At 38.2% G+C, this 144,179-nt stretch overlaps 2 protein-coding genes across 29 annotated transcripts; both read left to right on the top strand.

The window, feature by feature from the left end:
- Nucleotides 1–7,585: 7,585 nt before the first annotated feature.
- On the top strand, nt 7,586–11,826 carry SPIC (Spi-C transcription factor). The gene is made up of 4 exons (XM_087935494.1): nt 7,586–7,595; nt 8,320–8,429; nt 9,577–9,679; nt 10,961–11,826. Exons 1-4 carry the CDS (start codon nt 7,586–7,588, stop codon nt 11,419–11,421), a joined length of 684 nt encoding a protein of 227 aa, XP_087791620.1. The 3' UTR covers nt 11,422–11,826.
- A 34,874-nt stretch (nt 11,827–46,700) lies between these two features.
- MYBPC1 (myosin binding protein C1) lies at nt 46,701–142,310 on the top strand. Of its 28 annotated transcripts, XM_087934929.1 has the most exons (34): nt 46,702–47,112; nt 71,168–71,200; nt 71,674–71,715; nt 72,655–72,696; nt 75,509–75,541; nt 75,913–75,936; nt 77,248–77,283; nt 79,479–79,568; nt 82,069–82,217; nt 82,881–82,998; nt 87,346–87,394; nt 91,836–91,892; nt 98,219–98,385; nt 100,019–100,151; nt 103,828–103,952; nt 105,271–105,376; nt 108,431–108,597; nt 110,806–110,968; nt 112,834–112,940; nt 114,065–114,198; nt 116,571–116,730; nt 117,396–117,500; nt 118,311–118,499; nt 119,760–119,894; nt 121,933–122,019; nt 124,125–124,292; nt 124,969–125,057; nt 126,126–126,321; nt 127,466–127,605; nt 130,974–131,133; nt 132,553–132,689; nt 135,410–135,596; nt 139,572–139,608; nt 141,610–142,310. In XM_087934929.1, the coding sequence occupies exons 1-33, from the start codon at nt 47,088–47,090 to the stop codon at nt 139,580–139,582; spliced, it is 3,564 nt and encodes a 1,187-aa protein (XP_087791055.1). In that variant the 5' UTR covers nt 46,702–47,087; the 3' UTR covers nt 139,583–139,608; nt 141,610–142,310. The 28 variants fall into 28 exon arrangements, with proteins under 28 accessions (XP_087791045.1, XP_087791044.1, XP_087791049.1 ...); XM_087934919.1 differs by lacking the exon at nt 139,572–139,608 and having other exon boundaries at nt 46,701–47,112; nt 72,658–72,696; XM_087934918.1 differs by lacking the exon at nt 139,572–139,608 and having other exon boundaries at nt 46,701–47,112.
- Nucleotides 142,311–144,179: the final 1,869 nt, after the last annotated feature.

Genomic DNA, 144,179 nt, shown 5'->3' with positions numbered 1-144,179 from the left:
AAGCTGTTACGGCAAAAAAGTAGTGGTCAACCTTGCAAACTTTATTCTACATCGGGGTGTCAAACTCAAGGCCCGGGGGCCACATCCAGCCTGCGGATGCTTAGATGTGGCCTACGGGGCCTCCCTGAAAACCGTGAAGGAGCAGCCAACAGTGCCTCTGCCAGTGAAAGCGGAGCTCCATTTTCGCTGAAAGAAGGTTGCAGGAGGCCGTCACAACTGAAAATGGAGTTGAGACAGCCATGGATAGCACTCCCAACTCTGTTTTCACTGGCAGAGGGTTGCAGGAGGCCGTCACAGCTGAAAAGGAGCTTGGGAGCCCATTTTCACCGGCAGAGCACTCGGGCCACCACAGGTGTCCTCAACACAAGTGATGTCGACCTGGCCATGCCCCCCCGGCCACGCCCCCCTGCCCACCCTGATGCAGCCCTCAATGAAATTGAGTTTGACAACCCTTTTCTACATCATTTGAGGACCCACATGAGTTATGTCGATTCCACCCTAAATATTTATTTTTGAAGGCTGAGGACACTGCCATAGTTTCTATACATACATACATACATACATACATACATACATACACACACATATACATACACACACACACACACACACACACATCCAATACACACTTTTCATCCAATAAATGCACAAGCTATATAGATAGAAAAATGTTACTTGTGGAAAGGCGCTAATAATATAATTTATTTTCCTTTTGTATAATACGAAGATGTGGGAACCTTCATTGCTCAGAAAGGGGGATATAAATCATCTTTTTTGTACTCTTCTCTTGGTCAACTGGAGAGGAGGAGGCATTGATTTGCTCCCTACAACTTTTCGATCTTAGAGGTCAGCAGAAATTAAGAAAGTTGTAGGTCAATTGTTTATGTGGAAGCTAAGGATAAAAACACTGGTGTCTTGAAAGCATTTTTGTTCAGACTTCGATGACCAGAGCCTTGTTCAATAGAATTTTGAAGTATTATCCTTTTTAATAATGATTAAAAACAACTCTACTTCAGCTGATAGCAGGTTGTAAAAAAATAGCAAAACAAAACAAAAACCCCTCCCTTTATTTTTTATTTAATTTGTTTATTAAATATATATGCTGCCCAGCTCCCTGATAGGATAACTCTCTTATAGTAATTTCTTTTCAGACTGATACATTTCTACTCCTTTCCTCTTCCTTTTTCCAGAAAAAAATTAAAATTTAATTCTATGAATGGGAGAAACTAAAGTATTTCCTTAATGTCTTTATTGAAACGAATGGACATCAGGATGCTTCCCATTGGCTTGGCCTTGGCCATTTCCAGAGGTGGCATTCAGCAGGTTCTGACCAGTTCTGGAGACCGGTAGCGGAAATTTTGAATAGTTCAGAGAACCGGCAAATACCACCTCTGACTGGAGATTTTACAGTATCCTTTTCCCTGCCACACCCACCAAGCCACATCCACAGAACCGGTAGTAAAATAATGTGAATCCCACCACTGGCCATTTCCCCTACCAGTGCCCTCTGTCATGTCACAGAATCATTCCATCATCATTTACAAGCATTGACAAGTCCGCTGTAATTACTGTTCTAATGTCTCCATATTGTTAAGTGATATCTCCAGTCAAGAATAATAAAATGGACCATGCCTAAAACAGATTTCCCCAAGTTTTAATCAAGCAATGAGAATAAGTTAATTTCTTTGAAAACCCATCCACGGAATTTATAAATCACGCTTCATGTCAAAGTAAACACCTTGGTGCTTTCCAATTGTTTAGGATTTCAATTTGTGTTAGCCCAACCACCCTGGGAGCTGTAATCCAAACCCTGAAAGGGCTCCTAGTTTGACATTATATATGAAGCCAGTTAATAGATTCTTAGCTACAATTTTGCACAATGTTAACAAAAATATAGTTCAGTCTACAGTTCATATCTCTTGTCTGATTAAATCTTAGCCCTTGGTTTTCCTAAAAGTTTTACATTACAGGAGGAAAGCTGACTTAATCGATCAGGAATCTGGTAGCATCTTCTCTGACTAACGAATTGTATTAAAAGGCATAAGTGTTTGTAAGCTGAAGCTCACTTCATCAGATGCATTAGTATATTTAGATCAGAGGTGTCAAACTCACAGCGTCACATTGTCAGGTGACATATCACAACTTTTATCCACTTTGCTGAACCGGGGTGGGCATTGGCAGCGTATGATGCATCCAGCCTGTGGGCCGGGAGTTTGACAGCCCTGATCTAGACTGATGTAAGATTCAAAAGAGGGAAGAAAAACTATTTTAGTTATGTACATGCACATATGTACATGTAAGACAGAATATGATTAGTTTATGAATTAACAATTGTAATGTGTAAAAACTTAGTATGTTTGTTGAGTCTTTTTGAGATTGCTTGAAACCTTTCAATGACTGGATAGTTTGTCATTGTTAAAAATCTGCGATGGAGTGGTTTTGAAGTTTTACCTGGTTTAAAACAGTTATTTCCAAATAACTGTTTGGAAATAACTTATTCCAGTTGTTTTGTTTTCAACAAAAGTGTCCATTTTACCCAGATGGTTGCCCTCTCTGTAACTTTAAGGAACTTCCTTTTTTCTCACTGCTTTTGTCTATGTAAAGGCGATCTTTATACATCAGTACTGTACCACATCTTTTATTTGCAAAGAAATCCCCAAATGGAATACTTCCCTAAAACTGTCTACATAATACAGCCCCTCTACTGATTGACTTCTGTAGCTGTTAGCAATCCCTGTTCCATCAAAGCAGGTATTCCTTAGCAAGCTGCTTTAAAAAAAAATCCACTCTTTTAGCTTTAGTCCTATTTCCGCTTCCTTCTAGAAGTCTCCAGGTGAGTGCATGGAAAGAGATTGACAGGTATGTACAAGACTGATTCCAGGTTAGAGAAAAATATATTTTAGTGGGTATAACCAAAGGTGTAATAACACTGGATGATTGGAGCTAGAGTGCCAGACCATCCCAGATGTCCCCTATTAGACTGAGACCAGCTCCATCATCTCAGCCAGTATGGGCAAAATGATAAGGAAACATGAGAATTATAATTTATTGCACCTGGAGGAGACCAATTTCTTAGCCTTATTCTACCTATTTTTTTAATGATGGGATTCATTTAAAAGGGTGGTTAGTTCAAAATGCATGGCATTTCTTGGGATAATAATGGCACAGGTATTAACGGCGGCTCATTACAAATAGCATGTGCTGTCCCAGTGTAAAGGGACAGCAAGAAGTTATATGTCAATGCCAGTAATTATGTAAGCTCTAACAGTTGCTTCAGGATACCGGGAGTTGAAGCTAGAGCTGATTTTCCCGGTGTTCATCTGTCAACTTGTCTCCTGTAACCTGGACAGCTAATGGCTTAGCTCCAAATAAAAATTAACACAAGGGTCTTGTTTGTGGTAACAAACCATTAACAGCTGGTATCTCTAAGTTCAGTTTGATATAAGCAGGAAGAACTAGTTGAGTTGTAGAGGAATCATCTGAATGCCGCTTGTTTGGTGGATATTGTTTTAGAGGCAATTGCTTGAAAAATGTGGCATTTAATATTATTTTACTTTATTTGGAGGAACATCTGGACAACTTCCACACAAAACTCTGGTAGCAAACATCAGTTTATCTTTATGAATTATGGTCACAACTTAATGGAACACTAAAGGCATGAAGGCTTAGGGCTGTTCGATCTTCAAAAATGATTTGAAAGGACTTCCTTGGACCCCACATGAACATACCCTCCTTCTGCTTCTCATCAATGCTGCCTCTTGTTTATTAGACTTCTGTGCAAGCTTGAAAACATGCTGCCGCTTTTTTATATCAGCAGCCTTTTAAAGCTATGATACCTTGTTAATGCAACTCTTTAAAGCATCTTTCTTCAGTTTCAGAAGAAAATTATGTGTTTTAATGAATAACAAAGTAGGGAGGAAATTTAACCAAAAATGACTTCCAAGTCATTTTTGAAATGTGTACCATCTTACTAGTACCGTCTCAGGGGTGTTAGTTGTGTGTTTGTGAGGCAGATGTAAAAATGTCAAGTTGGCAATTGCAACCATAATCCTGACCTTTTTAAATAAAATTTCCTCTTCCCCCTCTGGACATCCTGATGGTTGTACAAGAATGCCATGCTCTTCCTTCCAAGGCTGAATTACGGCTGCTTTTCAAAACTTTAATATTTGCAAAGCTTTTTGGAGCAGCTCAAACCTACACAAGGCATTCAGTGCATATTTATCCCAACTGCGGCCATGAAATCAAAATGTATTTATAATATCATATTTCATTGTTTCATTCCTTTCACTCATAAATTTAAGTAGATTATTCCAGAATCTATAGAATTCCAGATATGGTTCTGTATATGTTCTTTTTATTTATTTATTTATTTTCTTTTGCCTTTCTAAGTATGTGGTTGAAAACTTAAGAGTTTTTTTTTAAAACCTGTTTCAAAGGACAAACACCAAATACTGAAAACATATGTGTCTCTCCAAATGTGGGATAGATGCTATAAGCACTGCATCAATTAAAAAGTTGGTGGGGGGAAAAATAACACAATGCTCAAATGATGCTGTGTTTTTAAAATATTTATGTTTAAACCCTGTAGTGCAAATATTTTCATTTTATTTCAACATAAAGGTTAAAGGATTCTAGTGTACGTATATCTATAGAGAGAAATGGTTACATACCATAAGAACTAAAAATGTGACAAAGTAAATAAGTAATTAACAGGCTAATCATTTGCTAATATTAATCCTATCTGATTTTGATTAATTTGAACCACCAGCTTCTTAATAGAAGTAATTTGCCTCTGTTGCCAAAAACTACTTTGGGGAATACACTGATGAATAAGTTTACAGCCTGAATTTTTAATAAGTGCCCCTAATATCAGGAATTCAGTCTAAGTTCACAATATATAATTTCTGTATGACATCTGGAAAAATGAAGCACTACTTTAATAAATTATGCTGTTTGATCTCTCTCACAGGCTTGAAGATTTGATTTGGGATTTTAGAATGGTAAGTACAAACTCTTAATGTCTTGTTTGAGGACAATTATCCATTTGTATCTAAGAATCATTTATAAAGGAGTATGAGTTAGAACCAGTACAATTCACATTTGGATCTACCTTCATCCATGGAATCTCAGTAGGTGATCTGGGCCTGTAATTTACTATTTCCCAGCCCAAAAATGTTTGTTAGTATCAGAAAACAGGAGGAGAGAATACTACGCTTGTCATCTCAAGATCCAAAGAAAAAAGTAGAATATTAATCCAACAATAATTAATAAATATATAATGTCTACCTAACTTGCATACATTCCAAATTGATTTTATAACTGGACTAATATTAGATAGGCAAGTAAATATTAGTTATAAAATGAATGAAGAATAAGGACATTGTAATGATAAAAGATGTCTTGTAGTTAAATGGCTAATTAAATCTATGGTACATTTCAGTTTTCCAAACATTACTCTGTGCTCATTTTTGGTAGCCAATGTACTTGAAGTCCAACCTGGGGCTTCATGCATTTTCCCTAGTGGGGAAGACACATCTTGTGTCTTTAAGAGCTATGTAAAAGTAATGCAAAACGGAAGGGGACAACTTGCCATGGCCAACTCCCTACTGTCAATTCACCGTGGGCAGCTTGCCGCAGCCAACTTTCCATGTAACAATTCGCTATGGGAAAACTTGTCACAGGAAAATTCAACAATTTCATTTCATTATTTAAAATGATTTTTAAAATATTTTATTTTTTGTCATTTACATTTCATTTTGTCCCTCTTTTTGCATCCTTTCCTTAATGATTCTATTTCTCTCTCTCTTTTTTTTTTTTTGTTATTATGCAACTTTTATTCCATGGAGAGTTGGCTGTGATGAGCTGGTCCATAGTGAATTGCCGTGGCGAGTTGGCTGTGGCCCTTTTCAGGAAAATCTGTCAGAGCAATCAGGGCCAGCTATTTCTGCTAGCTGTTCACTGAACATATATGAGAATGAGCTCTGAGTATCTACTGGTTATGCACCAAGAAATATTCAAAAGGACATTCATTCACAGTCTGCAAAAAGAAAAGCTCCTTCTAACACACTCAGCTAATGAGTAGATAGAGAATATCTGTTTTAACCTTCTTATCATTTGGGCAGAAAATAGGATTGGAGAAGGATGGTTCCCAAAAGCTTAGTTATATCAGTCTGGGGTCACATGGTTCAATTTTTTTCAGCCTGACTATTTGGGACTGCAACTTCCAGAAATCCTTTACTCATCCACCAAGGGGGCATCCAAATTAGCTGAACCAACATTGCTAATTTATACTGTATTATGTGACTCAGGGGAGAGCAAAGGGGGACACAATCTTTCCTTTATGAAGGCTCAGATACCCAAGTCTGTGTTCCAATGTTCCATTTAATTATCCTGGCTCTTGCTTCCTTTCCACTGCCCAGAGGCAAACCAAATCAAACCAATGTTTATGGTTGCAGAGTTTTACAGGCCAAGACTTATTTGGACAAGCTCTTGAAGATGCCTTGGAGGTATTACAGCAACATTCTGATGGCACCAACAATTATATGCCAGGTAAAAATGAAACAACAAGGTCAATTCACTGGTTTTATTATAATTAGTTTCTACATTTCTGAATGAATGTGTATGGATATTTATAGAGGTTTGTGCAAATATAATTTTTAAAAATCTAATACATTCAACATAAAATACTTGATAAATCACATTAAGGGCAAAACAGGACATATAGAGAGAATTCAGGGAATTCTTTTTTTAATCAATTTGTTGTCCGGTAGATGATCTTCAGAGTAGATCAATATTTGCTATCTATTGCGTTACCCACTACTTAAAGACTTGGGATATTTACTCTATACATCCAAAGTATCCCACTTCAAGAGACTCAAAGGGCTACTATAGGAGAACAGCAGGTAGTCCCTAGGGGTGGACTCAAGAGAGAACTTAGCCTAGAATTGTTACATGAGTTATGAGCCACAGGGGCGCAATAGTTAGAATGCAGTACTGCAGGCTACTTCTGTTGTGACTGCCGTCTGCCTGCAATTTGGCAGTTCAGATCTCACCAGGCTCAAAGTTGACTTGGCCTTCCATCCTTCCAAGGTTGGTAAAATGAGGACATAGATTGTTGGGGGCAATATGCTGACTCTGTAAACCACTTAGAGAGGGCTGTAAAGCACTGAAAAGCAGTATATAAGTCTAAGTGCTATTGCTATTTCTACATGTCCACAAATGCTACAAGTCCAGCCCCTCTTGAATTCTGTTATCTAGCATCAATTTAGTGCTGATTGCTACTTAACCAGATTCTTATGTATGGGGTTGAACAATAAATCTTCTGAATTGTAACATACATGTGATCCTGATTCTTCATGCTTGATGGCTACAGGAAGAAAAAAAAAAGCTTCTTTGTAACTTCCCACTCATGGTAGAACAGTTTACCACTAGAGATCAGGCTCAATCTGACCATGTTAACCTCTCACAAGCAGGCTCAAACAAACTCTGGGGAAATGGGTGCTTTATTGGAAGACCTAGCCAGGATCCTGGACCTTGGAGACCTAGCCTGGATTGATATGGTCAACTCAGAGACAGCACTGACTTGATGGCACATAGTAAGTCAGTCAATCAGTCAGTCCGTCATTAATGGACATTAGACTTGTAAACTACCCAGTGTTCCATGATTGTGATAGCTTAAATATATAATAAATAAACAAATAGACTCAAAGGACATAGCCCTATGTCAGGAGTCTCCAAAGTTGGCAACTTTAAGACTTGTGGACTTCAACTCCCAGAATTGCCCAGCCAGCATGGCTAGCTGAGGAATCCTGGGAGTTGAAGTCCATGAATCTTAAAGTTGCCAACTTTGGAGATCCCTGCCCTATGTGAATGGGGCTGGACTCAGTTGCTTGGAGTAAGGACTCAGGGGTATTAAGGGGTAAAAGAAGTAAATTAGGCTTCAGTTTCTATAAGGTGCTATTTTCTCCCATAATCCCCCCAGGTTCCCCAAATATATCAAAAAGTCCATTTTTAAAAAACCTCAACCACTATGAAGGGGCTCAGAATTGCAGAAAAGATGTTTGCAGACCCCACTTTTTCCAACCATGCTCACAATTGGGCAAGAAACATCTGTCTGTCCTCAGATTTGACTTTTCTTTAAGTTAACCCTACATTTTCCACATAGGTAAAATAAAATGCCTCTGGCAAATGTGTTTTACTCACATGACTGAGGAAAAAATATAACTGGGCTTAAAACAGGATTCCAGTCTTCTGTGGATTATTTTGATTTCCTTTCCTTCATTTTTCCTTCTCACATATTCTAGTCATTTATTTCCTTAGGAGATTACAAAAACTATCTGACTTGGCATCACAATCTTTTCCAAACAAATGTGAATAACTTGTCTGAGTCTTTCACTGGAGAAACAACATATAACTGGAATAATACAACAGTAAGTGAAACATTAAAATTTACAAGGGATTAATAATTTAATTTAATTTATTAATTTAATTTTTTAAGCTTTGTATTGCTTTGATATCTTTTTTTTAAAGTACAGTTTAAGTTTCAAAAATATTGCCACTCTGTTTGGTATTTAGAAATTTATGGGAGGCTTTATCATTAGTGATGACAAGAGGAGAATTACCAAGAGTGTAACCTTATGAATCCTACTTTGATAATAAATCTTATTGCACTCTGTAGAAGCTACTTCTCTGTTAATATGCCTAAAAGTTCAGTATGGTCCTAATTAAGGGACTATAAAATTCTCTTATCACAAGAAGTCATATTAATTTATTGTGTAAATGGGGTTCCAATTTATCCTTGACTGCCTGAAGATAAATTTCATCTAGATATCAGTAAAAGGGTTGCTTAAAAGCACCATATTGTGCTTATAAGATCATTCATAAAACCTGAATATTATTGATCCAGGCATAGAACCATAAAAGGAACAGAAACAAGTTTTAATCCTTACTTTCAACCAACATGTATCTTGCACACAGTCGAACCCTATGAATTATGATTAAAAATATATTTTGGGAAGATTTGAAGAAAATAAGAGAGAAGCCATAATCCCCAAGCAATCTGATCATATACAATGATGATATTATCCATTCAGTCATATCCATCTCTTGGAGGTTGCTTGGGGGATTCTGACTCCTATACATTATTTTTTGTTAGTACTGTAGTTTCTTCCCTTTGCTTCCTCAACCTTTCTGATTTTGTTCCTGATTCTATGCATGATCTAGAACAGGGGTCTCCAACCTTGGTGACTTTAAGCCTGGTGGACTTCAACTCCCAGAATTCCCCAGCTAGCAAAGCCAAGTCACCAAGGTGGGAGACCTCTGATCTAGAATGTTTTACCCAAACTCTACTCTGTTACTTTTCTCCCAAATCACAAGAAATGGGTAATTATTAACCAGGGGCATTCACAGGGTAGAACAGGTGATGTCACTTTTCACTTTGTATGATGATGTCGAGATGCATTGGGCATTCATTGTGGCTTTTACTGGCTGCCTATGTTTATCTTATTTCTTCCCTGTTGATTGGTTAATGGCTATAATGTTATGTTTCTTCCCATTGTGATTGCCTACGTTTGTAAGAATGACACTGACTTGTATTCTGGAGCTAGCTATTGTGCCCTGAAGACTGTTCCAGAAAATGAAAAGATGTATACCACAGTTCTCCAGCAAAAAAGCAACAGAGGTTTGTAAAAATCTTGATTTTCACATGTACATCATTCTGATTCTGAGTTATTATCCTCCTTCCTTTTGCACTATAGGTGAGGGAACCTGATCAATTCTACCCTCCCTTCCCTCCTTGCCCTTCCACTTATTATATGTTCCTTAGCACAGAAGGGACCAGAACTCAGGATTTGGCAGCTACCACTCTTTAGGTCTTCAAACTTGCCAAGTGTAAGACTTCTGGACTTCAACTCCCAGAATCCCTGAGCTAACATAACTGGAGGAGGAATTCTGGGAGTTGAAGTCCACAAGTCTTAAAGCTGTCATGTTTGAAGGCCCCTGCTTTAGGTTAATCATTCAATGATAAGTGGCTGAAGAATCAAAGTTCCAGATCACAGTGACAAGAAAAATGAGATTCAGATACAAGTGGGAAGAGGGAAGGAGATGCTTCACAAAAGACCTAATGGAGTATCTGCCTGTCCCACCAGATCCAATAGAATGAGTTGGAACAGCATTTGGCAGGCTCTAACCAGCAGGCCTTTTCTGTTGTGGTACTTGCATTGTGGAAACTTCAACCTCCTCCCCCAGAGATGAGGTTGTCCTCATCACTCCTGAATTTCAGATCAGTCTTTCCCAACCCACTTTCCCAAAAATTTTGGGTTTGCTGCTTCCAGAATATCCAACAATGGGAACTATAGGAAATCTGTATTAACATATTTAGAAGTTTCCAGTTTACATCAGTGGACAATTGTCCCAGGTTAATAATTATTTTGTCTTCCAAGGAATTTTGGGAACTTTGGAACCGAGAAGGAAACTTGACATTCCTAATAATACAAGATGCTTCCAATCAGATTAAAAGAAGAGTGTGTCTGATAAAACACACATTTGAGAACCCACTTTTTATTTTTAATCATATACTGTGCTGTAATAGCCTTGCTGGATGTGTTGATGGCTTGCATTAAACCATCAATTGTTTAAGTTATTGTTTATTGAGCAAGCTATAATGGCCTTATGTATATACAATTCAAAGTCATGGTTTATTAGAACACAGTGACTAAACTTACATGTCATACTAGATCAGAAACAAATAAAGCACATTAAGGCTTATGAGCCCAGTTTTGGTGCAGTTAACTAGAAAATGACTCATGGTGCATTTAACTTACAGTAACTTCAGCCAATTGCTCAATCTCAATTTTCATAACTGAATCGTGCTAAGGTTTCATTTAATTCCTGTTGAAATTCCAAAATAAATTAAATCATATACCCATTCCATTGATAGTCTTGTCGTTTTGCTTCTGGGCAGGTCGGAAAAGACTACGACTGTTTGAATATATTCTTGAGTCTCTTCATAATCCAGACATGGCAAACTGTATCCAGTGGATAGATAAAGCCAATGGTGTCTTCCAGTTTATTTCCAAAAACAAGGAGAAATTGGCAGAACAGTGGGGGGAACGCAAAGGGAACCGGAAAGTCATGACCTACCAGAAAATGGCAAGAGCCCTGAGGAATTATGGGAGAACGGGAGAAATAACTAAAATTCGAAGAAAGCTGACCTATCAGTTTGGTGCTGTGGTTTTGCGAAAGCTCTCTCTAGCTTGCTTTTCAGGAAAAGATGGAAATATTGATGATCAATTTGTTAAAGCTGAACAGGAATGCCTGTATGCAGCTGACTGGCTTACTTATCAAAACTGCATAAACCAAAAAGGCTGTGACCTTCAACAGGACAGCAGCCTTACAAGTTCATTCTACTATGAAGCTTACTAGATGAAACTTTTTCCTCATGATGTCTCTCCCCACAAACTTATGTGGAATGATTAACTCATCAGAAAACAGCTACCAGATTCAAGCCCCACCATCTTTTAGGCTAATCTGGTATAGTCTGCAAAAAGATTTTGCTGGGAGCAAGCTCTGTTGAACTTCAGAGTAGGCGTTTAGAGAACTGAAGTGCCCCAGTTGGCACCTCGTGATTAATTGCATCAAGTCTTACTAAATACGAGGGTTTGCTTCTGTGTAGTCATGCATATAGTCATTCATTCCCTCTCTTGGCTTATAAGGAAATCTCTTTTATTTCAGTGAATTTTCTGTATCTTACCATTTTTTTTGAAGGAAACTTACTGAACTTAGTCCTTCCTGATTGATTTTAGTATTGCAATAAAAGTTAGAGGTATAATATAAATACATGGAATAAATATAAATATGTAACAAAATGAATGCACAAGTTAACTGGATTTTGTTTCAGAAATGTTTCTAGATTTTGTTATACCTAAAATATATTAAGAATGACTAGCTTCTATTATCTTTATAACTTCATTTCAATCTTAATTTCTGTGCTTAATTTAAGTGCAGTTTTCTTTATCTTTGTTCCTGTGCTGGCTGTAAATGTAAACTGGAATCTGTTGCATTTCAAGGACAATGGGATGAAGTATTATTTCCTAAAACATGAATGTAGGAGTGCAGGAGATCAAGCAGAAGGGGAGGATGACTGAGAAAGGGAGGAGAATTATTGCTATGGTAGTGAGTAAAAAAAGCAAAGGCATGATCCTCTTTTTATCCTACCTGCCTGTAGTTGCCATCCCTGGGGGTGTGGAAGGGTCAGCATCTGAATTCTTTCAGCACTGGGGGCCTCATCTAAAATGTTTGTCTTGGGATCCAAAGAACTGTATTGCACTCCTGCATTTATATCAGAAATGCGAGGTTCAGAAAAGGAAAGAAATAAGAAGAAAGGGCACGTACAAATTAAGGAAGAATGTAGTATACATGGATGAAATTATAATATGTTAAAGTTGGATGACTTTCCCAGTTGAAAAGCAAGAAGATTTTTAGTATGTACTATTGTCTATCCTATGGCTTAGGGTTTTAAAAAGTTCTGCAATTATATGGTAAACCAGAGTATGATAATTAAAGAAGCACTTGAGCTCACATTTAACTTCACTCAATTTTCTTCTGTTTAATTCTAAATAAAAATGGCAAGATGAAATTAATTTCCCATATCAGCATTTATCAACTTTGATGGAATTTATATATAAAAAATGAGCTGGCATCTTTTTAGTTGCCGGTTTTAAGATCTACAGCTAAAGTCCAAAATTCAATTTCAACCTGTATCTTTTATAAAGAATAAAATCATATAAGAACACAATTTTAGGATATATTTTTCACTAATAATCATTTGATCAAATTAGTCACGATCAATTGATTTACTGTAAATATGGATCTAACACAATTTTTGTGTTAGATCCTTTGTAGTTATACAGTTAACACTTTGTAGTTATTCAGAGCAATGTAGTAAGGAAGATTATTGTGTCTAAGATAAGAAGATAATATAAGAAGAACTTTATTGTCATTGTACAAGTACAACGAAACTGTGGATGCACTCCAGCAACTGTTCACAAAACAATAAAACCAGAGCACTTAAAGATGAAGATAAGAAAAATAGAGTACCCACATCTCCATTTGCAATTTTGTGTACAAATATACACAAAATATACATCCAACACTGACTGTGACGTTTTGCTGAGTGTAATACACAAGAGATGGATTGTACTGTAATATGTTATTATACATCTGAATGAGGTATTGTGATTTCACATCTTTTCACATTTTAATAAGGTAGTGACCACCACCACCCAGCACAGATAAACTCTGTGGCCAAAACACTAATTGCTAGAACTAAACGCCTGGCAGACACGACACACATAAAGACTGAACTATGCACCCTGACTAAAGTACTGACAGCCAATGGCTCCCACAAAAGCAAAATCACCGGCTTGATCCACAAAAACACACTGAGACATAATGGAGACCTAGAAGATGAACAGACCTATGGAACAACTGTCCTGCCCTACATAAGAGGTACTACAGACAAAATCAGTAAGATACTACACAGGCATCACATCAAGACTGCCTTCAAAACAGACAGAAAAATAGCAGGCATCCTTAGAAACCCCAAAGATAAAACTGACCTGGAAAACCAAGGCATATATGAAGTCCCCTGTGCATCATGCCCTGCCACATACATTGGAGAGACCAATAGAAGAATAAGTACCCGCCTGGATGAACACAAAAATGCAGTAAAAAAGCTGGAACACACTTCCTCACTAGTCCAACACATGGAAGCCACAGGTCATAGCACCAACTTCAATGGCACCAAAACCCTAGCCACTATAGAAAACTCCAGCCACAGAATTATCAGAGAAGCCATAGAGATTGAAAAAAGTCCTGAAAGCATGAATAGAAGAGTTGATTCCACCAGACTGTCAATCATTTGGAAGCCTGCACTTACAAACAAAAAAATCTCCACACCACTAGCCAGGCAAACACCTGGGCACAAACAGATACCCCCTGATACCTCCAGCTCAAACACACCCCAACCAGGCACCCAGATGAAATCTAGCTTCCTAACAAATGATAGACGTCCATTTACTCAGAGCCAAGCTTCACTAAAGGCCTCCAATATAGGAACAAAATGTTGCCAGCCAATCAAGACACAAAAAAAGCCACAAAACAGACAGAAGATATTAGAAACACCAATCAAGCAGGACACAGCAAACTCCAAGACCAATAAAAACAGACCAAGACTCCCAACCAATCAGGATGAAAAAAAAAACTATTCTGGCACAGCAGTAGGCTAGCCCCAAATTTAAAACTGAAACAACTGTAAAAGTCTGGCTCACAGACAAACACAATACAGAAGCCTGATGATGGCAGATGAGATTCTGCCGAAACGTTGCTACAACTTTAAAAGCACAACTATAATGACGTGGGAAAATACCCAAACAAAGCTGAATAACATATATGTGTGTGTGTCTGTCTGTCTGTCTGTCTGTGTGTGTGTGTGTGTGTGTATACACACACACACACACACACACACACACATACACATACCCACACATATATCTGGAGGGTTTGAACATTTACTGTTATGCAAAATAACATAGATACTTGAAGTTTGTCATGTCTATGGAGATTCTCAGTCATCCAGGTCATGGTTGCCCCAAAGGTGCATTTTCAAAAGGCAACTGGACTTTGTTTTTCCCTGAAGTTTGTCATGCATTCTTAATGAAAATTCAGTTCTGAGATGTAGAAACAACAAAGGGAGATCCCTCCACCCATTTTGCATTTGTCTCCTACAATAAAACATGTTAATTAGAATTCACATTTATTCCATTTTTGTTTTATCTGCACTGTTAAGCACCAGTTGACGAAAGTTAATGAGCCTCTATCTGGGGGAAAAAATCATATATATCTCTCTCTCCTCCTCCCTCCCTCTCTCTCTCTCTCTCTCTATTTTCTCCTTTCTGTTGCTTTGAAGCTATATTCTTCTAGTCCCATTGCTAATCAACCAACAACTGTCTGAATGAAATTATATCACTGTAAGAGTCCCTAAAAGTTCAGTTTGTGTCATTATGTATTATCTCAAAGAATCCCAAAAATGATAGGAGGATATCAGGCTCTTTAATTTAATCCATGATTAATTTAATCATCGGTTGCCCAATTTTCTGCAATTGCATGACACTCTGAACCATGTAATAAACCAATGAACCAGGTATGTACAATTTGCACATTGTTAGTTGGGTTTTTTTTTTACAGTCCAATATACATATTGCACAAAAAGTTACAGAGAGGTCTATCACAGTTTCCCAATTTACAGGTCCTGGGAAGGTGAGATGATGATAGACCTATGAAGTTTGAGTGCTTCTCGACCTGTACTATTTTAAAACTATAGTATTCTATTAAGTTAGAAGTGAATCATTTGTAAGGTGAATATTTTATGTTTAAATTGTCACATTTATTATATTTCAATATATTAATTTCACTTTTCCTTCAGGATTCTAAAAATAAAGCTCTTCTGTCACTGATATAATTCCTTTTATATAAAGCAGATATTGTTCCCATCTAAGGGTTCTCCATTTTATTGTCACCCAAATCTGGTAGCATCATCTGCTACTCAGATGATGTTTTTGCTGTAACTCCTGGTTTATGTACATGTTATATGATCATCTCAAGAGTTTTTGCCATTGAGTAATAGCTAAATAGCGAAAATCAATCAATGCTGAAGTTCTAGATGTATTTGTCTCTACAACTGGATGGTGAACATTCATGAGTTTCCCTTTCAACTTCAGAAGAAGCTCTGCTGTTTCCTTGAGTGACTCATGTCTTTGGCTGTTGTCAAAGTACTGGAGTTGGAGAATGAACCAGTGCTACTAATCTTTTAGTCTTAGGCAGTGGTAGGATTCATGTTTTTTTACTACTGGTTCTATGGCCATGGCTTGGGCATGGCTTGGCTTGGTGGGCTTGGCTTGGTGGGTATGGCAGGGGAAGGATACTGCAAAATCTCCATTCCCACCCCAATCCTGGGGGAAGGTTACTGCAAAATCCTATTCCCTCCCCACTAACCTGCTTTCCAGCTCCATTCTCCTGTGCAGGACAACAAAAGAAGACTCAGCCGATCAGCTGGGACTCAGGAAGCAGAGAATAGGTGGGGGCAGGGCCAGTCAGAGGTGGTATTTTGAGTAGTTCTCCAAACTACTCAAAATTTCTGTTACTGGTTCTCCAGAACTGGTCAGAACCTGTTGAATCCCACCTCTGGTCTTAGGGCAAGGCAAGCAATTAGTAAATTGAGTTGGTAAATGAGTCTATCTGTGAGGAAGGTGGGTGATCTCTAAATATGATAAATCAATCAATTAATTCAGAGAGCAGATAATCCAGTATGCCTTCATTGAAACAGGACAAAGCTCTAACGTTCATGATCCTTTTTTGGGCAACCCTTGGCTTACACTGTAGAACAACTTTCTCACCATTTTGGGAATGAATGAATAGTAACAAATCATTTCAGTGCTACTGCAAAGCAGGTGAAAATCCCAGTGTTTAAAACTGATATAACCTTACTTGGGTACCACAAGATGGTGCTGTATGTCAAACTAGTTCCCAGGCAAATCTAATTTTTGTTTGGCTATAGAGGGCCACAAATCATATGGATCTAATTTGCAGTTTGTTGGAAATGTACAGGAAAGGGACCAGAACTGATGAAATTAAAGCTGGCATGGTGAGGAATTAACTTTTTTCTTAACTTGCTGGGATTCTATGAAAATTCCTCTCAACTGGAATTTATATATAGTGGAATGGTCTAGTCCATTGGTGTCATTTAAGGATTTTTTCTTGGTGAAAATAGAATAGAGTATAATTCTTTATTGGCCAAGTGTGATTGGACACATAAGGAATTTGTCTTTGGTGCAGATGCTCTCAGTATACATAAGAAAAAAATAAAATACAATAATAAAGAATCATAAGATACAACACTTAGTGATAGTCATAGGTTACTATTAAGCAATCAAATCATACTAGGAAACAAATAAAACAATATAAATTGTAAAAATACAAGCAACACAGTTATAGTCATAAGTGGGAAGAGGTAGGTACTAGGAAGTGTTATTATAATCTAGTAGTAGAGGAATAATAATAATACAGTCTTAATAAATAAGTTGACAGTGTATGGGAATTATTTGTTAAGCAGAGTGATGGCGTTCAGGAAGAAAACTGTCCTGGTGTCTAGTTGTTCTGGTGTGCAGTGCTCTATAGCATCATTTTGAGGGAAGGAGTTGAAACAGTTTATGTCTGGGATGTGAGGGGTCTGCAGATATTTTCACAGCCCTCTTTTTGACTCGTGCAGTATACAGGTCCTCAATGGAAGGCAGGTTGGTAGTAACTGTTTTTTTCTGCAGTCCTAATTATCCTCTGAAGTCTGTGTCTGTCTTGTTTGGTTACAGAGCCAAACTAGACCATTATAGAGGTGCAGATGACAGACTCAATAATTCCTCTGTAGAATTGAATCAGCAGCTCTTTGCGCAGTTTGAGCTTTCTGAGTTGGTATAATTAATAAGTTGATCCTTTGCTTCCTTTTTCCGAGCTTCCTTATTTCAACTATAAAAACAGTGGACAGTTCTGAACCAGTCTCTTCAGCTGTTCTTACTACAGTTAAAAGTGACAACATTTCTAATTTGCCCATTGTCCATGGAGATTCTCAGTCTTCCAGGTCATGGTTGTCCCAAAGGTGCTTTGTCAAGAGGCAGCTGGACTTTCTGTTTTTCTTTCTTTTTTGAAGAACTGAAGAAGCTTCTTGGATGAGAAGTGAAACATCTTCAAAGAAAAAATCAGAAAGCTCAGTTGCCTCTTGAAAAAAAACATCTTTGGGATAATTTGCCCATTATTACAAAGCCATCCTCTTTGGTTGTCTGGACTGGAGAACAGCAGCCCATTTCTTCCTAATCAGTTAGCAACTTATACCTTAGTTTCTTTTTGTATAGCAACTTTGCCTATTCTATGTTCATCTTCTCCCCCCCAAAAAGATGATTGAAAATTAAAACCTGACATATCTGAAACCCATCAAGTGGAAGAAGATTAATGTAGAACTTCAATCAGTATCAAAGGGACCCTATCCGATTTCTTAAATACATTTATCCGAACCATAAATTTTAATCTTTGTTTTTGAATCATAAAAATTTGAAGGATACGTTTCATCTAACGGAAGAAGTTTAGACAGAGACACTATTCTATATTTAACTATCATGCACCTGCTCTCTGGAATGAGGTTCCCATTGAGATCCTGATGGCTCCCACCCTATTGGCATTGCAGAAGGCCTTGAAGATCTGGCTCTTTTCTCAGGCCTCTGATGGGATGGGTGGGAATGTTTTTTTCTTGTGGCTCAGTTTTGTCACCTTTGCTTTCTGCATTTTCATTTATTGTTACATGATTCTCCTGTTTTTGTGAGAACTGCTCAGAGCTATTGTGAGTCAGAGGGTGCACAAATTGACTATATAAGTGAATATAAATATTAAAATGTGGGTATTGCAGTAAAATATTAACAACATCTGGATTGGGACTATATTGCTGTTTGTGGTTTCCAAAATCCATGAACAACAGGATAGGGAGTGCAAGAATCAGCTGAAGAGGTGGGCCACCAGCCTGGTTGAGGGCTGGTGCATTGGGGCGGTGAGGAGGGGGTGGCCTCTGCTCTCGTGCACCTGACACACCTCAGCACTGCAGCCTTTCTAGCTTGGCACCTGGGGAGCTGGCAGGCTGCAGCTACAGGCAGAAACCATCCACACACACACACAAAGGAGGGCAAGCACGTGGTGGCTGACAGCTTCCTGCTGTAGCTGCCTTGCCCCCTGACTCACCTCACCTCATCCTGAGGGATGAATGTCTTGCCCACCAGAAACCCCTGGATTCCCTCCCTAACCTTGCCCGGCCCTTATAGTCACCACCCACATGAGCAACGTCAAGCTGCCCATGCCCCCAGGCCATGCCTAGTCATCTGTGATCACCCTGGCCATGCCTCTCCCCACTCCAGCCCTTGGAGGACAACTACAATGCTGATCTGGCCCTCAATGAAATAGAGTTTGACACTCCTGGTATAGGATCTCTTGCTTGAGCAGAGGATTGGACTAGAAGACCTCCAAGGACCTCCCTTCCAGATATATTCTGGCTGATCGATCGATCGATTGATTGATTGAAGCTAGCACAGCTTTTATTCTGTTGGAGGTTTTTCGGCTAGAGACTGCTAAGGGATGAAGCTGTCAGAATGCACAGTAGGTTGACTCTAAATGATAAAGTTAATGTAATAGTAAACTTCAGGATTGCTGGAACTGTCCTTATCCCCCAAGCGTTTTCATCTGCCTTCATCAGAGCAAGAATGAAGCAATGATGTCTCCTACATCGGCTCATCTTTATAAAGGATATAAATATCCTTGGGGAAATTGCACCTGCACTGGTCCTTGTGTTCCACTTTAATCACTGAGACATTTTTGTATTTTCTAGAAGTTCACAGAAGGGGATGTTTTCTATCTGAAGGAAAGACTGTTCCAATCGTCAATTGCTCTGAGATGGCAAATTCTGGTCCTATCAAACAGAGAACTCATGGAAAGTTGATTGATTTGAGAGGGGCAGAAAACAGGTTGAAAGGTTGAATGGTGTATGGTGTCCAGCTGTTTTTTTTTTCCAGAAAGCCATCTACATGTGGCTATTTCAGAGACCCTTTGGAATAGAATTGGTGTGATTGGTGAGCCTTTCAGTTATGGATTGTTGTATGATGTTTAGTTGCTCCTCAGCTACTGCAGGTGTTATAATTGCTATTTGTATATTAATTATTCCTTGAAAAAAAAGCCCTGCCTCTTCTATGGAGAGAAATGTAAGCTATCCATGCCGTCCTCTTGGATGGCAGTGATATAGAAGCCCTGGTAAATAAAAAAATTAATAGATTAAATGAAAGGGAAAAAAGGCTATCTTGTCAAGAATGTCTGCATGAAATAATGTCTGTTGATATAGTGGATTAGAAAATTATGCTCAGTAGGACTGGACTACATTAGCAAGATGCCACCAGTGTGCAAAGTGTAAATTGATGGTGGAAAAACAAATCTCTTTGGACATTCCAGAGTCACATAGTGCATGCCAAGGCCTGAAGAACAAAGAAGGACTTTGGGGAGGGGGAGGGGAAAGGGAGACAACTGGCTTCAATTTCCAGTGATGGAGCAAAAGAACAACTTGAAACTAATAGAAACTCACAGATATTAATTCAGCAGGTCGAGCTGAACTGACATCAGTTATGCACAAGGCAGAGATATGAGTAGCCTTAAAGGGATTCCAAAATGTTTAAAAATACAAAAAAAATAAAATCTTAAACACTCCCTAAGTGAGGGGACTCTAGAAACAGATCAGTGATAATTGAGCATACTAAGGCAATACCAAACTATCCATAATAACAGATAGGAAGAATATAATGTTTTAGTTAATAGATATCATTATCTATATTTACACATAGACTTATCCTCTCTTCAATCACATAAACAAAGGCATGATCCAAGCTGTTTGAGTCCATGTATTCTATTATCATAGATCCGTGATGGCAAACCTATGCCGGAAGTAGCACGCAGAGCCATCTCTCTGGCCTGCTGATGGTCCACCGACGGCCGTTGGCCTTTCTGGTTCTGGCATGTATGCCTGCCAACCAGCAAGTCTTCATGCATGGGGGAGCACCGGAAACCGGAAGAGCAGCTCCCCTGCCAGGCCTGTGCATCCTGGCCAGCTGGCCTTTGCATGTGCAGGAGCACCGGCTAGCTGGTCTTCGCATGCACATGCGTTAGTAACCAGAAGACCAGTGGCCAGTGTGCATGTGTGTGCCGGAAAGCTAAGCTTCCAGTTTCTGGTGTGCGCACACATGCATGCACATTCCTGTTTCAGCACTCAGTGCTGAAAAGGTTAAACCACCACTGCCATAGATGTTATTATCCACTATTATTAGTAGTACTATCTTTTAACACGACTGTAAAGAGTGATGATTCTTGTCTATTCCTGGTCTATGACCATAATAAAATTATTATTATTGTTGTTGTTGTTGTTGTTGTTGTTGTTGTTAGTATCTACCATGGAAAGGGGATACTGAATGGGTTATAATTACTGCAACCTTTTTGCTTTTTTTCTTGTTTTAAATTTTTAAATGGATGGTATAAACAAATTCTTAAGGTAGCAAAAGCTTCCATCCTATGTATAAAATTGTATTGTACTGACCACTGAATAATTCTGCAACTGATAATGGGACAACTCATCTGAAGGTATCAAAAATGTATGGTAGACCATACTGTACTTCCAGAACAAGGGGACCATCTCCCAGAATTTAATACCTGAAATTCACTTTGCATAATTCAGCCATGGACATATGGTCCCTAAATATGTAGATCATAATCAACTGACTGTAAACCACAGGGAATGCATGAATACAAATGATATCTCAGACTTCCCACTAGAAAGACCAACTGGAACCATGGAAATATTGGTTGCATTTGTGTCCAAAATTGTGAGTAGTGAACCAATAGAACCAGCCATTCTTTTCTTTTTTTTAATGTTTTATTAGATTTTTATTTATAAATGAATAACAATATCAATACATGAACAGTGTGGCTCCTGGATATAATTCATTTTGATACAAACATCAATAATGATAATCATAATAGTTGTTATATTAATCAAACAACAAGCCATTTTTGTTAGTCTTCAAAAGGCTAATCTGGGTAGACCTGATTAATGTTTGGATTAGTGCAGGAAATCTCAGGGTTGTATAACCTAGTCTGGCGAAGTGAAAACGCACTCCGGAAGGCATTAGTGAGCCCCTTTGATAAGTCATGTAAATAAATAAATAAACCTACCCATATATAGGGGCATCTGATGGGAGACTACGGATGTCATATATACCATTGAACAAATGATATGAGATAGAATTCCTCAATCAGCTCAGTGATGCAAAGTATTTAATTTCAATCATTTGCAAGATAATTTATCACATAATCCCCTCCCTCTTTGTGTTATTTTTTACCAGAACACCAATCAACGATTCATTGAACGATTGTATAAAAATTGGCAAAAATAAAAGCCAACACTTTCATTTCATTCTACTCCAAAAGAAAAAAAAATAAGGAAATAAGGAATAAAATTAGTGCTATTGTTTTGTGTGTCAAAGGGAGTATCATATAGAATCCGTTAAAAAGGATTTTCTCCCTAGAGCCATTATGAGGATCAGGGATTTATGCCTGGTCAAAAGAAGGTAAAGTCAAGATGTTATTCATGATGATGTGATCAAAGCTCTGTCCATTTTAACATGTGTTGCACCTTGACTTGTTTTGGCCATGCAACGTGGACATTTTTTATTAGGACAATTCCAGCCTCACAGCCAAATTGATTTAGTGCTGGGAATATTCTATTCCTCTGAGTAAAAAGTTCAGAATAATCTTAATAAGAGGCAAAAATAGCTAAGGGGAAATGTGTGTAATAATAAAAATGAATTGCCTTCATATAGACTGGATAAAGATATATAGCACAGGTGACAAAGAGGGAACATTGTCAGAAAGCCTAAACAATGGGACTGTAAAACCATCAGTCAGAAAATTGATCAGAGAAAGGGAGAGCATAGGCCTAAGCATAATAATGGGTGATTTTAATGGATTTGACATTGCAGAGTAGGACTTCTCTGATCTTTATTTTTAAAATGGTCTTTAAAAAAAAGTACCTATGGTTAGGTTTGGTTTGCAGAGTTTACAACTCTGATGTTTGAATTTTTAAAGTATGCTTTGTTATGATTTACACAAGAAGAGAGAAAGACAAACTGAAGAATAACTATACAAAATAACAGAATAACTGAGTTGGAAGAAATCTTGGAGGTCTTTTAGTCCAACTCTCTGCTCAAGCAGGAAGCCCTGAACCATTTCAGACAAATGGCTGTCCGATCTCTTCTTAAAAACTTCCAGTGTTGGAGCATTTACAACTTCTGGAGACAAATTGTTCCACTGATTAATTGTTCTAACTGTCAGGAAATTTCTCCTTAGTTCTATCCAAAACACAAATGAAAAATAGAGTTCCTCAGTTGTGTTAGGATTGTAGATCTGATTATTTTCTAACTCAACTCTATAATTTCATTTATGGGAGGATCTATTAAATGTATAGACATAATCTGTTTCTTTATTTAACCGTTAGATAAATCCTAGTCCTTCACACTTCCAGTGGTGCATTCGTTGATTATGTAATGGAAATCTATCATTGCAGGACTTGGCAGAAGGGTGGGGGCAGGGGTTTACCCACAAATTTACCCTTCTTCCAAAACCTACAGGGTAGATCAGACCTGGCAACTGACTCCATAAGAACTTCAAAACTATACTTTATTGATACATATTTTAATAAAAGAATTTGTAAATCTGATTGTGCCTGTCTTCCTTCCTCTTGCATCCCAGTGAGTCAGGGAGGAATCATCCAGATTGTCTTCTTAATACTATTTCCTCTGCCAGGACTTCAGAATACTTCTGTCATTTTTTTAAAAAAAATAGAATTCTTTATTGGCCAAGTGTGTTTGGACACACAAGGAATTTGTTTTCGGTGCATAAGCCTCAGTGTACATAAGAAAAAATAAAATACATTCATGAACAATCATAGATACATTTTTTTAACCTAACAGTTTCTAAATATTTGCTTCAAGGCTATCTCCCTAGCTCTCTACACAAAATAACTTAATGCTTATTTGGCATTCAATGTAGCAAATCTGGAAAATAAAGACAATATTAAAAACAGAAATACTTTAATATTGGAAAAGCTACAGTGCCAGTCTCACTGGCAAACCTCATTGCTGATTTTCAGCAAATCACACTATTAGTTTTCAATGGCAATTTCAACAAGAGCTCCAGGGCCTTAGTGAGAATTGGAGGCTACCTCTCCCTATTCAACAGAAAGGGGATGCTGTTGCCTTAATAAGGGCCCAGGCAGAAGGTCTTATTTCAGAGGTCCCCAAACGTGGCATCTTTAAGATTTGTGGACGTCAAGTCCCAGAATTCTCCAGCCAGCTATGCTTATTTCATCAAAGAAAACAAACCATTCTGGATGGTCCAGAATGATCCTTTGTTAACAGGAAAGCAAACTACCCCTCATAATACTATCATTAATTCAGATTTACAGGATCAGGCTGCAAAGTTATAAAGCCAACAAGTTCTTGCTCTGTGTTGCAAGATCATAGTTGGCTTACCAGATCTCCTGCCACTGCTCCTCACCCCTAGTGGGGGATAACATATTTCCCCTAGCATAGGCGGCTTGTCCCAAGTATCTGCTGCCAACATAGTTACAATTCCGGATGAACTTTTTGGAACAGCTGTCACCAAAGCTCAAACAAATTACGTCAGCAGCTTCATAGAGTAAGCCATGAACACTGTTGGTTTAGCTGTGCTCAGAGAGATCTATAAGTTTTTGTTCCTGTGTAGCAACACCAATCCTGCAATCAAATTATTCAAGTTTGAAGGCCACAGTTTGATTACAGTGGTATGTGTAGAGTACATGATTTTCAGCAGTGGTGGGATTCAGCCAGTTTGCATCAGTTCGGGAAGAACTGGTTGTTAACTTTCTGAGCAGTTTGGTGAACTGGTTGTTGGAAGAAATCATTAGAGCTGAGAACCGGTTGTTAAATTATTTGAATCCCACCAGTGATTTTCATACAGCAGCATCACATGAAAACTTTTGCAGGGTATCTCTACTGACCTCTCCAGCTTGCCCTGTAATCTAGGATTGTAATAATGGGGAGATCTAGAGTCAACTTCATGGAGATTATGACAAGAGTAACTCAGGTGACTCAGCTTCATGTTTCTCCAGCTATGGCACAAACAAGTCCCCAAAATCATTTTTATATGACATGTCCTTATAACATTGACTTTTTACCATCCTTGGTCTATAGTTGAGCTTATAGTCACATATAATTATTCCAATTTTATTGTTATATTTTCCTTCTTCTTCTAATATAATTCATGATCTGGGCATGATCTTGCATGCTTTATAGTCAATGTGGCTAATGACACAGTTAGGGGGGCTGATTTTCCAGCTCTTATTGGCCAGTTTAACCAGTTGTAAACATGTCTTTCCCTACCAGTCATAGGCAATTGCCTTCTATGGCTGTTTGGCCTGAGTTACAAAAGTCACCAGTTACCTGGCTTCTGCAAAAGGGCATCTGCCCATATAATGCCTCACTTGTGCTTTCCAGAGTACGTGGCCTGCTTAGTTATGTTCTTTATTCTTCTTCTGCACCTGCAAACTGTCAGCTGGACTCTTTTTGGACACACATACCCATCCACATTCAAAGCACACACACGCACATGCAACACACACACTTTCCCAGCCCCACCGTGTCATTTTTTAAGGAGACCAATCTTTTCTTGACAGCTGTAAATGCTCACCCAGTGGGAGATGAAACAAAGCTTTCATTAACCTATCTTGTTTTAAACCATAAGGAAAGCACCAGACACAGGACTTGTTATTGAGACGGAATAGGATTTGGTTGCTGGGGAAGTATAGTAATTGTGACATTTTTCTGCCAGCTCAGGAACTAGGAGATTTCAGCTGCCTTCCTGTGCCTAGAGGTCTAATATTTATTCCATGAGAAAAACAAGACTGAATCTGTCAAACTGTCACAGATGATATATTAATCTTTACAGTTATCTTAGAATGGAATAGATTTTTCCTTCGGCGGGGGAACATGCAAAATTTCCTGAAGAAATATTTCCTTACATAATAAACCAAAGAATAGGACCCGGAATGTAGCAAACACAATTACATTAGTAACCAGAATTATTCTGGTTTTTTTTTGTTGTTGTTTTGCTACTACCTCTCTTCCTACAATAATCTTGATAGATCATAGAAAGCAATAGGGATAGAATCAAGTATCTGGGCTATAGCAACTTTCCCATCCTACCAAACTACAGCCTTAATTCTTATTCTCTGTCAGTCCACTCAAACTAAAATCCTCTACTGACTTCCCTCAATTTTATTTCCAAGAAGATATGTGGAAGGTAATTAGCATTACAGAAGTCAATAGACTTGCATGTCTTTCTTGAACAGCAGAGAATCACACGTTACAAATGGATCTTTTGAAAAGGGAATGCAAATCAAGTTACAGGAGCCCAGTTCTTTGAGGAATGCAATATGAGACCAGCAATATTTTCATGTAGGCCAAGCTGTTCCATTTGTTCAGCCACTTGTGGTTCTACATGAGTGATGATAACTTAGGAAAGTTCTTCACATTTCAGACTCACACGGTGACTATCAAGTTAATTCCATCCTTACTCTGGACCATTCCTCCACTCTCAGTTCTGAGAGACACTCGGCACAGCAATTACTTTGAAAACTACTTTATTTTCTCTTAAGCTAATGTAATGTAAACAGTTACAGTTTTTGGCGAAGATAGGTGAGACACACCTTTCTGGCAGACTCAAAGAAGCATTGTCTATATACATAAAGACAAGTGAGGTAGCCTTCAGCCATGTAAGTTGTGGCTACTTTGAGGAGAGATGTTTGCTTGCATTGACATCCTTTGCAAAGCACATCTTTCAAATGATTTGCAGAGCCTAAATTCCAGGGATTGAGAATATAAAGTAATACTGTGTTTCCAAGCTGTCATGCCCCTGGTGGAGACTGACTCTGAGGGAGAAGAGGAACAGCTTATTGGGAGTGGAAGTGTGGCTCCGGAGGTGGTGGAGGAGGCTGGGGAAGGGCAGAGGCCAGCTTGGCAGTCAGAGGAAGACCCAAGCCCATCCCTTCTCCATCCTAGGTCATGCAGGGAGGAGAGAATAAGGAGAGACGTGGTCTACTTGGGAGGAGGGGCCTTAATCCTCTTCATGGGCTGCAGCTGTGAGAGCTGAATATGAGGACGGACATGCGTAGGGGCGAATGCTGGAAACAAAGCATGGAAATATCTCTAGTTTATGGTTCCTCTCTGAGTTTGGCGTCCTTCCCAGTGTGTGTCCTGATATCTGTGGACGTCTTCCAACCCTTATCTTGCCTGGTTTGTGTTGTTTTTTTCCCTCCTTCTTGTAACTGCTTATGTGGGAGTTTTTTGTCTTCCATCAAGGATATTTGGAGCTTGGAAGAAAAGTGAAGGAATAAAAGGGGTTTTTATGACTGTGTTTATTTTGTATTCCCCCCGGGTCATCACACAAGCCATTGCTATGGCAATAAACAGTCTTTATGAGTGATGTATAGCTGCAGAAATTATGCAAATTAAAGTACATGGAGATGGCCTCGTCTTTCCGTTCCTTCATGTTTCTTGATTTTCCCTATCTTCTGTTTTATTGATGAAAAAGTAATTTTATGACCAGTTTTTGAATTTGCAACCTTGGCTATCAAGCCAAGGAAAGCTGAAGTAAGACCATAAGCAGTGTTGCACTTTCGCTGAAAAATTACTTTGCTTAACAACTGAGTTGTGGGTCCTAACTGTGGTTTTTAAAGGAGGACTACCTGTAGTGTAAAACAAAGAAATAAAACAATAAATGATGATGTGATCAGATGTAAGTTTTTGTGTGGTGCTTTAGGGTTGGACATACTGTATATGATTCTCGCATTAGGGAAACATTGCACAAAAAGTATCATATCTTGATGCTCTGGACATGGAGTGATCCAACTAACACGAATAACAGTTTTCCGATCTTCCCTAAGCTTGTGTACAGTTTTCTGACTTCTTTATAGCCTCGTGAAGGGCCAGGCTTCAGATACAATAGAGGTGACTGGGAAGAATGTGGACATCCTCATTTTTTCCCATGGAATCTTAGTGAAAAGTAATTCCTGAATTATAGGTACAATTTTTACTAAGTCAGAGGTATGCCAACTGTGGCAAAATGATAGAAGATTTAACACAATGATGGGCTTTGAATTATGGGTCTTTTCTTTTCTTTGCTACCACAGTGTGAAATACATACTATGGTTACAATTAGCATTAGCCAGGGAGATCTGAGCTGCAATTTGAGGCAAACATTAGAGAATAAGAATCAAGGTAGGAAACTGAGCTTATGGCCAACAACTAGAACACTGATTATTCTATCTTATATTAGAAACTCTCAAATCCAGAAGCAGTAGTTAGCCTAGAGATTAACTATTTGTTACATGGGAGGAACTATACTAAGAAAATAGTAAACCCTTTTTTGTCCTGAAATTGTAACTTGTGGAATGATCATTCCACTTAATAGTTGCTGTGTGAAGGAACCAAAACAATGCAAATATTATAAAAAAATATTCTATAGTGGATTAAGAGGACTCTTAATTTTGAGTAGGATGCTGACTAGCTGTAGAAGTTTTTAAAAAATTTTCAATGTCACTGTCTTTTCCAATGAGAAGGAAGCGGGATTAGATTCCGAGGAGAAAGAAGTTGTATATTTCTTGGTCCAGAGTTAGATTTTGTCCGGAATGTTCTGCAGAATCCAAGCATCTATATAGACATTGTGTGTTTGGACCTAAGGATTTCAAGGCAAAAATTTTAGAAAGCCTAGAAAGAATAGGAATGAGAAAAATAAAATGGGAAGGGAATATTAATTTAAAATGATGTTCGGTGCTGATCTTCAGACTAAGATAATTTGGTATCTGCTCCAGTCCTTTACGACTCTTCCTGTTTGCACAAACCTTAGTGCTCATTGAATGGTGGTTTTGGAATTCAGATCTCAGCTTTCAGTAATATGTTGCAATTCATGTAGTCTCTCAAATCCTTGCTTTATTGATTTTTTAATATTAAAATCTTCTTTTTGACTAAAGAAGAAATGGTGATCTGAAATTTTGCACTTTCTGCCACAAGCGCAGACTCAGTGAGGAACTGCCACTGATATGGCTCTGACATGTACCTCAGGACTTTGCAAGTATAAGTTGTTATGTCTTTAGGACTGGTTGGAGTTCCCAACCAGGTCCGCTGTTTGAGCGGGAGCATCAGCAGCTCCCATTGGTTGGCTCCGTTTGACAGTCGGCTATAAAAGCCGGCTGTCGAGCAGAGCCAGCCGTTGTTCGCTTGCAGTCTGCCTTGTTAGCTAGCAGACGCGACAACCCTTTATTCCCTGAATAAAGACTGTTAGTTGTATGCTCTGGTCTAAGCCTCGTCTGTTCCTTCGCTCCACAACATAAGTTGCATTCAAATTTATTTCTGACTAGTTATCTATTAGTCAGGAAAGACAAAAGTAGATTGCATCAATTTGTCTCTTCTCATCTATCCAAACTATTTATATGAAATAAACCATACCTGGCAATTGAATCAACTGAATGTTTTATATACAGAAGTTCCCAGGTTCAAACCCTGGCATCTTCATTTTAAAAGATTAAGTGAGAGCATTTGCAGCATGACTACTATTATGAGACAACCCAGGAGCAAAACACAGCACACAAAGGCTTAGACATTTAACAGTGGTTTATATACAAGACATATACAGAAATATATGTGGTAGGCAAATGCCTGACAAGCAATCAATCTTCTTAACTCTATATGGAGAACTCTGCAATGGCAACAGTACACAAAGAGAGAGAACACGGCCTCTAATAGGTGCCTTTATATAGACACCTCTTAAAGAGGAAAAGACTTCTGTGGACCCGTACATAGCTTTAAAATGCTGATTCATCTTCATTGCATCAGCTTTACATCTGGTCAGCTCTTAAATCCCAATACCTTAAGATATTAAATATTAGGTATGGAAAATTCTGGGATTCTGAACTGCCAAAGAGAATTATCTTGATGGATGGATGGAATATGTGCCATCAAGTCACTTTTGACTCCAAGTTACCACAAAGATATTCTCTGTCATGATCTATCCCTAATCGGTTCTTTCAAGTATCCCAATGATATACTCATCATTGCTGTAACCAAACCATCCATCTCACTGCTAGTCATCTACACTGGACCTCATAGACAAATAGAATGGATATATATTAGGAACTGACTTCAAGACTTTATGGGTCTAACTTGTCTTCCAGTACTGAGCTATCATCTGTAAAGCACCATATTCTATCCTGGGCAGTTCGCAATTAGCCTCCATATTATATTGTACTGACCCAAGATAAGTTGGTTGCTGGTTTCCTTGGTGGCCAAAGTGAGATGGTATGATTCAAAGTATCCATATCCTAGAGAAAGAACAGGCCACAGCCCTACTATCCTTCACATTAGACTTTGGCTGATTTTTCCCTGACATTTAAGGAAAAGGGTAAGGAAAAACCCCAATATCGCTTTGAAGATATTCTGTTGCTCATCTGCCAGCAAAACAGACTAGCTTTAAGGCTGATCTATTTCCCAAATGGAAATCTCATCTATATTGTTGTCACTTTTCTGTTATGAAGTCATACGCATCATGCAATTGAGAGCTTAATTATTAAACTTTCAGTTTTTTATTATTATTGGAACCATGGTGGCACAGTGGTTAGAATGTAGTATTTATAGGCTAACTCACTGCTCACTGCAGGAGTTCAATTCTGACCAGATCAAGGTTGACTTAGCCCTCCATCCTTCCGAGGTCAGTGAAATAAGGACCCAGATTGTTAATATGCTCACCCTGTAAACCACTTAAAGAGGACTGCAAAGATGAATTGATCACCTGTCTTCATGATGACGAACCTATGGCACTCAGCCCTCTCTGTGGGCATGCAAGCTATCACCCCAGCTTCACTCCACCATGCATGCACACACACCTCCCACCGGCTAGCTGGTCTTTGGGTCTCTGCTGCGCATGCACAGGATGCATGCAGGAGATGTGTGTGCATGTGTGGGGGATAGGGGCATGCACTGGGGGCATATACATGCACATGGGACACATGTGCAGGAGTGAGACACATGCGCAGGGGACACAGGCACATTGCTTTTGGGGGATTTGTGCACTTTGGGCACTCAGTGCCGAAAAGATTAGCATCATTGATCTATGTCATTCATATCCTTATTTATGCTGTTTTGACGGCGTTCAAATGAAAACTTAACCCAGTTGGACTGGAATTGAATGGTCCAGATGTGGTATTCAGCAGATTCTGACCAGTTCTGGAGAACCGGTAGCGGAAATTAGTTCAGAGAACCGGCAAATACCATCTCTGACTGGAGATTTTACAGTATCCTTCCCCTACCGTGCCCACCAAGCCACGCCCACTGAACCAGTAGTAAAAAAAATGGAATCCCACTACTGGAATGGTCCTTTAGATAAAGGAGATTAAAGGAGGTATTCATCTAGATCATAGGTGTCAAACTCACCTTGTCACATTGCCATCATGACATTTCTCAATGTTTTCCCCCCTCACAGAGCTGGGTGGGCATGGCCTGAGCATTATGCATCCAGGCCACAGGCTGCCAGTTTGACACCCCTGATCTAGATGAATGGGGTTATAATATTCTATCAATCTGGATCCACTGGTTAGGAAATATGCTTCAATCTTCAACTTTGCTTAAGTGGCATTAATATCTTTTTTATAAGCTTATATAATGCCCACGGATTTCCTTCTGGAAAGAAGGATCAAACATAGACTAATCTGCAAGGATTTGTTTCAGGATGCAATTTAGTGTGTTGCTGTGGTTGATCCTATGATGAAGAAGGGATGTGAATTTTAGCAGGGCAGCTGTACTTCTGCCATTTGTTTCCCTATATCAAGTTAGGTTTTCACTAACAATAAGAAAAAACTACCCATTTTTATTTATTTTCCCCGGACATTTGGAGGCATTTGATGGTCGTTTTTTAACTTCATACATTTATTCATTTATTTGCTATTTTTAGTTCACATTTATTTCTACTTGTGGGATATTGTTTTATTAAATTGCCTTGGAGGCAATTCTGATTGAATGGGGGATATTGAAATATAATATAGACAATTTGTATATAGTTGTAGAGTAAGAAGTGATTGTAATGTGATATAGATGAGTTATAGGTTCTTTTATTCCTGCAATTTTCTGCAAGCAAGGTTTGCTAATTTTGACATTTCTAACAGCAGTTTAAGGTATTTTGGGCACAGCCATTCATATAATGCTCTTACATGATAAAATGGTGACCATGTCCCATCGAAAAAGGAATTGATAGACATCTGGTTCTTCGAAACCTGCTCCAGTCTCCCCAAGTTGTTTTCTCCTTCTATGGGTTCAGGTACGTGTTTGCGATTTCCGATCGGGGCTAATGTTAGTATTGGTTGTTGTGCAGTTGTTAGGGTTTGTTTTGTCAATTCTTTTACTTGTGGGGGGTCTCCCCCTCCCCTTTTGTTTGTGTTTGAGGGGTCTCCCCCCTCTCTGGTTGGGTTGTTTTTGCTAGAGGTTTGTGGAAGGTCTCCCCCTCCCCTTCTGTTTGTATCTGAGGGTTCTCTTTCTTCCTGATTTTTTGTGTTTCTCAGTGTGGTTCTCAATCTGATTTGGTCTATGTGTCTCCTCCAGTTCCTCCTGTCCTCTGTGTCTACCCTGTATGACCTGGGTTATTTTTGCCGGTATCCACAATGGTTCCCCCGTGAGGTTCTTTGCATATACTAGGTCCCCTGTTTTGAATGTGCGGCACTTACTAGAGAAGTCTGGCTTTTCTGGGCTATATGTGGGGTGTAATTTGTCTAGATTTGACTTAGTTTCCTTCCCATTAATAATTCTGCTGGGCTTTTATTTGTTGTGGTGTTGGCTGTCATGTGTTGTATGCTTAGTAGTTTATCTATTTTTTCTTGTATATCTCCAGGTCCCAATTTGTGTAATGTTTCCTTTGTGTAACAGACCATGCGTTCTGCCCATCCATTTGTAGCCAGATGTCCCGGTGCTGTTAGTGCATGCCTTATCCCATGTTCTGCCAGGAACCCTTTGAATGTTATTGCTGTGAATTGTGGTCCGTTGTCGGATACAACTAAATCCGGCAATACATGTATCGTAAAAAATTTCCTTAGTTGTCTAATAACAGCTTCTGTTGTGGTTGAGTGCATGATACTTACTTCTAGCCAATTTGAGTAAGCATCTACGACTATTAAAAATGTGTGTCCTTTAGTTGGTCCTGCAAAATCAATGTGTATTCTAGACCATGGTCCCCTAGGTGTTTCCCATTCATGTATAGGTGCAGAAGGGGGAGTAGGTCTAGATTCCTGGCATCGTTTGCACGTTGCTACCCAGTCTCCTATGTCTTTATCCATCCCTGGCCACCATACATTACTCCTAGCCAGGGATTTCATTCTGACAATACCTGGGTGGCCCTCATGTAATAATTCAAGTATTTGTTTCCTTAATATGTTTGGTATGACCACCCTATCCCCCCATAGTATACATCCCTTTAGGATTGATAGTTCTGTTTGTCTATTTCAAAACGGTTTAACAGTCTCATCACTAGCAGTCTCTGGCCACCCTTTACCTACCCAATTTAAAATCCACACCAGGTTTCTGTCTCGCGTGGTTTCCATCGCAATGTCTGTTGCTGTTATGGGTAGGTTTGTCAATGCCTCGATTTGAAGGGTTGATATGGTTGGTGCAGGATCATCTTCTAAGTCGGGTAGGGGGGAACATCTCAGGGCATCAGCATGTGTTATGTTCTGTCCTGGTCAGTAGATCAAGTTGTAGTTATAGGCAGCTAGCAATTCGGACCACCTCGTCATTCACGGTGACAGTATGTTAGGTGTAGCTTTGTTTCCTTTTACTCGTGGAAGTGTTTTATTCCTGTTACTGCGGCCAATGCTTCTCTGTCAAGTTGGCTGTAATTCTGCTCCAGTTTAGATAGAGTTTTTGAATAGAATGCGATAGGTGCTTCTCTTCCATCGGGTAATACGTGGCTGAATATGGCACCAATTCTGAATGTTGATGCATCACATGTTAGTGTTATTGGAAGGATCTCGCTGTATTGTATTCTATAAGGTATCCCAGGAACTTGGCTTTGTTGGTGGCTAATTGGCACTTCTCTTTTTTTACTTTAAGTCCCATCTCTTTAAACTTTTTAAAGACCTCCCTTAGGTGGTCTTTCAGTTGTTTTTTGTCCTTGGCTGATACTAAGGCATCGTCAAAGTATGGTACCACCCCCTTTATTCCTTGCAATAGGCATTCCATTAAACTCTGGAATACCCCTGGGGACACCCTAATCCCGAATTGCAGTCTGTTGCATTTGAATGCCCCCCTGTGTGTCACAATTGTTTTTGCTTCCGCTGTTTCTGGGTCAACTGGTAATTGTTGGTAGGCTTGCACAAGGTCCAATTTTGCAAAGATTTTACCTCCCCCTATAGAATGTAATAGATGCTGTACCACCGGAACTGGGTATGCGCTTTGCTGTAGCGCATGGTTAAGGGTTGCTTTGTAGTTCCCGCAGATACGTATTGACCCATCTGGTTTAATAGGGGTAACAATTGGGGTTTCCCACCTTGCATAGTCTATTGGTTCTAAGACCCCCTGTGCAATATGTTTATCTAATTGTTCATCAATTTTTGGTTTTAATGTGAAAGGGACTCACCTCGCCTTTAGTCTTATAGGGGCTGTATTTGGATTTAAATTAAATGAGATAGGGGACCCCCGGTACTTGCCCAGTTCTCCGTTGAAGACATCCTGGAATTCTTTCATCAGGTCCTCTTCCCAGTCTGTCTCAGTAATGATGTTTATTCCAGTTACTTTGATTCCTAATGGTGCAAACCATTCGAGTCCCAATAGGCTGGGTTGATCCCAGTTGACTATTGTTAATGGGAGGACTTTAGTGTGTTTTTTTTAATTTAACTTTGAATTGCCTGTTACCTACTGCAGGAATTCTGTTTCCCTGGTAGTCCTTTAGTGTGAGCTTTTGTATTTCGAGTTCTCTCTTGTTTATATCTGGTATGAGTCCTTTTAGGGTATTCCATGATACCATTGATAAATATGAGCCGGCCATTGACTTCTAGTTGGTAGGCTGTCTTGGCAATGGTGGAAGGTGCTGCTCTCTGGACATGTCCATACCAGTGGAATCGGCCTTCTTTCATATTCTCTGTAATTGGTACCACACCAAAATGCTGTTGAATGGTGTCATTTGGGATATGGTCAAGAAGGGAGATGCCCGATATCCAATGGAGCATTTGCATTTCCATGGCATGGACAGAGCTTTTGGTCCCTGTTGTTGCTGCCCAGCATTCAGTGCCATGCAGCGCAATGGAGTGGATGGTTGTCTTGTTAACAGTTTAACAGTTCCTGATTTAACAGTTCCTGCTGTCAAATTAACCAAAAAGATAATCTGACTGGCACAGAATTATGTTTCTTTATCTGAACATAGAAAGAGATGTTAATTTACAGCCTAAATTTAAGGTTGGGACAGTCCATCCTTGTGTTGAACCTCAGTCAAGCACACTCTGTAGCTTTGGCACACTCTTCTGGGTGTCGAGATGCAAATTCTGATGTGTTATCACATTTGCTAAGGTAATAATAACCTTTAGTACCTTTAGCAGCTGATCTGCAGACAGTTCCAGATATATTTCTTACACATTAATGCATGCTCTGAATTGAAAGTGCTCAGCTTTTGGTGGAGACTGATGTAACCTCATTGGTATGTCATCAGCACACTGTGCTAGTGAAAGCTGCTGCTGGTTTAATGGGACCATAAAATAATTGTCCTGCTTGTAAAATAAAAACTGGAATCATGAGGGAAAAAACACACACAAACATCTTTCAGCAGGAAAATCAATGGAGTCCATTGTGCATGCCAGTATTAAGTGGTGGCAGAATAAATTAAGTGGAGCTTCAACCAAGAGTAAGTAGAAGTGCCCATTCTCCTTCCTTTTTGACATCCCTCCTTTCTTTTCCCTTTTGAACACCTTCTATTTTCTCTCTCTTAAGCTTCAGTTAACATCTGCTTGAAAGAAACGGACTGTTGATTTGAAATTGTGTTAAGACTGCATGAACGGATCCAAAGGCCACCCATGGCCCACAGCTGCTTATCTAGTCCTAGAGAATATGAGCAGATGTGACTTGATACTAGGCACTTCAAGATGAATGAAAGGACAGATATAAATGGACTGCATTAATAAATAGGAACAAAATACAGAAGACTGAGGAAGCAAATTATACAAAAAATAAAACTTGCAGAACACTGATGTCATTCAGTTGTTTGCATATAAAAATAGGGAAGCATTATGTGTAATGTATTATGTGTTATTTTATGTCACAATATATTGTGCAAATTGGCAAGATGCATATCATCTTCAAAGATCCCCATTGCTATAACAAGATAGGAATCATATAAAGAATCAAGTTGCTTTTAAGGCTGTCAGACAAGTGACCTCCAAAATCCTCTTAAGTGGCCAGGAATGTTAAAAGGTATATCTAAACCACAAGATTTGAACTGGCTAAAAATATTATCTCCGCTCAAGAAAGCTGAGAACTGGCTGCTGGGGCCATGTGGGAGAGGGATGAAGGCAGATACTTCAACCAATGAAAGTGCAATATAGATATCCCCTAACAATTCTGCCAATTCTGTTCTCAAGAACCTTAACTTCAGACCTGATTTACAAAGCAGCAAGATCATTCCTTAGAAAACAGGGAGAGTTGAATGCCTTTTATGGCATTCAAAACAACATTGTTGCTACAGTAAGGGGAAAGGGAGTTGTCCAGGCACAGGACAGGAGACTGTAGGAAATCTAGAACCAGATTGAGATTCAGCATTGGGATTGGAGAATGAAAAGGAATAAAATCTTTCTGTGCCTTGAAATGCTGCATTGTCCATTCAAAATGAGAAATGAAAAGGTTTCTGCAATAGTAGCATGCTCAGGGTATTTTGTGAGCCTCAAAATTGGCACTGTGGTGAAAGGAGTGCCTCAATGCAAGCCCCACCCCTTTGTATTTCTGACAGTGTGAACAATCAACGATTGGAACAGCTTGCCCTCAGAAGTTGTGGGAGCGCCATCACTTGAGACTTTCAAGAAGAGATTGGACTGCCATTTGTCAGAAATGGTGTAGGGTCTCCTGCTTGGGTGGCAGGGGGTTGGACTAGATGACCTACAAGGTCCCTTCCAACTCTGATTATCTGTTATCTGTATATGACTCAACATGACACACATACCCCAAAGGGGGACATCTTTGTTTTGCTCATGGATACAGTAGTATAGGTATACAACAAGCCAGTGGTTCTCAGCGTTTTCTTCACCATGGACCCCCATAAATACCTTTTGTGGCCACAGATCATGGCCACAGACCACAGACCTACACAGACCAAACTCAAGATTTAAATCATAACATTTCTTCAAGCCTTCTCAGACCCCCTATGATGACATCACAGCCCCCCAGGTATCCACAGAGCATAGGTTGAGAACTACTGAAATGAGCTATTAAAAGAAGCTTGCTAGAGTTCAGGGGCCTTGGTATTTTGGATATTGTGATTCAAGTACTTCAGGTTAAAATATGGTTTGAATATATCACCAGGAAGCTTGCACTAAAAAGGCGAAGCATCATAGAGGTCTTAAGAGATTAAAAATACCAGGCAGCTAGGCTAGAAAATGTCTTCTATGTTCTATGGATGAAGCAGTTGCTCCATTGGCCGAACAAAATATGTGGATCCATTCTGAGCAACTAAAGTTGCTTGTAGCTTCATGAAGAGCACATACTTTGCCTCAAGGTCAAGCCTCAGCTTCTCAAGAATTAAGTTTCAGGGCTTATCTCCCAGGGCTTCCCTGTTGTGGATGGATTTTGAAATAAATTGTTACTTGTTTGTTTATTTTGCCACAATTTTATGCCATTCCAGCTGCTACTGACTTTGGCCAGGCACTCCGAGGAAATGGAAGCAACATTAGATTATTCCACAAGATATGGCATGAGACTGAATGCCCATAACTCTGCACCCATGGTTAATGCATCTTGCCTGGATATATTCTCTCTCCAGTAGAGAGCCTACGTATGTTATTTTTCCCCTGCTGTGCTGCTATTGATATTTTTAACCAGGAAATGTCAGAGACTCAGCCTGGAATCTTTTATATGTGCTTTGCCATTGAGAGATATTTTCCCTTTGTATGATTAGCTTATCTTGGGCTGCAAGTCAAGGTGCACAACTTTTCCTCACAATAATACTATGCTCAAAATAGTTGTGCAAAGTCACGTGCATTGATCTCAAATATTTTCCCTGCCCACAGTGTTTTTCTGTTTGGGTTTCTGGGGAGCCAGTCTCCTCTGGGCAAAGTTTGAGAAGGTTTGAATTTTCTGGGCACACATTTTCTTTCCCCTAGTTCTGTGGCTTCTTTTGTTAGCATCCGAGGAATACTGTGGGGACATGTGCTTTTAGCCAAGAATAGCCTTGCAAAGTTCAACAGAAATAGAGAGAGGGACTTTTAAAGTGTGTATCAAATTTCTACAATGTCAAGCCAAGCACTCCGTGAAGTTCTGGACACCACTATCACTTTTCTCAAGACTGGCTTGGCACTGAACATCAGAAAGAAAAGATAATTTTAGCAAAAATCACATAATTTAGGGAAATGTCCCTGATGAATATTTTCTAGAAAACATGGTCAGAAGCCTGCTATTTTTTTTTCTATCTTGGCATTTTAGTTTTCTGAAAGGAAGGAGAGTAGTCAAGGAAGAGGAGGACACTTGTATTTAATCATGTCATAATCCTATTTTGAAAAATCCACTTTATGTATTTATAATTTTACAGAATAATTTGTTCAATTTGGGGGGAATTTTTTTTCAAAACAAAGTAGAATTTTTTTAAATTAAATATTCTTTAGTAAAATATATATCAATTCCCTGATAGCCAGTCTGGTGTGGTGGTTAAAGCATCAGGCTAGAACCTAGGAGACAATGAATTCTAATCCTGCCTTAGACACAAAGCCAGCTGGTTGACTCTGGGCTAGTCACTTTCTCTCAGCCCAAGCAAGGAGGCAATGAATGGTCAAACAGTTCTGAAAAAAATTGCAGAGAAAACAGCAGAGACTTGTCTAGGCAATCTGTAAGACGTGGACATGATTGAATTGAAAAATTCATATATATTGATGCCCTAGGCAACAGGCCTCTTAAAAAAACCATGTTTAAGGCCAGTTAAATGGGTACTTCCATTCCTTTCAACTGGGACTTATAATCAGATGGCAATGCTATTATTTAACATACAATTTTTCTGATCAAACCTATGTGCTTATTAACATGGAGATTTTTCTATGCAGACTTCTGGAACAAAATCTGGATATCCGGCAAGAGCAGAATTACACAAAATATTAGAAGTGGGCCAAAGATGTGATTCTCAGTCTCGAAAGATGAAGGCTCGATATATAGAGAAACTGACAAGCTTCAAGTCTACTTTTGTGCCTATCTCATGTGTATCATCTGATATACTTGCTGTTTGATGTGCTGTTTTACTGTTATGTCTTGATTATAGAAATCTGGGGTATATGCTGTGGTTTATTAAGTACCAGGTACTTGTTTTTATTTTTGCTCAGTGTTTCAATTTTCCTTAGATCTAGATCAGGGGCATCAAACTCAGGGTAGATCTGGCGTGCAGAGTGTTTAGATCTGGCTAAAGGGGCTGCCCTGAAAATAGCAAAGGAGTGGACCATGGTGCCTCTGCCAGCAAAAATGAGAGGCCTTCCTGAGCTCCGTTTCCAGCTGCAACAACCTCCTGCAACTCTCTGTTAGTAAAAACGGAGCTTGGGAAGGCCACATGCAATCCTCCTGAGCTCCATTTTTGCTGGCAGAGCACTTGGGCCACCACAGGTGCTCCCGACACAAGTGATGTTGAGATGGCCATGCTCACCCTGGCCACACACACCCATCCCCCTCCCGAGCTCAAACACAAGTCTGATGTGGCCCTCAATGAAATTGAGCTTGACACCCCTGATTAGATAGCCCTCGCTGTTTTATCTCCTGCTTCAGGAGAATTTATTTTAAAGATTCCATCTGAATCAACAGTCTAATTTGGGAAATTGATTGCATTCAGAAATTCAAATCATCAATGAATATTTGAATCAATTATTTGCACACTCTTAAGAGCATCTATCATGAAACCTTCCATCCAGAACAATCCTGTGGCTACATCAATTGGAAAAAAAACCGTTAGTAAAAGCTTTGTGCGGTTGCAGGTAAATGGCAACCAGTCTCTCTCTACTTATTCAGATGATATTCTTAAAATAATACTTTTGCAGCAATTCCAAATGGATTGTTGATGTTATCATAACAAAGCAATGACCACACTAAGTACAAATGCCATTCGGCCACATTTGGACTTATCATGAGCTTGTTTTGTTATGGTTCCAGACTACTAATACCCTTAAGCTTTCGGCTCTCGGGAAGATTTTATTTTTGGAAGAAGAATCTTTCCTGTAAACGAGTTCCAATAATTCCAAACAACGATCCTTTTTTAAAAAAAACAGATACAGTGTGCTGCATTGTTTGATCTATTAAAGGCCATTGTTGCTATGACTCAAGGCTCTGAAAAAGCTGTTTTTGAACAATGTAACTACAGCAGCAGCACAGTCAGATTCCAGGTATAAGACAAAATGTAGAGCCCACTGAACGGTGCTCAACTATCAGACAAATGCATTGCATTACTTGGGATAATTTATGCGGACTGAAAAGCAGATAGAGGACTATGATTACATAGATAAGATTTATCCATTAATATTTGCTTTCTTCCTCTAGCTACAACATTGGTTCCAGTTCAAATCTGCTATTATTCAAGGCAAAGGATCTATCTATCTATCTATCTATCTATCTATCTATCTATCTATCTATCTATCTATCTATCTATCTATCTATCTCTATCATCTATTTATCTATTTATTATTAATTTTGTTTGCTGCCCACCTCACCTTAGGGTGATTCTGGAAGGCTTACAACTTTAAAAAGATTAAACCAATACAACAATATGTATGCAATATGACTGAAACACTATTAAAGTACAAATCATCAACTATAATTAAAAGATGTGCAGGGAGGAAGTAAGATGAGCAGGGATGGGTGAGATCTGTTATTAATCTATCAACCATCTCCAGTGTGACATTTCCCCCATTGAAGCTCCAAGCCAACTGGCAAAGCCAGGTCTTCAAGCTCCTGGGCTGAGGTGGGAGCTGATCTCATTTCTAGGGTGGAAGAGGGGCCAAAGGATAGGAACCATGGCAGAGAAGGCTCTTCTCTTGGACCCCACCAGCCAGAATTCCTCGACTGTGGTGGCCTGCAGCTCTGCTGGCATAGGTGGGGTGGGCCAATCCGAGTGGGATGAAACAGTTCCTCAAGTAACCTGGCCCCATGCCATAATTATGCACATTCCCACTACCAGCCCATTGGATCATGATAAAAATGTTTCTATGTAATTGTTCAGCAAGTAGGCAGGGATGAACATATGAATTATGCATGCATAAACAACACTCTTACTCAATCCAAGAAGCCTACCTGTCTCAATTATATATAATTTATTTAAAGACTGTTCAATGTGGATCTTTTTCCTGCCACTGGCCCTTATTTGTATTATAGGTTTGCTGAACGTTACTTTGTTTGGGAAGCAAAAATAGTTATTGTAAAAACAAAAAGCAAGAAAAACTTTGCTTTCAATTTACTCTGATTAATTTTGAAAGAGGCACCATGACTTTCATTGAGCAAGGAATAAAATATTTAAAATTTAATTCAACGTGTACAGGGAGCTGGGGCAAAAAAAGGCCTTTTAACCCCCTTGTTATCCTGCTTTGCACATCTTCACTCAGCTCTTTGGAGAAGGCTATAATGCAGGAAAAGGTAAAAGAAAGGGAAGAAAAGGACAACCAACAACATTATGGGTGGACACTGTCATAGGGACACTGAGTGCACTACAGTGGTGGGATTCAATTTTTTTTTACTACCGGTTCTGTAGATGTGGCTTGGCGGGCGTGGCAGGGGGAGGATACTGTAAAATCTCCAGTCAGAGGTGGCATTTGCTGATTCTCCGAACTACTCAAAATTTCCACTACCGATTCTCCAGAACTGGTCAGAACCTGCTGAATACTACCTGTGATTGCACTACTGAGAGACCAGAAAGACCAGGTTAGGGCAGTAGTGGGATTCAATTTTTTTTACTACCAGTTCTGTGGGCATGGCTTGGTGGGTGTGGCTTGGTGGGCATGGCTTGGTAGGTGTGGCAGGGGAAGGATACTGGAAAATCTCCATTCCCTCCCCACCCCATTAACCTGCTTTACAGCTCTGTTCTCCTTTTCAGGGCAACGAAAGAAGACCCAATCGATCAGCTGACACTCAGGAGGCAGAGAATAGGTGGGGGCAAGGGATTCAGAGGTGGTATTTGCTGGTTCTCTGAACTACTCAAAATTTCCGTTACCAGTTCTCCAGAACTGGCCAGAACCTGCTGAATATCATCTCTGGGTTAGGGACAAGTTAAGGACAGAAGCTGTTCTGTCAGTGAGGTGCCTGAGAAATAGCTTCTATAAATGATACAAAGCTCCAATGAGGCTAAAGAAGGATTTGTTTATTAATGTTCCCCCTACATTTACAAGGTCAAAAGACAAAGTCATGCACTAAATTAGGGAAGGAGGACTACAACAATTGATACTAGAAAGCTTCCTCTAATCCCCCAAAGGTACAGCAGATTACCAGATCTTCCTGAGCAAAACAACAATGTATGTGTAGAATGAAAGCACATTAATGATAGTTACACTGTCGTCAATACTGAAATTCTGAGAAGCAATTAAATAAAATGCATTAAAAGGTAATGTCCCTTGACATTTGAGAAGCATCAGGTCTATTACAGATAGAATAGCCATACTTATTAATGAAAGGATGTCAAAGTCAGTGTTTGCACACCACCCCAAAATGATAGTACAGTTCAATCTCTAGTTGAATGCAAAACAAATCAATAAGGTTTATAAGGATCCATGTCTTTGTTCTAACCACAAAGGGAAAAGAAGTAGACTTTGTACTATTCTATGAAGACTTGGCACAATACCTCCCCATCTTTGAAAAAAAAAACCTCCTACTAATTATAGGAATGCTAAATTTGGAAGTAAAGTAATATGTGAATTATAGAGAAATTTGGCCTTGATGTAGAAACAAAGTGGGAAACAGACTATTGAAAAGTTCTGCAAAGAAAGCCCAATTCTTAGAATTCAAAATATTTGTTTCAGCTTCCAACATCCTGAAAGATTACATTACACATGGAGATCACCAAATGGACAACCCAAAATCAACTCACTATATATTCTGCAACCAAAGTTGGAAAATATCTACTCATTCAGCAAAAGCAAGTCCTAGTATTAACTGTGGTTTGGATTACAAATCCCTGCTTGCAAAATTATTACATTTGTAACTTTATGTTTCTTTTCCTTGTCATCTGGCTCTTATTTTCCTTGACAACACAATGGTAATGGGTGACCTAGCGCTAATCACTTTCCCTCAGCCCTAGGAAGGAAGTAATGGCAAACCACTTCTGAAAAGCTTTGCCAAGAAAACTGTAGTGAGTTGTCCAGGCAGCTGCCAAGAATTGGACATGATAGAACAGAAGAAGAAAAAAGTAGGAAACTTATTAATAAAAAACTGGACACCTTTATGTTTTATTGCAACATTTTCATATTTAATATTTTCCAGCCTGGGTGATTGGGGACTATGTGGGAGGCAAGATTATGCAAACCTGATGGGCTTATAGATTTTTGGAGGGTGGCAGTCCTTTTTATTTCTTAAGTTTTCAATACGTATTTGTTTTTAATTGATTCCCACTACAAAATGACAGGAAACTTTGCCACCAGTTTTCAACTATTCTAGTCAGAAGTAATTCCAATAGTCACTACAAATGGATCTGTGTATTTCAAACGGCCCAACCATATTTTACTGCAAGAATGAGATAAACAAAGCTCATATTATTACTGAGTACTGCTACAAGAACTGCTATGGTCTGCATTCTTGCCCTTTAGCATTAGGAGACAGTGTTATAAACAATCTATGTCTTTCCAGAGGACAAGTGACGTATCAACAATAACCTCTATTTAAGCCATGTGATTAATTTCTTCATTCTATCCTTTTCCTGCCTTGGAGTCCCTGATATGCTGAAAATCCCATCATCCCCCAATTGTTCTATTGTTTGGATTGTGAGGAACTGAAGTCCAAGGACATCTGGAATTTTGTAGCTCGAAGCTGTTAGTCCAGTCATTGCCCTTGCTGCATAGATTGACTTCTCCCAATGCACAATAATTCATATGGTTAACTATAGATATTCAGATAAAGGAATCCTTATTGTGAGTTTTGCTATAATCAACAAGTAATAGTTTCTACCTGTTTTGGAGCAAAAATCACCAAAAAAAATGTACTCCTAGAACGTACTCTAGATCAGTGGTTCCCAAAGTGGGTGGTACCTGGGGGTGGTGGGATGACTTGGGGGGGCACTAAGAGGCAAGGGGGCCAGCAGGGGAGCACTAAGAGGCGGCAGGGGGATGCTGGAGGTGGGCCCCTTGCAGGGCACAATTCAGGGGTGAGATTCTACCAGTTCATTACCATTCCTGGTAGTTTGGAGAACCGGTAAAATGGGCCCCTGGCTGGCCCTGCTCCCCTCTGCCTGCTCCTCCACTCCCTGACCAGTCAGTCCTTATTGTGCATGCATGACCTCGTGCATATGCGCAACAATCGCTGACAGCCAAAACAGCACATTGGAGAATTGGAGCAAGCAAAGCCGGAGGTCAGTAATTTTCACTGCCAAAAGCATCCAGACGCCATGGGTTTTTTTTTGGGGGGTGGGTGGGTGGCTGAACCCAGCCACACCGAAAAAACCATGTGGCATCTGGAGGTTTTTTGCAGTGAAAATTACCAACTTACGGCTTTGTTCTGCTTCTCCAACGCACCACCACTGCTGCGTTCTATGCACCAGCCATGCAGGCTCACCCCATTAACTGTTGCACCACTCCACTTGGACTTGCTTGGGCAAGTCCCTCTGGTGCAGCAAGCTCAATGGGGTGGACCTACGGGGCCTCTGAAAGGGGATACATGGTGATGCAGGATTAGAGAGAGAGGAAAAGAGAGAGGGGGAACAAGAGAAAGAGAGAGAGAAAGAGAGAGAGAGAAGAAAGAGAGATAGGGAAAGAGAGAAAGAGAGAGAGAGAGAGAGAAAAGAAAGAGAGGGAAAGAGAGAAGGAACAGACAAGAAAGAAAAGAAAGAAAAAGAGAGAGAGAAAGGAAGAGAAAGGAAGAAAAGGAATAGACACAGAAAGAGGGGGTGTGGAAGGAAGGGACAGGAAGAAAGATAGAGAGAGAGGGAATGAGAGAAAGAAAGAAAGAAAGAAAGAAAGAAAGAAAGAAAGAAAGAAAGAAAGAAAGAAAGAAAGAAAGAAAGAGGGAGGAGAAAGTGAATGGGATATGGAGGGAGGGAGGGAGAGAAAGAGAAAGAGAGAGAGAAAGAGAACGAGAAAGAGAGGGAGAGAAGGAAGATACAAGAAAGAAAAGAAAAAGAAAAGGAAAAGAAAAAGGGAGCGAGAAAGTAAGAAAAAGAGTAGGCAAAGAAAGAGGGGGGATGGAAGGAAGTGCAGCAAGAAAGAAAGAAAAAGGAAAGAAAGAAAGGGAGGGAGGAGAAAGTGAATGAAATATCTAGTCCAACCACCTGCTCCAGCGGGGTTAGAAGGGTGTGTGTGTGTGCATGGCTGTCAAAACTCCAAAAAGAGGTCAAGTAGCTCTGGGAAGATCAGTCATAAATTAGAACACTTATTAAGCAACCGACCATTAAGCGAGGACCACTTATATTTGGTTTGCCAATCACCTGGCCACGCTCACCCAGTCACATGACTCCCAAACCATGCCCATCCAGTCAGGTGACCACCAAGCCACGCCAACCACCAAGCCACACCCACCCAGTCACATGACCACCAAGCCACACCCCAAAATTAGGCCAAACCCACAGAACCAGTTGTTAAGAAATTTGAATCCCACCCCTGGGTGGGGGGCACTGAGGATGAGTTTGTAGCACCAAGGGGGCGATAAACTGAAAAAGGTTGGGAACCACTGCTCTAGGTGATCAATACCAGGGATAGGAATATTGAGGGCTGTGATTCCCTAAGTAATATCTGGGCCATCCCTGGAATCATCATGATATGATTCATTAAGCCTATGCACAGAATTTAAAGTGTACCACAGAATTACTGTTGGTTCTGAGGCAGCCTTTTGTTTTTTCTCCTCCGCTTCCCTTAAAAAGATTGCAAAGCATGGCAAGTAAAAAAGAAAGTTGAGTTAATGTGACCAAAAGATATAATAGGAAAACAGGAACAATTCTTTAATCAAACTACATTCCCCTTTCTAAAGAGCTGTTGACATTTATGACACAGTAATTTGGGGTATGTGGGAAACTGAGCATATTAATTCACATAAATACATACTTGGATTGATTAGTTTTATTACTCTGCATGAAAAGTCAGACCTGGACTACACTGTGATATCTGTGACATTTGCCTCTGTGCCATGCTTCTAAAGAACTTACGGATGGACAATTATCTGAAAGTACACAAATGCTGTGCTGTTTTACTGCCATGTTTTTTTAGTTTTTGTAGAAAATCGTATTTGTGTCCTCTTTGTTAATGTACTAATCTTTTGCCTTCTTATTCCCAGATAAGAATTGTCCATCATTTTTGACTGAAGAAAAAAATAAGTGTCACTTCTGTTAGTTCTCCTTGTCTCGAGCAGCGTCACTGAAGCCAGCCATAATCTCCCATCCCAGAAGATGAGCACTCTACGTTCCTCAAGTTAAGGAAAGCATTCTGAAGTTTAAATTATCCATCAAAGCACTAAAAATAGTTAAGTAGCATTGCATATCCCTGATCAGGCTGTCTGTCTGGACTATAGTGCCGCAGGGATGGGCTGAAACGACAATTCTCTATTAACCTATCTCTCATCTCCAAAAGCCCTCTGATAGCTTGGCAAGCTGTTTGATTCCCCATGTTGTATGTGGATCCACAGGTCTGAAATTAGAAAGTTATAACTGATCTCCTCAGCCACATGAAATGCAGCGGAGATTCCTTCCTAAAGCCGAGGGGGGCAGTGGCTTCAAACAACAGATGTAAACTGAGCTCCCATAACTGTCAATTTTCAGATGATTTACATTGATAGGAGAGGAGGTACTACTCTGATTGATATTTTAAGGCTGTATATAAAATGGAAAAATTCTTCTCACTCTCTGCTTGTTGTACTGGGCTGCATTTGTATCTTGGGGACTCGATGATTCCTTGCTGTTGTATTTGCACATACTGGGAATAAAGACAAACTGAAACAATGCCAGAACCCACTGAAACAGCTGGTAAGTTTAACTGTTTTTTTTTCCAATACATGCATATATCATACTGAAATTCAGAAATGCACATTTTCAAACCAGCTTGCAAATGAAGAGAAATCAGAGAAGGCAAACTGTATTGGTGCTATATTGAATTTCTGTTCATTGACATCTGCTAATGTACGCCATTAGTGTGAAACTAAAACAACTTACATAATTATTTAACCACATTTGAATGGTTTTGTAAATAAAGATTAGAAAGCTCTGCCTAACTAGAAAATTATGATGTGGGTTGTGTGCAGGTTTACTTATCAGGATTGTTGGCAGTTGAATTATTATTCTATTATTACTACTTTTATTATTGTATTTAATTGTTATGAAAGGATGCTATCCTAACATTTGCAGATCTGGAAATTTAAGGTGATATTTTATTTGCATTATCTTTACAAACTCCATTGATTTTTTTCCTAAATAAATCATAGTTTAGGTTTATAACATAGCATAAATGATAGAGATAAATAGAGGATAGAGGTGATAGAGACAGAGATTGATAGAAATATGAATGAAAGTGTTGTAAGTTATGCATTAAATTTCAAGGGCGTTACTTTTGCTCCTTGCCTGAAGTTTGGAGATACACCTTATTTCTTTTCAGTAAAACCTTTACAAAGAGTTACATTACACATTTATGAACATTTCATCAAGCACTGCACAGAGATTGGGCAGATTGTCTAGTTGTTTCTTAACAGCTAGCTCTTGAGGTTCCTCGACTTTCATTGTCAGAAGTTCCCAACAGCCCAACAATAGCATCTTTCTTCTTATACAGTACTTCTTCAACCTCCTATAGCTCCAGATCAAGACTCCTTTGCTTTGTACTATTCTTTTGGGAATACTTAGAAGAACACATACAGGCTAGTTCTGTTCAGGATGAGAAAACATTTGGAACCACCATAGACTTATTTGGAATTTTAAAAGGCTGTTGTGGGCACTTTCAAAAATGATTGCGCTGCATTTACAAAATGGCTGACAAAAAGGGTTTGGTCATTCACAAAGCATCTATTTACAAGGTTGTGAAGTATTGACATTGCTGTTCACCCCCACCACTTGAATGCCCTGTACGACCTTTGGCTTCTTTTTCCATGCAGGTCAAATAAAGGACTACCTACTGGCCACCCACCTTTCCATTTTTAAACAATGCCTCAGAAGCCGGTGCGCTGAGGTATTCTTAGAAATAAAGATGGCCCTGATTGTTGTCACCTTGCTTTGTCACATGTCACTTTATTTTTTCTAAAGCTTAAATAATAAAAGTTTGAAGTCAGAAGTGGGATAGGGTGCCAAGGGTGACTGCAAGTACAATGTACCCACAGGTCTTCTATTGCTTTTCAGTGTTGTATATTCTTTTTGGGAACAAAATTCTATTAAATTGAATGGGATTACTGTCATGTTGGAGGGAAAAGAATGGGAACTTCAATTCTCCCTGAAAACAAAACCAGCCTAGTTCCTTCCTTTCCACTACTATAAATTCACACTGTGCATCAATCGGCCTTAATGTCATCCTCTCAGGAGAAATACGAAAACAACACAACCCTTCATTTAAGACCTAACACAGGTGTTATTCAAAAATACCTCCTCTGAGAGAAATACACCCTTTTTAATCTAGCAAGATGGAAATGATATTTTCATGGGTAATTTCCATGTGTGAAAGCACCATCATTATTGCTCTCTGGATTGAGAGAACATAGGAAAAAAGATGTTGTTATATTAGGAAACTCATACCCTTCTGTTGTGTTTCAGGTTATTCTGTTTGTTTCATACTGTGAACATAATTCCCTTCCATTTTAGGAATGTGGAAATGGGCATATTAGATCATGCCACAGTGGGGATTACACCTTGTCTGTGACAGGGATGTTCTGAGTGTTTTGTGAAGTGTGCTTTAAATGACATCCTTATATAGCTAGTGTGTTTAACCCCTCAGATCTTTTATTTCATTTCTCCTTTTTTTGTGTTCTCTGCTGATAATATGAGTTAATTTATGAGTGGATGTATGCATTTTATGACCAACTTTGATTGGAACGGTGGATTGAATGTGTACATTTTTTCAAAATCTTTCTAGTTGTGACTTCAGTTGTGATAAGCTAAAATCTCTCATGTGGTCTCTGATTTAATGGAGTGCCATGCTATTTGTTTTGAGCATTTGTTTTGAGCGTTTGTTTTGAGCATGAATGTAGCTGAAGATATTTGATTATCATGGGCGTTGGTTTTGTGATACAATCTGCTGGTTTTGCATTATCTGTATAATTATATAATAATCTGGGGAAGTAGTAAACACTACAAAGTTTAGCTAGTGAATTTTAAGTTTGGGACCTTTATTGTTATTTTATTCTGTTACATTCGTAAGGAAAGGCTATATTCTCTCTCTCTTTGTCTCTCTGATTCTCTCTCTCTCAATATACAACAGTTAGTTACTAATAATTTCTAAAGTTCCTATATGGTCAGACCATTTTAACCTGTAGTTCTAGTAGTAACCTAAAGACAACATTTAGTGACTCTTCAGGGTCAGAGTGACATTTAAATTTAAATGAATGTAAATTTAAATGAAGAATGACATTTAAGCTAGAGTGACATTTAAAAAAACAAATAAGGAGTAGAATCTCATGTTTAACCAATTACAATGAGTACATTATGCCAAATACCATCACTTTCCAGGATTAAGATCTAATTTTGTTTTCTCTTTTCTGTCAAGCCATAGGGATTAGGGATCTTCGGACTGGGGTAGTAACAGGAAAGATCAATGGTTAAGATTACCTTCTACAACACATAGGAATTATTGTCCAGTACTATAAAGGCTCTAGTTTCAGGACAGCTGATTTTCTGCAGTATTGGAGGGGGGGGGAAATTACTTCTTTAAAGATATGTAAAATATTAGCTATTTTAAATGCATGGGTCTGTGATTTAATTGAGAACTTTGTTATATACTTTGCTTCTTGGTTTATCAAATGTATATGCCACTCTTATGTATGAACATATGCTCATAGGTGGCATGAGGTGACACAGCGTGGCTTGCTTGCCAAGCTGCTAAGTTATAAAGTTTTCTGTTCTCAATAGAAATAAGAGGTTAAGACCTCTGGAAGCTATAAGGATTTTAGCACCTCAAAATGGGACTCAGCATCAGACAGGCTGAGTCCAAAGCAACTACTGCTGACAGACTGAAAGGTTTTATTTTCTTGGTGCCAGAACTCTGTAATGCAGGAGGACAATGTATAAGGCACCTTCCCCAAAATAGCTGTATAAAATATGTGTGCAAATTTGAAAGCTCAAGCACTATTCAGGCCTTCCTTTTAAGGTATTCTATTTGTAATACAAATGGTATACAGTAAATATTTCTAATTTATCTTCAGGGTAGGGTTAAGTTAGCTGGAAGGTCTCCGTTATCATGGGTTGATTTGTGGATTGCAATAGAGATGCAAGTAAATCTATATCTATTATATAGTTTTAGCTGAAATGCTAAAATTGTGCCAAGCTCATGATTTATCTGTTTTGTGCTTATTAAGCCAGAAAATGACTGCAGATAAAACTGAGCATCAATTAAGAAAAAGTCAGTTCCATTGATCTATACCTCTTTGGGTAGAAGTATCATTGATATTACTCAACATAATCAATCTTAATAATAAGTTAGAATGAAAAGAGTCTGGAAATGACACCCATCAGCATCCATCAATCTCTTGCTATGTGTAGTGGTGCCATTCACAATATTTCATGTAATGCTGCATATTGAGAATGTTTAATCTGTTGCACACAGTCACAAATGGGAGATTGCTAGTGAATAAGAATTGTTCACATGGATAGAGAATAGCACTTCTTCAAATGGTCTACATGTATGCAGATACATGCAAAGACAGATGAAATATAACAACATTAAACTTATGAATAGAAACGTAATACAATATTCAGATACATTTTCACTTTCTGATATGGAAGTTATCCACCTCAGACTCTCAGCTCTCAATGCAGAGAACGACTTGCATAGAAGAATTTTTGGACTAGAATGGTATTATCGCTCTTATAATGTAAAATACAAATCAATGTCATACAATTAATAATGTGCTGGAGTCATTGATTGGCTTTTAACTTTCTCTAGAAAGCCATCATGTTCACGATATTGTTAAATTAATTATGTTTATTCTCTTTCATCTGCAATAAATTCTATTTTTATTGTTTAATAGTTTAAGGATTCTGAAATTATGCTCCTAATAAGTGAAACTGAATACTATACATCAAATGAGTTCTTTGCCTGTGTAATTTGTTTTTATCTTATTTTTAAAGATTATATGGCTCCCTTTTTCTTGAGCATAGCTAAATATTTCATTAGGATAATACAATCATCTTGGAACATTTTCTAGGGTTAAACCTTGTTTTTGTAACTGCAAAAGTGCAAGGACATAGTTTATTTTGTTCTTTTGGCATTAAATGTATTCTAACAGAATTGGATTTAATGATCAGGAGATTTAGCAAATGTATGACATTTAAAATAATCAAATTTCCCTTTTTAGCTATAAAGATTAATGCAAAGTCTAAAAGAACAAATGGAAAACAATATTAAAATACCATTCTTCAGAAAGAGTTATTGGCTATACATTGTTAACTGCTAATGAATTGCTATATAATGGCTCATTGGAACATCGTATTAGAATGAGTGACTAATTAAATATTTGCTAATAGAGAGTCAATCTTTGGAGAAATTTTTTCTGAAACTGAAAAAATTAGTTTCTAATTGACAGATAAATGGAGCATCTAAAAAGGATTGTTTGTCTGGGGGTTTTATTTCTCCTCTGCCACAAAACTGCAGATATCATGAGGAAAATTCTGAGGATTTTGGCCAATTAAGCACTAAGAGCTATGCTATAAGACGTCTTTCCTTCTTACTTTTCAGGGGCATCTGACCCATATAAAAAAGGGATAGAGCTTTAATCGTGTTGCCTCAGACATCATTTTGACATTTTTGGTAAGCTCTGAGGATGGCCCTGTTCCTTTTTCAGCAGCATTCAAGCTAGAGGAATTTTATTCAGACTTAATCTAGAATACAGTGCTAGTGCAGGATGTTGGGCTTTTGGAAGCATTACAATCAAGAACAGGATTGTCAAACTCAAGGCCTGTGGGCCAAATGTGGCCTGTGGGGTGTTTAAATCTGGCCTGCAGGGCCAGCCAGGAAATACCAAAGGACCAGCCCGCAGTGCCTCTGGCAGCCAAAATGGCATGTTTCCCCCCCCCCCCCACACCCAGTTTTCCTGCAGCACTCTGCCTGCCAAAACAGACCCCATTCTAGTTGGCAGAGTGTCTGTCCCGACTCTCCTCCCCCCACCCCCACTGGCCCATGGAAGAGAACTACAATGCTGATCTGGCCTTTGAAGAAATCCAATTTGATACCCCTGTCTAGAAGATTTTAGTTGACATTCAGGCCAATGTGTTTGACTGCAAAAACAATCCGACAATACAAGCAAGTGTTTGCAGGACATGGAAAGTTTTTCTCTTACAGGATGCTTCTAAAAAAGACAAGACAGCCAACTGTTTGGGTGGATATGGCGCATAGATTTTACCTTAATTACTATGATTTTCCTCACTTCTGTCTCTGCACTGTCAACAGGGAAAGCAGAAATCAGTGGTAAGGGCAAAAGAAAAGAGGTTTTATGAATAAAAGTTGCAGTGTTCAGATGAAGTAAAGGGAAAAAAATAAAAGCTGTCCTATCTTGTGGCTCACAGGGTGATAGAACTGACAGAATCTTTGACGTTATTTCTCTATATTATACTTGGATGTTATTCTTACTTCAAAACAAAGAAAGAGTGCCATCACCAATGTGCCTGGGTTACCATGTGTAGTTTTTTTTAAAAAAAAACTTATTCACCTGCAGTTCAGATTGTACTCAGGTCAGTTCTGTCAGTTGTGCGGAACAGTTTAAATATAACCCAAATATTCTTTTTACTAGAGCTTGGAGGCCAGCATTCCACAGCCAGGGGAAGTTTCTCAAGCAAGTTGCCAATTTTGGAGACCCCTGTCCTTACATAATAGACCCAGCAGTAGAAACAGGACCTAACTTCTGCAGGGAGGTTAGAGTTAGGTTTACTGCTACCTCACAAGTATGTTTTCATGTTCACCTCCCACACTTCCTCCTATGATATTAAATTAATGTTGACCTTCAAAACTCCCACTCATCATATTTGAATCAAGATCACTGAATATATGCATCTCAGTTAAAGACAATTCAAGTAGGCTGTTGCTAAATTGGTAAACACTGGAAACTATATCAGCCAATGTTTGAACACAAATTATAAGACATTTCGCTCACTATCACCTAGGGCTACTTTAAGTTCTGCTAAGAGCTCACCACCTCTGGAGTACATTTGATTTTTATTCACTGTACATTGGATCCCTTCCCACACAAGCACATATTACAATATCACAAACTATTTTACTCAGAATTTCCCATTTGGGAAGGAGTCTGAAAAGTACCAGCCAAAGCATAGTTGTCAAGTTATTCAGTCATAGTCCTCAACTAACCTACATTGAGCCGCAGTGGCACAGTGGTTAGAATGCAGTACTTCAGGCTACTTCTGCTGACAAATAGCTGACTGACTGCAATTTCGCAGTTTGAATCTTGCCAGGCTCAAGGTTGACACAGCCTTCCACCTTCTGAAGTCGATAAAATGAGGACCCAGATTGTTGGGGGCAATAGGCTGACTCTGTAAACCTCTTACCGGCTGTAAAGCACTGTGAAGCTGTATATAAATCTAAGTGCTATTGCTATTCTCTGAAAGTTACTACACTGAATCCCAACAGACAAGTCTGTAATAAGATTTTCCTATATCCATATTATTGTAGTACTTTGTTGAACTTCAGGTCTCTAGCCAACAAACTAGCTCTCTAGGTTTGACTTATCTTCAGTTAATTCAAATTTTTCATGGGTTGACATTGATCAATACACTTTGAAAGGTACAGGTATATAGAGCAGTCAAGAAGAAAAGTGGAGAAAGCATTTACCTGCTGATACAGATGAAGATTAGTAGTAATTCTACTAAAGATCATTCACTATCAAATTTATGCTACAAGTTGTTATTATGTATGGGTAGATAAAATAATTCAAGTAGTAAATACATATTTAATTTTAGATTACTTTTTTGTACAAAATGTAGTTTTAAAGGGCTTTTGAAATAGTGGGGAGGACATACACAAATACAAACATAATCATGATTGTATTTTCCTACAAAATGGAAACTGTTGTGCTCTTAAATAGGAGAACAATTAAAGTCTTTCTTTAATTGAGTGGTTGCACATTTTCTAAATGTTTATTTAATTATCTATCTTTTCAGAAAATTAGAGAAATACTGCTTTAAGCAAATATTTTACAATCAAGGCAGCAGAAGCAAATTCAGTTTTATTTCCATAGTATAATCATGAAGATGCTTTGTTTTAGTTAAATGTAAATGGCAGAATGTATGGATGGCAACTGGCATTCTTTGTGGGAGATTGTTCTCTTTGTGGGAATTTAAAAGAATTCGTAAAGATTGTATAATTGGAAGAAATATATCAATTATGTGTTTTATAGTTAAAATAATAATTTTAACTATATGTAAATGTCTATAGCCTGAAAAATTATTGACAGATGTTTTAAGGGTCCACTTTATAATTTTCATTAATAAGCAATTATTATCTCCATCATCCTATTCTCTCTTTCTCTGCCATTCATATATCTGATGAATAGCACTGGTTTCCTTTGCCAAAACTTTGGGGCCATGTTTTATTTAAGTGTCATAAATAAAGCAATCTATCATGCACTATGTAAATCCTTTCCAATTAATCTGATCTTACATTCAATTCATATCGGCAATCTGGTTCTTGTTTATAGATAACCGAATATAGTAGACATAAGATATTTTAGATTGGATAATGAAGAGGTGTGTTTCATAGATCTTTACAAAACTGGCATGATCAGAGGATGTCATCCATTGATTAATCTCACTTGCATGCATAGCCCCTGACCTCCTTTTTGCTGTCAGAGGCCTTCAGGAATTTCTTCTTCTGTGGCTGGCAAGGCTTTCCTGAAGGCCTCTGCAGCTGATAACAGAGATCTATCTGGGGCACTGTAAGAGGCCCTCAGGAAAGACTTGCTTGCTGCAGAAGAAATGGGCCAGCAAGGCAGGTGTTGGGATGTGTGAGGCCTGGCTACAACTGTCCAAAGGTAAGTAGTACAGCAATTCCACTCCCCGTCCCCACCCTAGCTTAATTTTTACCCATGCACTCTGGAGTGGGTGGGATCTTAATTAGGGCTTATTTTGGGGGTAGGGCTTATATTGGGAGCACATGTAAAAATCAAGCTAGGACTTACTTTCAGGGGAGGTTGTATTTTCAGGGAAATGGGGTAACAGAATCAAATCAATAAATAATTATAATGATTTTTAAATATTAAATCACAGTATAATGCAAATGCATAAAGAATGTGGGCATATGTCAGTGGCTGCCAGTCCAAATCTGACAAATAAGGAATCATAAGAAGGAAATGAAGTTTCCCAGGACCATCATCAAACAATAATTTGAAAGGCATAGAGTCAGAAACTCCATCCATTACAGCAGAGGTGGGAAACCTCTTTATGATCTGTGGAATTCAACATCTAGAATTCCTCAGAAAGCATGGCTGGCTCAAGCATTTGGAGAGTTGAAGTCCACTTGTTAGTTCACTTGTTAGTTCACTTGTTAGTTGCCCATTCCTTCATTACAGAGATCCAGAGATAGCAATAGCACTTAAACTTATATACTATTCCACAGTGCTTTGTAGCTCTCTCTGAATGGTTTATAAATGTCAGCATATTGTCCCCAAACAATCTGGGTTCTCATTTTACCAATTTTGGAAGGATAGAAGGCTGAGTCAACCTTAAGCCTGTCAGGATTGAACTCCTGACTGTGGGTAGAGTTAGCCTGCAATATGGCATTCTAACCAAGGCAGCACCACACAAGAACTGTACAATCTTATGTGATGGTCCAATCACCCCATTTTGAAAATTGCAAAACATTTGACATATCTAACATGAGATTCAGCAACCAAAGATCTGATCTCATATTTTGTGTGACATTGTCTACAATTTCATATGCAAGGCAAGGTAGATCCAGAGTTGCCCTGATGTTTATCAGCACCCTGATATCTAAATCTATATTTGCATCTATATCTACATCTCTATCTTCTCTTAAATTTGTGTCATTATTGAGTGGCACATTTTCTTCAGATCTGTTCCTCTTTAGTCTTTTTCTTTTAAAAAAATAGCAATGCAGTTCTGTCTAAAAATAAGAGTGGTGGTAATGCATAAGTAGCTACCCTATTTTCATCAGTCAACAAATGCTCTAGCAAGAATCAGGCTCCTTGGTGAGCTTAGCTATTGATGTAAATCAGGATCCATAATCCTCTTCTTGGATGGCTAAACCATGAAAGCATTTCTCTGTGCAAACCTAAGTAACAGCTGTGCTTTTACTCTCTTAATTAGATGTTGCATCTTGATATTCTAGGCATGTCCTTCTAATAGTGTATAAAGCAGAGATGGGTTACATTTCCAACCTTATAGCATTTAGCCTTCTTCAACAAGGTTGCCTTTGAAATTTTAGGTCAATGGAGACAGTAACACAAAATTAGGCTGAAATTTATTGCACACCTTATCAGATACTGGGTCCCAGCAAACACAATGGAAGTTACTTTTTTAAAAATAAATATGCATATTTATAACTCATCTGGAAATTATATATATAAAAGCGAAATACCACCCATGCATTATCACAAAATCTCCAGAACCATAAAGCCTACAAACTTGAAATTTGGCATGTATTTGCTTCTAGGTGCTCACTAAGAAATGATTTTTCAAAATGACCATCAGAGCATTAGTATTTTGTATATTATTATTAACATGCTCTGATGCTAAGGAGTTCTATTCTCCCTTCCCACCTGAAAAGAAATCTGTTCCAAATGCAAAACACAAGCAGAAGAGAGGAGTTTCAGTTTTAGTTTCACAGCACCAAACAGCTTTAGTACAGAACAGCTGAGCTAAGCCATGCCCGGGCTCCTTGCTGTCTCCTTCTTGCTCACACAGCAAATATTGCTTCAGTTTCCAAATAGCCCTCAACTCTCTCACATACTGACAGGATGCTAGCCAGATGAATACCAATGGATGCTGGTAGGCAGAGGCACAATTACACCCCCTTATTTTCCTCCCCTAAAACTAAGCCCGACCATGTAGTTTCGTAGTGAAACAAGGGTGTAGAGCTAGTCAGGAGATAAAAGCAGGAACTGGTTAATACATAGTACAAGTGAAATTGTTTGGGGATATCTGCTTTAAATTTTTGTGTGCTGTACTAGGGAATAGATATAAGGGCTACCTAGTGCAGCAGGAAGAAGAGTTCTGCTTCACAGTGTCACCTGGCCATCCCACCATCATTTAAACACTAATCTGTGCTTGAAGACAGCCTGCCAGGTACTATAAAGATTGTGTGATGCAGCAGGAATATTGGTTCTGCCCAGTGTGCAGCATAGACCTGTGGACTGTTGAGTAAGAATATAGAACAAAGGCTGTGCAGTGCCCCAGGAGAGAGATTCTGGAGCCGGGGGGAGGGGGAGTCTGCCCCCTCAGTGGATGCAGTGGCTTTCACCATGCAATGGGAGTCTCTCTCCCACAGCCTCAGACAACCTTTTGTCAGCTGCTCAGTCTGCACACAAGAATCTAATACCCAGAGGCTCCAGTTCAAAGCAGGAGAGGTGGTATCCTTGCCCATGAGATTTAGGCCTGCCTTAGGATTAAAACTTGATTCCCTTGTTACCAGTGAAACCTAGTGGCCAAGGTTGATACTCTTTGAGAAGAAGGAAACTGGATTTTGCAACAAATATTTTCCCCATTTTAAAACTTAAATTTTCCAGTTTATACCTTTGAAAGAGATTTGGAAAATCTGGATGTTCAAAATGCAAAGAAGGTATAAAATATCTTAAAACCCGCTTTAAAAAAAACACCGAGGTGCAGAGATAGAGTGCCTTCGGCAAGCATAGAGATGAGGCCTGACTCTGCTACAGAGTGAGAGGGATATAAAGAAAGGGATGTCCATGAACGTGTCCTCAGGAGACCTTCCAGTAAAGTTCCCTTAATGTGACTCAAGAAATTCTTCTGCAATAGATAAATTTTGTAAATGCAGGATGTAGTATTTGCTGCTGCAACAAGCCTGCAAATGTTCTTCTGTCCATGGGTTCATTCTTTGTTTCTCAGAGTTGTACCCAGAATTGCAGAAAATGTTCAGAACCGTGAATTTAACATCACTAATATAAATAGATTAAATGTTAAATATAAAAACTTTTATATTAAAACTTTTTCAAAACCTCTTCAGGATCTTATTTGACCCCCATAATGGGATGCCTAGATGTGGCTGTACAACCAGATGTAAACCATAATTATGTCACACTTTTTTTAACATTGCATAAATAATGCAGATTATATTATCATCTCTGTCATGTTCCTGACAATATAAAATAAATACTTGTTCTTCCAGAAAAACAAATGGCTCTGGCCCTCAGAACCTGCAAAAGCCATCTAAGTGTAATTCCTAATAGAGATGAGAAATGGTTAAATGTGTGAATGGTGAATGTATCAATGTAAGGAAAGAAAATCACTTTAAATTGGCTTTAGCCACTTTTCCTGATTGTGGATCCTGGTTTGTCAGTCAAAGGTTAAATGAAGCACTTGGCTCAGAAAAAAAAAATGTGTCACCTTCAAATTTGATGATTGCTTTTAACTCTATGAGAGGACAAAGCAATTGATCAGAGTCCTAGAGGAAAACTGAGCTAACTGTTTAATTTTCATATTACCATTTCTAATGGGGAAAGTAATGGATTTTTTCTCAACTTAAATGGCTTCCATGTTCTCTTGGACAATCATGTCTAGTGCAGGGCTGTCAAACTCAATTTCATTGAGGGCTGCATCAGGGTTGTGTTTTATCTCGGGGAGATGATTGGGGGGCATGGCCAGGAGGCGTGACCAGTTTGACATCACTCATATTGGGGGCACCTATGCTGGTCAAGTGCTAAGGCAGGACTTCCCTCAGACCCTCCCTTGTTCTCATTATAACCTTCCTTCCTTCCTTTTTCCTTCTCCTTTCTTCTTCCTTCCCCTCTTTCCTTATTTTTTCCTTCCTTGCTCTCTTCCCATCTTTCCTTCTTTGTCTTTGTCTTTCCTCTTTGCCTTTCTCCTTTCCTGCCCCTTTTTGCATGCTCAAATGCAAAAGGGGAAACATTTCTCCCTTTTTTCCTCCAGTTTGTTGGACTAGCCCTCTGCCAGTGAAGGTGGAGCTTGGGGGGGGGGACACTGCACACAGCCCTCCTTGGCCCTGTTTTCGGCTGCAGCGGCCTCCTGCAGCCTCTGCCAGTGAAAATAGAACCCAGGCGTGCCCCTAAGCTCTGCTTTCACTGGCAGGGGGCTGCAGAAGGCTGCTGCAGCTGGAGAAGGGACCCAGGAGGACCACAAACGGCCCTCCTGAGCTCCATTTTTGCTGGCAGGCCAGTCCTTTGCTGCTTCCAGGGTGGCCCCATGTGCCAGATCTAAGCACCCCACGGGCCAGATCTGGGCCCTTGGGCCTTGAGTTTGACACCCCTGGTCTAGTGAAATGCTTTTTAAATGTTAGACACTCTTCCAACTTTAGCTGTCTCAATACAAATACATACACCTGAAGCATACTCATTGACTTTTTAGCATTGACCTCCCCCTCTTCTTTTTAAAAAGCTCCTCATTGAACTTTTCATTATTTATTTATCTGATTAGTTGATTTACATCCTATTTTTTACTGGGAACTCAAGTCAAGGTATATAGCATTCCCTCCTCCAAATTCCTCATCACAGCAAAGTCTCTGTGGAGTAAGTTGTCTTGCTAAATGCTAATCATGTTCCATGTTTAACAGTTAAATTCCTCATTAAATACTCTATTATAAATGCCCTTGAGAGTTCTAAATGGGAAACAGCATACAAGCATGTGAATGAAGGAATGAAAATGAATGAATGAGTAAACCAGCCAACCAGACAGCCATAAAATTCTGGAGGAAAAAAAGTCTCGAATCAGAGTCTGGAAGAATGAAAGAAACAAAACTGGCTAAATCTGAAGCAAAAGGTATATTTTGTGCAGAAGGGATCTCTGTCAGCCATGAATGGGCTAATAGTCCCTTTTAAAGAGCAGGAGGACCTAGGAGTCCCACTCACTGTTAGATAAGCAAGTGGAACTTATTGGGGGTGGGGTATTTTTACTCAGCTTTGGCTGATACATGGTTGTGGTCGTTCCTAGAGTGAGATTCTCTGTCAAGGATACTCAGGCACTCATCAACACCCAACTAGATTATTTTAGTCACTCTCTGTAGTTTTGCCTTTGAAGAACACTTGGAAACTGTAAGTGGTCTAGTTGGTCCAAATTGCAAGCAAACTGGAGTCATCACAATCATTTCTCAGTCACAGTATTGTCTACTAATAAGAGTTCAAGTGCAACTTGCAGTGCTACTTTAACTTATAATGCCCATGAGGAGTCACAACTGGGTACTGACAGGGGCTTATACATCAGCTTTCTTGATGTAGAAGTAGTCCATCCAACCTATTCAGAATGTATTACCAGTATATGTTACAATCTATGATCTTCTATTAAGCTGATGAGGTAAAGCAGGGGCGTGAAACTCGCAGGCCAGATGCGTCATGCATAGGCCATGCCCACCCCAGCTCCGTGAATGGAGAAAATGTCACAAAACATCACGTGACAGCAATGTGACGCGTCAAGTTTAACACCCGTGAGGTAAAGAGATAGCCAATGTTTTTCCATTGGAATGGGTCCCTTCTTGGAGCAGAAATTATCAACTTCTAGAAATTTGGGTTGAATTATTTCAACCCAAATTATCCTGAAGAATTTGAAGAATGAGAATGGCGGCTATCCATGCCATGTCCATCTGCTGTATTTTTGCACCAAATTATTTTTATCTTAATTTTATTCTATTTTATAGAATATAAAATTGTTTTATGCTTTTATGGCATAGTCCTGGGAGTCTTAGAATAAATGCAATAAATAAATGCAATATAAATTTAAATCTTGTATGTCTTAATTGAGGCTGGTGAATGGTCATTGTAATTGATTGTTGTTTCTTAAGCATAGTCTTGCAATTTTTCAGCTCAGAGCTATCAGGTTGTATGTTACTTGGAACAATCTGAGAAGGTGGAAATATTTGGTTAACCTTGTAAATTAAGCTGGTTTAGCACTAGTTATTACTTGAGCAAGAGACCTCCAGGGAATAGCTGAACTGTAGAGTAGGCTGAAAAGTCAGGAAAAAACTTAGAAGACAGCAGTGGCCAAGAACCACAGTATTCTTATGACAAAATTTCACGAATGTATCTCTGGTGTCCTCAGAAATTGAGTTTAACTTGACTTTCTTCCTACTGAATCATTCAAAAATACATTTTTGAAAGATTTGAAATCAACACAGAAACCAATATTGCTACTTTTTAAAACATAAGATTTACACTTCCAGGCCCTTAAGTCTTCTCTTATTCTGCAATTCTATTACAGGTATTTATAATCTTTTGGGTCATGTTCTATGTTTAGCCTGAAGTACCTTGAGCTTTCCTGGCTAAAACTGTATCGACATTTGCCCGGCCTTGGCAGCTGAAGAAGTCCTCATGATTTAATGAGGAAAACGTCTCCCTGAGGGGATGAAATGCTTTGTCAGGCATTCAGTGTGAGGAACTGATCCATACTATAAGCCTCCACAACACCTAACCAGAGAACCTTGTAAGGCAACTGGATGGTAAAGAATGACATCTAGGGACACCACTGAGCATGCTGGGTCAGAAAGGCTGAACAGAGGAAACATGTCCTCTTTTTTATTGTTCTTCCTTTCTTGGCAGAAAAGTCTATCCTGAAAGCTAATAGTCTGATTAACCTTTGGTACTGGGAGCTGTGATATGTTTACTGTTGGCTTCCTTCAGAATGGACAGTGGCACCCAAGGACACCTTATTGTTGATAGATAACTGAACCATGCAGCTCAAGTTCATTGCCAACTAAAAGAGGGAATCTACTACAGACCTTCAGCAGGTGATACCAAGTGCCAGTTCTTGCCTTTCTTTTTAGACCTAATCTTGCTCTTAACTTCAAGTAGGCTACTATTGACCTTCCCTATATGTAGCTGATATGTGTCAGGATGTTTCTCAAGTTAAGGACTGTTCTTGGCCTTTTGAATGACATGTTGGAGACTCCATTCAAAATATGAATGTAACTAGGATCCAAAAGTGGGTAAAACAAAGCCAGGACAGAATTTAAATTTAATAATTAAAGAGTCAGCCCCCGCTGCCATTTATCAGTGCCTACCTCTGCATCTCCACAAAACTTCTGAAGAGTTTAAAAATCTGAGCTGATAAATCTTAAGATCAACTTCTAGGACAGAACATTTGAAATATTTATTTTACTTCTTACTCTTAGAAGCTTCTGTCTTGAACTCTTCTTGGTTCCTGGCATTTCCCCCATCCCACCTGAGATCAAAGCATCAAGATGCCCTGTCTTCTGCTTCCCAGTGCCCAGGAGGCAAAATAACAGAATTGGAAGGGAACTTAGAGGTCTTCTAGTCCAACCCCATGCATGAGCAGGAGACCCTATACCAGGGGTATCAAACTGGCGGCCATGGGCTGGATGCATCATGCACAGGTCACCCCCACCCCAGCTCCATGAACGGGGAAAATATCATGAAACGTCACATGATGGCAATGTGATGCAGCAAGTTTGACACCTGTGCCTTATACCAGTATGGACAAATGGATGCCCAATGTCTTCTTAAAAACTTCCAGGGATGTAGCACCTACAACTTCTGAAGGCAAGCTCTTCCACTGGTTAATTATTCTTACTGTCAGGTAATTTCTCCTTAGTTCTAGGTTGGTTCTGTCTTTAATTAGTTTCCATCCATTGCTTCCATCCATCCTGCCTTCTGGTGCTTTAGATTCACCCCTCTCTTCTTTGGAATATTTTGGAATATTTGAGCCCCTCAAATATTGGAACACTGCTATCATGTCACTTCTTTTCACTAGATTAGACATACCCAATTCCTGCAACTGTTCTTCATATGTTTTTAGCCTTATCTTCTTTGTTGCTCTTCTTTGCACTCTTTCCAGAGTCTCAACATCTTTTTTAATATATGTTTTGGCAACCAAAATTGGATGCAATATTCCAAATATAATGTTACCAGAGCTTTATAAAGTGGCATCAACACATCATGTGATCTTGATTCTATCCTTCTGTTAATGCAGCCTAAGATTGCATTGGCTTTTGGGGTGGCTGCCACACACTGCTAAATATTTAAGTGATTGTCCACTAGGGGTCCAAGATCCCTCTTGCAGTTGAGTCAGGTTCCACCTATTCTATACTATACATTTGCTTTTTCTTGCCTAAGTGTAAAACCCACTTTTCAAGTCTGTTGAGATCCTTATGGATCTTGAGGCTATCTTCTGAGGTTTTGGCTATCCCTTCCAGCTTGATGTCTCTGCAAATTTGATGCATTCCCTTTCTATTCCCTCATCTAAATTGTTTATGAAGATATTGAAGAGTACTTGGCTTAAGACAGAACCTTAGGTTACCACACTGCTTACTTCCCTCCATGTAATGTGCATATATTTTCTCTTAGGACTACACATTGAGTGCAATTTGTCAGCCAGTTATGGATCCATCTGGTGGCGCTGTCTATCCCACATTTTCCTAACTTACTAAGAAGTAGGTTGTGGTCTTTCTTGTCAAATGCCTTACTGAAATCCAAGTATACTATGTCCACAGCATTTCTCTAGTCCACTAATTTAATCACCTTGTCAAAGAAATGAAATAAGATTTTTTGGGGCATGATCTGCTTTTGACAAAGCCATGTTGGCTTCTGATTATAACTTTGCTTGTTTTAGGTATTCACAGATCTGTTGCTTGATTATCTTTTCCAGGATCTTCCTAGGTATTGATGTCAGGCTGGTTGTTCTGCAGTTTCCATGGTGGTTTGACAGCACATGATCACCCTAAAAGAAAATGCAGTGTGGAATTGAGGAGAATAAAGGATAGTGTGCTTGCCAAAGCTCACATTTTTCTACCCTCCCATTAGGTATCCAGATGGTCTTCCCTTGCTTCCCCTTTGTCATCCACTAAAGTCCCAAGAAAAAGCTATGAAACGCAATAGGAGATAAGCAGAAGGATGATGGCTGTAATTAAATATGACTATTCCATGTGAAGTAGTGTATAAAAATCATTTAATGGGGAAAATCTGGACGGTGGATATTTTAAACGAATGGTCTAAAAAATCAATGTGGAAAGAAAGCATAATGAATTTGGGATTGCAAAAAAACCGGGAAGGTGACAACAATCAGAATTATTATTAATTGACTGATTATATGCCATAAAGTTGATGTAGACTCAATATTCACATAATTTTCCCCCATGATTATTTGTCCTTAAACTGGTCCTTCAAGTCTTCCAACAATCCATCTCGCTATACAAGAATTTGAAAAACTCAGTGACTAGCAGTAGATTCAAGAGCGACAAAATAAATTAACTTGTGAAACCATGAGATCTTTCGAGAAATGCTATTGAAACATGAGATGTTCTTAAAAGCTTATGGTGTTCTTACAACACTGAAGACGATAACTGAGTGTTGCTTTGAAACTTTGAAACTCCCTGTTAAGGAAGTTCAAAGGAATTTCCATTTTGTGTATTTTACTGCTGGCAGACAATGTTTAGATTTAGGCAGGGTTAAGTATGCAAACTGGTTTTACTGGTGAGTCGAGCAGGTACTGAACTTTAGTTATTTATTTAGAAGTGAAACTTTGTCACCTTTAGTACATAAGTTGACCTTTATATTTTGCTTCCAAACAGCTAAGATTAGAAAAGCAGCACAAATATCAAGAAGTATTCAAAGTGTTATGGTTCATGTTTTCATTTAGAGTGGGAGACCAAGTTTAAATAGAGTAGAATAGAATAGAATCCTTTATTGACCAAGTGTGATTGAACAAACAAGGAATTTGTCTTTGGTGCATATGCTCTCAGTGTACATAAAAAATACATTCATCAAGAATCATAAGATACAACACATAGTGTTAGTCATAGGATACTAAATAAGCAATCAAATCATACTAGGAAACTAAATAAAATAATATAAATCGTAAAGACACAAGCAACAAAGTTATAGTCATTAGTGGGAGGAGATAGGTAATAGGAAGGATGAGAAGAAGAATAGCAATACAGTCTTAGTAAATAGTTTGACAGTGTTGTGGGAATTAGTTGTTTAGCACAGTGATGGTGTTCGGGGAAAGCTATCCTTGTGTCTAGTTGTTCTGGTGTGCAGTGTCCTATAACAGCACCTCTTCGCAATAAAATTATTATAAAGAATTCCTTTCTGAAATGTTTCTTCATAAAACAATAACAAGAATGTTATACAAATACAGTGTAGCTAAGCTAATTCAGAGGAAAATACACAGGTAATCCTCAGTTTATGACCACTGTTGGGACTGATGACACTAAATGATGTCATGTTACATGATGGCACCTGATGGTATGATCTTTTTTGCCATGGTAATTAGTTTGACTTTGCCAGTTGGGAAGGTTGCAAATGACACATGACCCCATGACACTGCAACTGTGGTAAGTACATGCCAAACAAGCAAATTGTGTGACCGCAAGAGCACTGCAATATCATAAGTGCAAGGACCCATTGTAACCTTTTTTCAGGATACAAATTTTTCAAAGAAAATTTCTAACTGTCACTAAACAGATGATCATAAGTCAAATGCTACCTATGGATCAGGATTATTATTGGAATAGGAAACCAGACTCATTAATGTGTGCGAACATAAGAATGCTGCTACCAGATCAGCCCATGGCTTATCTTAGCCCAGAAGCATACTAGCGTTTGTTTCTTATATTGGCCATCCAGATGCCTGTAGGATACCTGCAAACAGAAGAGTGTGATTTTTCACCCTTCCATCTTATCTCCTTTGTGGTAGGAAAAATGCTCACCTAAATAAGGAGTCAGAGCATTGGAGGTAGTTACAATTAAGTATATTTTATTGTCAACGATCACTGGCCTCCTGGCTAAAACACAAAATAATATGGTTTTAGCAGCAGTACGTACATACTAGAGGTGGGTTTAAAAAATTCAGCAACGGGTTCTCTGCCCTTGCTGGGTGGGCATGGCCATGGTGTGTGGCCTAGTCGGCCTCCTGCACCGCAATGGGGGTGGGGGCGTTTTCACCTTCCCCAGGCTCTGGAAGCTTTCCTCAAGCTCCGGAGGCCCTCTGGAGGCCGGAAATGGGCCCATTTCCAGACTTCCGGAATTTCTGGAAGGCCCATTCCCCGCCCCCCAATCTTAAAGCCTAATCGCTCTTAAATAGGCCCTTTCCATAAAAGTATTTAGTTTCTTTCTAAGCCATTTAAATTAATGTGGCCATTGCCTTCCCTTGGAGTGGTATATTCCCACAGATTAATTATGCTGTATTTTGACTGCTCTGCTTTTGTAAGGTTCATCGGTCTTGATTTCTCCATCCTTTGCATAATTTTAGAGGTCTGGATCAAATCCCCACCTGTCTCATAGTTTGTTTGTTTGTTTTTTGTGAAGCTAAAGGCAAACATTCTTGCTCTTTCTCATAGGAAGGTGATTGTACTGCCTGATAATTTTAGATGAATTCATTTGAAGCTCAGTTAAATCCTTTCTTTTTCAAATCAAAACTGTACACAGTTTTTCAGATGGACATGTATATGATAAGAGTTATCTGAGAGTATTATTAAGTTAAGCATTTTATTTTCAACCTCTTTCCAAATGGTTCCTAGCATTGATTGTGCCTTTTTCTCCATGTGCCAGCAGATACCCTCTAAACTATTGGACAGATGGGATTTAGCTCTGCAGAATCCATGCAGATTTCCCTCCCTCTGTATTTAGTAATTTTTTTTCTTTGATTACTACAGATTTGCATGGAGCAGACATTAAATTAATTGGTCTATAATATCCTACCTCTCCTTTGAGTCCATTTTTATAAATTGATGTCACATTGGCTACCTTCCAGTTCTCTCCTAGGGAGCCCAATGTAAAGGATAAGTTATATATTTTGTAAAGGGGTCAGCAATTTCACAACTGAGGCCTTTAAAACTCTTGGGTGGGTGTCATTAGAGTTCAGCAATTTATTACTGTATAGTCTCTCAAGAGGTCCCAGAATATCTTCTCTTGTTACCTCAACTGGCTTCTCTCAATCGGAGACGTAGTGATCTTCTCCTATACCTTCTGTAGAAAATACAGAGGTCAAGAATTCATTCAGTTTTTCATCAGTTCTACAGTATCCTTATTCCTCCTTTGCCATCTAACAAATCACCTGCTTTTTTGGCTGGTTTTCTGCACTGAATAGAATGAAAAAAAAGTTCTGGTTGATTGATTATCATACCCTCCTCCACTTCTTCCTTATGGTGACCCCATACTTTTTCTGCCAGAGTTTATATTGCTTTTTGCTCTTGGTGGGTTTTCTAATTTCTGAAGGCAGACTCCTTTAATAGGGTTCTGGGAGAAATCCTGTGGCCCTTTTCCTGGACTTGGTTGACCTTTTCTTACAATGCATGATTCATTCCACTCGGACTTCAGTTGTTGTGATTTAAAATCATCTCTAAGCAGGGGTGGGATTCAAAAATCCCAGCAATCAGTTCGCTGCCCAGTTGCTGGGTGGGCATGGCCATGGTGGGCATGGCCTACTGGAACTTCTGGGAGGGCCATTTTTCGCCTTCCCAAGGGTCCAAAGGTTTCCCTCTAGCCTCTGGGAGGCCGAAAATGGCCTCTCCCAGGCTCTGGAGGGCCTCCAGAAGCAAGAAACAGGCCCGTTTCTAGACTTCCGGTATTTCTGGAAGTCCCATTTCACACACACACACACCCGAGTCTATGCGCACCCTGCACTTACCTGCATCGAAAATGGCTGGGGCAGGGTGGGGTGGGCAGGGCAAGCCAGTCAGTTCAAATACTGGTTCAGCAAACCAGATGCAAATTTATCATCTGGTTCGTCCAAACCGGTCCGAACCAGTAGAATTCTACCCCTGTCTTTAAGCATTACAAAGAAATTTCATCCTCTTAACCCTTCTGTCTCTTTTTAACCAGTCCTAACATTTTTCAGAACTTTCTCATTTTTTAGTTAACGGAAACAATGGCAGTTTCCCATTTGCATGCAAGTTAAAGGAAATAGCCCTAAGGCCATTGTTTCCTACTAGTTTCAGACAAATGCCTCACACCAGATTATGGTTACCACCTACATTTAGATCAAGGTTGTTTCTACAGGTAGTCCTTGACTTACAACCACAACTGAGCCCAAAATTTTTGTTGTTAAGGGAAACAGTGGTTAAGTGAGTTTTGTCTCATTTTACGATCTTTCTTGCAACAATTGTTAAGTTACTAACACGATTGTTAAGGGAATCTGGCTTCCCCATTAATGTTGCTTGTCAGGAGATCACAAAAGGGGATCATATAAGCCCAGGACAACCGTCATAAATATGAATCAGTTGCCAAGTATCTAAATTCTGATCATGTGACCATGGAGGTACTGCAATGGTGGTAAGCAGGTGTGGGATTCTACCAGTTCGCACCTATTCACTAGAACCGGTTGTTAACATTCCAAGCAGTTCAGAGAAACGGTTGTTAGAAGAAATTATTGGCCTAATCCTGTAAAGAAGGCAGGAAGGAAACATTCTGCTGTTGCTCACAGAAACTGCCTCTCCGCTAACCCTTGTTACATTCTTGGCAGGACTAGGCTTTCTGTCTCAGGAACTTCTCTGGAGTTTTTTTTTTCCTTCCTTTGCTGGTACTTTGCTTGTGTGACCATTCAAAGTTACAATGGCATTGAAAAAAGTGACTTATGACCATTTTTCACACTTACGACTGTTGCAGCATCCCCACAGTCATGAGAGGCCAGGTGAGGAGATGCGTGCCTCAGTGTGAGTGATATTGAGTTGGCCATGTCCACCCAGTCACATAACCACCAAGCCATGCCCACCAACTAAGCCTCACCCACAGAACCGGTTGTTAAAAAATTGAATCCCACCCCTGGTGGTAAGTGTGAAAAACAGTCATTTGTCACTTTTTTCAGTGCTCTTGTAACTTTGAATGGTCACTAAATGAATGGTTGTAAATCAAAGACTACCTGTATTCTGGCTAGAAGCACTACTATCAGTTCTAAGAAACTATTTAAAGCAGCGATCTCCCACCTTGGCAACTTTAAGACTTGTGAACTTCAATTCCCAGAATTCCTCCTCCAGTCATGTTAACTCAGGAATTCTGGGAGTTGAAGTCCACAAGTCTTAAAGTTGCCAAGGCTGGAGACCCCTGATTTAAAGCACCTAGACCGGTGATGGCTAACCTTTTTGGTACCAAATGCCCTCCCCAAAATACAATACACGCACCTGTGCATGTACAACAGAGACCCAAAGACCAGCTGGCTGGTAGGAGGCACATGCGCATGTGTGGTGGAGCTGAGCTAAGGTGACGGCCACAGAGAGTGCTCTGCATGCCACCTCTGGCATGTGGCCATAGGTTTGCCATCACAGAACTAGACATTTGTTTTCTTTGTCATGGCCACAGCCACAGCCATGCTCAGATAATCTGTAACTTACAACCAGAATTGTGAACAGAATTCCAGTTGCTAAGCAAGATGCTTGCTAAGTGAATTGCAGCTATTTTATGATCTTTTTTTTTTTTTAGCCAAGGTTATTAAGTGAATCACATGGCAGCCTCATCTGACATAGCAAATAGGAGGAAAGCTGAGAAGAGTACTTTAACAACATCTGGAGCACCACAGGACTGCAGTAGGATAATGCTATGCATTCAAAAAAGGGTCCTATTTAAAACACACTGACATGCATGAAATACCCTTCCATGCGGGTAAACCAAATTTAAACCTCTAGGTAGTTGAGTTCCCTGTTCAGTTGAGCCTGTAGGAATTCTTAGAATGCTATGTAAGACAAGGCCCTCATACCAACCATCCCTATTGTCCCCCACCTAAAAATCTATTGCAGACGCTCCATAGCTAAAGTTGTCTAGGTAGGATTAAATGTTCTAATGCAAGGACAAAGTCGTGTGTGCAAGCACCGCAGTCCCAAAGCTAGCTGTTCAATGATCCATTGATGAAACCAGTGATTAATAGAGGTTTAGCTTTGTAAATTAAGGATTAGCAACCTTTTTTTTCTATTGGGGTAATATCTTGGGCAATGCACTTTCAGTAGAGTTTCCTCTAGAATTCACAGTTAAGAGGTGGGAATAATTATTCTCTAAAAGCCCCCTCCTACGCTCTTTCTGACAACATTTCCTCTATCTCCCAAACTGTGAGCTGCATGGGAAGAATAAAAGTCAGACTCTGTGTGTGTGTGTGTGTCTGTCTGTCTGCACTGGCTGCCTTCATAGCAGATTGGAAATTAGACTGAAGTTGCATGAAATCAGACCAGAGGCTCCATGAAGAAATGTTGGACACGACCTTGCTGCCAATCCTAGTTTTGCTTGGAGAAAAAGTTATTTTTAGTTGTCCTGCAACCATTTTTTCAAGACTTGGCAGCAATATGGATTGTCAGCATTTTGGGGAATAATATTTTTTTTATTAAATGTTTGAAAAATATTGTGCATTAATGTTTGCTTAATAATAATAATAATAATAATAATAATAATAATAATAATAATAATAATAATAATAATAATAACAACAACTGTTTATTATAGAAAAGAGGGGGGAAACTTTCTAGTAATTTGGTTTTTTTAAAAAAACTGCCTGAAATAATGCACCATACTGTAATAGGCTCTATGCAAATGGAGCCCAGTTGTGTACATATTTATAATAAGAACAGTGTGACGTGATTTTTTAAACTGTCATAATACAGAATTTATGTTATCAAAGCGCAGAGTTCCAGACACAAATTATTACTAAAATCTTTTTAATATATTACTATACAGTAAAACAGAAGCATCATTGTGTATATTTCATTTCTTTCAGAACGTTATAAATATCTCTCTTTTAACCTTTTCAGATATACCAGTACAAGAAAGTGCACCTCCTCCAGGTTAGTAAAATATCTATTTGTCTGTCTGTCTGTCTTTCTGTCTGTCAATCTCTGTCTGTCTGTCTATCTATCTATCTATCTATCTATCTATCTATCTATCTATCTATCTATCTATCTATCTATCTATCATCTATCTGTTATTTCATTTCCTGTACAAGAACCCATGTTTTAAGTGCAGACTGATGGAAATTATAATTCATCATATGCAAATAGGTGCCATTTCTGTCCTTAGGAGATTGTATGCTAACAAGTGGGTTTTTTGTAGAAAAAAAAACAATAAATGCAAAGATCCAGCTTTATACTATGTAAAGGCATTCAAGTTATTTGTAATACTGCTATGAAGTATCCCAATTCCCAATAGTTTAGTTTACACCTTTAAAATGTTGATACAGTGTTAACACTAGTATCTAAACATACAAAATATTTATGATCAGGGTGTTTCTTTTAAAAATGTGCTTCTATTTCCTATATAGTAGAAACTAACGCTCAGAAAGAAGGGAAACCCGCAGAAAAAGGTGAGTACAAGTATTCTTCAAATTCTAGACAAGACCTCTCTCTCTCTTTTATCTGTCTATTGTAATTTTGTTAAAATAGCAGAATATTGTAAAGGTCCCATTAGGAATCTAAAGAAGCGATTAGAAGTATAAACTTGTTCTACCACACATTAATATTTTGTTGTGTGTTGTTGAGTTTCTGAGAATCTCTCTCTCTCTAAGGATTTAGTTGCTAGTACAGTGTTCTGTACTGTCTAGGAAACAGAAAGATCAAAGTTTCTCAGAATTTGCTTCCTGTTGACTACAAGGACACATCCATACTGTTTTTCAGCAGCATTTTCTGAAATGTAAATCTATATCTACTGAGTTGGCCTATACTCTATGGATTTGCTGATAGTCCTCCGTTCAAATAGTAACCTATATGGGCCTTGCTTAGTTGCTGTGGTATCCTTGGGATAATTAAGGAAGTTTTATTTATAAAATAAGCCATCACAATTCTACTTTGGTACACGAAGCAAATGCAGTCTTTCGCATTTTTCTTCATCTCTATTGATTACTCTGATCAGATTCTAAATAGAGGTTTTTCTCGTAGCTATTGTTAATGCTACATTGCATTATTTCATTTCCTGCACAAGTACCCATGTTTTAAGTGCAGACTGATGGAAACTATAATTCACCATATATAAATAGGTGCCATTCCTGTCCTTAGGAGGTTGTATGCTAACAAGTGGGTTTTTTTTATTAAAAAACAAAGAAACAAAAAAAGTGCAAAGTTCCAGTTTTATGCTATGTAAAGGTATTCAAGTTATTTTTAATACTGCTATGAAGTATCCCAATTCCCAATAGTTTAGTTTACACATTTAAAATGTTAATACAGTGTTAACACTAGTATCACAAAACATACAAAATATTTATGATCGGGGTTTTTCTTTTAAAAATGTGCTTCTATTTCCTATATAGTAGAAACTAACGCTCAGAAAGATGAGAAACCCGCAGAAAAAGGTGAGTACAAATATTCTTCAAAAGCTACAGTTCAGGTAGATTATGTTTCTGTTCTTCTTTGTTTAGTCCGGTCCCCCTACTCAATTTGAATTTCATTTCTCTTAAAAGTATAATCAACCCTATACCATCCTGGATTATTTTTGTGCATGTCTCAGAGTCAAAGTTTACTCACTGTCTTTCTCCCTTTTCCTTTAACAGTTGATTTGGTCCATTGTGTACACTTTTTTAAAACAAAGAATACATCTTATTTATATGGGTAAGGTAAAGCAATCTGTAGACATTTGTGATTTAACAAGTTAATACTGAATTATTATTGTATACATTACATCTATTCTGGAAAAGCTTCAGCGATATAAAATGTCACCACTTGTCTAGAATAAAATCATTAAAAGATGTAATCACAGTATTATTCAACATTTAGATAATCAAACAGACAAATAGAGATAGAGATATTATATCCACATACATATAGCATTTGTTTGTACCAATATGTAATATACAATATATGTATAAATGTTTCTCATATATTTTATTCCCTAATATGTATTTATTAACATCCTTTTTTCAGAAAATATAGCAACTACAATATGACTATAACTTGGAATACTAACATTGATTTACTAATATTCTCTAAATCCCATCAGGTATCCCGTTATCTAATGAACCCTCTTTTATTTTCTTTTAACTTATTCTAGCCTGGTTCTACTTTGTCAACATATGGAATGTGTGATTGCAGTTTCTATGAAATCTGTCTTGCTTTCTAGAATACGTTTACCATTTTTAAAATTGGATCAACCATGGCAGATCTGGAAAGGAAAATTAGAAAAAAAAATTCAACCCAGTTTTCAACTGCCTTACATCTTATAAATGTTAAACAAGTTGTCCTTTTCCTTCTTTCATACTATATTCTTTTAACAGCCATTGCAGTAAAGGTATATACACAGGCCATCAGCAGAAATACTGGAATCACTGGGTATATTTCTACATTTGTTATTTCTTATTACATTTTTATATTTTAGTCTACTTTTTATATGTGTAGCACAGATGTTATGACAACACATGCTGAATTAAATATGATCAGATGTTCAGTGAAGGATTTTAAGAAAGGATTTTCTAAAAGTCAATTTTAAAAGAAATTGAGATGTGATTAAAGCTAAATATATTTTTGAAGAATAATGTCTGAGCCACAGTAATAGTTTGGATTCAGATTGTCCAGTTTCTCAGATCTCTCAACAAAATAGTAACCAGTCCTGCAAAATATTGTAGCTATACGGTAGCATCCTTGATTGACTGGGTTTCGATTGTATCAACATTTTTCTCTCTCTCTTTTTCCTGTTATTTCTAACAAATGTCAATACTAAGAAATCCGACAATTAGATTTCTCAATTTTCAGCTCTGTATTGAAAGTGATGATTTCAGACATATTAGCTGTCTTCATCTTGCTTTCTTTTTTCATGCTTTTGATTGAAAGGCAGTTGGTTAATATCAGTACCAAGGCTATTTTCTGGGCCTGTTCCTCAGCTAAGATGTGCTTCAGGTTTCCTTCCTTAGTAATGAGAAGCAACATTTGAGAGCTGAAAAGAACAATTTTGAAACATTGGGAGGAACAAATATTTTGTTTATTTCTGCCTGAGAGTGGACACTTAAAGGGGATCATGAAACATGATGCATGAAACATCAAAATAGCAGCTCTGACCATGTGTTTGAAGCCAGCCTCTTTTAGTCTCAGTGCAACACAATTTTTAAAAAGAGCAGGACTTCAATCACATGTTTGTGGGTGCCATATTTACTTTTTTTAACAAACACACACAAACACGTAGATATTCCCAGGTGGCTATAGTCCAATCTTTTTAAAAACCTCCAGTATTGGAGCACCCACAATTTCTGGACCTGAGTCATTTCACTGATTATTGGTTCTAACTGTCAGGAAATTTCTCCTTAGTTCTAGATTGCTTCTCTCCTTGATTAGTTTCCATCCATTGCTTCTTGTCCGGCCTTCAGGTGCTTTAGAAAATAGGTTGACCCCCCGCCCCCATTCTTTGTGGCATTCCTTAGATATTGGATCGCTGCCATCATGTCACCCCTAGTCTGTTTTTTAATAGTGTAACAATAATGTTTCTTAATATCGTTGTAGAAGTAATTATTATTGGATGAAGTCCTCATTATTGCTTTTAATTGATTTCAGTTTTAGGGCCCATTAACTTATGATGAGTAATCTTAATGCTTAATTCTTCCTTTGAAAGGAACAGAACACTGAATTAATGTTCTGTCAAAATGCAATCTTCTACTCGGAAGAAAAGCCTTTTAAACTTAATAGGCATGCATACAACATTCTAGAAGGCTGGGTTTACATACTATACTGGACATTGTACAGTATAGGTGAGGGAAGTACAATATCTGAGTCAATGTAACATACTATGTCCAAAAACATAAACCCATACTATGAATAAACATGATGGCCTTTTTGCCATAATATGCTAAAACAATTGCTACATTTCCACAACAGGCTGAATATATTATCCTTTCCTCTCCTCCTTTCCATTCATTCAAACTTTGATTTTCCCAACCCCTTTTAGTTTAGTGTAACATGTTATGCAAACCCAACCCTGTGTCTTAATTTTGACAGAAATAACAGGCATGACATTTATATTATTTTTACATAGGTAATCTTAATGTGAATGAAGAAAAATAATCGTTTGATTTCAGCAATTTTTGTTCTTTTTTATTCTTGATTATATTATTTTTACCTCTTAAAAAAAAACCCAAAAGATCATGGTGTTAAATATATTTGTGGTACACATTTTACTTGCAGACGGAAACGTCACTGAAACAACATCTTCTTCAGGTCAGATGTATGGTTGACCTTAATTTTCATTGTAACTTTTTTGTATTCCATTTTCCCACTCAGTTTTTGTATTTTGTGTCTAACAAACACAGCCATTTTGAAAGCTCCCATTCAAACCCATGTTTTAATAATGGATTACACATCATCTATCCCATTTTTGTTTTTGCGTGCAGCATTAAAGTTGACCATTGCTCGCTCCCATAAAGCTTTCTCCACAAGTTTACCTTTGTCATTGCCAGTTCCCCCAGTTATCATGGTTTTCCCTTCCTTCTATTACAGGTTTCTTGTTTTCCTCCACTTTTACTAAACTACATTGTTGCTTTTTCTTGTCACAATTCTCCATTTTACCTGTTATGTATTTCTTTTTACAGATGAAGAGGATTCTTCAGGAACAGGTTAGAAGAACTATTCCATGTAATGTTATATGACAGCAATAGCACTTAGACCTATAGCCCTCTCTAAGCAGTTTACAGAGTCAGCATATTGCCCCCAACAATCTGGGTCCTCATTTTATCAACCTCAGAAGGCTGGAAGAGTGAGTCAACCTTGAGCCATTCAGAATTCAACTCCTGGCAGTGAGCAGTGAGTTAGACTGCAGTACTGCATTGTAACCACTACACCACTACGATATTAGGATAAAATATGAAGACCTATTAAGATTTAGTTCTTCTGGGATAATTTCATCTAAAATAAATCAATTCACATATTTTTGAACACCCCCCCCCACAGTTGATTTCACTAGAATTTCCCAAAAAGAGACTTTGAAAGACTATATTTTAAAAATCTGCTATCTTTTATGAGGAAATGTATTTCAAAATACCTAAGGAAGATTTTTAAAAATAGCCTAACAATTATTTATTTGTTATATTTATACATAATTTCCTTATCATGATAAAACTCAAGCATAAGCAAGGTATGTTGACTAGGTTGATTAACGAGAATATAAATGGTTCTGCTGGATCAGATGAAAAATCAGATTATTGTAGCCATAAGCATCCAGGGTAGAAGCAAGAAGTGGGGTGAATAACCACTCAGGTCTCATGGTATCATCACACATAATGCAAGATGCATGCTTGTGTCAAATAATATGACATGAATAATTGCACTATTGGTGTGATGATGTCATGAATGCTATGTCATCATTTTAACATCATGAGGTTGACAACTATGTCACACAAAATGCAATCAGTTCCCAATTATGGGAACATTCTCTGAAATTAGTTGGAGAGGAAATTAAGAAATCCTCATACTTTTATGCCCCTGGAATTAGAAGAAAATGTGCATATTGAAGTGACCATACTTTAAATTTAAGAAGAAAACAAAATAGATGATGCTTTTCTCTGTCTTCATTCCTTCTGCTCTGTTGAGACTCTACTTGAGGCTCTACCATAGGCATCCAAAGCATTTTGGAGTGAGTGGCCATAACAAACTTATAGTAAATATTAATACCACCACCAATAGAAATCTTTTCAACAGGTAGGATTGCTCAACCCATTATCATACCAGGTACTGGTTAAAGACCCCACCTGCTCAGCTTCAACAAAACGATGTACCTCCCACTCTCCTTTTAAACAATTCATTACAACCTATAATTTTCTTCCTTTTTTAAAAAAATACGAAGGGCCCACAATTCTACATAGTCAATTTAGCAATCAAGATAATAACTTTTGAATGTTGATATCATCCAGTTTATGCTTACTTTTCAGATGGTACAAATAAACCTGGAGAGAGGAAGGATTCAGGTGAGATACACTAAATCTGAAAAGAAAGAAGGCAAAACTCAAAACATTCCAATTTTCATTACCTATTAACAGGTGTTTTTTTTTTGTAGCTTCCTTTTTCAGTTGCAAAGTGATTTATGCTCATTAAAACTTTTTATTCTTTTTTTTTTTACAGATCTAGATAAAAAGCCTGCTTCAAAGGTTCCTGAAGTCCTAATGTGCAAGCATAGCTTCTTATGATCGAGGGTTCTCCTTTGTTCCTGGAGTGAAGCTAGAAGCCTCCAATCATATGAAGCTTTGGAGTACATTAGTGCACAGTGGTGTTTCAAATTAGCTGGGATATAAGAAATGGATTTAGAAAAACTAAATATTGACCTTTATTCATATACCACTAATTTCGTTGTACAAGGGGCAATGACAATAAAGTAAACTATCAACTACCAACTATCACTGTAACTCATTTTTACAGTGGAATTATTAAAACAAAATCTTTTTAAAATATTTCATAATTGGGGAGCTATTTCTTATTGATTTGTTTAGCAAAATGCATTATTCTTTTAAATTGGTTATCAAATGCATTATATTCCACACAGAAGTTATGTATTCCAGCTATTTTGATGTATTATTTTTCTTCCCCCAGGATTAAACTGCGGACTAAGAATTATATAATTACTGAAGTATATAGCTAAAAGAAGGAATTTATCTCTAAAGATGAGTTCTTTCGCAGAGAAGCACACATAGAGCAGCCTGGTTGCTGATGGATAAAGATTTAGTAGCAACACTTGGCAATAAAAAGTGCATATGAAGTTTTTGCCATATAGTGTAGCATACCATGCATATGATACAGATAGAAATATGATAAGGTTTGGTACATTCATCCATCTAGCCATCACTCTAGATGCAGCCATCAACATTCATTGTCCATGATCTATATAGGGAGGCAAATGTTGGAAAGACAATCTGTTGCAGTACGATAAGTATAGAGTAAAGGGATTTCTCTGCTGGTTCTTGAAATTCCTCTGCAGATTTTTTTTTCATTGAAATGGCTATTCCAAGTTATTCTCTTTTTCCTCATAAGATGACTCAGACTTTGATATTCACAACCCCACAAAGTTGGCCAGAAGACCATAAAACTATGACCATAAGGTATACAGTGCAACCTCGGGTCACGAACACTTCTGTTCGCGACCAAATCGGGTGGCGACCAAAAAATCCACTCGATTTTTGAATCAGGTCATGATTCAAAAATTGGGTGGTTAACAAAATCGGAGCAGAAAGATTCCCTTTCTATGCTGATTTCCCCTTCTGCACCATTTTTTGTGTGTCCACGCATGCGTAGTCAGTCGTGCTTCCAGTCACAACCAAATTGGGTTGCGACCGTAGTCCTGGAATGGATTACGGTCGCAATCTGAGGTTCCACTGTACATTAACATGAAACTTTCTATAGCACTATATTCTTCATTAGATTCCAGTAGATACATCTATCTAGACTCTAGTCCAGAGATTTATATCTTGTACATATCAAACATATGTCTATGCATGCAAAAAATTACATTAAATGTATCTTCTACTGAAAGGATGGAAGAGAGCTTTCACCAGCAGGATAATTCTTGCAGCAATTGATATGGAGGATTTTATTATGCAAAAAAAACCTTAATATTTTTTTTTCTTAGGCAAGGCCAAGGATTAGAAATTAAAAGACTTATTTACTGTTGCCCAATATTGTATAGTTAACTAATAGGGACCTGGGCATCATTCAGCACTACCATCACCACTTCTTTTAGCTCAATAGATAGAATTTCGCTTAGCTACCTACTTGGGTATTCCCAAGACCCCACTTTCATTCCACAGTTGGGTGCAGCTTAGAACTGAGATGGGATCACCATGCTATGTGTCTTAAAACTTGAAACCCAATGAAGTATTGTGTGTTCATTCTTGAAACAATGAAGCCATTCCAATGGTAAAGACTACTGCAAAGACTGTAACTGACAGTTACAGCTCATATCACTAGTATATAATAAAACTCTACTCCATTCATAAGTGTGTGCTCTGTATGCCACTTTTCTTACTTCAGTAACCTTATGAGAGTTATGGGAAGGACATGTCTATTTTTAAGAAGTAATATTAATGCCAAAAAACCCAGAAACCTAGGTAAGCATTGCTTAATTAATAGGTTCATTCTGATAATGGCTATTTTCCCTTGTTTTCTATACTAGTATGGTCTGCAGGAGAAGAAGGAGAAAAACAAGATTCACAGAAATCTGTTTTATTTGTTGAAAAACCAAAAGGTGGCTCAATTAGTGTAGGTAAGTGTAAAAAGAACAATTACACCTGCAACCCTATTCATATCTATCTGGCAAAAAAGGACTTACTTCTCTGTAAATGTTTATAGGATTAGGTTGCATATAGATGCATGATATGCAGAGGTGGTATTCAACAGGTAGCGGCAGCAGAAATTCTGAGTAGTTTGGAGAACCAGTAGCAGAAATTTTGAATAGTTCAGAATACCACTTCTGACTGGCCCCGTCCCCATCTATTCTCTGCCTCCCGAGTCCCTGCTGATTGGCTGGGTCTTCTTTTGTTGCCCTGCACAGGAGAACGGAGCTGGAAAGCAGGTTAGTGGGATGGGGCGGGAATGGGGATTTTACAGTATCCTCCCCCTGCCACGCCCACCAAGCCATACCCACCAAGCTATGCCATGCCCACAGAACCGGTAGTAAAATAATTTGAATGCCACCACTGATGATATGGTTCATGATAAAGCTCATTGTGATTATGAATTAGCATTGCTCACGGACCTCTAGTCAGTGAATGTGGATGTAATGCACTCATACAATCATATACTTAGGTCGCCCAACCACAACATTGAATCGGAATCTTTTTTTCCATGAATTGAAGCTATTCTTCCATGTCCTACACCCAGAATGAGAAGAACATGTCTTGATCTTCCTCAGGGTGACATCCTTTCCAGCATTGTAAGAGGACTATCATGTTTCCTCTCAGGCATATTTTCTCAAGGCTAAATTTACCATCACTTTAAATCTCTTTTTGTAGGATTCATCTTTTAATCCTTTGATTGTTTTCATTGTCCTTCTCTGAACCTATACCATTTTTTCTCAATCCTTAAAGTCTGGTGTCCAGAATTTGCTGATGATCCAGCCTTAAATTGTATTCCTTGCTAGTCTCTCTAGAAAAGAGACAAGCATCTCTGTTAGTCCATGTTCAATTTGTAATCTCTTACTTCTTTCTCTAAGCCATTTTACACAGCACAGTTATCCCATCCTATATTAGGGCATGTGGTGTTTTTTTTAAGGGAAGAACTTTACATTGGTCCCTAATCAAGTTAATCTTACTTGCTGATCATTTTCTTTTAGCCAATTACTTTTTTATATATCTGGACTATCTACCTGTACTTTTCCTTTGATGCTTTTTCTTCTTTCCATATCCTTTCATTTTCAGTAAGCTTTATATGTAACCAAGTGGGCTGTTTGTGTCATAGAGGCATAGCAATCATCCAGTTTGCCTAATTGTGGCACTTCAGTGTTGTACTGGGGCTTCTTCTACTACTTCTGGATCAGGAGAAAACAATAAGTGAAATCCTAAAGAAAACTTAAGAAGTGTTACAGCAGCCTCACCAACTCTTTAAAAGAATATGCTGCTTTCAAGAAGCTTCAAGTGTCCTCCTCCATCATCCCAGTTATTGGAAGTAAACACAAGGTTGAAAGTATACAAGTGAATATTTCCCTACTTCCATTCCCTGTTCCTTAGATAGGGGCTGGATATTATTTCTCCTCACCCACCCACCCACCCACCCCCGTTGCTCATGAAACAAATCATCCATAGTTTAAAAACATCGTTTGGTTTCCTTCGGTTGAATTAATTATTTATATAAAAATAATGAAATAAATAATTTGGTATGCCAGTCTCTTATTTCATTATTAAAAAGGGGTGCTTTTTAACAAAGTAAAAACAATAAAAATTTAAAGAAAAAGAAGAGATGTTAACTGTCCAATTAGTGAATCCACAACAAGGAAACACTCTCAAGAGAATTGAATTCCCAAAGTAAAACTTTATTGGATACACCATTTTGATACTGAAGAAACAAAATCAGCTCAGTTAAACAATACTTTCTCCTCCCCTGGATGATCACATTGTCCAATTATGAGATGTTCTTTTGTTATGGTAACAATCCATCTCTTTCTCAGGCACCTGCAATGGTGACCTTAATGGCTTCCATGCTCTTACAATCTGCATATATTCTCCACATTCTATTTCCCCATTTCCCTCCCCCAGTTCATTGGCAAGTTGACAAATATTTGAAAGAAGATTTGAAAGAAGCAAAGTAGTTCAATCTTGACAAACAATGAATAAACAAGGAAAAAAAGAAAAAAAGAGAAGAAGAAAAAAGAGATATAAAGAAGTGTCTTATGATTTTCTTTATAGCAAATGCATTTATATTTTATTCTCCCTATATGTAGTTATAGAGGAGCTCCCTTCATTCCATATTCTGCCCTTTCTAATCATCAATCTCATAAAGAACAGGTTTATGTTTTTTTCCAGCTATGGCAAAAAGTCCATAAGGGGTTTCCGTCATGACAAATGTTATTGTCTAAGATTTTTATTGTTAGGGAATTTGTTATTCCCTAATTAAACAAGCCAATTTTGCCTTTTCTGCAAATTTCCATTGTGTGCCTTTCAGTCTTTCCAGCTTTAGAATTTGGTATTTAAATCTCATTTACATGTGTCAGATATTCCCTATTGAATAATTCTATTTTGATTTATGTTGGTTGCCTTGCTTGTTTTCAGGGCAAAATATCACATTCACAGCGAAAGTAGAAGCTCAGGATCTTCTTCGGAAACCCACTGTTAAGTGGTTTAAAGGAAAATGGATGGACTTGGCAAGCAAAGTTGGAAAGCATCTTCAGTTAAAAGAAACATTTGAGCGACAAACCAAGGTATATATAGAAAGATGACCTTTTTCAAAATATACCATTCCAAATATATTCACTTTAAAAATATATCATTTAAATTTTGAACCAAATTGTCATTTACTACTACTACTACTACTACTACTACTTACTACTACTCGGCAAATGTTAGCACCACAATAAACATACCTGTAAAGAAAATAATTTAATGGTGGTGGGTGGGAGCATTTATCTAAAATGACATGCTTGGAAAAATAGAAAGATGATATGGGATTTATTGTTCAAAGTGATTCTTGTGATTACACAGTAATGGATTGTCTTAGGCTCAATCCATAGGACATAAGTTCCAGGCAAACTGTGAGCTCATAAAATTGTTGGGAAATGGGGAATTCTGTGATCAAAAGGAAAAGGTATAACAGATTTGAAGTCAAAATAATTACAATGCAGTTTGGAAGACCCCAAATTGTCATGTTCTGGATGGTCAGAAGGAGGTCAAGATGGGGTTTTGGAAATCAATTATTAGCAGAAGTAGTATGGCAAAATAACAGAACTAAGAAATGTGAAAAAGAAGTAAAAAATTCAATCCATTTCATTATGCCAAAATACAAGATGCTCATAAGTAAGTTTGCTTAGTTTCCAATTATTCTTGAGATTTTATATGAATAATTGTATTATACCTTTGGCTTTCAGATATATACATTTGAGATGCAAATAATCAAAGCTAAGGACAATTATGCCGGAAATTATAGATGTGAAGTAACATATAAGGATAAAGTTGATAGCTGTTCTTTTGATCTGGAAGTTCATGGTAAGAATCTTGCTTTACATAGATATATTTTAAAATGGTGAATATGTGTCCTATGTTAAGATAAAAACTTCTGTTCCCAAAACTAACCTTGAATTTATTTATTTATTTATTTATTTATGCCATGTTAGATTTCAGTTCCTGTAATTCCACAAACAAAATAGATTAACTCTGTGAACAAGTGGGATTATATGAAATGAAATCTATCCCAGGCTTTGGAAAGGCTACTTTATATTTACTTAAATTTTGAATGGCCTCCAGGCTCAGCATTTTCTTCCATATTTGAAAATTATCCTTCTGTATTTTTAGCACTATTCAGAGATAATGAGGAGGAGCGTGCCATCCTGAACAACTTTTTAGAACTGGAATTGAAATCTAAAAGGGTTTTTTGATTTGGCAGTATGAAGTGGAGCTGAGAAAACTAAATTCAGAAAGAAAGAAAAAGAAGAGATCAAGAGTCTAATAGGAGATAAAAGCATCAAGAATGGAACAGAATGTCATTTGTTAGGCCCAGTGAGGGAGTACTATATCCCTAGAGTTTTGCATCTCTATCCCCATGTCAAAGAAATGTCAGTAATATCTGGAAATAAGAATGGTATCAATTATTCTGACAATTTGGCAACTAGCTCATAGCCCAAGCTTTGGGTCCTAGGATATAAAGTGTTTCTGACAAAGAATTATCAGTATACAAGACTCATGAATTTGATCAGGGTTCTAACTGAAACATCCAGAAAATTCACAAGGAAGATCTTCTGAAAGTCTACAGGACAGACTAGAGATCCATTGCTCTCCTCTACTGCTGCTGTTGCATCCCAACAACTGGTACTGAATAGCTAACTGCTCCTGAATGTGAAAGTTTCATGTAACATTTTGGCTAATATCCATGGAAAGACCTATCTATCTCCACCATCTTTTAAAACACTCACTTTAATTCACAGTTGGCAGGAGAAAGGATTCAGAATATCTTTGAGCTGGTGAGCTCATGCTATATCCTTGAAGCAATTATTTCTGAAGCTTGCTGAAGTATTCAGTGTATATTTGGACAAAGAACAGGATGGATACCAGGGCTGACAGCTCAAGACTATAAATTTATCCTTTAGGAATGTCAAAAACAGCTTTCATCTTGACTTGAGCAAAAGCTTTTCCCATTAGTAGATTTTCATGAAACCCCCAAAAGAAAGGGCATTAAGTCTTAAACTCCATTGAAACCAAACTTTTCCTATCTTTGTAGACAAAAGAATGAAATAAAGGGCCATCAGGTTTTAAACTATTTTAGCATAGGTATAGATTTGTTTTCAAAAAAGAAGAGCTTACCCAGACATGTAAGCAGACTTTGCCTCATTAATGCATGATGACATCATAGTGATTTAGAACCATCAAAACACCTTAGAAGTGTCTATATTAACACATCCTATTCTACATTGTTCTAGGAGAGTGAACTGTTTTTATCAAACAGCAGATGTTGGAAAGTGGGATCATAGGTGTTGGATAATAGAACTATCTTTGCCAAAATCATTTGGTGAAACTCCCTGTGCAAAGAAAGTCAGTTCTATCTTTTAGAAATGAAATGAGAGTTGGAGAAACGGCCATCTTTGAATTCCCTCAGGCAGTAAACTACCTTAGGTTGTCTCTGTCTCTCAGAATCATGTGATGGCAATCAAGGAGCAGAGCAGCAGCTTTGCCATCAGTTTGGTATCCCAGTTCGATGAAGTTTACAAACAACGATGAAAAACTTCTTACAGTATACTTTTAAGTCTCAGCTTTAACATTAAGCATAGATGGAAGATCAGAGCCTAATACTTGTCTAGCATGTTTAAATCTGTCTTAGTGGCCTTGTAAGAGAACCAGGTTGATGTAATGGTTAAGGTATCAGGCTAGAAATTGGGACGTTTTGGACATGGATCCATCTGGGTGACTTTGGGCCAATTACATACTCTCTCTCAGCCCTCAGAAGAAGGCAATGGTAAACCTCTTCTGATATCTCACCAAGAAAACTTCAGGGACTTTTCCAGGCAGTTGCCAGGAGGCAACACTGATGTGGAGGAACCAAAAAAAGATTATCCTATGGAGATTTGCAGCATAAAATGTATTTATGGATTAAATCGAGTCCATCCAAGATCAAAGGATTTAGAACCTCAGAAGGCCACAACTCCTGGACTTTTGCTGACCATATGGCTGTCAGTAACATCTAGGCAGGCCTTCCAAATATCCAAGACTTCCAGTAGTTGGCAGCAAACCCAGAGAGTTGTTCACTCTAGCAACACAAGTCTACCAGATTACCAAGGTCAGCATCTTCATTAATCTGTCAAGTCATCAGGGAATGGACTTTAATGGAATGTCCAGCAGCTGACAGCTAACCAGACAAACCACAACCTCTGGTTCAATTCAGAAGCAGGTTGGCAAATAGCCAACCTTTTGGCAGACATAAGCTTCTGTAAATGGCTTTGTCTAATTATGTGTCTAATCAAACACAAGGTGAACCTGACCTCTGTGTTTACCAATTTAGTCAGATGTTTTACTGACTTCTAAAGACATTTTTTTCAATCAGTATGAAGAATTTAAGGGATGTCCAGATTATAGGAACACTTCATGATTTATTTTAGATGTTCTGATTGTATAAGCTTATGCTCTATTTTTAGCTCACAGTTATTTTGGCTATAATATATTTAATTAATTAAATAAAATCTTTATAACAGATATGTAATCCATGATATGCTTTTATTTGCGGAACCCATTTTTCTTGGAGAGTAGAATGGGAAATATCCATTTCTCCCATAATTCTCTGGGCACCTTTCAGAATTTGCTCCAAGGGATTCTCCTGTCTTCCAGAGCAGATTTAAAAGGGCCTTCAGATGTGGGAAAGGAAGAGAGAAATTCTTCATGGAAGTCTGCTTGTACAGTGTTGGGTTGTATCCCTTTTACTTTTACATCATTCTACTTTGTTTCTGGTTATCTATTCTGGTTTCTGGTTAGAAAACCACTGCAACTATACAGGTAGTCCTTGGCTTACGACCACAGTTGGGTCCAACATTTTTGTTGCTAAGTGCCACCGTTGTTAAGTGAATCACTGCAGTTAAGTCAGTAGAATGGTTGTTTAGTGAATCTGGCCTCCCTGTTGACTTTGCTTGTCAGAAGGTCGCAAAAGGGGATCACATGACCCCGGGACACTGCAACCATCATAAAAATGAGTCAATGGCTAGCCATCTGTATTTTGATCATGTGATCACAGAGACAATGCAATGGTTGTGTCAAAAACTGTTATAAGTCCCTTTTTTCAGTGGTGTTGTATTGCTGAACAGTTACTAAATGAACCATTGTAATTTGAGGATTACATATACAGATACTCCTCAACTTACAACAGTTCATTTAGTGGTCATTCAAAGTTACAACAGTGCTGAAAAAAGGGACATGCCCATTTTCCACAGGTACATCACGTGATCAAAATTCTGATCCTTGGCAGCTGGTTCATATTTATGACTGTTGCTGCATCCCAAGGTCATGTGATGCCCTTTTGCGACCTTTTGACAAGCAACGTCAATGGAGAAGCCAGATTCAATTAAACAATCAGGTTGCCAACTTACCAACTGCAGTGATTCACTTAAAAACCAAGGCAAGACAGGCCATTTCATGGAGCAAAACTCACTTAAAAATTTCTCACTTAACAACAGAAATTTTGGGCTCAATTGTGGTCATAAGTCAAAGACTACATATATATATAATCACAAACCAAATCACTGCAAGTTGAAATTCTTCATCAAAGGTTATTGATTATGTTCTATCACGCAACTGCAGTGCAGGCTAGTAGCGTTTTGTTTAAAACTTCCTATTGTAGGGCTGAGAGAGAATAGCTGACTCCAAATCACCTGGATGGTTTCTATGCCTACCGAAGGCTACAACCTTTGTCTCCCTATTGTTAGTCTTACACTTTAATCAGGGGACCACACATTCTTATTTATCTCTCTGACTTGCTCTCTCTTTGCCTCTTCCCTACATAATTTCCTTGATTATTATATTTGATTATATTGCAGATACAGGTTTGCAAAATTGCTTTCATTTTATGAAGGATCTCTTTTATTACTTTTAATATTTATCATTTCAGGTAAACCATTCTGAATAATGAATTGCAAAGAAGTTTATAATACTGCCAAGAGTTAGATCCTTTTGTCACTTGCCAATAGGATTCTGTTCACCTCTGTGCATACATGATTACTTGAGCTGTACACAGCATTGACTGAACATACCACATTCTAAATCAAATAAATGTCATATATCACACAGTCACTCTCTGCCCAGGTTTTATCCTTGAAAAATGTCAAGAATTAAAACTTTATTTTTTATTTTATTTTTTAGAAACAGGACCTACGCAGTCATTAGATATCCGGTCTGCATTCAAAAGAAGGTAATTTTAAAAGATCTTGAAAACTCCTTCAGTAAAAGGTATTGAAAACATCACACAAGTTACAGTCTCTTTTAACACCCTTTGCAGGAAGTAGATTCAAACAAAGCTAAAATCGGTGGCTACTCTGATTGTCCCCTACAAAACCCTTTACCTGACCTTTTTGTTCCAATATTGGTCACCTTAATTTTAGGTAGAGATCACTACTTCTCTGTTGCTAATATTAGCAGAGAGACATCGTCTGGAGCAGGAAAATTGGAAAGAATTAAAGTCCACATCACTACAACTTCCAGAAACTGCAAAATTCTCTACTGCAATTTGGCAGCAGGAATGCTGCTGTGAGGAAGAAGTTTGTAATTATGGACATGTGGGCTTGTCTGGATGTTTGCTTTTTGTCTGAGAAATGGGAAAGGCTCCAACATCTTAAGCAACTTCAAATTCTTCACGAAGCAATTGAAAAACATGAACTATAAGATCAGATCAAACAGCATGTATGGTAATATAACTCAGAGCTTTTAAATGTTATTAGTGCCTTCTGTAATTATCTGACTGTGAGTTCCACAACTTTTATAGATTTAGGGTGAGAAATTTAGGGGATCTGCTCCAGATATAGAAAGTTCCTATAATCCCCTTTCCTTTGATGTTTTCCACTTCATTGAGTGGCCTCCAGTGAGGCCAGATACTTACACGCAGATTGATACTAAGTCAAGAAAGCAAGAAGAACTAATTCGTTCTGCCAACTAATTTTATATGGTCTTTTTTGACCAACCTTACCTAGATAGACTGGTCACCTTGAACATATTAAATAAAAAAGAACTGGTGACAAGAGTGTAAATCAGTTGTGGATCTTACATTTCCTTCACTTAAGAAGCAGTTGAGAGAAGTGCTTCAGATCCTGACCAGCTGTTACCCATTAGAACAAGATTGTGAGATTTAACCTTACAGACAGCTTAATTAAATGTAAAGTAAAAAACAATCAAGACTCTGACTTGTGAAATGACCTTTTATGGATTAAGATCACTTAGATGCACCACATATAAGGCACCCCATATCTCAGAATTATTCAGACTTAATAGCTTTTTTAAAATATGTTGCCACAAAGAAGACGTATTATTTTTATATATAAAATCACATTAAAATTGCAATTAAATGCAAGTTATAACTAAAGATGGGGAGGAATAGCACAGAGATGGGGAGGAAGGGAAAGCTAAATATTATGAATATTTGAACAAACTAATCCTGATTACATTTTCTATATAGCATTTTACAGTTTTTCAAAGTATTGTTACTTTTGGACTATTTTTTAAAAATTCTGTTCAGTCATGTCTGATTCTTGGAAACTGCCTGGGCAAATCCCTGCACTTTTCTTAGCCAGGTTTTTCAGAAGTTATTTGCCATTGCCTCCTTCTTGGGGCTGAGAGAAAGTTATTGGCCTAAGGTCATCCAGTTGGCTTTGTGCCTAAGGTGCAGTGGTGGGATTCAAAAAATTTTACTACCAGTTCTATGGGCATGGCTTGGTGGGTGTAGCAGAAGAAGGATACTGTAAAATCTCTAGTCAGAGGTGGTATTTGCCGGGTCTCCAAACTACTCAAAATTTCCACTGCCGGTTCTCCAGAACTGGTTAGAACCTGCTGAATACCACCTCTGCTAAGGTGGAACTAGAACTCACAACCTCCTGATTTCTAGCCTCATGACTTCACCACTATTCCAAACTGGCTCTCAGGTATTGGACCACGAGTCTCTTGTTATTATAAATACATCTGAGCAGCTGAATCCTTTGTTGACTATAACTATATTCTATCCAACCCCATGAAGACCTCCTGGCTCCTTTACTCAGTCAGAAGGACTCATACATCTTCAGACATTCAAGCATTTAATTCTGCATGAACTTGAAGCGTCTCTATTTCTTTTTCTGTCCAATATTCAGGTTCTAAGACAAGGATCGTAAGGTTCTAAGAAGATGACTTTGAGGAAAATATTCTGAAACCATTACAAAAACAAAAAGTTTAAACGCAGGCCTTGAATCCTAGAAAGGAGAAAGTTATGTATCAAGAAGAGACTCAGCCTGGCTTTTCCCTGATTCCTTGTGATATAAGAGGGAGGGAAGGGAAAACACACTCACACTTGTATACATTCTTTGAACATAGCCTATCTCAAGAAAGCATAGTTCTAGTTCGAATAGAATAGAATAGAATAGAATAGAATAGAAGAGAATAGAATAGAAGAGAATAGAATAGAATAGAATAACAGAGTTGGAAGGGATCTTGGAGGTCTTCTAGTCCAACCCCCTGCTTAGGCAGGAAACTGTTTTCTGATCTAGACAATCTCAAAGGACAATCTCAAAGGACTGATTGGCATTCATTTTTAATAGGGCAATGCAGTTGAAAAAAAATGCTTTTATAAAATATAAAAAGAGCTTTTATACCCAGCCTCCCAAAAATGATTAATGATATCCTCAACACCATATTAACTTTTCCTATTTTTTTTAAATAAGCAGATATATAAAATTCTGTTTAAGGAAAGTACAAATTGTGATGTCAATTTTTTAAAAAGACATATCTACTCAATTTCATTTGTTCTCCATCTAGCATTATTTCTGGTGACTTTGAGGTTTGATGTTGGAATTGATGTGGTGGAAGAGAAATAAACAGATATCAGAAAAAATGCAGGTTACCTGTACATTGGTACAAAGGAATAGAAAGTTTTAGCTGTGTGATTGATTGATTATATGCCTTCAAGTCAATGTTGACTTTTAGCAGCCACAGAAATACATTTTCTCCTTGACAATCTATCGCTAACCTGGCTTTCAGATCTTCCAAGGATGTCCCCATTGCTGCTGTTACTAAGCCCACCCATTTTATCATTGGTTTTCCTCTTCCTTTTTCTTTCACTTTCCCAGCATTAGAGAGAGCTAAGTCTTCATGTGAAATAGAATAGCCTGGTCTTTTGTGTCTCAAGGTAGAACTTTGGGTTGATCTATTTGTTTGTTTGTTTTTGGATTGTCCATGGTATTCTCAACACCAGATCTCCAAAGTGTCAACACTTTTTCTATGCTGCTTCTTCAAAGTCCAACTTCACTTCCATAGAAGGTCACTGTGAATACCACTGCCTGCATTATTCTGAACTTTGTAGACATAGACATATCCTGGCATATGAATGCCTTTCCATGCTCTTCATGGTTGTTCTGCCAAGTACTAGCCTGTGTTTATTTCTTGACTGCTTATTCATTTACTGTTGATGTTTGGTCCTAAAAGCTTCAATATCTTCTCTGTCAATTCTAAGTATGGCTGTTGTTGTACCTGTTGTCATTAGTTTGGTCCTCTTTAAATTTAATTACTATCTTCTTTAAATTTAATTACTATTTTCACTGTGATTTTTTATTGCTAGAGCTTGCCAATCCTTTGCATTTTCAGCTATCTGAGTAGTGTCATTAGTAAAATGCAGATTATTAACATTTATTCCTCCAGTTTTAAAACCACACTCAACTTTTTCCAATCCAGCTTCCTTAATATATATTCCGTGTATAGGCTGAATAAATATATTTAAGGGAAGAGAGCATAAGGCCTTTTCTTTTCCTATAGCCATGCAATAGGAAGAGATAATTCCCTATTCCCACACAGACAAAAAAACAACAACCTAGCTCCCCCTCCCCCTTTTTTAAATTATACACTGGTTTACGTTTTTTCCCAGTCATTGCCTAAAGAGGTAAGCCTGCTGGTTTCAAGCTCTTGAATTCAGTGCCAAACACATTAAATCCTATTTATAAATATTTCAGTGATAGTGTTAATGCTCAATATGTTCTAAACATCCATTTCTCTATTTTTAACTATCTTTCCCTATGGCTTCCCATCTTTAAAATCATGCAACACATAATGCATGCGAGATAGGATCTCAGATTCTCAGGTTCTCCTTGCTAACTAGTTTTAAAAGAAACTTAACTTATTTCATAGAATTTTGCATTGTTTTGTACAGCACAAATAATAATGCAAGTATTTGATTTACATTAAAGCTGAGTTCAGCATAAGCCCTTTATTTTATTTATTGATGCATTTTTAGGTATGCACACTGGAAGCTGTTAAAAGAAAGCCCTGTGTGCTAACTCACCTTAAAAACACGTTTGTGTTACACAAACACATAACACATTGGGGCAAATTTATGATTCTATTTACAAGAATTTGCCTGAACAGGTATAACCTGGAGCAATGCAAATCTTTGTGTTCACGTTTCACAAGTGCTTGTTACAGAAATTGTAAATCCTGTGAAAAAGAATACAAGTTTGTGTTGACATAATATTTTTCTTTGTGTGTTTGCATATATATTGCATTGGGAGGGCAGCTAGGATATATGCAACATGTGTTGTTTGACTTTCTGCATATTAAATGAAGACTTGATCTTTTTTGTTTGTTTATTTGTTTTTGTTTGTTTGTTTGTTTATTAATAACAGTGGTGAAGGACAAGAGGATGCAGGAGAACTTGACTTTAGTGGTCTCCTGAAACGTAGGTGAGAACCAAGTGATGGAGAAATGTTTATTCAAAATGGTTCAGTTCGTGCACAGAAAATTTCAGGTGTAGAGTTAATACATTCAGAAAATGTTATAACTTTTTCCTTATTTTACAAAAGCTGAGTTCTCAAAAGAACAACGCATGCTTAAATTTAAGTCAGCACATTGACAAGAAACGAGTGAAATCCTAGAATATAATGCTATTTCTTACAGTTGATACCATATTATGCTTTAATAATAACATTGAAGTGTCTCAGATAAGTTAAAGTATAACATTGGATGAGGGTTCTGTGTGTTTTGTCTTGCATGCTTCCCCAACCTCACCCCCACCCCCGTAAGTGGAATGAGAAATTCAAACAAATGATCCTGGTATGGAATTTTTATTTTAAAGAAAATTAAACTGCTCTTGAGAATTTGCTTTCTGCTATAATGCTACAAAATGATTTACTGTGTTCTAATTGTAAATGCTTCCATGGTGTGACTGTAAACTTAAGCATCTCTCTGGAATTTGAGAAGGTATTATAAAACAAGATGCAGGGAAACATTTTTTTTTAAATTAAAATAATCCAAGAAGATGTCAGCTGAGATATGATTAACAATATGAACAAGTCTTCAGACATTTGTTTGTATTTTTATAGTTCTATATGGTTTTGGTTTTCCACACCTTATTCTCCTCAATAGGCTACAAAAACAATAATAGTTAAGGTTCAAGACTGAGATCCCATTTCAAATTTACCCATCTACATGGTGAAAGTGGTACATATAGTTTCCTACAACGTTTCCTTTGTTAATAAAGGAGAGTACTTGTAGTATTAACATCAGACCAAAAATCAAGTAAACAATAACCCAATCAAGGAATTGCCAAAGAAGCCAACAGCAAACAGCCCAAACAAAGAAGCTCCATGACAATTTTGACCAACATTGACAGGGCAAACCATTAGAACATAAACTGAGACCAAACTCCACTCCTTAGTAGCATTGATAATGTTACCTAATTTTGGTAATGAAAGCCTGCAAGAAAACATCCAAGCTCAGAGACCACCAAGGATCCTTCATTTCTTTTATTTTCTTTCTAATGGGATTAGCAATAGAAATAGCTCTTAGACATTTATACTGCTTCATTCTGCTTTACAGGACTCTTTAAGTGGTTTACAGAGTCAGCATGTTTCCCCCAACAATCTGGGTCCTCATTTTACTGACTTTGGAAGGGTGGAAGGCTGAGTCAACCTTCAGCCAGTCAGGATTGAAGGAATCAAACTTCTAGCAATGAGCAGAGTTAGCCTGGAATACTACATTCTAGCCACTGCGCCACCACAGTTTTTATTATATTGTGAGCCATTGGGAGTCACTTGGAGAAGGAGGGTAGATAAATTGAATTATTTTATTTTGTGTTTTACGTTCATGTTGACTGGCTGGATAAGTCCCTGAAGTTTTCTTGACAATTTCAGGAGCCACTTGCCATTGCCTCCTTCCTAGGGATGAGAGAAAGTGACAGGCCCATGATCACCCAGCCAGCTTTGCACCTAAAGCAAAACTAGAATTCACAGCCTGCTGGTTTCTATTCTCGTGCCTTAACTTTATAGGTAGTCTTTGACTTATGACCACAATTGAGCCCAACATTTCTGTTGCTAAATGAGACAGTTGTTAAGTGAACTTTCTTCCATTTTACAACCTTCCTTGCCTCAGTTTTCAAGTGAATCACTGAAGTTTTTAAGTTAGTAACACAGTTTTTTAAGTGAATCTGGCTTCCCCGTTGACTTTGCTTGTCAGGAGGTCACAAAAGGTGATCGCATGACCCCAGGATACTGCAACCATCATCAATATGAGCCAGTTGTCAAATGCCTGAATTTTGATCCCATGACCGTGGAGATGCTGCAATGGTTGTAAGTGTGAAAATTGGTCATAAGTCACTTTTTTCAATGCCGTTGTAACTTTGAATGGTCACTAAACAAACTTGTAAATCGAGAAGTGCCTGTATACCTAAACTGATTCCAACACTGCCTGTTAAATAAAATTAAATAAAACACACATATGGAATAGGCAGTGTTTGATTCTGAACCATAGCAGATACTGTTCTCCAATAAATTATTTAAAAAGGTAAACCCACCTTTTTTTTTTTTATTTGTTCCTGCCAGGTCTTCATTTTTTTCTTTCTCTTTCTCTTTCCATATGTATATTTCATATGCTTGGCTTTACTACTAAGTAATTTTGTGGTTTCCTACTAAGATGCAACTTAATGCATGGAAAACCCTTTCATTGGAGTTTGTGATAGTGTGAAATGATGACTTGGGATAATATTCATTTTGTTGCATATGAATATAAATGTCTCTGTATCAATGTATAGAAATGTATTGCTATGTTGATAGAGTAGTAATGCTTTGACGTGAAACTAAGGTCTTCACTTAAATATTAAAAATGAAACTTCCGTCACCAGGGGTAGGATACCGAAATCAAGAAGAGCATTGAAATAGCCATCTACTTCCGGTCTAAGCATAATCAAATTTTGCTTAAATTAGCTAATTACTTTTTAAAACAGATCTCTAGCAAATGATGCAGTTATCCTCACTTCCTAAAAAATAATTTGTCTAATTTTTAAAATTGATTTATCAATCAATACCCTACTTGAAGCCTTCTTTTCAACTGGCCCATTTCTGGCTTTTCTGAACTTCCGTGAGGCCCATTTCTCACCCTCCCTGAGACTCTTTGCTTGCCCTGCACTTATCTGCATCCAAAATGGGCCATGTGGGGACTCCAGGGAGAGGAGGGGCAGGGTGAGTGGGGTCAGCCAGGAGTGGGATTTTGAGGTTCTCCAAACTTCACAGAATTTTAGGTAGAGGATCTCCTGAACCCCTGAGAATCCTCAGCAGCCTACCCCTGCTTGAAATCCATTGTTGTTCCCTGTCTAACTCCTAGCAGGTGCTAACCATTCATTGAGAATATTCCTGTGCATAGGCATGAGTAGCAATCAATCAGCTTAACTCAGGGATGACAATCTTGCATCATCACATCACGTGACATATTATGAATGTTCCCCCCTTTGCTAAATCGGACACGGGCCATGAGTTTGACAGCCCTGGCTTAACATGGACCTTAACATGTGGACCTGATCTTTTGCATCTGTCATGATGTCAGATTACATTATAGTCTGTGTCAACAATCAATAACCTGGCTATTAGACAAATGCATAACTGCATTTGTGAAATCTGAGCCTTTGCCTTGCATCAAATAGTGGCCAAATTCTAGATTAAACTATCAGTGGTAATGTAATCAACTAAATTTCAAAGGCAGCTGGATATGTATCTAACTGTGTGTGTGTGTGTGTGTGTGTGTGTGTGTGTGTTTCATAGATTTTCACGGGTACAGGTATGTAGGTCTAGGTGGCAACATTGTGTTTCCTGTATTGGAGGCTTTTAGTGCGGCTTGGCTCCAAGTAAACCCCAAAGATAAAATTGACCTGGAAAACCAAGGCATATATAAAGTCCCCTGTGCATCATGCCCTGCCACGTACATTGGAGAGACCAATAGAAGAATAAGTACCCGCCTAGATGAACACAAAAATGTAGTAAAAAGGCTAGAACACACTTCCTCACTAGTCCAACACATGAAAGCCACAGGTCATAGCATCGACTTCAATAGCACCAAAACCCTAGCCACTATAGAAAACTCCAGCTACAGAATTATCAGAGAAGCCATAGAGATTGAAAAAAGACCTGAAAGCATGAATAGAAGAGATGATTCTACCAGACTGTCAATTATCTGGAAACCTGCACTCTCAAACAAAAAAATCTCCACACCACAAGCCAGGCAAACACCTGGGCACAAACAGACTCCCCCTGATACCTCCAGCTCAAACAAACCCCAACTAGGCACCCAAATGAAACCTAGCTTGCTAATAAATGATACCCGTCTGTTTACTCAGAGCCAAGCCACACTAAAAGCCTCCAATACAGGAAACACAATGTTGCCAGCCAATCAAGACAAAAAAATGCTACAAAACAGACAGAAGATATTCAAGCAGAACACAGCAAACTCCAAGACCGATAAACACAGACCAAGACTCCCAACCAATCAGGATGAAGAAAAAACCATTTTGGCACAGCAGTAGGCTAGCACCAAATTTAAAACAGAAAAGGCTGTAAAAGTCTGACTCACAGACAAACACAATACAGAAGCCTGATGATGGCAGATGAGATTCTACCGAAATGTTGCTACAAGTTTAAAAGCACAACTATAATCACGTGGGAAAATACTCGAACAAAGCTGAATACCATATATATAAATACCCACGAAAACTTAAGAAAATATATATATATTATCACACTCTCTGGAGAAAAAAAGATATTAGAAGCTAAGTAGATTTAGAAATTTGGTTGTAATGAATGTGGTTGTAAATGACATTTGAGGATTTTTAAAAAATCTAAATGACTAAAATAGTTTTACACATATTTTAATGACTTCTACTTTTTTTAAACAAAATCAGACTACGCTTAACAAAATATTTTATGGGAAGAGGGAAAAAGCTGCATCACTTGCTAGAGATTTGTCTAAAACAAATGAAAGATCCACCTTGTTATATACCCAACCAGTATTTTCATCTATGAAATAAAATTGAAATAGATGTTCTTTGTTGAACTACTGAACAAATCCTGATGGAAGCATCATCTTTAATTAAATGAAGAGACTGAAAAACACTTTCTTATTATGGTTTGAAAATCAGGATGCATCTTATTATTTACAAAAATAAAGGTGCACATCCTTATCTTGATTCCTGTTGATGGAGGTGGGTGGCTGGCTGGTAGCTTTCATAGCTAGAAAACACAGCCAAAGTAGTGGAATGAAAAAATGCCTCTTGAATGTATGCAAGTTCCACAAGATGCTTATATTTTGATATGACCTTTGGGAAGATACTGCAGTGTTCCATCAAGTCGCCAAGCTCAGCAAATTCTAGTTGTAATAAACAAATAAGCAGTAAATAAAGTCACTATCATAAATGTTAACACCATAATTTAATTGTCCTAATATTTTTAGCTGGTTCCAGTTTTCCAATATATTGAAAAGGTGATTGTGTAGAATTGCAATAGACATTGACTTACTATGTTGTTATATTAAAAGAACATAAGGTTTTTCTGCAATGTGGTATGATAATATCAGCTACAGTCATTCTTACCATCTTTTAAATACAAAATAATCTTTTGAAGTAATAAACAAAAAAGAATTTTTTCCAGTAACTTTTATTTGGAGAAATGTTTATTCCAACACAATGTAATTCATTTCACTTCTCTTTTAATTAGTGTGTAAGATCAGCATAAGATGTATGAATAAGTTTTCATGTTATGAAATTTAATTTTCCTATGTGCAAGTATTGTATCCGAGGACATTTCTTTAAGATGTTCCAATTATATTAGGATCACACTACACTAAAAATTAAGAAGAGTCTAAAATCAATCTTTTGTTGACCTGGTATTATCCAGATGTGTTGGACTTTGACCTCCATGGTGACTTGGAATTCTGGAACATCTAGAAAAACCTCTGGAAAAATTCAGGTTGTAGAAGACTAATTTCAAAGCAAATTTGATGGGCCACTTTTTTTTTACCCTAGGTTAATTTAAGTAAAATTATGTGGTAAAAGTAATCTTGAAATATAGAAACACTAAACTTCAGAATTACACTTCTGATGATACTCAAAAACTATGCCTAATAGACAGAATTCTCCTGAATGTGTCTGCCTTCCATGACGATTTCACCAGTCCATCCTTGCAAAAATCTTAATATGGCAGGGAAAAGCAATCTAATCATGATAGCGATGTCCTTAGAATGAAGGACATCATTAACTAACATCCTTTCTGTAGGTCGGAAAATGACATCTCATTAGGTTTCAGACTAAAATATTAATAGAAGTTTTCCATATTTAATTCCTGACCCAACTAATCCATTTGTTGTTAATCCCAGACACTTTAACATTTCCTGTTTCTAGTATATCTCACAGTTTTCAGACAATGCACAGTGCAGACTTCTAGTTTCATTCTTGTGAAAATGCATAGGTTTCAGTTCAAAGAGCTAACTGAAGATCTGTAATGTACTGCCCACTGAAGACATGGGGTAAGTATGTATCCTGCTATACTCTTCCTTTCTGCTATTAAGATCTTTAACCATATAACCAAACATTTAACCAACCCATTCCTAAGCCTAGCTAAAGCATTTCAGACATAGTCTTCCTTGGATTTGATTTCCAGCTGCGACGTTCACAATATACAAGATCTCATTAATCCAGGCCACATCCCTTTTCTTCTTTCTTTTGTTTTTTTAAACCTTTGTTCCTGATTAGGGAATTTAAACAGGAACCAGAAGAGCCAGAAGTAGACGTGTGGGAACTCCTGAAGAATGCAAATCCCAATGACTATGAGAAGATTGCATTTCAGTATGGAATTACTGACTTGAGGGGTATGCTGAAACGTCTGAAGCGCACTCGGAGGGAAGAAAAGAAGAGTGCAGGTATTAATTGCTTGGGAAAGTTGTATCATTCTTCCCCCAGGAATCCCCTCCCCCCCCAAATCTTCCATTAAAGCAGGGGTGGGATTCTACCAGTTCACACCTATTCACTAGAACCGGCTGTTAACATTCTAAGCAGTTCAGAGAACTGGTTGTTAGAAGAAATTACTGGCCTAATCCTGTAAGGAAGGCAGGAAGGAAACATTCTGCTGTTACTTACAGAAACTGCCTCTCCGTTAACCCTTATTACATTCTTGGTAGGACTAGACTTCCTGTCTCAGGAACTTCTCTGGAGTTTTTTCCCCCTCCTTTGCTGGTACTTTGCTTGTATGGAGTGACCATTCAAAGTTACAATGGCACTGAAAAAAGTGTCTTATGACTATTTTTCACACTTATGACTGTTGCAGGATCCCTGCAGTCATGAGAGGCCAGGCGAGGAGATACGTGCCTCGATGTGACTGATATTGAGTTGGCCACACCCAGCCAATAACATGACCACCAGGCCACATCCACCCGATCACATGACCAGCAAGCCAGGCCCACCAACTAAGCCATGCCCACAGAGCCGGTTGTTAAAAAAAATTGAATCCCACCCCTGCATTAAAGCTTTCAGAAAGGAATTGGTTTTAATTAATCAACTCAATTTCTTTTTACCAAATAAAACAAAGTTGGTCTTCATGTACATCAGGGGTGTCAAACTCATGGCCCAAGGGCCGGATCACAGGATGTTTAGATCTGGCCCGTGGGGCTGCCCTGGAAACAATGAAGGACTTGCCCATGATGCCTCTGCCAGTGAAAATGGAGCTTGGGGGGAGGTCCTCCTGAGCTCCATTTTTGCTGGCAGAGCACTTGGGCCACCACAGGCACCGCTGACATGAGTGATGTTGAGCTGGACATGCCCACCTGGGTCCCCAATAAAATCGAGGTTGACACCCCTGATGTACATTATCAGTTTAAGAATCCAACTCCATTATCAATGACAACTCAACAGTTTCTCCTTCACATATTTCTCTGAATATATGAGAATAAAAGGGAAGTACAGGGCAGATCTATATCATTATCTTAGTATGCTTCCCAAATCTGCCATGGGTCTTTCCCTTTGTTTTCAAACCATTTCGTACTAGACAAAATAGAGTTAAGACTAGATCTCCAGAGCTCCACATATTTGAAATGGAGCTAATTATGTAGAAAGAGGCACTGAAATACCAAAATGTACAATTGCAATAACTTGGGGAAATCGGGATCCTTCCTTCCCTGTCCCTGTCCAAACTGAGTTTTGGGGAGGCAATGTTAATTCATTTTTATCTAGTATAGGACTACTGCATGTAGTGGCTGCAAAAATACAGAAGTGAGGTTGTTTGTTTTTCTTTGCTATAAGATTTGCAGGTCAGATGTGGAAACTCTATTATAATAATACATATACATATACATATATATATATAAATACATATATATATATATATATATATATATATATATATCAAATATATATATATATATATTTGAAAATCACCTATAATTTAGATTTAGATTTTGTGAAGTTTAGATTTTGTGAAGTTAAATATCACATTTTGCTTTCCAAAGTCTTTTTTTTTTCTTTTACTGTCAGTGGCCATTATCTTTTTTCACTCAACAGCCTTTTCTAAGATTCTGGATCCTGCTTATCAAGTGGACAAAGGAGGTAGAGTAAGGTTTGCCGTGGAGCTGGCTGATCCAACAATTGAACTGAAGTGGTATAAAAATGGCCAAGAAATACGACCAAGTGGAAAGTAAGTATGTGCATTGACTTAAGTATGAAGAACCTTTCTTATTCCTATTCTAATAGTGATGTAACCAAGGTTGCCTATTAAGCATTAGAGAAAAGACATTTATGAATAAATGGGCCTAGGGACAAGCCATCTTGGTGGCCTAGGACCATGGCTTTATTTATTTACTACGCAGTTTTAAATTTTATTTATCTATTTGGTTTGATTTGAAATCAGTTTTGACTCCTGGTGATTTTCTGGATGGGTCCATTGAGGTGTGTTTTTTTTTTTTTGCAATATCATGGAAATGGTTTGCCATTGTCTGCTTCTGGGATGTTTTCTCAACTTTCCACACTAAAACTGGAAGAGAGTGACTGGTCCAAAGTCTCTCAGCTGACTTCCATTCTTAAGGGTCTCCTTACTCCTAGTCATCTTGGGCAGTGGTGGGATTCAAATTTTTTTACTACTTGTTCTGTGGGTGTGGCTTGGTGGGTATGGCAGGGGAAGGTTGCTGCAAAATCCCCATTCCCTTCACCAGTCAACTAACCTGCTTTCCAGCTCTGTTGTCCTGTAAAGGGGAACAAAAGAAGATCCAGCCAATCGGCTGGGACTTGGGAGGCAGAGAATAGATGGGGGTGGGGCCAGTCAGAGGTGGTATTTGCCTGTTCTCCGAACTACTCAAACTTTCTGCTACCAGTTCTCCAGAACTGGTCAGAACTGCTGAATACCACCTCTGACCTTAGGTCTCCTTGCTCATAGTTTGCATCTTTTCCACCAGGGGTCTCCAACTCCCAATCCATGGACCGGTACTAGTCCATGGTATGCCAGAAATTGAGCAACACAAATAAGTGAAGCCTCATCTGCAGGATGCAGGCAGCACATGAAACCATGTCCTTTCCGGTCGACGGAAAAATGTCTCTCCACAAAAATGGTCCCTGGTGCCCCAAAAGTTGAGGGCGACTGCACCTACATTACTCTTGCTCCCTATACTTCACTGGCTCTCTCAGCATCATAGATTACCCCAGTCTGGATGACATGGGCAATAATGAGATGATACCATGGCAGCAAAGTAGAATTAATACATTTGGAAGGGATTTTTTAAAATGTTTGTTTAGACAGGTAGTGGTAAGGAGGGTATTTATTTGAGCATGGTTGTGTTAAGCATTTATCTTGAAATCTATAGGAAACTACCTCATTTAGTGTGCAGTTTGCAAGTTAATGTCAATAATCTCTGAGGCCTAGGACTCTGGGGGCTAAACAAATGGTTTGAGAATCATATGCAATCTATTACTTGTTGCTATAGAGAGAAAAATAAACAGGAAGGTATAACTCAAAAGGATAATGGGAAGCAGAGGCTCCTGTAAGCATCTATCCCACTATTTCTTTTAGTAAACCAGCTTTTAATCAAGTAATATTTGAATTTAATTAATATAGTAAATACAGCCACTTTATGACCTTTGCCACCACTAGACTTTACCAGGGAGAAGCCATCCATCGTGGAGACCATCTTGAAGAATATGGACACATATTTAGTGGTCTTCAGTGGATAAATTTAAATTAATTATCTGATAGCTGAATGTGAAATAGAGCAGAATTGGTTGAGGTTAGAGAGCCTCCAAGCTTCATCCTGCGGTACTTTTCTCACATGCAATATTTGAAGCTGGCTATTGTTTGTTTATTTGTTTGTTTTGAACATGTCTAGTGGTCTTCCACAAGACCATAAGACATGTGTTAAAAATGCCCCCTTTCTCTTGTCATCCCATTCTCAGGCTAGTAAGAGAAGATGGGAAGCAGCAGTTCTTTAGCTGCTAATTGATTAGAGAACCAACAGCTAAAGAGCAGTTTCCCCAGATTTCTATTTCTCTATCTTCTCTTGTCACCCATTTCTTTTTCCTAGGAATTGGAAAGATGATAAGAAAAGGGAAAAATTTAAATGCAGAAAAGCAATTCCTTAGCTGTCAGCTCCATAGTCCTTTGGATTGCTTCATGGAATCAGAGAACTGATAAAAAAAACAAAATTAAGAACTATGAGAACTTAGAACTAAAACTGCTTCCTTGCCAGGGCTTCTTTGTGAGCCCTCAATATCTAAGGATCTTCAGCCCAGTCTGCCAAGCATGGCAGAAGTGGGGATATATTGCTCTTTGGGGCAAGGGGAGAGCCTGATTAGAAAGAACCAGGAATCAGAGGTGGCCAATAGGAGAAAAATGGCCTCAGTCATATAACCAGAAATGAGAAATGATTAATAGCAAAACATGACAATAACCTGTTAAAGCATGGCTGCCTACATCTTGAGATTAAATCTACTTGTTGTATTCTTCACTCTCCATGACAAGTGCTTCTAGAGAACTGTAATGTTTGCACCAGTGGTGGTATTCAGCAGGTTCTGACCAGTCTGGACAACTGGTAGCGGAAATTGTGAGTAGTTCAAAGAACCGGCAAATACCACCTCTGACTGGATATTTTACAGTATCCTTTCCTTGCCATATCACCGAGCCACGCCCACAGAACCAGTAATAACAAATTTTGAATCCCACCAACGGTTTGCCCCATATTCTGTGGTATGTTGGTTGATTTCAACACAAGTATTGAGGCGGGGTGAATTCTGGAGAACCAATATGATTAGCTCTGCCTTTAAAAAAATCAGTGAAGATCACTGCAGTAGCTCCTTCTTCTTGTGGAAGTTCTCTCCATCACTGTTAATTAGCAATGAAATCTAGAAGGAGAAAAGAAGCAAGGAAGCAAGATGAGCTAGTTAATAGGACCTGTGAGAAATTAGTTTGAGTGACTAGAACCTCTTTCATTCAGTGTTTAATATTGGATTAAAGGTGGCATAAGGTATAGTCTTCCACTATGTCCTTTAAGTTAACTTTTTGATCCAAGTGCGAAAGAATTTCAACTTCCAAAATACAGTCTGTATCTCTTTCAGTGCTTTCTTCTGGCCTGAATATACTGGCCTGAATATACCAAGTCCAGACTATTGAGCAGCTGCAGGATGGCAATGAGCTTTGGTCATTATTGACCTGAAACAAATGTGAACCAATGACCTTAAGGTGAAAGGCACCATATCCTATTACGTATCCCATGAGCCATATGGCCTACCAGAAATGTTAGCTACTTTGCCCCAGCTATTATTGTACTTTTGAAAATATTTCAAGAGTGAAGGAATGGAACTAGGCTCCTGTTACGGTTATTTCCATCTCCCCCCAGCTAGAGTTTCAGCCACTGTTGTGTTCAGAACTCTTGAAGTTTGTGTTTGCACTGCATGTTTCCCCATGAAAGTTTTAAGGCCAAATGTTAAATCTGTCTTTGCATCAGTCTTGGACCCAAATTCTAAAAAAGCATGTGGAAGTAGAGGAATTTAGTACAAAAAATATCAGCTGGAGAAGAGACAAGGGAATCATTTTTCTCTGGGGGTGGGGGAATCCCTCATTGTTATCAAGACTACAGCAAGAAGGAAAGGGATAAATATACCCACTTCCAAATTGCTACTATGATCCCTAACTGCACACAGCCTATCTATCTACAGTTTAAAAAAGGAACCTGCATGCCAGACACAGTGACCTAATTAGGTAAGTGTTTTTGAATACCTCCTGTTGCATCAATCACTTCACAGTGAAGTACCCACTTAGGATCTGAAGGTTGAAGAATAATTACATCGTCTAATAATTCCAACTTCGTTAATCTGCCATTTTCCCATAGATACATATTTGAACACAAAGGTAATGAGAGAATCCTATTTATCAACAACTGCTCGCTGACAGATGATGCCCGTTATCATGTCACAGCAGGAGATGAGAAATGCTCAACTGAATTGTTTGTTAGAGGTACAGTAATGAATCATTGTTGTTATTTCAAAGCTTCAGTCCATTTCTTTAATACGGTCAAACTGTCAGCCCTGAAGCCATTTTAGGACCATCTTCAGGGCTGCCACAGCAAGGCCAGTTGGAGCTGTGGGAACATGAGGGGGCGGAGATAAAGATAGCTAGGGGTATGTGTAGCCAAAATAACATTCTTTCCCGTGGGAGCCAAGGATGCTCCACCAGGTGTTGGAAAGGCATGGACAGAGGCCAGCCAGAATTGGGACTGTGACCTGATTGGACTATGTGATGGGCATGTGACCTGTGGGCAAGAACTTTGGGTTTTGATTTGAGTGGGGCAAACTTCAGGTCTTTCAGAGTCAGGTTTTCCCCAGTTGTGCCAATATAACATTCCTAATAAATTCATAGTTTGAGGAAACTCCAGGCCTCAGAGTTTTGATTGACTTGGGTCTGTTACTTGGATCCCTGATAAAAACCTCACTTCAATAAATGCCAGTATGTTAGATTTCAGATTAAACACAGGCAAGTTAAATTCAGGTTTATCCCCATTTAACAGACAATCATTTTGCAGACAAATAGGCAAATTTCAGTAAGATCTACAGAGTGCTGTCATTATTGCTGGTTGAATGGGGGAGGATCTTAGAATCCAATGCAAAATGGATCCAAGTGTATAACCCTAAAATTAAATGCCTGATTAGCCTCTGAAATCCCTGAGAACTTCACTTTTCTAGATGGTATATAGGTCTCTCTGATTCAAAGAAAGCTATAGCAAGAGAAACCACCAAATTTCAGAAATGGCTTGTTTTATGAAAGAAGGCGAATATATGTGTCCCAGGATAGGATCCAATCTGAGTCGGTTAATGGGAGCAGAGGTTTTGCTTTCTGAGTTTTTGGACTCATGCTGGAGCCCATCTTCAGATAACTTCTCTCTCTAGCAGTGTGTGCGCTTTTCTGTGTGTGGTATCTATAGTGTCTATTGTAAGTGGCTTTTTTTTTTAAAGAGTCTTAGTGATCACGTTTGCACCATATTCTGTGGTATGTTGGCTGATTTCAACATAAGTTTTGAGACGGGGTGAATTCTGAAGAACAAGTATGATTAGCTCTGCCTTTAAAAAATCAGTGAAGATCACTGCAGTAGTTAACAGGACCTCTGAGAAATTAGTTGAATGACTAGAACCTCTTTAGTTCAGTGTTTAATATTGCATTAAAGGTGGCATAAGTTATAGTGTCTATAGTGTCTGTTATAAGTGGCTTGTTTTTTGTTTTTTTTAAATGAGTCTTTGTAATCATTTGTTCATGATGTGTTTTCTTTTTCTTCCTTCAGAGCCTCCAGTAATAGTGACAAAAGGCCTGGAAGATACCAATGGTTATATTGGTGACAGAATAGAATTATCAGTTGAAGTGTCTGAAGATGATGCAAACGTAAAGTGGTAGGCCACTTACTTCTTTCTTTCATAAATATTTTAAACCTGAGCTGAATTGGATCCTTATGAACCAAACTCATTTATTTAAAAACAAAAAGGTTTTTTAATGCTTGCTAAACAGAAGTCACCAAAGATGACAAACAATTCAGGACCTTGATAACCTTTTACAAAAGCATACAGTACAGAATGAAGACAAATGGAAACTGTCCTGATGAATTTTTTCATCAAGCTTTTCTAAATTACCGTGTTTCTGTAACAATACTGCCTCCACCAATAGGAAGGCCCAGCATGTTTTATCGGCATAAAATCAAATTAAGCCCCTCCCCCCAAATTAAGGCCTATATTAAACATGTGAAATGGTGGGGGAAGGGCAGGGGAGCTTGCCGTTAAGAAGTAATTTTGTTGCATACCCGGATATGGTGCTGCCTGTGTTGACTTTGGAGTTGGTGGGATACTTTGTATCAGGAGACCTTCCTCCACCATTGCTTTCCCTTCTCCCTTGCTGCCGTGGTGTTTAGATCAACGGTTGGCGCAGCCACATGCGTTTGGTGCAGCCACGTGCAGCCCGCCAGGGCTCCTCCCTGCAACCAGAGCCCAGCGAAGACACTCGGCTTCAGGTGCTCCTGTCGCTGCCTTCCCTTTGCCTTCAAAGGAAAAGCCAATTCTTTTAAAAACGACATCCTACTACCGGTATGGACCCTCCGCTCATCCTGCCAGGGCCGCGCCAGAGCCGTGCGGGCTGGGCAGAGCCGGGAAAGCAAGCTGCGGGTGCGCGCCCGCCTGCCAAGCAAAAGAGCCAGGCCGACCTGAGCTTGGCTTCCTTCCCAAGTCCCTCCAGCGCAAACCTGAAGGGGCCACCAGGAGAGGCCACCCAAGGCAGTGATAGCACCCACTCATCCATGGACAGGAGGCAAGGCAACAGCCTGCACCACGTCCTCCTCCAAGCTGAGCCCCACCGAGCCAGTGCCTTTGCCTGATGCCCATTCCGCTGCAGCGTTTGGAGCTGCCAATGCATTTGGAGATGCACCGGGATGGGATGGGCGAGGGGTGGAAAGGACGAGCGGCTTCGGGCTCTCTCCACCAGCCAGGGAAGCAGCGCTGCCATCACCTCACCTCCCTGTCCGTGGACGGGTGGGCGCTATCACTGCCTCGGGCAGCCTCTCCCGGTGGCCCCTTCAGGTTCACGCTGGAGGGACTTGGGAAGGAAGCCAAGCTCAGGTCGGCCCGGCTCTTTTGCTTGGCAGGTGGGCACACACCCATGGCTCGCTTTCCTGGCTCTGCCCAGCCCATACAGCTCTGGTGCGGCCCTGGTGGGATGAGCAGAGGGTCTGGCAGAGAGGCACTCGCTGCCTTGGTGAGAGCTCTGCTGCCGGGAAGGAGGGCCCACCTGTCATCTGCGCTGGGTGCTCCAGGCGAAGCTCTTCATGCTCTGTCCAGTGCCAGGCAGGGATGGCGGCTGGGCACTTCTCCTGAGGTGGGCTGATCCTGCGCTGCAGACCTGGGAGATTCACCTCCCCATGTGGGGTTGGGCTGCCCTCTCGGGCAGGGGAGGCTTTGTTGTAGTAGGGCGTCATTTTTAAAAGAATTGGCTTTACCTTCGAAGGCAAAGGGAAGGGCGGTGACAGGAGTGCCTGAAGCCGAGTGTCTCTGCCGGGCTCCGGTTGCAGGGAGGAGCCCTGGCTAGCTGCACATGGCTATGCCAAACACCGTGGCGTTGCTCTAAATGCCACAGCAGCAAGGGAGAAGGGAAAGCAACGGTGGTGGAAGGTCTCTCGGTACGAAGTGCCCCACCAACGCCGAGGTCAACATCCAAGCTGTCACTGCCTGCGCACCCAAGGTTGCAAGGGGGGTGGAAATTAAGTCACCCCTGAAAAGACGGCCTAGCCATTTTTTCGGGGGTCAAAAAAAAATAAGGCCCGGCTTTATTTTGTGAGAAACACGGTAGAACAAACCCACTAAAATGCCCATTGGAATTATGCAGCAATAAGGAATTTGTATGCTTCTGTACAGGGGTGTCAAACTCATGGCCCATGGGCTGGATACATCATGCTCTGGCCAAGCCCATCCCCAGTTTAGCAAAGGGGGGAGTAATGATACGTCACGTGACATTTCAAGTTTGACATCCATCGTGTAGAATATTTCCCAGGAATGAAGAAGACAGAGCTTACATGGTTCATACCAAATGAAGGCTTCAATTTACATTTATATTATTAGTAATCTAGGCAGCTGGATTACAAATAGATGGACAGCAATAACAGTAGCATTTAGGCTTACATACTATGCTGTAGCACTTTATAGCACACTCTAAGTGGCTTACAATGTAAGTATTATTTGCATATTGCCCTCAGCAATCTGGATCTTCATTTTCCCAACTCAAAAGAATGGAAGAATGAGTCAATCTTAAAGTCTGTCAGGATCAAACTCTAGGCTGTGGGCAGAGTTTGTCTAAATACTACATTCTAACCACTGAACTACCAGGGCTGTTCTGGATATATGGAGTCCCTTCTGATTGCCTATTTGTTTCACAGCTATTGAATAAAACTTGGTTACGGTAAAATTTAATAACAGTGTGGAAATGAAGGTAAAACTCTTGCATTAGATAGGAGATTGGATCTTATGGTCAAAATAATCCTTTCAGCTATACCAGAACTATGGTTTTTCTGAAAGTGAAAACCAAAGATAAATGTCATGCTTATTCTCTGGTTTCTGCAGACGAGATCAAAAAAAGCAAAATGTGCAACATAGGTCAAAACCATGCACCTTTGTATATGCATGCAGCTACAAGCTTGCTTGAATTTAATCATAGTCACAGATGCTGGTGTGCTTTTTGTTAAAAACCAAAACCAAGCTAAACTCTGCAACTTTATACCTGATCCTATATAATCAAGATTTCTCCCTCTCTCTCCTTCATTTGTCTCATAGACCATGCTTTTGTTTTGTATTGTTTTGTTTTGTTTAAAGGATGGCTTTTTTCAATCAAATAAAGATTTTGATACCTTTTTTAAGTAAAAGTGCTTTCAAGTTAATTATACCATTTTGGCTGTTGTTATTGTTCATCAGGTTTAAGAATGGTGTGGAGTTGCCTCTTGATAGTAAATCAAGATATAAAGTTAAAATTGAGGGTAAAAAGCACACTTTGATTATTGAAGAAGCAACAAAAGCGGACAAGGCAACTTACTCAGTCATGACAACTGGAGGACAATCAGCTGGCAAGCTGGACGTTGGTTGTGAGTGAAGATTTTATTTCTAGTTTATTAGCAGGAATCCTTTTTTTAAAAATAACTATAAGCACGTCCTTGTCACCTCACGGATAGGCTTTGACTGCTTTGAAGATAAAGTGGTACCTTTAGTTGATCCAAAATGTGATGGCCTCTCTATTGACATATCAACAGCAGATTAAGTGATCTAACATTTGTACTGCAGGCCAACATTGGTTCAGAGTCCAATTCAACATATTCGTTATCACTTTTAAATTCCTCTATGCTTATCCTCTAGGATAATCTTTCCTGTCTAGGTATGGCCTATCCCATGATTCTGAGGGAGGATACATTAAGGGATTTGAGGATAATCTTTTATATTCTCAAGTGGCTGTCCCTCACCTCCCCCCCCAAAAAAAAATTGGAATCTGATGCCTCCTGAGATAAGGAATACCCCCAATCCATTGGCCTTAAAAAAGTTTAATGACAAGGTGCTATCTAGCAAACTGCCTTATATTTATTTTCATTTTATTTATTGTATTTATTATTTTTACAAATAACTCAAGGCAGTGACCACATCCAACACACCTTTCCCCTCCTACTTTACCCACAACAACAACTCTGTGAGGTGGGTTCAGTGGTGGGATTGAAATTTTTTTACTACCGGTTCTGTGGGTGTGGCTTGGTGGGCGTTTCAGGGGAAGGATACTGTAAAATCTCCAATCAGAGGTGGTATTTGCCGGTTGTCCAAACTACTCAAAATTTCCACTACTGGTCCTCCAGAACTGGTCAGAACCTGCTGAATACCACCTCTGGGTGGGTTGAGCTGAGAGAGAATGATGGCATATGATCACACAATTGGTTTTCATGGCTAAAGTAGGACTCGAACTTTTGGTCTCCCACTTTCTACCTAGTGCCTGAAACACTAGACCAAACAAAAATAATTGTTTATGATTTTGTTTGATTAGAAAACATTTTGAGTCCCATAGATGTTTGAATACATAAATAAATTATGGGTTAGCTATTCAAGACAGCGAAGAATAATTCAAATAACACTTAGAATTGCTTAAAATAACAACCCCACCCACAAGTGTAAGCTGACAGAGCAGATAACCCATTGCATCAAATAAGTGTTATATTGTGAGTCTCGTTTACATAAAAATGATTTTTTATATTTAAAGAATAATACTTCCTCATCTCATATCAGCCTATTAAAAAGTTGGTAAGTTGTAGATGCATATTAGCTAAAAAATTCTGACTGGCAAAGTCCAGGAAGAGAACTTTATCTGGCATTGTTCTCATCCTCATTCTCCCTCCCCTAGGTGAGACAGGTCCAGGAGTGAGCTGCTGAGGGTTTGGGAGAGCCCCAGCTGAGATTCTGTGTAGTTCAAAAAAAAAAAAACCCAAATCCCACTCCTGGCTGGCCCTGCCCACCCCTCCCCTCCCCTCTCCTCCCAGGAGTTCCCTACATAGCCCATTTTGGATGCAGGTAAGTGCAGGGTGCGCGCGGAGGCTCGGGGAGTGTGAAAAACGGGCCTCCCGGAAGTTCAGGAAGGCCAGAAATGGGCCTGTTTCCGGTTTCCAGAGAGCCTCCAGAGCCCGGGGAGGCTGTTTTTGCCCTCCTGGAGGCTCGAGAAAAGCCTCCAGAACCTGGGGAGGGCAAAAATGCCCCCCCCCCCGCCATGGTGTAGGAGACCAACTAAGCCATGCCCACCCAGCAACTGGACAGAGAATGCTTTCCTAAAATTTGCTAAACTCCTGGACAGGCCTCAAACCTCCTGGCCTTTTGGAAAGGTGGAAAAACATGATTCGGCAGCCTTGCCTGGGAAACGCAGCCATGAGGCTCCTTAGCACCCTGAAAGTCCTCCCTCTGCCTTTTAATTAACTTTTAACCACGCTAGTCTGTTTTTAAAGTTTCTGTACCATTTTTAGGTACTAAAATTTTAGTACCCGTCTATGAGAAAGATGGGTGATTTCAAATTTAGATATGTAAATAAATATTAGAATTTCCAAATCTATACAAGTGTCAATGGCACATGCACTCCTTTTTGTGCACATTTACAAGGTTCAAAATTAGGTGGCCAGCAGGGCACCACACACACACACACACACACACACACACACACACACACCAGCCCCATACTCTAGACTTGTAAGTATGTGATCTAGTCTGGTGTCACTGAATAAATATCCCGTAATAAGGCAAAACTAGCAGTCTTTCATTCCTCATTTCTTAAGTGAGGCCACTGAAGATATTGCATCCACTGGAAGATCAGACCATCAGGCTCGGCAAAGAGCTCTCTTTGAAGTGTGAGATTTCTGAAAATGTTGATGGAAAGTGGTACAAAAATGGGCAGCTGCTCCAGCCCAGTGATCGCATCAAAATATATCACAAAGGAAGGTAAGCTTGTAACTTAGACCAGGCAAAATAATGATAGTAAAAGCAAAGGATTTTCTCAAAGACATTTGTGAAATTGAACCAGGGTTTCAGAATAAAAACATTTTGGCCTAACAATTATTCTTCCAAATCATTCCATTTATGCTTCCAATAAAGTTGGCAATAATCTAGTTGTGTGCAAAACTCTGTTCCAGCAACAAAATGTTCTTGAATGACCATAATATTCTGCCTTTCACTTGGTATGTGCCAACCTGGTCATTCTTGGAAGAGTTCCTTGTTTTCTGGGTGGCTGTTCCCCAGATCTGAGAAACTATGATGAGCTGAAAAATGCCTGGAACCATTTCAGAATAATCAGAACCAGAACATGTTGAACAAGCTCCAAAACAGGTGAAAGAAAATCAGAAGATTCCAGGGAGCATTAGAAAGCTCTGTTGCCATAATAGAAAATTTTGCAGCTCCGTAGATAAATATATGAAGTTCAGATATTCATTCTTGTAAATATCTCATTAGTTCATTATACTTGAGAAGTCTTTTTTTTTAATTAATCCTAAAAACTGTACTTCGATGTACATACCTCCAGGTATGTGCAATTTTCTTTGCAATTTTGCTTACTGCAGCCATGTTTTGCAAACAATTGCCAATATTAGCACTTTTGTATATTGGTTTATGAATATATATACTTGTACAGTACTTTTTTTTCACCTTGAGATTGTTTTAATGAAGAAGAGGTGATTAAAATAGTTTTAAATTATGGTTGAATAATCTCAAAATCTGCACAACTGTAAGAAAGTTAATTCATGTATTGGTCCAACATTCAATTAAAATATGAACTAAATTAATTTCTTCCCCCATCTTTAACTCCAGTGCATTTATTTTCAAAAGCTGCAGTAATAATGATAAACAGATACAAAGACAAATTTACATGGGAATTTATACTATTAAACTCACCAAGCTTTATTTCTAATTAAACCTACCTAGGATTGCATTATTAAACTCTTCACCAGCATCCTTTTTCTGCAAAATGTTATATAGCTCCCTCTTGAACTCAAGGTTCAATTTTCAAATAAAGTTTCTATGCAGATTTTTTCAATACCTCATGTGTGCAGGTAGTCCTCAACTTACAGCCACAATTGAACCCAACATTTCTGTTGTTAAGTGAAACATTTGTTAAGTGGGTTTTTTCCCCATTTTGCAACTTTTCTTGCCACAGTTGTTAAATGAATCAATGCAGTTGATAAGTTAGTAACCCAGTTGTTAAATGAACCTGTCTTCCCCATTGACTGTGATCTTGACAAGGTTGCAAAAGGTGCTCACATGACCCAGGGACACTACAACCGTCATGAATACAATCCAGTTGCCAAGTGTCTGAATTTTGATCACAATTTTGATGTAACTTTGAACAGTCACTAAATGAACAGTTGTAAGTCAAGAACTACCTGTATACATTTCAAGCTCATTTTTTTCTCATTTGGAGCTTATCTATTATTGCAATTTGCACACAAAAGAAATGCTTGATATGCTGAATTTGCCAAAGTTCCAAAAGCTTTTGAAAAGCTGAGTTTTTCAAGTTGCCTTACCTTTTCACAACAATACAAGCTATTATAGGTTTTACACAAACTAATAACAGGCTGGTGTGAAGGTATAATAGAAGAAACACAATTGTGTAAATGCTGGTGCAATGCAGTCTCCTCTATTATTTTTTTCTAGATTAATAACCAAGCTCAGAGGATTTTTCCAGTTTAGCTGTCCTTTTGCATTTACCCTCACCCAGTTTCTCCAAAATTGGGCCCTCTGCCCCATGTACTTATCTGGCCATGCAGGAATCAGAATATTTATTTTGGTTTCCTATCTTGATTTTTTTTTTATAGAATCCATCGGTTAATTATTAATAACTCACTTGTGGAGGATGATGGCGAATACATGTTTGTTCCAGATGCCTACAATATCAACATCCCTTGTAAAGTTCATATTATAGGTAACTCCTATGTTTCTCTCTTTTTTGGTTCTGTCATGTATTTATATAATAAGACAAGTGCACAGGGATGGAGTAGAAAATGAATAGAATGGAAAGGAAAGGAATAGAATGGAGAGTGGATATGAGGGTGCAGTGGAGTAGAGTGGAATGGAATGGAATGGAATGGAGTACAAAATGAATGGAATGGAGTGGAGTGGAGTGAATGGAGAATGGAAAGTGGAGATGAGGATGAAGTGGAGTGGAGTGGAGTAAAATGGAGTAGAAAATGAATGGAATGGAATGGGAGTCCTGATTATAGCACACTAAAGTACTAAAAATATTGATGCTTTTTATTACTGCATCTGAACAAATTAGTTTGCTAATAAATATCTGAAACAATACATAGGAAGAACTGATTTAAAAATAATAAGGAATATATTAAATGTTTTTAAACTTACATGTAGAAATTGTTTCTCTGCTATCCTCTATATTGTATGAGCATTTTTCCAGGGATATTTTTGAACCAGAGACTAGGACACAATTACTGTATGTCAAAGCATAAATTAGTTTATTGGCAGTGCTGGAGATAACACAAAAAGTGTAGGATTATATGCAAATCGGGGTGTATACATAATTAGAAATAGCAACATGATGTGACTATAGTACATCATGTATCTAATGAAGACAATGTTGGGGTTAGGGTGTAACTATGAGATAACAGAGCAGAACTGTAAAAGACAATGGGGGTTGAGAGAACAAAAAAAGCTGCAATTCATATACATAATTTCTTTTTGAGGAGTTATTGTTACAAGGTTAATCAAAATGTTCCTACTTCTCAGAGTCTGTTTGCTCTCTGGTAATATTTCATTGCTCACCTTCTAAATGTTTTTTGGCTGAGCTGACAATTCAGTTACCCTGGGAAAATGGTTTTGGGCAGAGGGTGACTGCTAAATTTGATACTATATAGCTGAGCTAGTTTAGGTTTTTCTAGGAAGGTTAGTTTAACTCCCAAAACTCTTCTTCAGAATATTATATTAACTCTGCCTTTGTATGTATGAAGATGTTTCTCCATTCTGAGATGGAAATGTCTCTTGTATCACACGTTCAGATTTTAAGATGTTTTCCTAAGTACCTTGGTTTTACAGATCCTCCTAAGATTCACCTTGATGGCCTTGGTGATAATAACACAGTAACAGTTGTCGCAGGAACAAAATTACGTCTTGAAATTCCTGTTTCTGGGGAGCCTCCACCAAAGGTTATGTGGAGCAAGGGAGAGAAGGTAAAATTGTAATTTAAACAAATACATCTTAAGTCCAATCTTTTAAACAAGTTGTAATAAAATAAGCAATGGCATGAAAGGGGTGGCATAGTGGTTAGAATGCAGTACTGCAGGCTAATTCTGCTGACTGCCGATTACCAAGAGTTTGGCAGATCGATTTCTACCAGCTCAAGCCTTCTTCTATCCTTCCGAGGTCAGTAAAAGGAGAAGCCAGATTGTTGGGGGCAATATGCTGACTCTGTAAACTGCTTAGAGGGGGCTGTAAAGCACTGTGAAGTGGTATATAATTCTAAGTGCTATTGTTATTGCTGAAGTACTCAGAATCCCTTTTACCAATAAGTACTATGCATCTGAACTAAGCTTAGGAGAGGTTATAAGGTGCTGAAGTTGCAATCACATCTAATAATCTACTTTCAGATAATTAGGTATATTAGTAACCATTCATAAAGTATCACAGGCATCCAAAAAAGATAGAAGGGATAATTGGTATCTTTGGGAGATGACAAACAGGTAGTCCTCAACTTACAACCAATTGGTTAGTGACCTGAAGTTACAATGGACCTCCCAATTGGTACTTATGATCTGGTTCTGAAGTTCTGATGGCCACACACATCTCCACAACATGTGACTACTTGTTGGGTGCTTGGCAAGCAGCCTGTATTTATCGCCGTTTCCAGTGCCCGTGATCACATCATCACATTTTACAATGTTTTTACTTCAGCCAAAATTGGCCCATAACAAACAATTGGTTTGCTTAACAATCATTGCAAAAAGGTCATAAAATCAGAGAAGTCCCACAGTGAATTGCTTTACAACTATGATGGGCAGCTCCACTAGGATCATTAAGTCGAGGACAACCAGTAAAATTAGGAAAACATTAGGAATAGATCAACATTCTTTAATTTTTTTTTCTGTGAATTTAAGTCACCTACAAAAGCAATAGTAAAAAAAAGCCAAGTTGGCCGCTGTGATGGTGTGATCAAAAATCCAGGCTTCGCATCTCTTTTTTATGAGTGATTGTGGGAAGCCCCCACCCACCCCCTGCTCCTAGAGAAGGAAATGTTTTTGGGAATATTAAGAGGCAGAATATTATATTTCCCCAAAGGAGAAATGGATAAACATACTCTTAAAGGCAGAATCCCAAAAACAGTTCAAACTTCAAAGTCACAGAAACCTATAAAGATCCACCCACTCGTTCAACCAATTTTCCAGCTGTCCCAGAACTGCATGCTATTGTTCTGATTCCAATTAACAGAATCCTTCTTTCCAATCTGCCTCCATTTTATGTCCAGCGCCTTTCTCTCAGCTTGGAAATGGACCAGATTTTTTTCTTCCAACATGGTGGATAAAAAATAGACAAAGCTTCAATCATACCATCCTCACTGGCATACTGTTGTTGTTGTTTTTACCATACCCAGCAGATAAGACTGCCTACTATCCCTCTTAGTTGCTAGACCATTGTTTCCTAACTGTTTTGAAAACACTCATAAGAATATGTAGGTAGTCCTCAGTTAGGAACTGCCTCATTTAGCAACTCTTTACAGTTATAACCATGATGCAAAAGTAATCTTGCAACCAATCCTGGCATTTACAACCTTGACAAGTCTGTAAAGCCAAGTAACGCTGAAGTCAGATCCTAAGCACAGTTGCAGTTTCACTTATTGATCACTTCTTTTAATGACTGAATTGCTAGTCCCATTGTGGTCACTGAATGAGGACTACCTGTACAAGTGAGAAATATTGCTAGACATTAGCATGCAGCATCAATGCTTCCTTAATGCATGAGTGGGGAGATAAATTTTAAGGATGCAAATATTTTTCCAAGGGGATTCAATAATATCTGTGACTGGGCCTTGAGCACAGTGGAATATGTCTTGCAAAATAACCATTTATCAAAAAATAAACTGGGAAGATTGCTGCTCCCCCAAGTTTTCCTTTATTAGCTCAAGTGATTTCCCCCACACATACACACTTTCCCAATAAATAGATATGCTTCCAAATCAAGACAAAGTGGCAATCATGTACTTTTAATTGTGCTAAGAAAGTCTTGAGGGCACATGTTAAGCTGCAGCCAGTCTTTAAACATAAAGATGACTTGGTGGCATGGCGCTTTGCTTTATGGCTTGCCAACCTCTCATTCTGATTTTAAAAATTAAAAAAAACAAAAACCATTGTTAAAGTAAGCGCAAACCCTGAGGTATCAAGAATGAGTCCATGGGATATCTGACAAATTCCTTACTACATTTGTGCAGCTTCCATATGATTTATCCTAATTCAATTCTGATTGTCGATCCTCTGGTGATTTCTAACCGCCACCACCTTTAAACTATTTTTCTCCCCCTACCCCCTACCTTTTGCAAAATGATTGACAGTGGATCATGGATTCTGCATCCAGAATACGGGGAGAGAATTATCCAGACAGTAGTTGTTTGGTGATTGATTCAGCTGAAAAAGATGACTCAGGTCCTTACAGAATCATGCTGAAGAATGAAGCTGGAGAAGACTCCGCCGTCATCAATATAAAAGTAGTTGGTATGTCAATGCTATGCATGGCTTTTATACTGAAGTAGCACCAATGCTCTTCCTATTTCAGCCTTTTCCAAGCTGATGCCCTCCATAAGTGTTGTGACTGCAAACTCCTATAAGTCCCAACCAGCATGAAAATTGACCTAATGACTTAGAATTCTGCAAAAGAGTATATTTTCAATCATTTTAAATGGTGTGGCTTTAGCTTTTCAATAGCTGTGAGTTAAAATAGGACTCTAAGTGATTTTTCCCCAAATGAATTTCTTTCTAATTCAGTAGAGATTTCATCCTGGAAACCTCAGCAATTTTAAGTTGTTGGACTTTAACTCCCAGAATTTCTGGCTGGAGAATTCTGGGAGTTGAAATCCATACATTTTTAAGTTGCTGAGTTGAAAAACACTGATTTCGATTATAACATTTGTAACATTTCATTAAACATTATCTGTTTAATGAAAACTTGATGTGAAATCCCAACTAAATATGTCTTCAATCCAATCTATTGAAACCAATAGGATTTAGCTTATTTGTGGTTAATTCCATAATGTAAGTGACTTTGGATTTTTTTAAAGTGAGTCTGGATATTTGCTCCAATATAGCTATAAGTAATGTTATCTGAGATGAACAAAAATATTTGCTTTTCCAATAAAACTTAAAACTTCTAATTGCAACAGATATTCCTGATGCCCCAGAGGCACCCAATGTGACTGAGATAGGAGAAGACTGGTGTATTATGACCTGGGAACCTCCAGCCTATGATGGCGGATCTCCTCTCTTAGGTGTGTGGACCCACTCATTGAAACTGGTATTTTAATGATTTTGTAGAATTATTTGGTGGTTCTTTGAAATAGAAGTATACAATATTCATAAGTAGAAGGGTTTCAACTGAGAGTTTTTGCTCAAGGAAATGTGTAAGTTGTTGTTGTTGTTGTTGTTATTATTATTATTATTATTATTATTATTATTATTATTATTATTATTATTATTATTATTATTATTTAAATGGCATGGAGGTGACAAAGTGAAATAGGTCTTTTGAAAGCACTAAACTTCTGGTCTGATGGACTCTTATTAGATCAGAGGTGTCAAACTCGATTTCATTGAGGGCTGCATTAGGGTTGTATTTGACCTCAAGGAGCTGAAGGGATGTAGCCAGGGTGGGCATGGCCAGCTCCATGTCACTCGTGTCGGGGGCACCTGTGGTAGAGTGCCTTATCAATGAAAACAGGCTCCTGAGCTCCATTTCCAGCTGCAACAGCCTCCTGCAACCCTTTGCCAGTGGAGATGGAGCTCGGAAAGACTGTGTACAGACCTCACAAGTTCCGTTTCTAGCCTCCTGCACCAGTCCTGTGGCCCTCCCGAGCTCCATTTTCACAGGCAGAGGCACTGCACCAGTCCTGTGGCACTCCCTCGCTGTTTCCAGGGAAGCCAGCTCCACATGCCACATCTAATCACCCCCAGATCTGGCCCCCAGGCCTTGAGTTTGACACCCCTGGATTAAATCCTGAAATAGGTCAGTTGCATTTGTTCTTTTTAGAAATTCTGAGCCCACAACTAATAGTTTTATGTTTATGCATATGTTTATTTAGGATACTATATTGAAAGGAAAAAGAAGCAAAGCTCCAGATGGATGAGATTAAATTTTGATCTTATTAAAGAAACAACTTTTGAGCCCAAAAAGATGATTGAGGGAGTTGCCTATGAAGTGCGTGTGTTCGCAGTCAATGCCATTGGGACCTCCAAACCAAGCATGCCATCAAAACCTTTTGTGCCTCTAGGTAAGTAAATCATATCTATGTATTTAATCATTCAAAACTTTTATTGAATGGTTTTATTTGCAATACAGTACTGTAGCAGCCTGGAAATTAATTAAAAATAAAGGAGATAATCATTGTCATAAAATCCAGGAAGAAAGATAGTTAATTTCATTCCATTTCAGAGAAAACTTTAGAGTTCTGTAGAAATAGGAAGCAGGAAAACAAATTAATCTTTCTCACTTGATGTTGCAGTCCTGATGCTTTCTTTTGTTTTGGTCTGGTCTGACATACTGGAATACCATCAGAAAGAAATACCTTCACCAATAAAGTTGGTGAAGTTGACCAATGGTAAACATTATTATTATTGATGATTCAATATTGGCTGCAGCTTCATTTTTAATTAACACATATTTTTCATCAGAAGATATTACAGAGCTGTGTAGGGTCATATGTTCGCTGTTTCTCAACCTCAGAAGTGTTATGATGCATGGACTTCATTTCCCAGACTTGCTGGCTGAGAGAAAATTCTGGGACTTGAAGCCCACACATCTTAAAGTCACCATGGTTTAAAAACAGTGGTCTAGACTCCTGCATCCTTCTCAATAGCACCCGATTTACCATTCCTAAGGTTAATAGTTGTTCTTTTGCTAACTTTTGTCTATATTCTTCATTTTATTTTAACAGCCATCCCCATTCTAATCCTTATTCCACTGACACTGCCATTTCATTCCTCTTCTCTGTGTTTTGATGATTTTAAGATGGTATTTCTTTTGAGAGATCAGATTTTTCAATTGTTTGTGTTAAGGACTGCAGAGGATGAGCTCAATGGTTCTAAATATCACCTAATGAAAACAAGAGAATTGTACAGATAAGAAGCTGGTATTATCATCTGTATTTTCCAAATGCAAAAAAATTATTAAGATTAATAATGCGACACTGAAAGTCTTTCACATGCTTGTTAAATGGGTTTAGTCCCCTTTTACGACTTTTCTTGCAATGGTTGTTAAGTGAATCATTGCAGTTGATAAGTTAGTAACCTGGTTGTTAAATAAACCTGGCTTTTGACAAAGTCACAAAAGGTGATCACATGACCCAAGGGCAGTGCTACCATCATTAATATAATCCAGTTGCCAAGTGTCTGAATTTTAATCACATGACCTTGGGGATGCTGTAAAATTCTTTGCTAACTAATATAATGAGCATGAAAATTGTTTAGTGACCTACAAGAGATTGTGTATATTTTGTTAGGCTAGTGTCAATACTCTCTTTTGTTGTTTTTAGCTGTCACAAGTCCTCCTACTTGTCTGGCAGTTGACTCTGTCACTGATACTACAGTTACCATGAAGTGGCGACCACCAGATCAGATTGGAGCTGCAGGTTTAGATGGTTATGTCATAGAGTATTGCTTTGAAGGAAGTAAGTCCTAATCATATTTCATGCAAAAGATAAAATATACCCATTTTTTTCTATTGAGCAACAGCTTTGATTTTACTTATACCTGTAGGTCAAAGTATGTAAAATATAAAGCTTCTCCAAAGTGAACAAAAAAAGTCCATTTCAAATTTGTGTTGAATTCCCCACAGAAGTTCTTAAGTAACTAGTAAGCTGTGTATTGTTCTGTTCTATACAGCTTCTCAACTGTTGAATCAGTGAAAACATCTGGCTGTGGATGATTTGTGCCACTGATTATACTAAAGATAACCATGTTGGATTTTTATGAATGTCAACATACATTGCTATTTCTATTTTAGTAAGCTAAGTGGGTACATCAAGAAACAAAAGAGCTTGAACACTGAGGACATATCTCAAATGTAGATTGTATCTGCCATTTTGACATGACCCACCTTGAATTAAATACAATAGTGATATATTTTACAAACAAATTTGGTATACAGTCTATATATTCTATACTTTTGCACATTGGTATAGAAATTATACATGCTACATTTATACTGCCTGTGTATATGTATGCATGCAAATACACAGACACAAAAATTATGTTACTCATGTATATATTGTAATGTTTTAGAACAGAACAATCTAGAAGGTTAAATAATACTTTTTGCTTACTTTGCTATATCTCTTGTTATGCATTGTTTCTTTTGTATGTCTTTTTTAGTATCTGGATTTCTGTATTCTTCATTTTCTTTCCTGCAGTACTTTTTCTTTCCACTAATGTCTCTATAAAACTTAATCTCTTACCTGGATCTTCAGCAATCTTTTTCTTTAACTGTCAATCTTTCAACTCCATTTCTTCAGTTCTACCTTTTCTTGCTTATACTTATTTATTCTATCAACCAATCTCTCCTTTCTCTGCTTCTCTCTCTTGCTTGCCTGTTCCCCTCAAATGGGGTATTAGTAGAACTACTTTAATCAAAGGCAAAATTTATTTTTAAAAAATCTTTTCAAATATACAAAACCAACCATAGAAACATGGACAAACGTCATGACAGTTTAAAAGTTAATAAAATATACTCTTTCATTGGAAACAGTACTATAACAGTACTATATTCTAAATAGACCTATGTAAATAAATAGCTTCAAAGGATCAGACAACAGTATTTACATTACAAGAATAGAATGAAAGGTTTTTAAGAACTGAAAATAAAAGGAGCAAACTTACTCTTTTCTCCTGTTTTGTGGGGTTTTGTCACAGATTAACAACAATGAAAAATAGATGGAGTAAAAATAAACTTATTTTTGTAAATTTAGAGTTAGATGTTACTCAGAAGTGTTCTTCAGCTAGTGAACAACATTATCATTATGAGATCCCCATATTTGTCTTCCATTTATTTTTGAAATGTATTTATATGATACTTCCTCTAAACCTATCACTCGGTGGAAAAACTGGCACACAATCATCTGATTCAATCCAAAAATCAGGATAGGGTAAAATATTGTTTTCTTATATGCTACAAGGAATCACTAACAGAAGCATGGATTCTGTTGAGATCAATGTACCAACTCTGTGGTTGACAGATTCATGATATGCCCCAGAGCTAATTGTCCAGATCCTGAATATGATGTTTCAAGGCACACCTATCCTCCATACATTCAGTGCAAAGTACAGGATGCAAAAGCCAGAGAGCTGCAGATACCAACTATCCAGCAAGGAGTATTGGCAGACCCGAAGTTTCTGATAACCAACGGATTTCAACGATAGACATGCCAGTAGTCTTGCCAACCATCTTAAACCTGTATATCCCTCCACGTATATCTTTCTTCTTCTTTCAGTTTCCTCTTGCTTATCCTGGAACATGCTTTAATTTTCTCTTCCTCTTAAATCTCTTTTTCTGAATGGATGCCTCTTGCTTATCTCTTTTTTTTTTCACATTTCTCAATTGTCTTGGTTTCTGATTCTGATTCTGATTCTGTGGATGCTCGGCTATACCAGTCCAAAAGGCACTTCTGCCTATGACTGTAAATCCCCACCTGTGCTTTCCAAATCATTTAGGTTCCTCTGACTCTGGTTCAGAGCAAAATATTAGTGAGGACACAGCCGGGGGCCCAGGGCAGACGGAAGAGAAGACATCCAAACCCTGTGAGTGTTCAGCATCAAGCTTTTTCTTCCCTTCTTTCTCGCCTCTTTTCATTGTACCATTTTCCTTTGATCAGTGGTTGGAGCTGAAACACTGGGGGGTGAAAAGACAGGCAATGTTTTATCCTAAAGGAGTTGTTGGTGCCCCACATAAATGCATACTTGGTTTTACTGTTTTGTCAACTCTGTGATCATCACAAGTTCCTCTTCACGGTGCAATATGTGTGTACTTACTAATAGAACACTAACTATATTATGCTTGTCTGAAAATGGATGTCTCTGAGTTAATAATAAAAATGAATCCCAAATAAGGTCTACCAACGGAAATATGTAATGCTGACTTTCTGGAGGCAAGTCATAATCCGGAGGGTAATGTATGCAATATATTTAAACATTCTTACTGAAAGAGCAATAGAGATCGATGGATAGGCAGATAGATTCCAATAAAATCAATGGAATTTGGAAAACCTGGGAAATAGTCAAGGAGCTGAATTTCTATTTTAATATACACAACTGTTTTTTCAGCTCACACCTGTATAGTATCTCTATGAGATGCATCAGTATTATGGTTGGTCACATTGCCAGCCAGATATTTAGACTGGATCTGGAATTTTTATCCATCTATTGAGTCCTTCCCAAGGTTGTTTGCTATTATTATTTTGTAAGTAGAAAAGAAAAAGTAAGAAAGTTGAAATAGAATTTGAATGTGTCAGAACTTCTCCAGAAATTGGCTGGCAAATTCTTAAAAATTGAGGTCCACACATCTGAGAAATCCTGGTGCAGAGGTTCAGACCCAATAGCCCAGGTACAAAAGCACAAAAGGTTTCTTATAGCATGAGCCTTTTTTCTGCACGAAGATATTATTTAAACAGCATTGAATGCTACTTCTTTTTTATTTTACCATAGAATGTACCTTTGGTATCAAAAGAACATTTTAAATAACATTGCTAATTAAGGCCTTTGAAAATGTTTTTGTCTGTATAAGAGATGTATGTTGTCCTTATATTTCTGTTGTCCATGTCAGTAAAATTGGTTGTCTGTATTAAGATAAAAGCCATAGTTGGATGGTAATAAAAAATAATAATTACAGAGAAAAATTAAAATCATATTGTAATAATAGAATAAGAGATTTATACTTATATTTGCTAAAAAGAAAATATTTCTTATAGTTTCTTCTTTAGTTTTTCTTTCTTTTTTCGTTCTTTGTTCTAAATATTAGTTTCTGTTAGCTTTTATATTTCATTTTTTTTAAATAAAGTTATCATAAAATCACAGTTTGCATCACATAAAAATAAGCTGTTTATGCATTGTTCAGATAAATTAATTCAGTTTTCATGCAGTCTTCTAAACTTAATACTGCTGATAATAGCAAAATAACATTTGAAAATTGGGGAATATTTACTTGCTGGAAGTTTCCCAAGATACATACTGGAGCATTTTCTGCAGGGGTTACATTAACACACAACATATTTACACTAGGATTAAATTAGATTACTCTGCTTGCTCAGAGTACTCAAAGATTTTCAGGATATTTTGGAGTTTTGGCATTTTGTTGAAAGAAAATATTGTCAAAACAGGGGCAGGGGGAGGCATAGATTGTTGACCAATCAGCAAAGCTTTCTTTCTGAATATAGAAAACTATGATACAGAGTGAAAATATATTGATATGAAAAGCTCTTCTTTTTTAAAAAAAATCAGGAAATCATTAAGATCCAGAATTTGGATAGATTCCACGTGGAAATGCATTTTTCCAACTGTCAATTATCATGTTGCTTGCATATTAACATTTATCTTAAAAAGAGAGCATCATAATATTGACGGGCTGGCCTTCAGGATTAAAATTCTTATGTCTTGACTGTCTGTCTGTCTGTGCCTGTCTGTCTCTTATTGAATCTTCTTTGCAGGCTAGTTACGTTTGTTTCTTCTAGTTGCACCATAATAGGAGCTAATGACTTGACCAGAAATGTGCAAAATTCCATAACATATCCAGTATAGACTTTAAAAGCAATTTTTTTTAAAAAATATTGAACTGTATATTATCTGTCTTTCTATATAATTCTGAATGTTTTTCTTTCTCCTTGTCTTTTTCTGTTTTTATTCCACTTTAGCGGAACAATGGATTGTGGCCAATAAAGATCTAACAGATAAAACAAAATTCACCATCACTGATCTTCCAACTGGATCAAAAATCTTTGTCCGAGTAAAAGCAGTAAATGCTGCAGGCCCCAGTGAGCCCCGGATGCATCCACAACCTATATTAGTTAAAGAAGTTATAGGTGAGGCTAATTATTCATTTGTAACTCATAAGCATTGATAAAAGTTATTTTTCCTTGCCTAATAGCTGTATCATCTTTGTTTAGCTGTTGCTTTGATTTCCAATTTAAAAAAAAATCCATACATAGTGAGGGGCAAATTACATGGGTAATTTGTTAGCTAACATAGTTACTTTGTATTTTAATCTGATTTATTTTCTCTTTTTTAAAAATGATGTTCGGATTTATTAGTTTTTAACATTCCTAAACTGATAAACAAGCTGGAGACTAGCTCCAGGTAAGAAAAAGTTTGTTAATATAAATTGGGCTCTGGCTTATCTATTTTGTGAGCTCTAATCAGCCTTTCTCCTTACAATTTATGCCCCTTCAGATGTCAGACCTCATTTTAATAAACATGCATGCTATTATCCTGTCCAATCAACTTTCCTCTTTCAGATTTCTTTGTTATGTTGACTATAAAAGGGGATGTAAGCTAAAGATCAGGGTTCCCTCTTTTAATGAGAGGAACCCCTTTTGTCTGAATATTCTGATAAATTGTAATAAAATGATCTTCCTGTCTTGGTTTGTCTCATTGGAAAATATGCATGCCAAGGCACAAGCTTGAAAAGCCATATTTGGACTTCAATTGGCACATTTTGATCTTATGAATTAAGAAACAAATTTCTTTCTTTAAATTAAGAACCTCCGAAGATTCGTCTGCCGAGACACTTAAAGCAAACTTATATCCGAAGGGTTGGAGAAGCTGTGAATCTTGTTATTCCTTTCCATGTAAGGAATGCATGAGTGTTTGTGTGTCTATATGCATAGAGGTCTACATCTAATATTAGGTGCTGGGTATGTAACTAATATAGTTGCACTGATCACTTCCACATTTGAAGAAATTTCAATATTTGCTAAATGTCAGCAAATGTTTAAAAAGATCCTTGTGTTCAAAATATGGGAATTATAATACTGATCAATTTATTTGCAATACATTTACAAATATATTCAACTGTAATCAGAGTAACTTTAAACGCCTTTAATTGTCACTAGATGTCATAGAATACTCCAACTCTATACATGAAAGAAAGGCCCATTTTTAAAATATTCATTAATTCTAGTAATCTCATTACCTTACCTCAGTAAAGGTAAATTTGACAACATCGCTGATTTATTCTTATTTACCAAAATTAGGAATTGCCCATCTCACTCTCAGAGTGGGTGGCATACAGTTAAAAGCATAACAATCATGTAAGAATGCAGTATATTAGAAGAAGGAGCCAGGTAGAAACAAAATTAAAAATAAATTGAAAGTATGTAAAAGTTAAAGTTAAAAATAAGTAGAAACAAAATTAAAATAAGTTAAAAGTCAGGAAGGAGCTTTACGCTCCAGTCACTCCCAGGGTTGTGTGCTGCTCTGGGAGCCCCATGCAAAATTTGGAACAAGCTCTTATTGAAAGGCTAGCAGAGTGGGGACCCACTCCCCTTCTGGGAGAGGATATTCCACAGGGCAGAAGAAATGGTAGGGAAGGCCGTCTTCCTGGATCCTCCAGTTGTGCTGGCAGGAAAATTCTGGGTACTGAAGTCTAGACAACTTAAAGTGGCCAAGGTTGAGAAACTCTATAACAGCGACAAAAAATGAAGGGAACCAGTTTAGAAAAGACTGATAGCTAAACATATTCCACCTGCTTAATGTCAAGCCTGAAATTAACATATGTGTAGTTTCAATCAGCAACTCACTGATTTTAATTTGCAGTTCTTTGCTATTCAAACATATTTAAAGAATATCTTTAAAAGGAAATAATAATCAAGGTGTATATCTCAATGGCTACATATCTGGGGGGTTTCCTTCCACAGGGAAGGCCAAGACCAAAAGTATCTTGGAAGAAAAATGGTACCCATGTAGACAAGAACCAAATTAATATCCGCAACAGTGAAAATGATTCTATCATCTTTATCCGAAAAGCAGAGAGGAGCCATTCTGGGAAATATGACATGAAGGTCAAAGTAGATAACCTCGTGGACAAAGCCACAATAGAGATTCAAATAGTTGGTATGTATTGAAATTCTACCTGAGTAGAATATGGCCTGTTAGCTCTAATACCTTTTGGCCTTACAATAACATAAATTTTATATAGGGAGCAGGATAAAAAGAATAAGAAATTGTGGAGGGCTGGATTACGTCCATTGTCTGGAGTCTTCCATGCCTCTTCAAAAATTTAAGAGCTTGAAATAAGCTACATTATGATCCTTATTATATCTATGGCCCCTACAAACCAGAGTTAAGACCAGAGCTACATTTCATCTGGATGTGAAAGGCCTACAATCTAACAGTTACAACACAGTCTTGCCTGTAACAAGGGGAGAAGCCAAAGATGTCTTCAGAGGGCACAGAAGGACAAATTCTGATACATGTATAATGTATAATGAGGTATCAGACAAGAGCTGCAATTGACATACATCATTACAAACATCTTTAAAGCCAGTATGTTTTAGTATCATTAATGTGATAATGCCATGACACATGATGTCCTTTTGATCATCATGAAATGTCACTGTAAGAAAGTTAACAGAATAATAAGAGTTGGAAAGGACCTTGGAGGTCTTCTAGTCCAGCAAAGCTGGCTGAGGAATGCTGGGAGTTGAAGTCCACAAGTCTTAAAGTAGCCAAGGTTGGAGACCCCTGTTCTAGTCCAATCCCCTGCTCAGACAGAACACTCTATGTACCAGGTTATGATACCTCAATGCAAAGCCAACAATATCATAGTAACAATAGCTTGACTATCCTAACCTTCAGTTCTTGGCCATCCCAGCATCAAAAGATTACTATTTTTTTTTTTTTGTATCTTGCTGCTATTTTCATAAGCTGGCCTGAAAATCATTTGATAAAGTAAAATAAAATTTAAAAAGCAAAGCCGTGTTGCATAGGATGTGACTGAAAGAATTAAATGTAGTGAAATACGAGTGAATTTTTTTTGCGGTGGAAAACATTAACTGTCTTCAGATGCACTTGCAGCAGTGAGCAAAGTTGAACTGTCACTCAGAAATAGAGGAGGAAGTCGCATGAAGGAATCAGGGACAGGAAATGCCACCTTACGAAACTTTTGGCCATTCTTTAAAAGAACATTAAAACCTGCCAAACTGAGACAAGCTGGAAAAATGACTGTACTGTTAAAGTTTCCTCTTTACTGCTACAGATCGTCCAGGTCCACCCCAAGCAGTAAAAATTGCAGAAGTCTGGGGAGAAAATGTTGCTTTGGAATGGACACCACCAAAAGATGATGGCAATGCCAACATTACCGGTTACACAATTCAAAAAGCAGACAAAAAGAGTATGGTAGGTAGACTTTCTAACATGGCGAATCTCAGGATAAGCTGCCTGGTTCTCACATAGAAGGCCTCCAAACTCTGCTATTATTTGGGAATCTAAATGACTTTTGAAAACTGGAATATCTGCCATTTAAATGTTCTTAAACTGACACTTTTATAAAAGACCTTGTGTGAACATAATAAGTATCTTTGTCAGGTTGTCTTTGTTCCTGGTATTGTTACGTTCAAATGATTCCCTACAGCCTCACTGCTAAAGCTATCATATTTGTTTCTGCACATCTTCTTTATATATAATGATTTGCTTGTTTTCGGAGGTGGAGGGATTGAGTCAGACTTTAGGCTATTGCATTAAATTGGCTGCTGGTATAGTTATTTACTTATTGCTATTCCTATATTGCTATTCCTTATTATTGCTATTCCTATAAATTCTTGTTAGTTGCCCAGAGACAAACTGTGATAAAGGAGGTCATATAAGACTTCTAAGTTAGTTAGTGGCTGGATTGAAAATAGTTGAAAATAAAGTTAAAAAATAAAATTATTTATTAGGGATTTTTGAAGGGGTGTTTTCAGGGGTGTTTTCTACCGGTTCTGTCCACCTCTGTAGAACCGGTAGCTCTGAAGAGCAGCAGACATAGAACTGGTTCTATGTCTGCTGATGTTTTTGCCTGCCACCCACCTGGGCTCTTACCTGATCTTTATTTCCTGATTTTTCAACTTTAGCTGCCAAATGAGGCACAGCTGCAGTTAGAAAAGCGAGAAAAGAAGGCTGTTTCAAAGGCTGCTTCTCTGCAGGCTGTTGCTGCTGATTGCTCGGCTCGCAGCCTGCAGGGAAGCTTGTAAATCCCGAACCGGTAGTTAACCCTGTCGTATCCCACCCCTGGGTGTTTTGCTTTGATGAAGCTGTAAGCACCACTTAAAGGTACTTCACAATTATTCCTTTACTTTTAAAGCAGGAATGGGGTTTCCATGTTATTTCCTTTGAAATAGTTCAGAGCCACTATTAACATTTCCTCCTCAGAGCTCACATGACTGGAGAAGGTGGAGAAAACCCTGTGTTTTTGCCAACCCAAAAGGCCAAGAGAACTTTTGGGTTGGGTAGCAGTGTTGGAAGAAATATCCTTTGGGGTTCAGTTCCAAGTGGGGAAGAAAGACACTGGAAACATGGTGACTGCTTGGAAATATGGTTCACTGATGAGCAGGATCAGTTCTTGGGCAGAAAAAAGGGAAGAAATGCTGAGAGTCCCTGGGTTTTATGCCCTCTGTTGGGCTTTGAATTTGAACTTGTATTCTGATTGGTTGTCAGACTCCCATGGGGCCATGCAGGGGTAACTCTGTAGGTTGTCTTTTGAGTCCCAGGCTTGGTTGACTCTTTCTGGGTGATGATGTAATGAAAGGGCTTTGAGCAATTCCTATTATGGCTCTGCCTCAAGGAGGTAGATCTTTGTTATGTAGAATAGACTGGCCCAGGCCTTAATAAACAAAGGTGGGAGGCTGAGTTTCTGCCTCTCTGAATTTCTACTTCTCTTTTAGGGCAAATATTCTGTCTTTTTCATATATTCTAAAATATTTCATTTTTCTAGGATAGGGGTGAGTTTTAACTTCCAACAGCAGGCTGCGGGAACCTCATTCCTGCCTCCTAAGAGAGCATGAAGCAGACTGGGGGCACTGAGGGGGTGGCAGGATCAGCCCAAAGGATCTTTGGTGGCATTGAGAATCTTCCAGGATAGACTATTCCAGTGCAGGCCAGAGGGGATTCCATAACACACATCAAAAAGGCCAGCTGAGAGATATGATATCCCTTTGCTGCACGCTTAAGGCACTTCTGTCAAGGTAATTCATAACTTGTCCAAATGAATGGCTAGCAAAACAAAAGATTTCCTTTCACATCATGAGATCTTGAGAAACAGAATCAAAGTCAAACCAAAATAGAGGGTAAAAGAAAATGAAAATAAACAAGCTAAAAAAATTAACACATACCAAATTGAAGATGCGGTACAGATTAAACCACCAGGCTAGAAACCAGGAAGCTGTGAGTTCTAGTACTTCCTCTAAGCATGAACCCAATTGGGAGACTGGGCCAATAATTCTCTCTCAGCTCTTGGAGGGAGACCACGGCAAACCACTTCTGAAATCTTGCCAAAAATCTTGCCAAGACTTGTGCAGGAAGTTACCAGGAGTCAAGAAGGCACCAAAGCCAACAGATTGAGGAGGCTATACAAGATTAATTAACAATATTTTATATATGCTTCATGCAGTTAGCAGAAATCTATTTCTGGAAGTCTTTCTGTAGGGAGACCCATCTATTATCTACTTCAAGGTTTCTTTTCCCTGTGCCAAATTAAGATTTACTATCCCAGACTGATTTTTTTTCTGCCAGTTTTATCCTTTGTTGTGCTTTACTGGTTGAAGCCATTCAGAAAATATTTCTTTCAATATAAACACAGTGTAATATTTATATCTACGTTGAATAATAGTAATAACATTTATCTTTTCATCTATAGAAATAGCAGTAGCATTTAGGCTTATATATTCCCCCTGTGGTTGGACTTAAGTGTAATTTTGTAGTACAGTTTTGTAGTACACAAAATTGTCTGCTACAATGTCCTACCAGTCAATGATTACTTCAGCTTCAACTGCAACAATACAAGAGCACACAACAGATACAAACTCAATGTTAACCATTCCAAACTTGATTACAGAAAGTACGACTTCAGCAACAGAGTGATCAATGCCTGGAATGCACTACCTGACTCTGTTGTTACATCCTCAAATCCCCACTCCTTTAACCTCAAACTATCCACTATTGACCTCACCCCATTCCTAAGAGGTCTGTAAGGGTTGTGCATAAGTGCACAATTGTGCCTACCATCCCTGTCCTATTGAGCCCATTTATACGTACCTATTTCCTGTATTCTTACTCATATTTATATTTATATCTATTATCTTGTAAGCAATTGACAAATCAAATAAATAAATAAATAGACTGTCTGGGTAGTTTATAATATTGAAGCTTTATTTTCACATCGCACCCAACAATTTGAGTCCTCATTTTACCGGCCTTGGAAGGATGGAAGGCTGAGTCAACCTTAACCCCATCAGACTAGAACTCCAGGCTGTGGGCAGAATTAGCCTGCAATACTGCACTCTATATTACTATTTCATATGTTTAAATCCAAATGTACAGATAAACTTCTTTATTTAATATTGCATATCTCATTTGTCTTTTAAAGTGAGGGGTGCTTATAAAATGCAGTCATTCCTCAGGCTGCAACATAACACAGATAGATACTTCTGGATTGATGTCTCAGCCAGGCTACCCCGAGTGCATAACTCTTGTGGCATTACAAGCTCAGGTTAATTTGTTCTATCTTTCAGGAATGGTACACCGTCATTGAACATTACCACCGGACCGCTGCTACTATTACGGAACTTGTAATCGGAAATGAGTATTTCTTCCGCATTTTCTCTGAAAATATGTGCGGCCTCAGTGAGGATGCCACAAGAACAACAGAAAGTGCTGTGATTGCTAAGGATGGTTAGCTAAAACTCTGACATTCCTGAACTATCTCACACAAATACGACAATGGAAATCAGCTAAAAGAGATTTGGGAGGCTTATATTAATCTATTCATTATATTAAGCTGCCATAGTTTTAGCAACCATATCATTATGTAGCATAGCCAATCATGTTAATAATGAACATTGCAAATACTTTATTCTTTTAAAAAAATATTGTACAGTTTGGATGGAAAGGATAAAATAATGGAGACTCTGTTCTTGTTTGAGCTGTAACAGAAACACATCTACATTTGGAAGAGAAAAAAATGTTAAAATTACTTGGATTTTTTTTTTCATGCATCCCATCTGCTAAAAAGCATGGGTATTATATCTAATTTTCAAAAATACTAATTGGAAGCAAGGTATCCCATGTGGATTTTGCACAACATTGTCCTGTAGGTTCTCAGTAAAACTGAATGCACCATAATTATCAATATCAAGAAAAAGTCATTTGTGACTATTGACCTCTCTTGCACAGAGAAACATGGTCAGGAAAGTGACTTAAATGTTTCAAATAACAGCACTTTATCCAAAACTATTTAGGTGCCCTACGACCCTATTTTAAGGAAGATTTAAGGATCCTATGGATTCATGCCACCTTTACAAGAGAAATTTTCAGCCTTGTATCCATTCAGAACACCAGTATACATTAAACACGGTGTTTTGCTATCTTGAAGGGAGAAGAAATTTGTTTAGTTCACACTTTAGGCAGAGATAGTACATTTTCATTCTTTTCTTGAAAGATAATCTGCAATCCACCAGGCAAAGGATATAATGGTGGAAAACAGCTACTAGCCAATCAGAATGTCAAACCAATCAAAAACATTTTCTTCCTCTAATCTCATTTATTTTCTTTGAGGTATTAGATGACATACTTCTTCCTCTTTAATCCTGCCCAACAAAATCAATGGGCAAAAAAGATTAAGTTTTTTTAAAAAATTATAGGGAATTAGATTATGAGTCCACAAAACATAGAAGTTTCAAAGGTCCATATTCAATTTCTTTATATTTAGTGTTGTCTATAAATGTCATGGAAAAAAGTTTGAACTCTTATTCTAGAACTCTTGAAGGAAGAAATCTTTGATGATGTATCTTTTATTGTGGATAGTTTATAGAGTAGGTTGCAGACAACTGAACTGTACTATGCAGTATCTCTTCCCAGGATTATAGGTCAGCTGCAGAGGTTAGCTTCATGACCCAGGAAATAAAGTTGCTGCTTTTAAGAATTAGAAACACATACCACATTTACTTGCCAGTGCTTTCACAAGCCACATTGGAAGTATTACACAGTTCCACAATTTATTGATAAACTTTGTTCTTATGTAGATAGCAATTGGGGAAGTGAACATGTTACAAAATTCTGTCTTTTAGCAATTCTTGAACTTCTCTTTTGCAGGTAAAGTGTACAAAAATCCAGTTTATGAGGACTTCAATTTCACTGAACCACCAATGTTTACTCAGCCTTTAGTTAATACATATGCCATATCTGGTTATAATACAACTTTGAACTGCAGTGTCCGAGGAAATCCAAAGGTAAGATACTAATCTAGTAAGAATCACAAGTACACAAGAGATTTTAAAAAGATGTGGATAAGACAAATCAGATACAACAATATTTTTCAAACTTGGTAGTGTGAAGAAGTACGGACTTCATCTCCCAGAATTCCCCAGCCAGATACGTCCTCAAAATGGAACGGGCAAGTAACCTCTCCTCCTAAAAACCTCCTCATCTGCAGAAACTGAACATTACATATAAAAGTTCCACACATGTGCAGAGCCCCATTAGAACCTATATGTGTAATGTAGAATAGCAGTCCTCAACCTTTGTGGCTTGGTGGCCCGGCTGTGGGGGAGAAGAAGAGAACTGTACCATGAGTGCACGTTTATGTAGTCCTTCGACTGAGTGGTGGGCCAGCATGAACACGCAGCCCTTGCACCCATGCAGCCCTTGCATAAGCTGTGGGCTGGCACATACCCATGCAAGTGTCCACCAGCATGCCACAAGCACAAGTTGGGCTACACATGAACACTCTGGCCACCCGCTCATGCAACCCAATTCCAAATAAGGCACGGCTTGGGAGTGGGCCATGGGTTGGGGACCCCTGCTGTAGAACCTATATGCAATGGTGGGATTCAAATTGTTGGACCACCGGTTCCGTGGGCATGGCTTGGTGGGCGTGCTTTGCATGCACACAGCTTTTCTACTGACCTTCTCCTGCACTCTCCCTGTGTCTTCATCAGCTGACCTGCAGCAATCTGCTGTGTTGCGTGATGCAGCTGAGTCTCCAAAGGAGAAAATAGAGGTCAGTATGGAGCCAGGGTGGGTGAGTGGGCCCAGCAGCTGATCACTGAAGTGAACTGGTTCGCTCCCAGATGATCTTTGGAGCTACCAGTTGGGCCAAATAGGGACGATCTGGTAAAATCCCACCCCTGCCTATATGTGTGGACTTCAACTTCCAGAATTCTGGGAGTTGGAGGCCACATAGCTTCAATTGCCAAGATTAAGAAATGCGGAGGTATAAGACTGCTATTTCTTCATCTCACTTCTTGAACATTATACATATAGGTTCTAACGGGGTTCTGCATAGGTGCTGAACTTTTATAGTTCAGTTTCTGCAACTGAGGAGGTTTTTAAGAGGAAAGGTCACTTGCCCAGTGCATGTTGAGGACATACCTTCCATTCTCTCCTTAATACTTTTTCAACTATTGGGGGTCTGCATTATCTAGAACTTTCTGTGCTCTAGTTGGGTTAAAATTTATTTTTTTATTTAATACAGGGAAATATACTCATCTTTAACTGTAATAAATATTTTGAAATGTGAACTTTGGGGGAAAGAGAGTAGAGTGTCTCTGTGAGGTAGCATATGGCATTGTAACTCATGTAATATCCCCTGTTCGCAGTTGTAATAGCACCTAGAAAATCCATAGATGTAAATGCAAAACTGACCACTCAAATATACTTGTTACCAGGTAAACTGTTTGTTCTTCTGCTACATCACTCTAGAGCAAAATAAATAATTTCATCAGTGCCCCGATACAAACCTTCATTTCCCCATTTCATTGTGTTTGACCTCTTTTCCTTAATCTGATAATTATTTGAGTTTTTCTTAGAATTGGAAGCTAGCACAAATGCAATTTACCAGGGAGGGATGTTTACAATATCTGTCACAATACTTCATAAATTGCATGACGTCTTTATTTGAACCATATGTCAGATATATGGTTTTGCTCAGACTTGTTTCTATTTCTGTGCAAAGAACCTGAAGTTTGGCAATGAAATAGATTTCCTCCTAATTAAAATTAGGAAAAACTGTCCAATATTTCCTATATTATTCCCAAAGAAAATATATTTATATTGGGAGGACTGATGAGTTTTTAAAAATCTTACTATGATGAAAGCATTTGCATAAGGTATTCTTCTGGTTCTCCAGTTCCGGAATTTTGTTTTTATTAGATATATTAAAATAACCATCTTTGTTTAACACTTTTAATGGCTTCTTTTAATGGTGTAATGTGAAAACCATGTGTTCAATAAAAATGTATGTAAAATATGCATTTAAATACATATAAATACATACATATAAATATACATATGCATGTAAAATGTTGCATTTAAAAATAACATTTGAGAAAGGTGTCCCACAAACTAGCTGCAGAAATTGAAATATATTGCAGTTGTTGTTCATGAAATGAAAATTTAGCATTCCATAATATGTAGGTCTTTCAGAAGGGCAATCCCTAATTTTATGACCTTTTTTGCAGCAGTTGTTAAGCAAATATAGTGATTATTAAATGAATGTGGTGGTCATTAGGGAAACCCATTGTACCCAATGGCCATGAACCATCATCCCATGACCATGAGAAGCTGCAAATGGCCATAAATGCAGATCGATTGCCATCTACCCAAAATGCCATCATGTGATCATGAAGGATTGGGTAGCCATCATCTTTGAAACTGAGTCATAAGTAACTCCGGAGAGGTCCGTTGCAGCTTCAAACAGTCACTAAGCAACTGATCATAAATTGAGGATTATCTGTATTAGAGTTCTGTCATAATTAAATGAAAATTTTTGGGTAGATAGAATTTTAGGAAAAGTATGGAATGGACTTATCTGATAAAATAATTTGAAAATCTAAAAAAAAATAATCATTTATTTTAAGATGCCTTAAAACAGAAAATGGACCATCTACCTCATTAGCATCAGATTTTAGCATTATTTCCTATCTTCTCTGTCTATTTATTCTAACTGCAGCCCAAGATAACATGGATGAAAAATAAAATCATTATTATGAATGACCCACGTTACAGAATGTTTAGTAACCAGGGTGTTTGTACACTGGAGATTCGAAAACCCAGCCCCTATGATGGTGGCACATATACTTGCAAGGCAGTCAACAGTCTTGGTGAGGCTGAAGTTGAATGCAAATTGGAAGTCAGAGGTAAGATGGTCTTTGTTGGGTGGAGTAACTTTCTTTAGTATAAAAAAATAGCTGGGAGCAGGATGCCTTCCTTATTATGACAATTTTTGCCTCTTTTGCTTTGCGGGAAAACACATTTTCATGAATAAAATGTTAAAAGAAGTGTAACAATATTTGAATCAAATGTTTATGCTATACGGAGAGTATACAACATGGCAACATTTTGAATATCGTAAATATATCTGCACATCCATCAGAAATATGCCTTCAGGATATTTCCAGATTAAGGTAATACATAAAGAAGATTAGTAACTGGCTTACAATGTTCCATTTTTAACTTTAAAACAATTTAGTTACAAAATGATCCTATCTAACGAACAGTTTCTTACCTTCTTTCACTGAGCTCATACAAATATTCTGTAATGCACATTGTCTGTAGAATCTATATAGTTGTGATGGCAAACCTATGGCATGTGTGCCACAAGTGGCATCTGGAGCCATTTGTGTGGGCACATGAGCTCCAGCCAAACTTACCTGCACTGAGCATGTGTGCTCCTCCCAGCTACTGGAAGTGATGAAACAGGCCTGTTTTTCAGCCTGCAAAGTCTGCAGAGGCTTCCCTCGAGCCCCCCGGAGGTGAAAATGGCCTCTCCCAGGTTCTGAAAATGGGCACTTCTGATATTTCCGGAAGGCCCATCTTTCAGCATTCCGAGATTACAGACGCTTCCGTCGAGCCTCAGGGAGGCCGAAAAAGGCCTCAAATGGGCCGAAAATCAGCTGGGAGGCATGTGCATGCACAATGCAGGTAAGCGGGCAGGGGGGTACACATGCGCAGGGTCTGTGTGCATTGCAGTGTCTGTTCCAGCATACACACCATACTCTTATCACACGTGTGTGTGCTTTCGGCCAACCACAACAAAAAGGTTCACCATCACTGTTATATAGGTTCTAGACTCACTAATTTCTGCCTTTTGGGACTGCCTACCTTTTGTTTCCTACTTACTTCTCAATCTAGATCCGTAATTATACTATTATGACATTGAAAATCCAATGTGGCCCTCACTGACCATATAATACTTCTGGTTTGGTTAATTAGGGTATTTACTTGCTTTGGAATTTGTATTTTATCTATCTTGCCCAATGACTCAAGCAAGATAGAAGTGACCTGTCTTGGGCAATATAGCATTTACATTTCCTGATTGTCCCAGTTTTTCTGTTACCCACTTTTCTGCATAGAAGGCATGACCACATTTCAAGGAGTTCACTCTTCCACATCACATGATAATAGAACTACAACTCATTCATAAACATCTAAACTCATGCTTTCTGCAAATCCTATATGTGGTTGTTTCATTTCAATCCAGCAAAGAATGCCACCATGGGACATTCATAGCGTCTAATGTCTATGGCACTAGTAACCATGACTTAGGTACTACAGTTCTGAGCATTGAGACATTTTAGGGGTGCAAGAGTTGATCCAGTTACCTTGGAAAGAAACTACTGAAGGCTAGGCTGAAGGCTCCTGCTGAAGGCTCCTAGCCAAATATAATCATTTTTTTTCTTCACATTTCAGTTTTCATTCTTTATTTCTTCCCTTTGTTACCTAGAGATGGAAAGACTAAAAAGCCTCTATATTGAAAGCTTGGTTGCCAATTTTTTGCAATCATGAAGATATGTCTACTAACTATTTCACTGCAGTTGTGCTGGGGTTGGGTTATGCATTTTTTTTTCTTTCTTCGTTCTTCTTTTTCCACTTAATATTTATTAACTGAAATCCAGTACCTTTTATTCACTGCCTGCATGATCATCTATCATTAGGGCAGTTCAAAAAAATTACTACCAGTTCTGTGGGTGTGGCTTGGTGGGTGTGGCAGGGGAAGGATACTGTAAAATCTCCAATCAGAGGTGGTATTTGCCGGTTCTGAAGCAATCAATATTTTTCTCCTCCCTTGCTGAAAAACAAAGAATAACTTTTCCCATCCTGGTACCTTCTGGATGTGTAGGGATAACACCTTCCAGATTCTTAGCCAAAATGGCAAAGCTTGGAAAAGTCAAAGTCAACTTATAATAATTATTTGTTGTGGGAGACATGATATTGGCTTCCTCTAGAACTTGCCCATTGTTTAGTCTCTGCCCCTGCCTAAACTGGCACTGAGACATTCACCATCTGAGATGTCAAACAGAATAAGCTCCAAGAAACTAGTTATCCATGGTATTCGTCCAATAAAAAAGATGAGAGACTCTGAACATGTTGATTCTTTATAATTAAAAAAATGATGAGATGACTAGTTTCTTTTATTTTTATTTTTTCCAAAGACTTAGCAGATGGAAGAAAAGATAAGGCTCATTTCAATTAAGTCACACTGACTCAGGAATTTTCAGTTGAACAAGTCACTTTGGATCACTCCTAAAGCCACAATTAATTATTTCCAAGAAATGCCACTGGCATCAATAGAACTACCCTAAATTGCATATTCTGATTATGGAGCCCTAAGATATATAGATGCTTTAATATCACTCTGCAGTTTAATATTGGACAGAATGTTTTTTGTTTCTTTCTATGTGTTAGAAGCTTAAAAGAATTACAGTTGGTATTGCAAGTCTGAAAGAAAAGAAGAAGCTTAATAGTGTTAAATAGTGGTGCAATAGAATGTCAAATTAAACATTGCTCAATAAATCTGCAATGATATATTATGGAGAAATTTTGCCAGAAAAATCAATCTTCTTGGAGGAGCAGAAACTGGTGTTTAAAATCACATTCAGATGGACATTACCTTTCATTTTATCCCTTTCCTATTATATAAAACATGTTTGCATGATAAGTGTGTATTTCATACATGTTCTTCATCTTTGTTTCATGGCATACTTCTATGGCATGGGCAAAGAAGGTCAAATTAATCAAGACAAAAATAACTAATGTCTAGATTATAGTAACTAAATTTAAATTTTCATTTATCAATAAATATAGTCTTAGTTCCACTTTATTTTTTAAAAAAGTACATTCTTAATCAACATCAAATACTGTAGTTGTTTTCAATGACAAATGTATCATATGTTTGAAAAAGTAATTCTAAATAGTTTATATTCAAACGGGAAGAATTATGAAGAACAGAGCTGAATAAGTAATAAACAGTCTCTCAGTAGAATCACATCATCAGTGTTTAAATTGTCAAGAATAAAAATGATAACATATAATTTAATGATATATTAAGAAATCCACACACATGAGAATAAGCTCTGATAAGACACCATCAAATTGAGGAAATACAGGAATGTACAGAAAATTGTATAAAGTGACTTATAACCTGTAATATAATGATTTAGTAGCTAACTATACTGTATTTTAAGAAAATATTTTCCTCCTAGAAAAATGCATAGTTTAAAAGGCTAGTGCAGAATAAATACAACTTTGTTGTGCAAAAGTACATACTGGAATGTTAACTCGATACAGTAATGCTTGATAAATTTGCCTAGTAGTTATTCAAATAAAATAGATATAGATATAGATGGTTCAGTGTTATGCATATGGCTTTTTCCTATACTGAGAAACACTCTGGATACACTAGTGTGTGTGTGCGTGTACGTATATCTATATCTACAATTTTAATTTTAATTAAAATATTTTAATTTAGTTTAACCTAATTTTTTTTTTAGTCTTAGATTAGTGACACAATTAGATTGGCTCCTTTATATCTCTTAGATTAGTGTGGCAGCCAATCATTTGTGTTGTGCATAATTAATTAAGCTTTCTACATTAATGATAATGCTGAAAGTGTGCTAGATCCCTTCATCTTTTGACTTTCCATTGTCTTTCCATTCTCATTCTCTCTTTCTCCCTCTCTTTCTCTCATTCTCTTTCTTTCATGTGTTACATGACTAAGGAATTAAATCATCATCTTTTCATCCCTGTGGACATACTTTCACTCAATAAAGTCTGTATGTTTATGTTTAGGAAGTAAAGTGCTTACAACTTCTTTCTTTCTCTCTCTCCTGTAGTTACACAGTAAGGATTTTTGAATGTATGTCATCTAAGGTAAGCTTTCATATGGTCTCTGCATATGAAGCTTATTTCTATTGTCATGTCATACAAATCCTACCAAAGTATGGCATAATTTTCATTATGTCATTTAATGAAAATGGGGTAATAAAACCAATGTAGCAACGGACTGATTATTTGTATTGTGTTCTTAATTAACAACTCTCGCTGAGTCTGCTGAATAAATGCTTGCGCTAGCAGTTCCGGCTATGATGCCAACACTTACTAACAAGCTATAGAGGGAGTATTAAAGCATGAACCAGGTTAACAGTTTACTATACATAAATAAGCATAAATCACAGCATTTGATCCGTCTAATGCCAGTTATTTGCGTCAAGGTTCAGCCAGCTAAGAAGTAGTACTATTTAATTATACCCAACTCTTACCTCCTTTTCTTGAAAATGTACATTGCAGCAACTTTAAGGAACTAGTTTAAAGCATGCCAGATTTTGTGTGTCACAGCACAAAAAGGTAAAATAAAGAAAGGAAAGAAAAAGGAAGGAACAAAGAAAGAATGAAAAAGATCTATTTGACAACAGATTTAATTGCTCTAAGTTAAATCAAGTAGTTTCATTTCAGCTGAGTTGTGCACAGAATTGTTATTTGCATTTTTATTTGCTTGAATGTGCAATATATGTATCTCTGTGACAGTATATCACGAAATATAATCCATGGAGCTTTGAAAAGAATCTTGCATTTGATATTAATGGTGCAAACATTCAAAGGTAAGTTTTTTATAAAAGGGCATGGTTTTTTCCCCCTCTGTCTATCTCTAGCCAAGGCTGTCTTAAAGCAAAGCATTTCAGTGTTTGTTTGTTTTTTAACTATTGTTACTTCATTGAATCTCAGCAAGCTAAGGTAATTCTTGGAATTTAGACAATTAATATGGCCTCGATCCTTGTATGGAATTCTCATACCAACATCGCTAAACAATCCAAGAAAATGAGCATGAAGTTACTCTATTTCACTGGGTTGGCACTTTATGCATATTCTTGCATTATTGGTCTGGTAGATTTTATTAACTCCCACTGAAGCATAATATCAACCATTCCCACCTAGATAGAATGGTTTCAATAGCTGACAAATGTGTCGTGTGGTGAAAGTATTGATAGGGAGGTCATTGACTGCAGTAATATGATACTCAGGGGATAGTGATCATCAGTTCCAAAATGGCTGGCACAGATGGGCAATCAAAATCCCATCCCCCCTTTTATGTGTGTATGGTGCATGTGAGGCATGTTAAAAAGGACTGAGGCTTTGACTGCCCAGTTGCACCCACCATTTTGGTGGTGTTGACCCTCCCCTAGTTATATAGCTCAATATAACACTGTAACTGGGAATTGTAAAGAAGAAACGTGGAAGCGAAAACAGTCACATGGTTAAAATGTAATGCAGGCTTAATATCATTATTGTTTGAAGAAGAAAGTTGTTGGGTTGCCCTTGGTATTTTCCTTTTGAATATTCTTGATGGTACTACAGATATTATTTTGGATGACTTTCACTATGTGAACCTCCCTCCCACCAGCATCCTGCTGAGTCTCCTTTCTTCTCCTTCTCCCTCTCCCTTATTCCAATAATTAGAATATGGCTAAGCAACTTCACTTCAAAGCTTTTTCACTATGCTTGGTTTGGAGAATTTATGAAGACTCACACTATGAGTCTTTGATGAGTACCTGACAACTTTACAGCCACAAGAAAAATAACTTGACATTATTGGCAGCAACTTCATGCTGATCCATCAAGTCCCCATCCAATGGACAGTGAAAATGGTCAATGGAACATAGAATTCCTGACCAATCATTGTTGGAAGAATTTATTTCACTCACATGCAAAGAGGGAAAAAAAGTAGCAATTGTAGAGCAATCCTAAACCTATTTACACTAAAGGAAGCTCTGCTAAAATGATGGTATATTTCTCCTTTTGTAATTGCGCAAGTGTGTGCAGGTATAAAGAGCAAACCTATCCCTTTGGTTGTTTTCATAATTTTTTTGTCCTCAGGTGGTCTCTCGTTCTTCCGACTACTACTGCAAGGAGTACCTCCGCATATTGCGCAGTCCTATTTGAAAGAAATGGACGCCAGCAAGTATGGAAAAAAATAAATTCTGGCCCCAGTGCTTCTCTGCTTTTGCACCAGAAACTGCTAGCCACTCTGCAGCCTCTCATTTCTACCGTGATCCTCCTAAATCATATATATCGCACCTTCTGTTTTCCTCCTGTTCCTGGTGGAAAGAAAAACACACGCATGGATTGCCTTTCTTTTCTTTCTTTCTTTCTTTTTTTTTTTGAAGTTTAGTGAAATAAGCTGATGCTTACCTGCATTTTGTACTGTTGTGTATTTCTGTTTCCTTCTCTTTCCCCTCTCTTTTTTTAATGCAAAACAGAAGACAAGCTAAACAGATATGCATGAAAGTTCATTTTTAGTTTCTAATTTATATGTTTTAATTTTTGTGAAAAGCAGATGCTGCCACACCCAATAACGATGGAATCAGAACATACATCACCTCTTTTGATAAGCAAATAACATGCCTCCTGTGTACACATGATTTACAGCATTTAACCATTAATTGAGCTGAATGCATCTCAAGTTAAAAGGGTTCCCCCCCCACCCCCCATTGTTTATTTGTGAATCCAATTTCTTTAAGCTACTACAGGGGATATTTTTGGGTGATGTATAATAAAGCTGAAGTGTTTATGACCTAGTCACATATTTGGGATTCTTATGCTTATTTTATGTTAAGGTCTCACTGTTATTTTGTTTTCATAGTGTCTTGGCTTTTTGTCTGCAATTACAAACACTGGATTGTGGGCTGGGATGCAGATACACTTGCATATATATCCCTATCCATTACATTATTCCACTTGGGGGTAAGCACTGTTGTATAAAGCCATTGAAGAAAGAAAAATTAAAAGCATCGTATCAGAAAAAGAAATATCATATAAGCAAGTCTAGTTTGCACCAACGCCATATGTTATGCCTCTCCATACTTTTTTGTCCTGCAAATCTTCTGGGCTTTCATCTTCACCATTTATCACATGGGTGCCAAACTTGTGGCATCACATTGTTATCATGTGACATTTCGCGATAGTTTTTTTCCTTCGTGGAACTGGGGTAGGACATGGCCTGCATGTAACATATCCAGCCTGCAAGCTGCCAGTTTGACATCCCTGATTTATCACTTCACACATCTTGCAATCTTTATCCAAACACAACTTTCTCAATCTTCTCTCAATACATTTAGTCTTTCCTCATACACTTGTTTGGTGAGTCAGTTGTCACATTCTCTGTGAACACACTTCCTCATCTTCCTGACCACAATTTTTCGTATTATTTATTCAGCACTTATTCTTTCTTGACCCTATCTTGTTCACTATACACACTTCTTAAAGATCCACTGCATTAAACTTTTGTGTTTTTATATCATGGCAAACTCATTTTCATATAAGAAAGTGTACAGAAGCTCACGATGGGCAATTCCATTTCTTTACACAAACCTGCTAATAATATCTGACAGTATTGGTCAGTTTAGGCATATTTTGGTCGAAACCCAGTTTTATCCCAAGCATATTCACATTATTCTATGCAAGGCAGGGTCTCTTAATATGGGGACTACTTTCCAAGCTAGCATATTATTTACTATATCCCACAAACTAGTATGTATATGCCATGTCTATATTACAATGCTAGGCAAGATACAAAATTTCAGAATGTATTGGAACAGTTTGAAATAGAGTACTACATAGCTATATGGGGTCTGAGGCTGTGATGATCCGTAGTCTCTCAAAATAACCCCAAACCCCAAACGTACATTAAAGTCCGGTAATGCCTTCAACTTAACTTCACTGCTTTATTAGGCACAGTTTAAAGTCACAAAAGTAAATAATGAGGCAAAAAAAAAACCCAAAACAAACCGCATTGATGAGAGTTCCGAAGCAAGCCAAGATAATTAATCATACATTCCAGGAAGATAAGGGAGGAGAGTCCATGGGAAGAATGCCAGCAAAGATAAACCTCTTTCAAAGAAAACATTAAACTTTGACTCCAGCAGTTCTGACTGTGCAGTTACAAACTTATATACATAGCTCCCGGCTGCAAGCCACGAGGAGGATCATGGTAATCTCCTCCTGTGTAGACCTCGCTTTTCCCTGATCCTCTCCTCTCTGTGTAACCTGACCCAATGACTTATTTCTGGTGGGGTTTGGGGGAAAGAAAGACTTTTGTTGCTTTCCTTGCATGCAACCAAAAGCAGAAGAAGAAATGGAAAAAAAGCAGCCCGGTATGCAGGCGAGGTACGTGGGGCAAGTGGGGCAACTCTCCCCCCTCCCCCCTTTCCCCCTCCGCTCACTACCTTGTGTTGTTCACAATGCAAGCAATGCAAGTCTTGTGTTCCTGCAGGCCATGTGGGTGGCACAGCCTTGTATTCCCATGCAGCCTGGATTAATTGCTTTGGGGGTGCTTTGTGGGGGGGGACATTTCTCTGCAGACCACCAAAATTTTCTTGTGGATCACCAGTGGTCCCGGCCCACTGGTTGGTGACCACTGCACTAGAATGTTATACTTCACATGAGGA

The sequence above is a fragment of the Pseudonaja textilis genome, chromosome 5 (genome assembly GCF_049901715.1).
Source record: "Pseudonaja textilis isolate UNSWEBS1 chromosome 5, rPseTex1.2, whole genome shotgun sequence".
In the NCBI taxonomy this organism is placed as follows: domain Eukaryota; kingdom Metazoa; phylum Chordata; class Lepidosauria; order Squamata; family Elapidae; genus Pseudonaja; species Pseudonaja textilis.
The sequence above is the reverse complement of the archived record's forward strand: the minus strand, read 5'-3'. Positions and strand labels throughout refer to the sequence as shown.

What these genes read in the sequence shown, in the direction of transcription:
- SPIC (XM_087935494.1), top strand. An exon ending in ATAACTGGAATAATACAACA is followed by an intron (nt 8,430 to 9,576) that starts GTAAGTGAAACA and finishes TACGTTTGTAAG; the next exon opens with AATGACACTGACTTGTATTC. An exon ending in CCAGCAAAAAAGCAACAGAG is followed by an intron (nt 9,680 to 10,960) that starts GTTTGTAAAAAT and finishes GCTTCTGGGCAG; the next exon opens with GTCGGAAAAGACTACGACTG.
- MYBPC1 (XM_087934918.1), top strand. Translation starts at nt 47,088, where the DNA reads ATGCCAGAACCCACTGAAACAGCTG. An exon ending in TGGAGAGAGGAAGGATTCAG is followed by an intron (nt 77,284 to 79,478) that starts GTGAGATACACT and finishes TTTCTATACTAG; the next exon opens with TATGGTCTGCAGGAGAAGAA. An exon ending in AACTGAATTGTTTGTTAGAG is followed by an intron (nt 103,953 to 105,270) that starts GTACAGTAATGA and finishes TTCTTCCTTCAG; the next exon opens with AGCCTCCAGTAATAGTGACA.